The sequence below is a fragment of the Bidens hawaiensis genome, unplaced genomic scaffold, assembly GCF_021521415.1.
Source record: "Bidens hawaiensis isolate Kalapana, Puna unplaced genomic scaffold, B.hawaiensis_p1.1 tig00022174_1, whole genome shotgun sequence".
NCBI lineage: Eukaryota > Viridiplantae > Streptophyta > Magnoliopsida > Asterales > Asteraceae > Bidens > Bidens hawaiensis.
This window is the reverse complement of record NW_027493441.1, coordinates 8,822-143,555: the sequence shown is the minus strand read 5'-3', so window position 1 is coordinate 143,555 and position 134,734 is coordinate 8,822. Positions and strand designations below refer to the sequence as shown.

Below are 134,734 nucleotides of genomic sequence, written 5' to 3'. Positions count from 1 at the left end.
GATCCAAACGACTTGATTTTGGTTAATTGTAAGTTCAAACACCCGAATTGAAGCATTGTTTCGTCATTTTGAAGCACTATTTCAAACTAAATTTTACACCAATCGACTCGTATCCTCCTAACGATCAAAAGCCCTAAAGAATTTGTTTGAAATTCAGAAAAAACTATAACGCAGTTAAGTCAAATTTAACGGGGGACCATTGTGGGCCAACTTTTTTAAATTTGGGACCGCCAATAGGGATAAAACGAATAGGGATTATCATCGGCCAATACCATTTAATATGATTATTAAAATCCAATATTCCTAATAATAATAAGTTAATAACTATCGTTTGGGCATTTGATGGTAGACTTTTTAATGTTTTGTAAAAATAAAAATGTTTCATTTTTAATTACATTTAGAAGTTTTATGAAATGAATAAATAAAAATATTGTTATTGTTCCATGAGTCATTCTTTTTGTTACATAGCCGGTGTTGAAGTGATATGAAAAATTAGGGTGAGCACGATTCGGTTCGGTTCAGTTATTGGGTGAAACCTAAACCTAAATCTAAGCTATCGGTTATTTTAAAATCCCAATCAATAGGTTTTCGGTTATTCGATTATTTGATTATTCGATTTTCGGTTATTTACGGTTTCGATTTAGGTTATTTTCGGATTTTTTTTATTGTGAGTAGACATTAAAAAAAAATTCAAAAAACTAGAAAACCTCATACATATTGAATTCAAAATACAAATATAGGCACATGTTATGTGGAACCAAACAATACAAAGTTGTTTGAGTAGTATAGTTTAAAATTCAACAACGTTCTTAATAAAAAAAACTAAAGATTTCCGGAATCTTCATTCATTGTCTTATTCATCTTCAAAGTTTAGACCCAATCTTGATATCTTCATAATCTTCATCACCATGTAGATTCTTTTGGTGTTTTGTTTCTGGTTATAACATCTTAAAAACACGTAGAAAACATTGGTTCGATTAATCGGTTCGGTTCGGTTTTTTTCGATTTTTTTAAAATGGATAACCTAACCTAAACCCAAAAATCGGTTATTCGAAAAACTAAAAAATTAACCGTTGTTTAATGCTTCGGTTCGGTTATTCGGTTTCGGTTCGGTTAATTCAGTTTTATGCTCACCCCTATGGGAAATGCTTGGTGTTTTATGTGACTCACAACATTTAGTTTTAGAGACACTAGGTGTTGATGTGAGACTAGGTGAGTAGGTGACTTCTAGTAATTGGAATCTTGAACTTAACGGGTTTCATCTCACCACACTGTCGTGTCTTCGGGCGAGTGTTCACGGGCGTTGACCTTTGGCGAGAGTTTTTCCTAGAACGAAAGACGAGTGTATCCCGCTTTATCTTTGAATATTATCGAAGAACACCAAATGGTTTATTAACGTGTAGTATTATTCAAGATTGATTCTTGCTTCTTAAGCCAATTCAAGGTGGATATGATATTTTCTTTTCCACGAAATTTCTTAGGCTCAAGGGTTTGTAATCCTTAAAATTATTTTCCGGTTGAGTTATAGGTGTCTTGTTATTTAATTCGTTCTCATGAATAATTTGGTTATAACTTTCTTTTGAAGAATTAGGCTCACTTTGAGTCATTTTTCTTAATTCGAATTTTCTAAGGTTATTGAGTATCTTCATTATTGGAGCCACAACTTCATTAAATATCTCCCGAATTTTGTTTCTAAATTGGTTATTCATGTTTCTCTCACTTCTAACTTCTTCGGAGTTGTTTCTTTCTTTTGACGCACTACAAAAATTCATAGATAGGTTTAATACTTAAGGGAATCAAAGCCTATCTTGTATTGTGCAAGATTTTCTATTACGAATTGGTCTTTAGAAAATCCTATTGCTACCAATTTTGGATGGATCAATTGTTTTTATAATTCCCTTTACTTATTCATCATGAATGCGAGTCTTCATATCTTTATTTACATTCCTCTTACTTATTTGGAAAATTTTATTTTCATATTTTCTTCTCTCTACAATAATTTATAGATATATTTAATTATCAAAACATATCTTGTACTACGCAAGATTTTCTACTATGAAATGGTTTATCGTTACCAATTAGACGAATGTATCATCTTATTTCATATTTATAATCCATATTTACTCATTCATCACGTATGAGGATTTTTATTTACTCATTGATTTATTTTACTTGATTATGTTTCAAGTATTTCTTTTTTGTTTTTGTTTGTTATTTTTCAAACATCTTCCTTTTGCTTTTGTTTGCTTTAACCCTTTTACTATTCTTATAGTAAATTTTTGGGGTTAATATAACTTCGTATTCTTCTTCCTTTTCTGTCGGAAGTTGCCTTGTTCTTTTATTCGAACCATAGTCTACTTTTTCACATTATAATTTAGATGTAAAAATATTCCTATCTTATCCGTACTTGTTTTCTTATCCCTAATTCTTTTTATATATCTATCTAACATTTTGATGTTGTTACTTTAAGTATTAAACTATTAACTTATAAAACAATGAAATAAAATTTTTATTTATTACTTGATCAAAGCCTAGGTATAACTGAATACCTAATTCGCTAAGATCGATGGCTCTGATACCAACCCGTCACACCCTGACTTACGGCCTAGGCGTGTGACCAACAATTGGTACCGGTTTTGTAAATGTATTAGAGTTTAGCGGAAGTCTTTAAAAATTATATTTTGAAATAAAGCTTTATTTATAATAAGATATTAATATATCTTTTATTAGAATTTGTTTTTAGCGGAAGACTTTTAAAAATAATTATTATAAAATATTTATATACTTTTGAAATCATTATTAATAAAATATAATTTTCTTTTATTTGAAAAAGCTTCTCGAGTAATAAATACCCAAGCATTTGTTCTATAAATCTTTGTTTAAATCATGTTGTTTTAATAATTTAAAACAATGAGTCATCTCTACCTTGCGAACATCCACTTCATGGCTCCTGATATTGTAATTTCCTGAAATGTTAGAAAATACATCAGCGATATGCTGGTGAATACGCTGACGCTAAAAATATTTTCTTTTACTTTATTACCCCTCAAGGGTTACGCAAGCCTCGTCCCATCTTGGCTTAGGAATAACAAAGTTAAAACAACACATCTATAAATTCGAGTCTCTACACTAGGTCACCTCAGCAAACACCGCAGCGTTCGACCTAGTTAAGTACTCGTATGTATACACATGGTCGTGCTTCCTGCAGGAAAGCGTCCTACGACCAGGCATGGTGCGATGTGCCCACCGCGTACTACCACATATGTAAGGATCCAGACAAACGTATACTACAACCTGAGGGCTAGGCTTATACTCTTATTTATAACGGTTTAGGAACACATAGTCCCTTGTAAATAATTTTCATATAACATGTTTGACTCGTTTAAAATAAGTTTGTAAAAGTTGGGGCGTATTCACCTTTTCGATTTGGATCGGCTTTAATACACCTTCGAGGGTCTTTCCCGTTGCTATCTCGCACCTATAGTACGGGTATAGTCTTTTCTTTTGGATCAGCTTCAATACACTGTCCGAGTGTCTTTCCCTCTTCTTTGTTATCTCGCACCTATAGTACGAGTATAACTTTTTGTTAGTCGGATATATAATCCAGCTTAAGACCTATAGTCTCTTTTGTAAAATCTTTACCTCGATTTTAATTTCTTTATGAACCTTTAGTTCAAAACATCTTTTCTTTATTTTAAACCTTTAGTTTAAAATATCATTTATTTCTTTTCTATTTCAAGTTAAAAACTTTTTCTTTTAAATTATTTATTTTACAGGATAAACTTTTAGTTTAACTTGTTTTCATTTTCTTAAACTCTACGTTTCTTCTTTATTAAGAAACGTATATTTTTCTTTTACTTATTATTGAAGAATAATAAACTTAAATAATGTTTTCAACTATAACAATCTTCTACTTTTCTTTTCATTTTTCTTTTATAATATGTTTGAACTGTGACACCCGGTAAATTCCCAATCCCTTAAACTAAGTAATCAACCTAATAATTAGGTGATTGTGAATATTATGCGCGCAAATAGAATCAGCACGGGCATTTGTTATGTGCGCCGTGCGCGAGCGCGCTATATTAGAATCAGCGCGGGCATGTGTTATGTGCGCCCTGCGCGAGCGCGCTATGTTAGAGTCAGCGCGGGCACGTTATGTGCGCCCTGCGCGAGCGCGCGATGTAAGAACCAGCGTGGGCATATGTTATATGCGCCATGCGCGAATGTTTTGGCTTTATGTTTTCATGTAACTTAACTTTATGATGGGTTGACCGTCCCGCATGATGCTAAGGCGGGTGCATCCCAAATCGTTTATGCGCGTGCGGAAAGGGAACTAACCTCCCCGCATGGCGGGAACATTGAGAGCTAGTTTGTCTGAAGCTCCAAGATAGAATTGACTTCAACATAACTGATCACTATGTTGAAATACCAAGACCACCTGGAGAATCTACAAATGAAACTCAATGTCCCTGACTGCGAGAAGGTTACGCACCTACCCGCAGCAAAGAAATGTCCTTCACGCAGAAAGCTATGCGCACAAAGTGATACGCGCAGAACACTTAGTCTATTCTCCAGATGTAAGGAGATTACTCCCGCCCAAAAGGAAACAGTAGCGTGTTTCAGAGATTTTCCACTTTTTACTGTACACTGACAAAAGTACCTGAAAAAGGCACACTGTAACATGAAAAGTCAACTGTCAGCCACCCTACTCCCACCAACCACAGACCTGCATGTCCTGTCCAAATCAAATCAAAATCTTTTATCCACTACTCCACTTTTAAATAAATAATAATAATTTCCATACTTTATCATCATTACACCTAGATATGAAAAGATTACAATCCCCTAAAGCAAGGGATTGTGTTCCCTTGAGTTTGCCTATAAATACGTAACCTAAATTATCACCCAAAACACACTTCAAACTTCTCTCTTAAGAACTGCAAACTTGCACTAATCATCTCCCAAGCATCCGTTGTTTTCATTTCCGATCCTGTTACTAGGTAAGCCGAGAATATAACCTTGAGATCTACTTTCCAACCCTTATATTCTCCTATTTCTTGATCTTAATATATATACTTCTTGTTATTTAATCGTATTCTAGACCTTCAATTCCGAGGCCAACACCAAGAAAACCCGAATCTCGATTAATCCCTTAACAAGAACCACAGGTGAGTCTCACAGCCCCTATTTTCACTGTTTTCACTGTTTTTAAACTGTTTTCGGGGCGAGGGACACGTACTTAAATAATGTTTTATCATGGTATACTTACAAGCTATGCAAGCGATTATGTGTTTAAATTATGTTTCATGATGAGCAATGCGAACGGTTATCTATGGTTTTCGATGTATGTGCGCTAGAATTCGAGTAAGTGATCACTTTACCATTGGAACTCTAAGGGTAGGTACTGCTGGTTTGATCCACCCACTCGTAGGGGTCGCACCTCTTTGCATGGACGAGTGCCTAGTATGGTCATGGGGCAGTACTATGGGTTTGAGCCCGCTCGTAGGGGTCGCGCCTCTTTGCATGGACGAGCGCCTTGTTTTCCGGCACAACGTCCGCGCGTAACCCGCGGGACGGTATTATAGATTAGCTCGTAGGGGCAACGCCTCTTTGCATAGACGAGCACGGTTTTTCAGAAATGTCCACGCGTAACCCGCGGGACGGCATTACATTATTTAGCTCGTAGTGGCAGCGCCACTTTGCATGGACGAGCACGTTTTCTAGAAACGTTCGCGCGTAACCCGCGGGACGGTATTACTTATTTCGCTCGTAGTGGCAGCGCCACTTACACAGACGAGCACGGTTCCCAGTAATGTTCGCGCGTAGCCCGCGGAACGATTTTATCAGAAATATGTGTCAGATCTATGTTTTCATACGGATTATCAAGTATATGTTTAGACATGAAATCAGAAATGTGTTTCAATATGATTTTTATCAAGACTATGATGCAATGCGATTTATCAAGTTACTAAAACTTGTGAACTCACTCAGTTTATACTGATACAAACGTTTTTTTACGTGTCTTTCAGGAGATAACTAGGTAGCGCATGGAGTCACACTTAGAGCACCTCACGCTGAACATCTAAAACTAGCTTTTTGGAAGATTTTAGTTCTATCCCTTCGATACGCGTGGTTGTCCCCGCCGCGCAAGGGGATATGGCGTGAAAATCTTCAACAGTTTTTATACTTGGATGTTTTTATGTAATTTTTAAACAATGTAATATATTTGTATTAAACATTTCATGCGCAATGAAAATCTTACTTTGAATGTTTGCAATGGCCCGTGCTTAATTATCAATCCCCATTCGCGCGCGCCCGGCTGTTTCCGCCGCTCAGGGCCGGGTGTGACAGATTGGTATCAAAGCACTGGTTATAGCGAACTAGGAAAAGAAGTTTTAACCTAGACTATAACCGTTGGGGAATCGCATGAAATATTTTTCAAAGAAAATATTTTCAAAAGAAACTATACACACACTTAGGAACACGGGTCACGCAGTGTCTAGTGAATAATGATAAGAACATTATGTGCTCTGAGTACATGCGCTAAGTTTGATATATTTTCACTCTTTTAAAGCGAGAATGCCTCCAACTAAAGCCAAGGGAATTACCATGACACCCGAGGAACTCGCGGAAATAATCGCGCAGGCGATCGCAACACATGAGGCCAGCAAGGCCGAATCTAGTCAGGGTCGTCAGGAGAACGAGACCCCAGAACCCGAATCAGGAGCTTTGGACAAAGGATGCTCCTACAAGACATTTATGGCCTGTAAGCCTTGGCCATTCAAGGGTACCGAAGGGGCCATTGGGCTCTACAACTGGATTGACAAGATGGAGACAGTTCTCTCCATTAGCGGATGTAGTGAGAACCAGAAGGTCCTTTACGCGACCTGCATGTTCCAAGAAGCAGCTTCGTCTTGGTGGAAGCTTCAAGTGAAGACCTTGGGGCGAGAAGTTGCTCTTCACAAGACCTGGGAGGAGCTGAAGGAAATGATGATAAGAAAGTTCTGCTCTCGCGCAGAAATTCAGAGTCTGCAACAGGAATTCTGGAACCACACCATGGTAGGAACGGATATCGACGCCTACAACAACCGGTTCAACGAGCTTTGCCAGTTGGTGCCAGACATGGCAAACACGGAGGAAAAGAAGATCGAGAGGTATATCTTTGGGTTACCTCCTGTTGTTAGGGTTCCGCTCAACGCCGCAGCGCCTCCAACCTTTGACGAGGCGGTAGCGCGGGCCATCACCCTTACAAGGGATACGGTCCGTGCGGGTATGTTGACTACGCGCGGAAACGAGCAGCGAACCTCTGACTCCAAGAGGAAATGGAACTCACACCACCGAGGGTCCGACTCCAAGCAGCCACCGTTCAAGAAGCAAGAAAGCGCAAGGGCTTACGCGATCCAAGCCGCGGAACCATCAAAAAAAGGATACAGCGGGCCTCGCCCATGGTGCAACAAATGCAAGTATCACCACGAGGGTGAATGCGCAAGAATCGAATGCGCCAAATGTGGCAGACCAGGGCACAAGGCGATGAATTGCCGTATCAGAGAAGCTGGAGCGAGCGACAATTGCTACGCATGCGGGAAGCCAGGGCATTTTAGTCGGGATTGCACGCAAAAGGGAAACCAAGCTCGCGGGAGAGCTTTTGTGATCGGCGCAGGCGAAGCTAAAGAAGAGCCGAATGTGGTAACCGGTACGTTTTTGCTTAACGGCCATTTTGCATCTGTCTTATTTGATACTGGCGCTGACCTAAGTTTTATATCCGCTGAGTTTAAAGACTCCCTAGGCTTAGCGACCAGTAGGCTAGACACACCTTATACTATAGAACTAGCCAATGGTAGGCAGTTATGCGCGAATGAAAGAACTGAACAATGTGTAATAGTCATGGGAGGTCACGGGTTCAACATTAACTTGTTGCCAATAGACTTGGGAAGTTTTGACATTGTAATAGGTATGGATTGGTTAGTCGAGAACCACGCGGAAGTTATTTGTCATGAGAAGCAGGTTCGGGTCCCACTGTTGAACGGAGAAACCTTGGTGATTCAAGGGGAAAGAAGGGGAGTTGCGACGAAACTGATTTCGTGCCTAAAGGCGCGCAAGTGCCTAAGGAAAGGGTGCTACGCCTTCCTGGCGCATGTAGTAGAGAAGAAAGGAGATGAGCGAAGAATTGAAGACTTACCAGTAGTGCGCGAATTTCCAGAAGTTTTTCCTGAAGATTTGCCCGGATTACCGCCGCCGCGACAAGTCGAGTTTCGTATTAATTTAGTCCCAGGAGCTGCGCCAGTAGCTCGAGCGCCTTATCGACTAGCTCCATCTGAGATGCAAGAGCTATCCAATCAGTTACAGGAACTATTGGATAAGGGTTTCATACGCCCAAGCTTTTCACCTTGGGGAGCTCCAGTGCTGTTTGTTAAGAAGAAGGATGGTTCGTTCAGAATGTGTATTGACTACAGGGAGCTGAATAAGCTGACAGTCAAGAATCGGTACCCCTTACCGAGGATTGACGACTTATTTGACCAGTTGCAGGGATCCAGTTATTATTCGAAGATAGATCTACGGTCCGGATACCACCAACTTAGGGTCCATGAGGAAGATGTGCCGAAAACAGCCTTCCGAACTAGATACGGCCATTATGAGTTCTTAGTGGTGCCTTTCGGGCTAACTAATGCGCCGGCTGTATTCAGGGATCTGATGAACCGTGTGTGCAAGCCGTACTTGGACAAGTTTGTGATTGTGTTTATAGATGATATTCTGATTTACTCTCGGACCAAGGCCGAGCATGAGCAACACCTGAGATTGATTTTGGAATTGTTGAGGAAAGAGAAGTTGTATGCGAAGTTTTCCAAGTGTGAGTTTTGGCTTAGAGAAGTTCACTTTCTCGGTCACGTTGTAAACGAGAAAGGAATACACGTCGATCCTTCCAAAGTCAAGGCCATCGAAAACTGGGAAGCGCCAAAAATCCAACTGAGGTGAGGCAATTCCTAGGACTAGCTGGCTACTATCGACGCTTCATTGAGAACTTCTCCAAGATAGCTCTACCTCTGACCGCGCTAACTCAGAAAGACAAGAAGTTTGTTTGGGGCGAAAATCAGGAAGCAGCGTTTCAAATGTTGAAACAGAAGTTATGTAGTGCGCCAATTTTGTCTCTGCCCGAGGGGACGGATGACATCGTCGTTTACTGCGACGCTTCACATCAGGGACTCGGATGTGTCCTTATGCAGCGAGACAAAGTCATAGCGTATGCCTCGCGCCAACTCAAGACCAATGAAAAGAACTACACAACGCATGATCTGGAACTTGGAGCGGTTGTCTTCGCGCTAAAGATTTGGCGCCATTACCTCTATGGTACAAAGTGTATAATCTTTACGGATCACAAGAGCCTCAACATATATTTGATCAAAAGGATTTAAACATGAGGCAACGAAGATGGGTTGAATTGTTGAATGATTATGATTATGAAATAAAGTATCACCCTGGAAAGGCGAATGTGGTAGCAGACGCGCTAAGTAGGAAGGAGCGAATAAAAACGCTACGAGTCAAGGCTCTAAGGTTGACCATTCGCGCAGATCTCTCTACCCGCATCCGAGACGCTCAGCAAGAAGCCTTGAAACCAGAGTTTGCTAAAAACGAATCCCTTGGGGGTATGATTAAGAGTTTGGAACTTAAGGAGAACGGCAATCTATATTTCGCTAACCGCTTATGGGTCCCTCTCAAGGGAGGATTGCGCGAGCAAGTATTAAACGAAGCTCACAAGACGCGGTATTCCGTACATCCTGGCGCAGACAAGATGTACCAAGATGTTAAAGCGCTGTATTGGTGGCCCAATCTGAAGGGCGCCATCGCGATGTATGTCAGTAAGTGCCTGACGTGTTCAAAGGTAAAGGCTGAATACCAGAAACCGTCAGGGTTACTTCAGCAGCCAGAAATTCCCATGTGGAAGTGGGAACAAATCTCTATGGACTTCATCACCAAACTGCCAAGGACACCTGGGGGTTATGACACAATCTGGGTTATTGTAGATCGGCTAACTAAGTCAGCGCACTTCCTGCCGATCAAGGAAACCGATAAGATGGAAAAGTTAGCCCGATTGTATATTCGAGAAGTAGTTTCAAAACATGGAGTCCCAGTGTCCATCATTTCTGATAGAGATAGTCGGTTCACCTCAAGATTTTGGAGATCGTTACAAGGGGCTTTAGGTACTCGTCTTGACATGAGTACGGCATATCATCCCCAAACGGATGGGCAAAGCGAGCGAACAATCCAGACATTGGAAGATATGCTGCGCGCTGTGCGCAATCGATTTCGGAGGTAGCTGGGATACTCATCTCCCATTGGTTGAATTTTCTTACAATAACAGTTATCACACAAGCCTCAAGGCTGCGCCGTTTGAAGCTTTGTATGGGCGCAAGTGTAGATCCCCACTGTGCTGGGCTGAAGTGGGTGACAAGCAAATGACTGGTCCAGAATTGATCCAAGAAACAACAGACAAGATTTTTCAGATACGGGATCGCCTTAGGACAGCGCGTGACAGACAGAAGAGCTACGCAGATGTGCGAAGGAAACCGTTGGAGTTTCAAGTAGGGGATAGAGTACTTTTGAAAGTCTCTCCATGGAAAGGAGTCCCCCGTTTCGGCAAGCGAGGAAAGTTGAATCCGCGCTATATTGGACCATTTGAGATCCTGGGAAGGATCGGTCCGGTTGCTTATAAACTCCGTTTACCCGCCGAACTCAGTGGAGTTCATGATACATTTCATGTATCCAACCTCAAAAAGTGTTTATCTGACGAAACGTTGATTTTACCGTTGGAAGAGAATCACATCGACAACCAACTGCACTTCGTAGAAGAACCTATAGCATTGACCGATTGGAAAGAACAAAAGTTACGCAGAAGCAAAATCAAGTTAGTAAAGGTTCAATGGAACTCAAGGCGTGGGCCTGAATTCACTTGGGAAAGAGAAGATCAAATACGCAAGAAATACCCACACCTCTTTCAGAACATGGCTTCTGCCAGCGACGTCTCCTAAATTTCGGGACGAAATTCTCTTAACAGGGGGAGAATGTGACACCTGGTAAATTCCCAATCCCTTAAACTAAGTAATCAACCTAATAATTAGGTGATTGTGAATATTATGCGCGCAAATAGAATCAGCGCGGGCATTTGTTATGTGCGCCGTGCGCGAGCGCGCTATATTAGAATCAGCGCGGGCATGTGTTATGTGCGCCCTGCGCGAGCGCGCTATGTTAGAGTCAGCGCGGGCACGTTATGTGCGCCCTGCGCGAGCGCGCGATGTAAGAACCAGCGTGGGCATATGTTATATGCGCCATGCGCGAATGTTTTGGCTTTATGTTTTCATGTAACTTAACTTTATGATGGGTTGACCGTCCCGCATGATGCTAAGGCGGGTGCATCCCAAATCGTTTATGCGCGTGCGGAAAGGGAACTAACCTCCCCGCATGGCGGGAACATTGAGAGCTAGTTTGTCTGAAGTTCCAAGATAGAATTGACTTCAACATAACTGATCACTATGTTGAAATACCAAGACCACCTGGAGAATCTACAAATGAAACTCAATGTCCCTGACTGCGAGAAGGTTACGCACCTACCCGCAGCAAAGAAATGTCCTTCACGCAGAAAGCTATGTGCACAAAGTGATACGCGCAGAACACTTAGTCTATTCTCCAGATGTAAGGAGATTACTCCCGCCCAAAAGGAAACAGTAGCGTGTTTCAGAGATTTTCCACTTTTTACTGTACACTGACAAAAGTACCTGAAAAAGGCACACTGTAACATGAAAAGTCAACTGTCAGCCACCCTACTCCCACCAACCACAGACCTGCATGTCCTGTCCAAATCAAATCAAAATCTTTTATCCACTACTCCACTTTTAAATAAATAATAATAATTTCCATACTTTATCATCATTACACCTAGATATGAAAAGATTACAATCCCCTAAAGCAAGGGATTGTGTTCCCTTGAGTTTGCCTATAAATATGTAACCTAAATTATCACCCAAAACACACTTCAAACTTCTCTCTTAAGAACTGCAAACTTGCACTAATCATCTCCCAAGCATCCGTTGTTTTCATTTCCGATCCTGTTACTAGGTAAGCCGAGAATATAACCTTGAGATCTACTTTCCAACCCTTATATTCTCCTATTTCTTGATCTTAATATATATACTTCTTGTTATTTAATCGTATTCTAGACCTTCAATTCCGAGGCCAACACCAAGAAAACCCGAATCTCGATTAATCCCTTAACAAGAACCACAGGTGAGTCTCACAGCCCCTATTTTCACTGTTTTCACTGTTTTTAAACTGTTTTCGGGGCGAGGGACACGTACTTAAATAATGTTTTATCATGGTATACTTACAAGCTATGCAAGCGATTATGTGTTTAAATTATGTTTCATGATGAGCAATGCGAACGGTTATCTATGGTTTTCGATGTATGTGCGCTAGAATTCGAGTAAGTGATCACTTTACCATTGGAACTCTAAGGGTAGGGACTGCTGGTTTGATCCACCCACTCGTAGGGGTCGCACCTCTTTGCATGGACGAGTGCCTAGTATGGTCATGGGGCAGTACTATGGGTTTGAGCCCGCTCGTAAGGGTCGCGCCTCTTTGCATGGACGAGCGCCTTGTTTTCCGGCACAACGTCCGCGCGTAACCCGCGGGACGGTATTATAGATTAGCTCGTAGGGGCAACGCCTCTTTGCATAGACGAGCACGGTTTTTCAGAAATGTCCACGCGTAACCCGCGGGACGGCATTACATTATTTAGCTCGTAGTGGCAGCGCCACTTTGCATGGACGAGCACGTTTTCTAGAAACGTTCGCGCGTAACCCGCGGGACGGTATTACTTATTTCGCTCGTAGTGGCAGCGCCACTTACACAGACGAGCACGGTTCCCAGTAATGTTCGCGCGTAGCCCGCGGAACGATTTTTATCAGAAATATGTGTCAGATCTATGTTTTCATACGGATTATCAAGTATATGTTTAGACATGAAATCAGAAATGTGTTTCAATATGATTTTTATCAAGACTATGATGCAATGCGATTTATCAAGTTACTAAAACTTGTGAACTCACTCAGTTTATACTGATACAAACGTTTTTTTACGTGTCTTTCAGGAGATAACTAGGTAGCGCATGGAGTCACACTTAGAGCACCTCACGCTGAACATCTAAAACTAGCTTTTTGGAAGATTTTAGTTCTATCCCTTCGATACGCGTGGTTGTCCCCGCCGCGCAAGGGGATATGGCGTGGAAATCTTCAACAGTTTTTATACTTGGATGTTTTTATGTAATTTTTAAACAATGTAATGTATTTGTATTAAACATTTCATGCGCAATGAAAATCTTACTTTGAATGTTTGCAATGGCCCGTGCTTAATTATCAATCCCCACTCGCGCGCGCCCGGCTGTTAGTCGGATATATAATCCAGCTTAAGACCTATAGTCTCTTTTGTAAAATCTTTACCTCGATTTTAATTTCTTTATGAACCTTTAGTTCAAAACATCTTTTCTTTATTTTAAACCTTTAGTTTAAAATATCATTTATTTCTTTTCTATTTCAAGTTAAAAACTTTTTCTTTTAAATTATTTATTTTACAGGATAAACTTTTAGTTTAACTTGTTTTCATTTTCTTAAACTCTACGTTTCTTCTTTATTAAGAAACGTATATTTTTCTTTTACTTATTATTGAAGAATAATAAACTTAAATAATGTTTTCAACTATAACAATCTTCTACTTTTCTTTTCATTTTTCTTTTATAATATGTTTGAACCTATAGTTCAAATCATATATCTCTTATTCTCATATTCGGACCTTTAGTCTGTCATGTTTTTTTTCTACGTTTTCCAGCAACGTATATCATTTATATTATTAATTATAAACAATATATAATACTTTTATCTTTCATAAAGATTCTTTTATTATTTCTTTATCATTTCTCTTTTCTTATTATTATTTAAAATTTATTTCACTAATAATCATACTTTATTTATAATAAAATTTATACTTTTATCTTTATCTTGATATTTTCTTTTATTTATTTTCGAGGTATTGATTATACCCTTAACTAAGGTCAATTTCTTTATTATTTTATTAATATTTTATGCGTGCATTATGCCTACCTTGTTTGGCTTATTAATTTCTAAACTCACGGGCAGCACTTCGACGTTGGCACGTATATCGAGAATCTTGATCAACACCTCCTTGGCACACAAATCGAGGCATGCCGGTTTTCAAGTCTCGTTGGTACGCACTTCAAGCGGGTCTTCGTTTCGTTTCGGGTTGGCACACACTTCGAGGCGGGTCGTCGTTCGTCTCGGGTCGGCACGCATTTCGAGGTGGAATGTTGGGTCGTCTCGGATCGACACGTACTTCGAGGTGGGACGTCAAGTCGTCTCAGATCGGCACGTACTTTTAGATAATGTCGTCGGTATTTCGGGGTATCGTCGGTCTAATGGTACGGATTACAAGGTAAAATGTCGGAGATTTATGGTCACGGAAAACGAGGTAGCCAGTACATGTTTATCGAGATATTTTTAGAGAGATGTTAGAGAGAGAAAGTGTGTGTGAAAGATGGTCTGAAAAGTGAGTGCAAAAGTTGCTATTTATAGTAATTTTTGGGGAACCGTCGCGATACGCGATGGGCCTAGACATAGCCGTCGCGTATCGCGACGTAGCTATGATGAGTAAGGGTGTTCATCGGATCGGATAACGGATTATTCGGGTCGGGTTATTCGGATTTGAAAAATTTTGGACCCTATCCGAAATCCGATCCGATCCGAATTAGGAATATTCCTATCCGATCCGAATCTATCCGAATTCATTTCGGATCGGATTCGGATAATATAATATCAGAATAATCCGAAATTATCCTAATAATCTGAAATAAACCTAAAAAATTTTCGTATTTTTTTGTTCTTAATATTTAATAGTTTAGAATCACAATAAACATACAAACCAAAAAAATATGAATTACTCTTAACACAAATTTAAAGTTTAAACTTCAAATAATAGTCTAATAAATATACGAAACCGAAAAATACCACTAAAAACATGTTTTTTATTCGGATTAAACGGATATCCGAATAATCCGAAATATCCGGATTTTTTCAAATTCCATATCCGAATCCGATCCGAATATCCGAATAAGAATTCGGATCGGTTTATTTGGGTTTCGGTTTCGGTTCGGATTTCAGTTTTTTTCGGATTTCGGATTTCTTGAACACCCCTAATGATGAGTCGCAACCTAGGATTGCCACGTGGCGCCACGTGGTGGAAGCAGTGCCAGGTGGTGACATGTGGCGGAGTTTATGCCACATGGTGACACGTGGCAAGACGCGTGTCACCTTGTTGTGATTTTATGCCACGTGGTGACACGTGGCAGTACACGTGTCACCCTGTCAGACCTCGTCATCGCGATACGCGATGACGTTTGGTTTATGGCCGCTGCGGATCGCGATCAGGCCTGGTGACCGAATTTTCATTTTCGATTTTTAAGTTTAAAACTTTGACATTTTTTGTCATTTATCTTTTTGAACTTGGTATTTTTGACCCGTTATTTTCGTGATGTTACAACGATGAATTTAGCTAGTAGCCTATTTGTAAGTTCCGTTGGTCGTTTAAAAAAAAGTCAAACTCATTATACATGTATGATTTGTTTCTCATATGACCCATATAGCCGTTTAGGTGTCATATAACCCATATATAAAGGTGTACAAAAAACTCTAACTTGGAACTAATCTGAAAAATACCTAAAAATGTACAATCTCCTTAAAAAATCCAATCTATACCTGGACCCCCCCTCCTGAAAATATGGTTTTTTTCAATACTCGAAAATAGTGTATCCAAATACCTGGTTTTAGAATACTCAGTTCTATACCCGACCCAAATCCGATACATATTGTATGGTTTTTAGAAACAATACTCGGACCCGAATCCGAACCGGTTTTGGCCGATTTCCAATAATCGGTCATACCCGAACATGGTTCCATGCCCGGATTCGGGTATTAAAAAAGCTGATTTATGCATCTCTACCCATGTGACCATTTTTCTTCTGTCATTACCCATATTTAACCATACATCTTGCAAGACAAGTTGGTGGTTTTCTTAATAGTGTATCGGTGGTGTTTCTTTAGACGCATTAATTTCTTTCATCTTGTTCTTATAATTTGGTAACCTAATTACATGATATGCGAAAATCTTAAATTTTTTTCTAGTTAGGAAAAATGGATTGTAATAATACCACTATTAATAATTGGCCAACAATAATCCCAACTAACAATGTAACATTGCTAATCCCAACTTTCAAGTACGTTAACAATAACAATCTCAGTCTAACAAATAGTTAACTCCATTATTTTTTATGACATGGCATGTTATGTGATAGTTCCATGGAAATATTGATCCAATTGACTAACGGTGTTACTTTTATCAGCTAGATTTTATACATTTTATTTTTTTTCATTTAAAAAATTAAAACCAAACAATAATAAAAAACAAACACCTAATCTACATCTTATCTTACAATATTATTAAAGCAACACAATGCTTCACATCATTCAACTAGGGTGTCCACATAGGATTCCATATCATCAAGTTTCCATATATTTAATATCCACCTAATAAACAATTTAATTTTAATTACAAATTTGTCAATATTCACAAAACCACACGGACCCGTTTTCAGTTTATAACCCGATATGTTTTTCAAATATTTATCTGACCCGACCCAAAAAAATGCATTATGCTTACCCTAGATCTCCGACACCTCCTTTGTTATTGTTCCAAACCCTCAATCGCCATCAATTCTCCAAAGATCTAAACCCTGATCGAGTTTGATTTCTCCACCTTCTATTGCACGCTTTGTCTTCCATCTCTACGTAGCCGATTCCACTATAATCTTCGCTCAAGGTAACAATCTGGTCTTGTGGTGGTTGAATCAATTTGAATCTTAAATCGATTTCTCTTTAACCTATTACAATTTTCATATGACTTCTCTTTAACCATTAGGCATAAAAATGGTGTGAATTAGTTTGCATTCTAAGTGTTTGATGAATTGCCTGCCATTCATTGTGCAATTGGTACAAGATATGAATAAGGGATTTGGGTCGTTTAGTTAGATTTACAAGTATATTCAAATTCCAGCTATGACTTCTGCTTGTTAAAGAGTGTATTCATTTAGTTCTATTTAATTTATTGCCCCTGTATGCACACACGAAGATAGTCCTTATGTATGCACTAGGTATTTTTTTGGTTTTCAATTAATTAGTTGACTTTCTATATATACATAAAACCAATATAATTTAGAGAGAACAGATTTTGAGCTTGCTAATGATAATATTATTGTAAGGTCAAGTTATTTTACAAATGAAAATAAAAATGAGAAGATGAGAAGTCATAGTTAATTGACATGTGTCAAGTATCGACCAAAGGAAAAAAGTATAAAAGTAATATTACACATTTTCTCTCTCCACATGCAAGTCACATGTTAATTCCCCTATCATTTTTAAACATTTATAACCTTTTCATATGATATTTAAAAAATTTTTTTTTACCATAATAACAAGCGCTTTTTTACCTTTAATATGAGTATAATTTTGTTATATAAGAATAAAAAAATAATTTACGTCATTGTGTCTTTTTGCTTACCATTGTGTTTTTTTTCGTCATTGTGTTTTTCTGTTTATTATTGTGTTTTTTCGTCATTGTGTATTTCAACTGATCATTGTGTTTTTTTAAATACTAATAACACCGTTGTGTAATAATATATATATATATATATATAATGAAAAATACAACACATTATCTAATACATAAAACACAATGATGAATAGATATTCCACAATAACATGAAATGTAAGACACAATGGTAAATACATATAACACAATGACCTTAAACGTAAAACACAATGGTAAATACATATAACACAATGACCTTAAACGTAAGACACAATGGTAAAGACATATGACACAATGACCTTAAACGTAAGACACAATGATAAATACATATGACACAATGACCTTAGACGTAAGACACAATGGTAAATACATATAGCACAATGATCTTAAATATAAGACACAATGGTAACTACATATGACACAATGACCTTAGACGTAAGACACAATGATAAATACATATAGCACAATGACCTTAAACGTAAGACACAATGGTAAATACATATAACACAATGATCTTAAACGTAAGACACAATGGTAAATACATATAACACAATGACCTTAAACGTAAGACACAATGGTAAATACATATAACACAATGACCTTAAACGTAAGACACAATGATAAATACATATAACACAATGACCTTAAACGTAAGACACAATGGAATGCATATTACACAATGGCTTGGACGTGATACACACTCAACATAAAACAAATGTTGAGCACAAAAACACAGTGACAAACGAAATACACAATGAGGTAATCTTTATTTTAATTTTTATCTTTAATATGAGTATCAATTGAAAAAACATAATGACCATTATATATAATACAATGCATAGAAAAACCAAATTAAAAAACACAATGGACAACCAAATAACACAATACAAAAAACCCGCTAATTTTTTTTATTTTTATATAACAATATGATATTCATACTAAAGATAAAAAAACGCTCGTTATTATGGTAAAAAAATTTAAAAAAAAAAACGTCGTTTGAAAAAGTTATAGACGTTTTAAAATAATGGAGGAATTGACGAGATTTTTTATATATCATTAATTCTAAGAAAATATTTTTGAATAATTCTTATTACTATTACTAAGTAATTAAGATTGGATGTTTTTCCTTAATTTTACTATTTTTGCTTTCATGAAATTTCAAAAGTTGGACAAAAAAACAACCTTTTATAAAATCAATTTATTTAGTCTTTTTAATTTCGAATTTATTTGTTTCCTTTTAGTTTTATATTCATTATTATTTGCGAACTTAGAAGAGTTTTATAAGACTTGTCTAAAGTTACGTAATTAATTTCCTATATTTTATAGGTTTTATATGTTAGTAGCCGTTGCTGGTTATAAAGTGATAAGAACACACCGGATTAAGGTTAGTTATTTTGATCATTCAACTCGTCTTTGTTTTTTGTTGTAAGAAATCGACGATTCAATTGAAGAAATTGATGAATTAATTACCTTCCATGACAAAGAAATCGATGATTCAGTTGAAGACGATTGGGAATCGAAACGATCGAAGGAATCGCCTATGCATACGGATGCGCTGGCATACATCAGAAAATGCAGGTCTTGCCAGCTCTACGCACCCAACACGCACCGCCCGAAGAATGAACTTGTTCCAGTCACCTCTTCATGGCCATTTCAGAAGTGGGCCATCGATGTGACAGACCTATTTCCTACAGCAGCAGGAAATGTTCAGTTCCTAGTGGTAGCCATCGACTACTTCACCAAGTGGATAGAAGCAAAACCCTTAGCCCAAACAACCGCGAAACATATCAAAAAATTTATTTGGGAATTTATTATTTGTCGTTTTGGACTTCCACAGAATTTGGTGAGCGATAACGGCACCAACTTTGCTGACAAGAAGCTACAACAGTGGCTGAAAGAACTTCAAATCACCCACACCTTTACCTCAGTGGCACACCCGCAAGGTAATGGTGAGGTGGAAAGAGCAAATAAGAGCATCGTCGAAGGCATAAAGAAAAGACTCTTGGAACACAGATCCGGCTGGGTGGACGAGCTTCCGCACGTCCTTTGGGCAAACCGAACGCTGAAGAAGGCCAGTACGGGAGAAACCCCGTTCAGTCTCACTTATGGCACTGAAGCCATGATGCCGGTCGAAATTGGTTTACCCTCACCAAGGGTCTTGATTCAGCCAGAAGACAATGATGCGGAAAGACGGTTAGACCTTATGCTAACCGAGGAACGCAGAGACTTAGCCGCAGTGCGTGAGGAGAACTACAAGCGACAAATGCAAAAGTACTACAACACGCGGGTAAAACTCTGCAACTTCAATGTAGGAGACTACATACTGCGTAACTGTAACACCCCGACCAAAGGCGGATTATACATCGGGGCGCCACATATTGTTTCATTACTCGTGACACTATTGGGTGTCAATATTTAATAAATACATTCATTCGCGCACGCGCAAAGTAGACATAAGATAACATAAATCATCATAAATCAATATATTATAAATCATAATATTCGAACAGCAATAACTTGTCTTGATACATTTTAATCTAGGTCCAAAATAAAGAAAACTTCCTACGTGTCCTCGAGCTCCAAAACAGCTACTGCAAACCTGAACATGTGCTAAAATAAACGTCAAACACTTGCGTGTTGGTGAGAAATCAAGTTTAATACAATACATAGATAACAATAAATCTGCGCGCAACATGTGTATGTCTGGTTTTCAACAAAGGTGTAATCCGATCGGGACCAACTCTAAGATTCATACTCATAGACTGCCAGTGCTCACGATTGAGCTCACAAACAAGAAAGACCGTGCAAGTGTAAACAAAAGAGAAAATCATAAACGATAATTCTCCCGTGTTCATCTAATGGTACCATGAGAACTGCGGAATAGACCGACAAGACGGTTAATGATCCACACATACAAATAAACAGCCAAGTCTACGTCCTCAACACATGGGATACTGCGCGACTAAAGTTCATAAACAGATTAAGACTCTAAGTTTGTACGAACACATGAACATCCCAAAACATTAAAATAAAAAGGGATTAGGTACGAGATTACTCACTTGATAAACGATGCGGTGTAAGATAAAGCAAGAACCAACTTTAAACAAGCACAAGTTAACCTATAAATAAGATTATTGTTTTAATGATTTGTTTTAAGTCTTGAATATATGTTAGCATTATTAATAAGTAACTTATTATATATAATATATATTACCGGAAAAGCAGGGCAGAACAGGATAGAAGACGAAGGCAAGGAGAGAGGAGACGGCAGAGGAAGAACAACGGCAAGGAGCAAGAGAGAACAGGAGAGTTTAAGTGCTTTGTGTGTGTAGTGTTAGGAAATTAACATTATTATTTATAGGGAAACCCTAGGGAACACAATCCCTAGAAAAGGGGAAAAGATTTCCAAAAAGTAAAAGATTCCAAAAGCAAAAGATATCAAAAGATATGGCAGCTGCAGGGGGCAAAGGAAAAGCTGACAGGTAACAGTAAACAGGCATGGGCGGGTCAGATAAAGGTACTGGTCAAGCATGCAAAAGCAGATCTCAAAAGATAATGTCAGTCACTTTTTCTGTCAACCAATGGGGTTGGTGCGCATGCTGCGCCAAAAGTGGCTTTTCAGACATAAGATAGGTCAGGTCAACAGCACAGAAGATAAAACAACACAAAAGTAAACGGCTGGATTAAACAGAAGAAAAGACTCAAGACATAGCGCGGGAAAGCTTGAGCGCGAAGGCAGACAGAACCAACCTTAACGCGTCGCGGGAAGAACTACATTTCTAAGCGCGCCGCGGGAAGAACTTCAATTCTAAGCGCGTCGCGAGAAGAACTATATTCCTTAGTGCGTCGCGGGAAGAACGGTATCCATAGCGCGCCGCGGGAAGAACTAAAATCCTTAGCGCGCTGCGGGGACAGTTCGTCTCGCGTATCGCAGTAACAGGTGGTCTTCACGCAGGCTTCCTTGTAAGGAGTCTGGCGCGTGGAGCTGCGCAGACAACCTTAGGCGGGAAGGAACAAAGGACAGTTAGGGGTTCAAGGCTTAAGGGCGGGACGGCGACAAGAGGGAAAAGAAGGCGGAAAGAGAGAAGAAGAGGGACGGGACGGCCGGAAAGAAAGAGAGAGAAAGAGGCGGGAAGGAAAATATATTATTATTATTAAAAGTAAAATATAAGTATAAATAAATATTAAATCATAAAAGAAAGAGATCGGATCAGAGAAACGGGTACCTGGGTCGGGTCGGATCGGGGCAAATGTCACAGTCTCCCCTACTTTAAGAAATTTCGTCCCGAAATTTATCTCGAAGTAGGTTGCGCAGAGAACAGGTGCGGGTACTTGATCTTCATTTGATCTTCCCTTTCCCATGTAAACTCGGCTCCGCGCTTGGACTCCCAGCGAACTTTCACGATAGGGATGCGACTGCGCTTGGTTTGCTTAACCTCGCGATCCATAATCTCAACAGGCTTCTCAACGAAATGCATGGATTCATCAACTTGAACTTCATCAAGTGGAATGTGAAGGTTCTCGTCGGCTAAACACTTCTTGAGATTGGATACATGGAACGTTGGATGCACATTACTGAGCGCGGGCGGCAGGTCAAGTCTGTAGGCAACTTTTCCTACACGCGCGAGAATCTTAAATGGTCCAACATATCGAGGAGCAAGCTTACCTTTCTTCCCAAAGCGGACAACACCCTTCCAGGGCGACACTTTGAGGAGAACAAGATCGCCAACTTGAAATTCGAGAGGCTTTCGCCTGCGATCTGCGTAACTCTTCTGTCGGCTTCTGGCAGTCAGCAGATGATCACGGATCTTGGCGATTTTATCAGTTGTCTCTTGAACTAGTTCGGGTCCTGTGATTTGAGCTTCTCCCACTTCGCTCCAACAAATCGGGGAACGGCACTTACGACCGTAAAGTGCTTCAAATGGGGCCATACCGATACTGGAATGATAGCTGTTATTATAAGAGAACTCGATCAAAGGCAGGTGCGAATCCCAATTACCTCCAAAATCAAGAACACTAGATCGGAGCATATCCTCAAGAGTTTGAATAGTTCGCTCAGACTGACCGTCAGTCTGAGGATGATATGCCGTACTCATGTCCAAGCGAGTTCCTAGCGCAGATTGGAGAGATTTCCAAAAGCGAGATATAAAACGGCCATAGCGATCGGATATGATGCTCAAAGGAGTACCATGGCGGCAGACAATTTCCTTGACATAAAGCTGCGCGAGTTGCTCAACACGGTAGTTTTCACGAATGGGCAGAAAGTGAGCAGACTTAGTCAAACGATCCACTATTACCCAAATGCTATCATGTTTGCTTGCTGTCAAAGGTAACTTGGTAATGAAGTCCATCGCTATACCTTCCCATTTCCACGTAGGAATTTCTGGTTGTTCGAGCAAACCAGATGGGCGTTGGTGTTCAGCTTTTACCTTAGAACAAGTCAGGCATTTAGCTACGAACACAGCAATATCCTTTTTCATACCGGGCCACCAATAAGTAATGTGCAAATCCTTGTACATCTTATCAGCGCCAGGATGAACGGAATACCGAGATTTGTGCGCTTCACTCAGGATATCAGCGCGAAGATTCTCATCAAAGGGAATCCAGATGCGATTAAGATAGCAGAGAATCCCACTCAGATTGGGCACAAAATGTGCTTCCGCGCCACACGCTAACTCGGCGCGAAGGTTACCATTACTGATGGATGCGCGCTGCGCGTCACGAATGCGCGATTCAAGGATGCTTTGGATCGGCGCGAAGTGAAGCTGCGTGCGCGGCAAGATACAGTTAAGCTGGCAGGGTTTGCGGCTGAGCGCATCGGCTACCACATTAGCCTTACCAGGATGATACCGGATCTCACAATCGTAATCGCTGATGAGTTCGTTCCATCGGCGTTGCCTCATGTTAAGTTCCTTCTGATCAAAGATATGCTGAAGGCTTTTATGGTCAGTGTAGAGGATACACTTAGTACCATAAAGGTAGTGTCTCCAGATCTTCAAGGCAAAAACAACTGCGCCTAGTTCGAGGTAGTGAGTTGTATAATTCTTCTCATGAACCTTGAGTTGCCTCGATGCGTAAGCGATAACCTTGCCTCGTTGCATAAGAACACAACCGAGACCTTGGTTGGAGGCATCGCAGTACACGACAAAATCATCATTACCCTCAGGTAGCGCAAGGACAGGAGCTTCACACAACAAACGCTTGAGCGTTAGAAAGGCTTATTCTTGCTTCGAGCCCCAAATATACGGTTTACCTTTGTGCGTTAGAGCTGTTAAAGGCAAAGCGATCTTCGAGAAGTTCGAAATGAAGCGCCGGTAATAACCGGCTAAGCCCAGAAAGGAACGGATCTCGGTAGGAGTGGTCGGCGTAATCCAGTTCTTGATTGCTTCAATTTTGGATGGGTCGACATGAATACCCATCTTGTTCACAACATGGCCAAGAAACTGTACTTCATCAGACCAGAATTCACACTTGGAGAGCTTGGCAAAGAGCTGCTCGGTTCGAAGCTTTTGCAACACCAATCGAAGATGTTGCTCATGCTCGGCCTTGGTCTTAGAATAAATCAGAACGTCATCAATAAACACAATCACGAATTTATCCAAGAAAGGCCTACACACCCGATTCATTAGATCCATGAAAACGGCGGGTGCGTTGGTTAAACCGAAGGACATGACCAAGAATTCAAAATGGCCATAACGAGTTCGAAAAGCAGTCTTCGGAACATCTTCATCGCGGATGCGCAACTGGTGATAGCCAGAGCGGAGATCAATCTTGGAAAAACAAGAGGCACCTTGGAGTTGATCAAAGAGGTCGTCAATGCGCGGTAAGGGATACCGGTTCTTAATGGTGAGTTTGTTCAACTCGCGGTAATCAATACACATGCGAAACGATCCATCTTTCTTTTTAACGAACAACACCGGAGCACCCCAGGGCGAAGAGCTAGGGCGGATGAATCCTTTAGCAGTCAACTCTTGAAGTTGGCTTGCCAATTCTTGCATCTCAGCGGGCGCAAGACGGTAAGGAGATTTAGCTACGGGGGAAGCACCAGGGACAAGATCAACACGAAACTCGACTTCACGAGCGGGAGGGATACCAGGAAGATCATCAGGAAAAACTTCAGGGAAATCACGCACAACAGGGATATCGCGAAGCTTCTTTTCTTCAGCAGGTTTAACCACATGGGCTAAGAATGCAATACACCTTTTCCGCATGAGCCTTCAGGCTTCGGCGCAAGACATAAGTTTAAGACCGCGGGAGGGTTTCTCGCCGTAGATATGAAGATCACCATTTTCTCGAGGTATGCGAATCATCTTCTTGGCGCAAATAACTTCGGCGCGATTATGCGTAAGCCAGTCCATACCAATGATAACATCAAAGCTTCCAAGAGGCATGGGGATGAGGTCGATCAGAAAATCGTTTTCGTTAAGGTTAAGCGTGCAATCTTTAATCACTGACTTAATTAAAACAGTTTCGCCATTAGCCAATTCAACTGAAAAATTTTCTTTTAAATCGTTGCGCGGTCGCGCAAGCTTCTGCTCAAACGCGCGAGAAATAAAACTTCGATCGGCGCCAGTATCAAAAAGTACAGAAGCATAAAATCCGTTAAGCAAAAATGTACCATTAACTACGTCATTATTCGCTTGCGCTTGGTGCGCGGTTATGTTAAAAGCTCGTCCGCGTGTCACTTGGTTCGAAATCTGGTTCACCGGATTCGCTTGCGTAATCTGAACTTGTAGCCTCGGGCATGCGTTCTGGAAATGACTGGGATCACCGCAGTTGAAGCACGATCTGGGTCGTGGGTTTTGGTAGGTTGGTTGTGGGTTCTGCGGGTAGACTGGTGGTGTTGGCGCAATTGGATTGGCGGGAAGGACTCTACAGTTTTCTGCAAGGTGACCAGCGCGGCCACATCGGTTACAAAGTCGACATGGGACTTGAGGTGGGTGGTGGAGTCTACAGGTTGGGCAAAAGGGGTGGTTTCCTGTGTAGGGTTTCTTAGTTGGCGGGGCAGGGAGTGCGGGATTGGTTAGGGCATAGTTGTGGACTACAGGGGGAGTTGGGTAGGCTGACAGGGGTTGAGGGGCGTATACTAGAGGTTGGTAGGCGGGTTGCTGGACTATGGGCGGGCTGGTAAGCGCGTAAGTTTGTCTGCACCTACGTTTGGGGTTGTTATGGTGTGAGGGTTCAGGTTTGGTTTCTGCTGGTTCTGGGACAGTTTTGGTAGGTTTGGTCTTCTCAGCTCCCCGCAGGAACAGGGTTCCTGCTCTGACATGGTTGTCGCTGAGCACAGCGGCCAACTCAATAGCGTCAGGGAGGGTTACTGGGTTTCTGGCCCATACAGAATCTTGAATTTCCATGGGGAGACCCCCAAGGAACTTCTCGATGGCTCGGCGGGAAGGGGTAACTAGGTGAGGGACAAGCAAACTTAGTTCATGGAAGCGCGTAGCGTACTCGCGCGCTTCGCCATTGTACTGATTCAGGTTCCAAAATTCTTCCTCCAGGCGCTTAACTTCGTTGGGAGGGCAGAACTCTCGCGTCAAAAGTTCCTTAAATTCCTCCCAGAGCATGCTAGAAGCAGCTTCTGCGCCACGCGCATGAGCTACTCCATTCCACCATGTAAGCGCCCTTGCTTCCAGGACACTGGAGGCATATAGGGTTCGTCTGTCTGAGGGGCATTGGGTGTGGAGGAAAGTGTTTTCTATTTTCTCAAGCCACTGGAGCATCACGGTGGCTCCTTCAAGACCTGTGAACTTTGGAGGGTTACCCGCGTTAAAGGACTTAATGTTGTAACCAGTGGTGTTAGCATTGTTTTGGTTTAAGGCTTGGGCTATTGCGGCGGCCATTTCCTGGGAACGTTGCAGCGAACGTCTGCGTGCGGCTTCTTTCTTCTTGAGATGGCGAGCTGATAGCGGAGGCATTCTATAAAAGTTTTAATTTTTAGTTAATATCTTGGTTTTAGCGCAAAGTATAACCTCGAAAAAGCTTGGTTTCGCGGAGTCAGTTACTGTCAAAAGTTAAAGTAAAATAAATGACCCTAAATGCAGACTTAATAAAGGTAACAAATTCGAATCAAGAATCGACAATTCATGTATCACCATGACTTTCCGAATTCCCAATTTAAAATATACGAGCAAACGAGTATTGGAGATTGACGATTCATGTATCACCATGACTTTTCAATCTTCAATATAAAATATACAAGAAAATGAGTATTGGAGGTTGACAATTCATGTATCACCATGACTTTTCAAGTCTCCAACCTCAGAACATAATCGTAAATGGAAATTGAAAATCAACTATTCATGTATCACCATGACTTTTCGGATTTTCAAATCCAACAAACGAATATGTAAGTAAAATCAATAAAAATCGAAATTCAACAAAAATCGAAATATCGCGGAATAAAACATAAAATCATATACTGCGCAGGCGCGAGCATATTCATAAATAACGAGTAATTAACAATAAGCGCGCAAACATGAGATTTCTCTCATGCGCGAGAAGGGACTCTTAGGTATTCTAGGCCGTTACGTCTAACCACCTATCCTAAAGTCAACGAGCTCTGATACCAATCTGTAACACCCCGACCAAAGGCGGATTATACATCGGGGCGCCACATATTGTTTCATTACTCGTGACACTATTGGGTGTCAATATTTAATAAATACATTCATTCGCGCACGCGCAAAGTAGACATAAGATAACATAAATCATCATAAATCAATATATTATAAATCATAATATTCGAACAGCAATAACTTGTCTTGATACATTTTAATCTAGGTCCAAAATAAAGAAAACTTCCTACGTGTCCTCGAGCTCCAAAACAGCTACTGCAAACCTGAACATGTGCTAAAATAAACGTCAAACACTTGCGTGTTGGTGAGAAATCAAGTTTAATACAATACATAGATAACAATAAATCTGCGCGCAACATGTGTATGTCTGGTTTTCAACAAAGGTGTAATCCGATCGGGACCAACTCTAAGATTCATACTCATAGACTGCCAGTGCTCACGATTGAGCTCACAAACAAGAAAGACCGTGCAAGTGTAAACAAAAGAGAAAATCATAAACGATAGTTCTCCCGTGTTCATCTAATGGTACCATGAGAACTGCGGAATAGACCGACAAGACGGTTAATGATCCACACATACAAATAAACAGCCAAGTCTACGTCCTCAACACATGGGATACTGCGCGACTAAAGTTCATAAACAGATTAAGACTCTAAGTTTGTACGAACACATGAACATCCCAAAACATTAAAATAAAAAGGGATTAGGTACGAGATTACTCACTTGATAAACGATGCGGTGTAAGATAAAGCAAGAACCAACTTTAAACAAGCACAAGTTAACCTATAAATAAGATTATTGTTTTAATGATTTGTTTTAAGTCTTGAATATATGTTAGCATTATTAATAAGTAACTTATTATATATAATATATATTACCTGAAAAGCAGGGCATAACATGATAGAAGATGAAGGCAAGGAGAGAGGAGACGGCAGAGGAAGAACAACGGCAAGGAGCAAGAGAGAACAGGAGAGTTTAAGTGCTTTGTGTGTGTAGTGTTAGGAAATTAACATTATTATTTATAGGGAAACCCTAGGGAACACAATCCCTAGAAAAGGGGAAAAGATTTCCAAAAAGTAAAAGATTCCAAAAGCAAAAGATATCAAAAGATATGGCAGCTGCAGGGGGCAAAGGAAAAGCTGACAGGTAACAGTAAACAGGCATGGGCGGGTCAGATAAAGGTACTGGTCAAGCATGGAAAAGCAGATCTCAAAAGATAATGTCAGTCACTTTTTCTGTCAACCAATGGGGTTGGTGCGCATGCTGCGCCAAAAGTGGCTTTTCAGACATAAGATAGGTCAGGTCAACAGCACAGAAGATAAGACAACACAAAAGTAAACGGCTGGATTAAACAGAAGAAAAGACTCAAGACATAGCGCGGGAAAGCTTGAGCGCGAAGGCAGACACAGAAGGTCAAGAGTGCGCGAGCGCGAAGGCAGACAGAACCAACCTTAACGCGTCGCGGGAAGAAATACATTTCTAAGCGCGCCGCGGGAAGAACTTCAATTCTAAGCGCGTCGCGAGAAGAACTATATTCCTTAGCGCGTCGCGGGAAGAACGGTATCCATAGCGCGCCGCGGGAAGAACTAAAATCCTTAGCGCGCTGCGGGGACAGTTCGTCTCGCGTATCGCAGTAACAGGTGGTCTTCACGCAGGCTTCCTTGTAAGGAGTCTGGCGCGTGGAGCTGCGCAGACAACCTTAGGCGGGAAGGAACAAAGGACAGTTAGGGGTTCAAGGCTTAAGGGCGGGACGGCGACAAGAGGGAAAAGAAGGCGGAAAGAGAGAAGAAGAGGGACGGGAGGGCGGAAAGAAAGAGAGAGAAAGAGGCGGGAAGGAAAATATATTATTATTATTAAAAGTAAAATATAAGTATAAATAAATATTAAATCATAAAAGAAAGAGATCGGATCAGAGAAACGGGTACCTGGGTCGGGTCGGATCGGGGCAGATGTCACAGTAACAACGAGGCTTCGAACCAAGAACGCCCAGGAAAGCTGGCCCCGGTCTGGGAAGGGCCATACATTATCAAAGAAGTTCTGGGAAAGGGCGCATACCGGCTCGAAAGGCTCGATGGCACTCCCATCCCAAGAACATGGAATGGAGCTCAATTACGCAAATGTTATATGTAGATCAATTCCAAACTTGTAAAGAAAAGGCCTAGAGCCACTTCTAATGGAAATGATTCTCCTTTCACAATGTGTTGATAGCCTTACCTTTATACTTATGAACTTCCCACACTGATGTGCCGGTATTCACCGTATAAATAGGGGAAGAAGTAAGTCGTTACGTGTGGAAGGCAGCAAAACCCGCATAAACACAACGGTAAAAATTTCAAGTTTTAAGGAAAACCTCCACGCAGGTCAGATGTAAGTAAAGTTTAGCCATCCTTGTAAGTGCAAGTGACGGTCTTACCCGCACAATCACGAACAAGGAGGCAAAACTTCAACCTATTATCTACCACGTCCAAAGGTTAACTTATTCTGAACACTTAGAAAATTTCAAAGGAAAAGATGAGGAAAACTTCCACGCAGGTCAGATATAAGTAAAGTTAAGCCATCCTACTAAGTGTAAGTGACGGTCATACCCGCACAATCATGAAAGAGGAAGCGAAACAAACTTATAATTTGCCACGTTAAAAAGTTAACTTATCTAAGTACTAAAGAAATTGCTAAGTTAGATCAAAACATGCGTAAAATAAACAAGGCAAAGAATTAACACAATCTTTATTCCATCAAAATTCAAATATTACAAAGATTGCTAGGTGCATACCCGCATACAAAAGAAGCTATACAAAAAAAACAAAAATCTACGCTAATGGTGGAAAGAGATCTTCAGGATCATGCTTCAGGACCACTTCCACTTGGACCCGCACCATCAATAGAGCGTGACGGTTCAAGGAAAGCTTTAAGGATAGCTAGCCCATCATCAGCAGCAGCGACTTCGTTTACCTTCTCCACCACCGGATGCGGAAAGGCGGCATACTGATTCACTGCTTGGTCATAAACAGCTTCAGTATCCACATCATACAAAGGGAAGTTGGAAGGCGGGATGCCTTTCTCAACAAACCCTAGACCAAGCAGGAAGCCGGCCTTTTCCCCATTCTCATGAGAAGCGTTGAGGGCTGTGCTCATAGCATCGTCATAAGACGTCTCCGTGAAGACCCGATGCACAACCTACAAAAAAATATACAAGTATCAAAACCTTTTCTATTTACAAAGAAAAGCGTAAAGATATGAAAAGCTTACATGAGACAACGCTTCTCGAAGAAGCCATTCCTTGACAACCAGAGCTTCTTGGAGGGCGGCTTGAGCTTGGTTACAGGCGCGTTCGGCTTCACTTTTATTGAGGTTGGCAAGCAACACTTCTTTAGCCGCAGCCTCTTCAACGCCCTTTAGCTTCCGCTCAGTGTGGTCAAGCACCCCCCTCTGGTCCAAGATCTCTTGGAGCTTCTTGGCGTCTTCCATCGCCAAGGCATCATGAGCCTGTTGGAGCGCCTCTAGTTTGGCTTTAAGTTCCTCATTCTCGAGGCGTAGAGGCTCAGCAACAGCTTCAGCCTTGGTGGCCCTTTCAGTTGCGTTCCGAGCAGTTTCCTTAGCCAGCCGAAGCTGTTCGTTAACAGCTTGGGCAGCCTTGGAACGGGCCTCGAGACGGGCCTGAACCTCAACTTCAAGGGCCTTGAACGCCTTCTCCTTCCCCGCAGCCGCGGCGGAGAGCCTCCTATTCTCCTCCCGGACAGCCCGCGCCTGAGCTACTTCTTGAATGCGAGCTGCTTTTAACTTGTCGTTTTCACGACAAAGCAGCTCGACGCGAGGCTGCATCCGGGCCAGGAGAACCCGAAGCTCATTGGTTAGCCTACCCTCCTGGTAGCTAGCCATGGCTTCCCCCCAACGCACCATTGGGAGCTGCGTGACGAGCCCAATCCACGCACTCCACAGGTGTGCGAAGGGTTGTTCCTCGGCGGATGTTCCATCGTGGAACATACACTTCATTGGAATCCGACACTGCAAAAAACAAAAAGCAGTTAGGAAAAGATGATAAAAAAAAATAAAAAAAAAAATAATAGGCCAAAAGAACCCTACGCACCTGTAGGGTCAATAACAGGCCGATAGCCGCCAAACCCGTCACCTGAACCCAAGGGAAATCCGTCCAAGAGGTCAGGTAGATGGGAAGGAGGCAGAGGTTGGCGAGAAGCCCCATGCATACCTGAAGGATCGGCCGTCGTTGCCGATGACGGAGGAGGCATGGTGAAGGCCGCCGCAGTCGCCGCTGCGGAGTCCGCAGCAAAAGTAACCGCCGGCTCAGTGAAAGATGCGGTAAATATGGCACTGACGGCCGGCGGTGATGTCATCACAGCTGGAACAGTTGGCTCAATGGAGTGAGCAACTGAACCAGCGGAAGCAGGCGCAACCGCCTGGGTCGTCGCCTCAGGTAGGCTGACCAAGCCTACCGTCATGGGCGGGGGAGTACTCCTCCGCGCTCCACCCTGGAATGCGTCAACATCCACGACTGCACAAAGAAGATAAGTATTAATGATGGAAAGCTATGAAGTTAAAAATAAAGTTTGAACTTACGGGTTTTCTTGAGCCTAAAAGTACGGACAGGCGGGGATGAACCCGATGGAGCCGGCCTCTTCACGCCGCTCACCGTTGTCATCCTGGGCTCTCCGGAGGTGACAGTCGTCGCAGCCTCCGGAGCGGTGGTCTTATCACCACCGGGGTTCCCCGCCACCTCCTCGCTCTCGGCCTCTGAGTCAGACCGAGGCACCGGATCGGCAGTGGAGGCCACCTTCTCCTTCCCCTTCCCGCCGGCAGCCTTCTTCTTCCGCACCAACGGAGGACCATCTGCGGATTCCTCATCAGAACATAAGATTAGAGGAATTCCAGCAGAGGTTTCAGCATTGAGGGGTCGAGGGTTGAATAACGCCTTACCTGGCCGCCTGGCGCTCAGGATCTCGTGGCCTAGCGGGTAGACCTCCACGAACCGATCCGCCGTTTGTTCTAGGATGGGCAACTCGTTCTCATCTAGAGCACGAGTACCCATCCGAGCGGGACTGTCAGCTTCCCGTGGATACAGGAGCGACTGCAAGTCGTTCCCTCTGAAATAAAAGCAACAGTTAGAAGACAAACCTATATAAACAAAGTAAACAGAGCATACCATAAGGAACAGAGTTCAAACCGTATTCGAGGACGATCGGGATCTTTTGCGCATCCGCATCCTTCCACACCCGGCTCATCCCGAGCATCACCGTCCCGGACTCCGCAAACCGGTAAACCGGAGATTGGACTCGGGAAATCTTTGAAAACCATTCCGCCTCCTGGTAGTTGGAGGCGTGAGGGCTGGGGAGAGCTTGCCCATTCTTAAATTTCATGGCAAGGGGGATGGCGCGAGCGGAGATGAAAAAGAACTCCCGCTTCCACGAACGAAGACTGCGCTCGGTTGCGCAAATCTTCAAACCCTTTATACGGGTTATCAGAGTATACCACCCCTGGATGCACCTCCAAGAGTAGAAGGTCATCAGGCGGTCGACGAAGGGCTCAATGCCCAGAATCCGGCACACCCACTCGAAGTGGCGAATCTTCGCGATCGCCATCGGGTGCACCTCGGTCAGGTGTACACCGTGCCTCTCAAGGACACGGTAAACAAACTTTGTCAATGGGAACCTAAGATTACCATAGACAAAGAATGCAGCATATACCCCGATCTTGCCTCTGGGGGCATCATACACCGTCTGGTGGGGTTCAGGAAACTCAGGCTCGAGAGACTCGAGCATGAACTTCCTGACGATGTACTGATATAAATCGACAGGCAGAGCACACTGGCACTCGCCAGCAGTACTCTTGTCATCCTTGTCGGACGTGGATGACGGGTGCTCGGCGTGCACCCCAGCCTCCTGGGCTGTACCCTCAAGATCGTAAGCAGAAGACATCTTGCAGATATGAAAGAAGAGAACGATTTTGAGAGAATGCTCGACTGAAAAGTTGAGTATTAGCCGGAAATCGTTTTGAAGATGAAGAGAAAAGTGAAAGTGTGGATTACAAAGAACCCTCTCCCCCTTTATATACTAATCGCAATTAATGTGATGAATTTAATGCGGAAGAGAGAGAAATCGAAGGTGCAATGAAACTATGACACGTGGCAAAAAGCAAGCTGGCAACAGCTGTTGAAAGGACTCGTACCATTAATGACCAGGTGCCACGCGCCCGAAAAATCGCGCCCACGCGCCTGAAAAAGCGTCTGGAATGACCAGGTACTATCACGTCACCATAACTTCCTGCACGTCCTGACACAGTCAGAAGAAACCGTCGGACGACGTTTCAGCAGTTTGGACTGTTATCCTTTCACCAACTCTTCGAATTTCAAAATTTCAAAAAGATTCAAAAGTAAGCGGGAAAATACCCCTTACCTTGGCAACCAAGTAACTGTAAGACAGGTGCGGGTACAGTGTTAAGGCAAAACCCTTCACATACTTAGCACTTGCAGGGAATTGAAGCCAAGAATACCTCGGCAACCAAGTAACTATAAGACGGGTGCGGGTACAGTGTTAAGGCAAAACCCTTCACATACTTAGCACCCGCAGGGAATTGACGCCAGGAATACCTTGGCAACCAAGTAACTATAAGACGGGTGCGGGTACAATGTCAAGGCAAAACCCTTCACATACTTAGCACCCGCAGGGAATTGACGCCAGGAATACCTTGGAAGTAAAGTAACCGTAAGACGAGTGCGGGTACAGTGTCAAGGCAAAACCCTTCACATACCTAGCGCTCCGCAGGGAATTGAAACCAAGAAGGATCTTCTGGGCAATGCTTGCGGAAACGGGAATAACATCCCCGCATAGCGGGAACGTCGAGAACTACATTGTTTGAAGCTCCAGGATGGAATTGGTGGTTTTAACATAATTGATCACTATGTTCAAAACTACCAAAACCTCATGGAGAATCCACACAAGTGGGACTCAACGCTCCTGACTTGCGAGGAGGTTACAGACCTACCCGCATCATACCCAAAGATCAAGCAGGAAAGTCGGGAATTTCTGCAAGTGACATAAGGACTTCCGCGGGAAGAATCCCCATGGAAAACCTTAAAACTAAACCCTTTTCAAAACCCTTTGCTTAAGTCCAAAAGTTCACCTCAGTTTATTAAACATTCATGAGAAGAACATTGGACTGGGGGGACTTGAAGAGGTAGGTCCCAGCAGAGCCCAGTTGGACCCGCAGGACTCACCTTGAAGAGAGACGTCTGCGCAGAAACCAACTGGATCCGCAGGACCCACCATGCTCAGAGACGTGACGTCCTTACGCGCAGTACGCAAGCTGTTCCCGCAGGAAATGCCTCCCAATGGTGAAGTACTCCGCCTGTTCCCGCAGCTGCGGATAAAAGCCATCAGGGAAGGCCACCCGCGCAGCAAGGCTACACGCACAAGGCACTTAGCTCTCAATAATTCAGTTGTCACCTGAAGGAATGAGCAAAGCCGGGAACAATCCCGCACAAAGGCGGGAGGGGGAATACTCCCGCCCAAATAAGCCAGTCCGTACGATACGGGAAGATCTTTTGTACTGTACCTGACGAGGTATGGGCAAAAGATCTGACCAAAGATACGACAGCTCATTGACAACAGTATGGCGAGCAGCATGCTCTTGTACTGTATGTCACTATTAGCCGCTGCCTACTCACCAACTCCTGTCATACCACGTGCATAGCCGGCAGTTGGTGGAAAATGAATAGTACACAGCAGGCCTGGTCACTGTCAGCCGCTGCCTACCCACCAACTACCAGCATGGCACGTGCGTAGGCCACAGTTGGTAGAACAGGAATACTATTCAGCCGGCTACACCTTCTTGGAAACCTACATTCGGCTATAAATACCCCAAATGGTATGATCATCTCATCTTATCATATACTATCTTGTATCTTACATCATATACATGATATCTGCTCTAGCAATCTCTTAATATACATTTATATTCAATAGCAATCTAGTCTGATTCTCACGCCGGAGGGTGGTCACAAGGAGGTACCCCCCCTTCTCAGTGACGAGCTCACGGTGTCTGTTTTGCAGGTTATCAGAAGAACCATCTTTGCCGGGTCTAACCCCTCGTGGGAAACATCTATTTAACCCCCAGATTATCCGTAATCTGCCCCGGGTCACTTAGTGTTTCTTCAATGACAAAGAAATCGATGATTCAGTTGAAGACGATTGGGAATCGAAACGATCGAAGGAATCGCCTATGTTCCTCTACGATTGGGGGTAGCTTCGAAGAAGGAAATCACCCGTATTGTTGTTATTCGTGATATCGAACTCTGCCAATAAACTTATTTGCAGCACTAGTTGTTTAAAAATTATTAGACGACGTCTCCAAAAGTGACACAAGCATGTGTATCCCATGATTTATTTTTTCTTTTTAGGACATTAAAATGATGATACACAAAAATGTATGTCATCATTTCTTCGTATTTTATAAAAGATGACACTCTTTATAACACCGAATTTTACATGTTATAAGTCATATGTGTCATAGTTCGTGTATCATTAAAATCTATTCTCTCGAAGCGCATATAATGGAAAAACATGAAACTTTATCTTACAAGTATTCAACATACCTAACCCCAAAACTAACATATTTTCATTTCCACGTGGAAATGTAATAATCATCTTCACAAAACATCACCCACGCTTTCTATACATAAAACACAAAAACAAGCATTCCTAGAATACCAATTTTCATTCCCAATGGGATACTCAGAGAGAAGCCGTCAAGAATATTCGCAAGGAATTCTCTTAGCAGTTGGAAGGCATGCATTAGCAGTTGGAAGGACAGCTCGAATTGATTTCAAACATCCTTAAATGTCTACAATAAAACCAAATAATAATAATAACTACAAAAAATAATAATATATTTTAATAGCGGGAAAATCAATTTTGATAATAACACTAGTTAAAACATCTTACAATTTCATTCGAAGAGGAATTCGGAAGCAAGGGTGATGTGGGATTATCAAGAGAAGGAAAATAGACATCAAACGCGTTGAGTGCTACGGTCCTTAGTCGTATGAAAAACCTTCATAAAAACCAATTATTAAACATCACCAATATAAGTCTCGTAGAATTCGCTAGTCAGTGGTGAGATACTGACTAACGATTATTTGAGATTAATCATGCTGTAATTTTCAAAACTCAAATGATGTACAAAAATCAGACCACCTGTTATGAATTTTGAGATGGTGGTCATTCATTCTTTAGCCGTCATTTTCAAAAGAAAATAAAAATGTAAGTAAACAAAGCATTTAATCATATTATAATCAGATATAAAAACTTACTCAAGCATTTGAACAGAAGATGGTTTTGGCGAAGGGGGAGAGTGTGGTGGAGAAAAAATAGACCACCTATAGTACTTCCTGTTACGATTTAAAAAAATTGTCAATGGAATTATTATTATTTTGGATTCAATTTAAAATTCGAATTCAAATAGAATATTATATATAGATATATATACACACACGGATGTTCCATTCCAAATAACATATAGACAAGTACACATGTTTATCAAAGATACTATAAAAGCCTTTTAGGTTCTAAAGACTAGAAATTAGAAGTTCGTTATTATAGTTATTAATTCATAATAGTTTTGTCAATTTCTATAAACATGTATCTAAATGTTCACTATAAAACATTTTTTATGTTAACACTTTGAGTTTTAAAGATGTTTTCGATGTTGCAACTTTGAATGAAAATTTTGTTTTCTAAACTTGTATATAATTTTTTCTTTTCTTTTTGCTTAATTTGAATAAAATCAATTTGAATTTAAATTGCAAACATGAACTGAATTTCAAATTGGCTATTTTGAATCGAATTTATCAAACCTGTTTTGAGTTCGAATCCAAAATTTTCAAAATTCAAATATTCGAAATTTGATTCCTTAAACACCCTAACTTCAGACAACCGGTCGTGCTTAGCTTACCTTTGAGCTACAACCTTTGTGAGCTTGGTAAAGCTAGTCATGGAACATGAAGGAACATCAAGATTTTGCCTTCTAGAATTTGATTTTTTGAGAAGGTCAATCCTTCTCCTACAATTGGAGTGTAGGAGAAGCACTAGTGTAAGGTATTAACATAATGTAATTGGCTGGCATTAACAATGAAAAGTGAAAAATATGCAATGGCAGTTGAGAGGTTTTAAATCTGATAACCATACTATACTTACCTTGGACTACCAATACACTTCTCAACCAAGATCCAAAGCTCTAATCAATTCACATGTTACATTCAGTAAAATAGAGTTACCACCACTTGTATTCTATTCAAGTAAAATATAGGTTTTCATCTCAATGTAAATTAAAAAGGGAAAAATGAAATGGACAGAAACAAAAGTACATTTAACAACCCTATTATGTGTGTGTTTCAAATTAGCCTAAATTCTAAACCAGCCACGTACATCTAATAAAAAGGCCCAAATTATAACTATCTAGTTAAATTAGACAAGGTATATAAAACTATAATAACAGCCTTAACAAACAAACAATTAACACAACCAGTAAACAAAGTTTGCAAGATGTTTCACTACATGATTCATATATTTTATATTTATACAACCATATCCCAAAAATATGCACAATTTTCATAGAAAACCTAACTATTACCTTTTCCTAAATGTGAAAGACTAGCAATTCAGAAGGTAAAACCAAATATATGCCTAATAATTACTTAACATATCACTTGCTAAATGTGACTTCTGATAACTTTCCAGATAAAACAAGAAAAACAAAATCATAACGTACAAAGCAAGTTACACGATCCAACGCTCATGACTAGAATCACAGATTGAGCAAGAACATCCAGATTCGCAATTTCGTAAACTTAAGTAAACAACAAACTTGTACTCGATTTAAACACAAATTATCAGCATCATAAAAGGCTTTGAGGAAGTACAGGAAAAATAGACTACATGTAACCACTTTAAAATATACAGATGCATGCCGGCACAACTCTTTTGGAGGCCTAAAACAAAACAAGAATTCGGGACCACTTTCGTATTTTATTGTTAAAGATCAAAACAACTAACCACGAATATGTTTGTCTTTTCAAATAAAGTATGTTTTTATCAGTTTTTATTTGTAAACTAAATATTATTACTCTTATTAGAGTAACAATATGAGAGATGAGGGTTCGAGTCATGATTTCACCCGGTTTTACCGGCTCCTTGCTGTCGTGTCATTTGGCAGACGTGGGGGTCGGGTTTTATTCGGGGAATTCCTCAATAGGTGGACCGCTATGAGCTCCGTTCGTCCGGACTCCTGGCCGGCTCGGGCTACCTTTAGCCAATGGGGCCGCGTACGGATTATCCGGCGTTCTTAGTTGGTCGTTCAAAAAAATAAGTGTAAAGTGCTGAAATTGTCCTTAAGGTTTGTTCATTTATGCGAATTTAGTCCAAAATGTTTATTTTGTGCAACTGAGTCATTGATGTTTCCTCGTTGCCAATTCCGTTCAAACCGGTAACTCCATTAGTTTTTCAACGTTACCTTGTGGGCATTTATGTCATTTTACTTGTTTGTTTACTTTACGCTTTAAATAAAATAAAAACAACAAACAAAAATAAATAAAAAGAGTTCTATCCGCATGCTCTCTCTTCTTCCCCCCCCCCCCTCCTTTGGCTTGGCGTTTTGGGCCAAGCGATAGAGGCATGAATTTTGATAAATTTTTTACCGTTGGAGAAACATGACCGTTTGATAATAAAAAAATATTTATTTTTTTAACACAATTCAACTTCATTTTTTAAACACATTATCCACTCATTCTCTACAAAATTCTCTTTATTCAGAATTTATATTTTCAATCACCAACCAATATGTCTCTGTTCAACAATCAAATGCCCGGTTTTGCTCAATACCCCCGACAAGGCAACATAAACAATCGCGACCCAAATAATCCACAACCGAACCCATCTACACCGAACCCTCCCGTATGCGTTCGACCTGCAAATGACCACGTACATATAATATCTAGGTTCCGGATTCCCTAATCCAAACATGATGTCCGGTTTCAAAACCCAACCATGATGGCCGGTTCCGGTTCCCAACCCGACGACGAGACAATGCCGGAGACACAAACCAACCCGGAGACTCGTGGAGGTTCGATACGTGGGAGAAAACACTCAAAGAAACTCCCCGACGAACCTCGAACTAAAAAGATAACTATACCGTGGAAATCTGACGCATATGAACTACTTGCTCGGGTGTGGTGCTCGGTATCAAAAATGTTAAGTTTTTAAAAAATAAATGTTTGTTTTTCAATTTTTAGAATAAACATTAAACTTTTAATATTTTTAACTTTTTTAGCGAACTAACTATCAAGAAATAAAGAATAGCTCCGGGAAGAATGTGGCGAGTTAAAGCCAACAAAAGAGCAGCTAGCCTGGACAGCAACATACCCATGATGGCTCCTCCAATGACTCCGGCGATGACTGCCTCAACGGGTTTGGCCAGCCATTTTTCTAATTCTTCCATCGGATCACGTCGTCGCTCTTTAGAATCCATTCCCATCCAATCAAATCAAAAACCCTAATTTTCGAACGAATTCTCCCTCTAATCTAACTAAGGAATACCAGATGAAACACCAAATTCGGTGGAGTCGCTTGTATTATAATTATAATTATAAATAATAAAAGGTAGAAAAAAATTGAGGAGGAATTTAGGGCAATTTACGGCCCAGGCCCAACCTCAACGATATCCCTTACCTTTTTTTTTTTTTTTTTTTTTTGACAGGCCAAATTTTATAAAAAACCAAAAAAAGGAACACTTACAAGACGCAAGTAAACCTAGGCCAAACATAAACTTCTACAAAACTAACTAAATTGAAAACGACACCACTTCTCCCAGTCAATACCAAATCTCTTGTTCCGATTACACACCCAAAGGAATGACATAACCTTAATGTCATTTATAACCTTCACCATCGAAAACGTCTTTTTATTGAATAACATATCATTCCTTGTTAACCAAATTTCCCAACACGTAACCAAAACAATTGCTTGAATCAACTCGCACTCCATCTTATTCATCTTGAACTTTGCTGGATAATCTATTATCTCTCGCACAGACTTAGAAAAATTAAACCCCGGTAACTTAGCCCATTCAAGAATTATAGCCCCTGGATAAACAACAACAACAACAAATAATGATGATAATAATAATAATAATAAAGAATAGCTCCGGGAAGAATGTGGCGAGTTAAAGCCAACAAAAGAGCAGCTAGCCTGGACAGCAACATACCCATGATGGCTCCTCCAATGACTCCGGCGATGACTGCCTCAACGGGTTTGGCCAGCCATTTTTCTAATTCTTCCATCGGATCACTCCGTGGCAATCACCATGAATCTTTTTGTGTATTTAGTAATGAACATGTATAGAATCACAAAGTCGTATGTACGAGACGATATTTGGTTTGAGTCGATTAAATATATATATATATATATATATATATATATATATATATAGTAGATGAGGAATTTAGGGGCTTAGGAGTAATGGTAATTCACACTTTACGGCCCATGTGTAGTGATTAGTGATCCACCCACGGACACCCCCGATATGAACAACGGTGTGGTGGGATTTATGTTTTCTATTAGTTTACCAAAAAAAATATAAAACAAATCAATGTGTATGGACTTAAAGACACAACAGTCAAACCAAAGGGTGTGATTTACTCAATCCCACCGCCATCGTATACCCACGTTTCATTTAGCTTGCATGCATGTTTTATCAATTGCCTTTAGTACTCACATTTAGACTGTTTAGTAGTTATATATTAATGCATGTAGTTGGTGGTTAATTACAATTTTACTATGTCATATTTTCCTTTTATTGTTGCATTGTAAGCCTATATAAGGCCTCTTTGTTTTATTGAATGTAAACAAATCAATGTGTATGGACTTAAAGACACAACAGTCAAACCAAAGGGTGTGATTTACTCAATCCCACCGCCATCGTATACCCACGTTTCATTTAGCTTGCATGCATGTTTTATCAATTGCCTTTAGTACTCACATTTAGACTGTTTAGTAGTTATATATTAATGCATGTAGTTGGTGGTTAATTACAATTTTACTATGTCATATTTTCCTTTTATTGTTGCATTGTAAGCCTATATAAGGCCTCTTTGTTTTATTGAATGTAAGCAGAAAATTATAAAAACAGATGTCTAATTCTTTATCTTATTTCTTTGAAGTCTAACCTGCTCAAAGGGTCATATCTAGAGAGACCGTCGATCTCCAATCTAGTTACTATCAGAACCTTTACCAGTTCTATAGGACATACCTTTACCCCCAACGACCTTATTTGAACCACCCCACCCCCCTTTCCTTGAAAAGAGGGAAATGATCATTGTCGAGCGTCTCATTTCAAAGGAGAGAGGGTAATAACAATATAAATTAAAGATAAGTTTTCTAATAAAATGAAACTTTTAGTACTAGTTTTATTAAAATAAAAACATTGTTGTCCACAAATTACTCCTAACTTCTTACAACAATACAAATTAAAGTAAAGATAATATATTAAAAAAACATAAAATAGAAAGGAAAAAAAATGAAGTAAAAAAAGAAAGAAAAGAAACTAAGAAAGCCCAAAACTAGTTGTGTTTAATAACACGAAAGCCCAATATACTAAGACCAAACCTATTATTAATATTCATTCCCTTGTAAGCCTTAACAAAATGCCCATAAAAAAAAATTAGAGGTAATATTTACAACCGTCTTCTACGTTCACCATCTCCAAAATTAGGACAACTTATTTCTTCTGTCATCTCCTACGCGTGGCTCCCTCTAAAACCGCATCCGCTACCATGCTCACACCGCTAGGCTAGCGCCCCCACTCGCACCATCATCTAGTGGTGTTCGCAACCACGGTAGCAATGGGTAAGGGGCTAGCGCCACCACTAACTTGTCATAACACATAGTCTAATAAATAGGTTGGGTGCATAACAATTAAGCTTAATAAGTTGATTCGTCATTACGCCCTGCTTGCGGTGCGCGCATATAATGTATATATGTGTGAACCCTCGGGTGGGCAAAAGTAAAATTGCACTAATTTTGACGTTATTTTACTAATCTCGTGAAAATAACGTTAAAAGTGGCGGAAGGTTAATCAGGCATCATGTGGTGGCGTTGATAGCCGAAAGACAAGGGCACATGCACCGATCAGCCGGTGTCTCGATGATTGAGTGCTATGTGCCTTATGTCCAAGGCTTGATGCAAAACTACTATCGAGCCGGGGGTCTCACCGGAAGCAGCCTCTCTATCCCTATAGTAAGGCTGTCTACATCTTACCCTCCTCAGACCCTACCATAGCATTGCTATTGGTGGGATATACTGAGTACGACGATGATGATGATGATGAAGTTGATTCGTCATTGTTTCTAAGTCTTAAGTACCAAAATGTGTCGAACCGGGCGCCCAAACACAATCAACTATCAAAAGATTAAGTTACAACTTGTCTCGTGTCATATTTGCAAAATGTGACCCCTAGATAAAAGTCGATAGTGCAGAATTTTAAGGAGGTGAGAGAAGGGTGAATCGTGATACATTGATTTTTTTTTTCTTTTTGATTAAACGACTAAATGTTTATAATTTATGGGGTTTGAACTCTTGATCTCCTATTCGCATTCTAACCACCTTATCACTTTATCAAATTTTTGCACTATATATATCGAATTGCATGACACATAGAATACGTAAAATACGAATGCATTAATGAGGCTTGATTGATAAAAAAAAGTTTAAGAAAGGGATGAGAAAAATGAGTCGGTCTCATAAAGTTTAAATCTGCATCTCATTGAATAATTGAATAAAGAATATAGGCAAGATAAAGTGGATATACACCATGATATCACTTAACTAGATGCATGTTTTTTCTTTTTTATTACTATGAAGGATATCTCATTCTTAAAAGAAAATACTATTTAAAAAGAAAAATGACTGATTTTCGTTGATTGTTTATAAGATGACCAGGATTCTCAGTGTAAGACTACTTAGGGGGTGTTTGGTAGAGGGAATTGAGGGGTGAGAAATGGAATTGGAAAGAATTCTCTTGTTTGTTTATGAAAGAAAGAGGTGAGAAATGGAAATAAACCATTTCCATTTCTCTGATTTTGTTTCTCTAAAAAAAGCGGAGAATTGGATTTCTCGACGTTCATTTCTCCCATTTTCCTCCTTTTCCTTTCAAACTCTTTCTTCTGCAAATGAAAGGCTCTCTCGACGTTCATCTCTTCCGATGACTGTCGTTGCCGGCTTCCATTTTTGAATCCTAGGCAACAGAGATGACGGAGGTAAGATGGTGATGTTTCATTGGACTTCTAAATCTGCTTTCTCCATCGATGATGGCCGTTGCCGGGTTTCGTTTTGGAGCTCTAATCAACGGCGGTGGTGGTCTCGGGTAAGCAGTTAGTTCTTAGTTTTGCCTTTTTTTCTTTGATTTGTTTGTTGGTATTTAAAAGACATTTCTAGGGTTTATGGACTCGCTGATGACTTTGTTTGCAAGGTCGCGGACCTGGTTTCGGTGGACATTCACCTTCAAATATGTTATTGTGGATATGGATCACGTAATGGTAACCAACTCTGTTGAATCAAACTGATAAGATGGTTAGTGTTTGTAGTTTTATATTGGTTTTCGTTTTTACTTTGGGATTTGATCGAACAGGTGACGGGGCAAGTTCTAATTTGGCGAATGTGTGTATTTGTTGGAGTTTCTCTTATTACGTACTGAAATGATGAGATTAATCTCACTATAGTGCTGATTTTTGGATGTTATGGATTCAATGGTGGTCGGATCCGTTTGCTTTGGGTACTTTAAGGGGCGTTTATATGGTTGCTTCCGCGGTATGGCTATTTTGGGCCTTTTTAAGTGTTTCTACACTTTGTTTCCACCTATGCACGCGATTACTTAATGGTCCGTTTCTTGAAAACGTTTTCGGTTTGTTGTGATGATGAACCTGGCCTCATCTGAGCTTCATCATAGTGGTAGACAATGGCCTTCGAAACATAGATTTGGGTTAATTTGATTAGATAAATTGGTTTGTGGATGTGATGATGATTCAGTCTTTGGCGTGTCGACTTTTATTGTACTCATGATATGGTTTTGAGCCTTTTTTTATTACACCTTTCGACAGTAATTTTGCGGCTATGATGATACTTTGTGAGCGACTTGGCTTTGTTGTATATGGTTTATTAATTGTTGTGCAAGTTGTGTACAAACAAATGATATGTTGTTTGTTAAGGCCATTGTTTATATATTATTTTTAAGTTTGGTTGTCACTCACTCACGATTGTACCATCTCTTCACATTGGTGCTTAAACAGTTATATGGAGTGTATTGTTGTTTGTACTTATTTCGTTGTATTCTTTGGCTTACACGTTCATTTACATGTACAACCGACGAGAATTTGACTGTCATGATGATCTGAGTATGGAATTATTTGATAAACGGTTATGATGATCATGTTTCCGTCGTCTGAAACTCCATAGCTTTCGTATGTATCAGTTAGTTTTGACTCTTGAAAGTTTGATGAACATCAGTTTTATCGTTGATGTGACTGTGATGATGATGTGCCTGTATCTGTGTATCTGTTTGATAGTCATTCATTTAACATTGGGATCAATATCCTATCCATGACCAGGCATGTCTTGGTTTCAGGATAATGTTTGTACGTGATTAAATTCGGGCATGTATTAGTTCCTAAATATTGTAGCATCTAATTTCAGTACTTATGTAACCTCTGTTAGAGCTAATGTTTTCCTTATCAGTTTGATTTTTTTATATTACAGATTTGCGAAGCTTTTCTGATGACTGTCAGGCCGTGCATGTCTTAATTTCAGGATAGTTTTGGTTCATGCTACGATTCGAGTATGCATTTGTTCCTAAATATCGCGTCGTCTAATTTCAGTACTTATATACCTCTAATTTGAAGATACTTTAATCACATTTATTGGATCATACCTTTTAGGCAGATTAACTTCATTTGTTGCTGATCAGAAGCACTTTTTTAAATTAAAGGCTGTTATTTGGTGTTTTTTAAACTAAAAATAGGTTAAATAACAGCCCAAATTGATTAAAGATAGTCAAAATTGTTGCAGTAGACTTTTGATGATCAAAGTTGGTCACTGCAGGTTTACTTTTGTTATTTAAACTACTAGAGTTAAATTGAAATAGATTACATTTGTAATGGTTTACTTTTGTAATTTAAACTACTAGAGTTAAATTGAAATAGATTACGTTTGTAATTCAAATGAGGTTTAGACTGCTAGACGTTATTTGAAATTGGGTCAGATCCACAGAAACTTACAAATATAAATTGCATATTGTTAAGGGCATATTTGGTATTTCTCTTAAAAAGTTGAGTTGAAGTAAAATGTCAACTTTGAGATTGAATTGGTCAAATGATAGTGTGGTAGCCTAAAAATAGTCAGTGATGTGTTATATAAGTTTTAACATTGACATAAACGTTACACCAAATATAGGGATCTAAATGGGTTTGAGACTTTGAGTTAGCTTTGATTCAAATGAAACCTATCTCACAAAAGACTTTTTTGCACAGGTTGGCATGAAAGTGAAAAAATAATGAGATAGCCAATGACATCCAAGTAGTACAGGAGAGGAAATCCTTTGGTCGATAGGGACTCTTTTAGCATGCAAAAAAAGCATTAGCATGGGTTATAAACTCTTCTGGTGTTTACTTGAAATTCATTGTGTAACAACTGATATTGTGAGTTATGATAAAAACGGTTCAAAGCAGCTAATTTGATTGGTAAAGATGTGGATCTAGGACGTTCTTTTCTTGCGTTGACAATAGAAAGAGAAAATTGAGATGGTCGAGTTGTATACCGATGGTTCAATGGGATAGTTGTGTATGGTTGAAGTATGTTTTGTATGTGAGTTGGTTTTAACTATGGTTGATGTTTTTTGCTTAAAAACTATGTTTTGTATGTGAATTGGTTTGATCAATGCATATTTTGGTTGGAATTTATGCATCTTTTTATATGTTTTTTATTTTTTAATAAATATTTGTTATGAAAAAAATACTTGTGCTAATGATAAAGTTGATATAATTCTCTGTTTATTTTCTATGTACCAAACAAGAGAAATGATTCTCAGCTATAATTCTCTATTGAAATCTCTGTACTACCAAACAGAACAGTCAATTCTCATTCTCCAGACCAATTCCCTTTCTCTGCAATTCCATTTCTCTATTCCATTTCTCTACAATTCCATTCTCTGTACCAAACACCCCCTTAGTGTTGTTAACTCTCGAACTTTGTTAATATTTTAAGTGTTATTTATGTAAAATGACTAGAGTTCGTCAAAGTATAAGAGATTCATCGGTACCATCGTACCTCTCCAACAACCCGAAACCCACTACCCATTGTTAACTCACCCAATACCGGAAATGAATTCCGAAATGGAATGCTTATATCGCAATTTAATCCATCTCTCAATCACGATTTACCAACAAAATTTTGACTCCAACTAACCCAATTGATTATAGAGACACGTTAGCGATATTCATTATGAATATTTAATTTTAATATTCTTCTTGAAGAGTATGTTACTAAATAATAGGAGTCTTAATTTTCTTTTTTGTTGCATTTAGTAGTTTATATAAAGTAGTATATTTCATTACATAAAGGGTCTACTCTATGTGATTATTAAATATTAAAAGTATCATATTATACAAATTATATTTATATATAATAATTACAAACTTTGGTGTCGCTAAGTGCCGATTGGGCCCTTGGCGGCATCATATTGGCCCTTAATTTTTTATTTTTTTTGTTTTAATTATGATATCGTGACAAATATAACGAAAACCGAACTAATTCGCGTAGACTCACAACATTTTTTTTAAATTTCGGTACCTTAACTAATGTAACGGAAATAAGCCGAATTCGCCCTTAACTTCCAGGACCGGCAATGCTCGGATCTTTCCAACATCGGAGTGTTATTGACTGACGCCACTCAATTGATCCACCTAAAATTTCATATGTTTTTGTTTTATTTTTGGTTTTTAGTTCCAGTATTATAACACACTTAACCAAAACCAACCGGATTTGTGTTGACTTACTGCCTCAACGCCCACTGGCAATGCTTGGGTTTATCATCGCCCGGGTTTTACCAACCTGTCCAGCGTAACGCGTTGGGTATAACACTAGTTTAACATAAAACTCAATGAACGTTAGTGTTTAAGCATTCTTAACCTATCCATCATCCTAATCTCTATAAGTACATTATAAAACACTTAATTTCTCTCTTCTATTTAATAAAATAATATTTTTTATAACTTTATCAATATAGTTTTTATTTCTTCTCTACTAACAACTAATTCAACAAATATTAAAAAATAAATATGGGCAAACTTTGTTTCCCCAAATTTATAAAAAACCATTATATTTTCTCTCTTTACTCTATAATTTACACTCACATACACTCAAAACCTTATCCTATAATTTGCAAACTCCACGCACATAATTTTGAAAAATACGTTGAGAATGCTCTTACAACTGAAACCGGAAACCTCAAAACTTTGCAAATTTTAAGAATTAGATTTTATGGACTTAAATCAACCATCAACCATATAAAATAAATTGTAATATATAATGTTGAAAAGAAAAAATAGAAAATATAGAGTATTAGAAATTAAGTTATTGCCCTATTTTCTTCTCTAACTTGCAAATGTTAAAATTTAGAATTCAGATATGTGCAAATTACCTACTGCCTAATAATAATTAATATAAGAGTGAGGTAAAGATTTGGAATCTTAATGTCTAGAGCTTTGAGATTTTAAACTTGATTCAAGGAGGTTTCCTTAGTAATAAGTTTTCTTTTTTAATGATATTTATGAGTTAGATCTAAAGCGTTAAATCTGTAAGAACTATTGACACTCAGTCTTATTAAGGTTTATTTGAGTATTGAAGTTTTTTTCTAACGCTATTAAAAATAATTTCTAAGAGACGTGATTGGAAATGACTTTTAGGTGCTGTTTGTTTTTGCAGACATAAACTGTCTGTAAGCTGATTTCATCTGTTTTTATGTCTGCAGCTGAAGATGTGGTCTGAAGCTCTGTAAGCTGAAAAAATAAGACTGTTTGTTTTTATAAGTTAACACTGTCTGCATAAACTGAAAATACAAACACATTAATTAATAAATTATTTATTAATTCATTAATATCACCAAGAAAGGGAAGTACAAGGAGTTCCAGAAGACGATGTAGAAGAAACTCCATTGTTACTATTCGAATCACCACCGCCACAAACGTCTTCGTCGTCGCCAGAAGACGTCTCCTCCATCTCCAACCGTGACGGCGACATGTCCGGCGTCTCAAACGGCGTATTTCCGGCGACCCTACTCTTTCTCCCGTTTTCCTCACCGTTGTACACCGGATTCGAAATGGATGGGTGGCATGGGCGATTAATCCCATCGGGACCGGAATGGCGGGGGCTCAATCGTTTATCGCGTTCAAGGGTTCCAACGGATCGATGACGGTGAAGACGTATAATATTAGCTCCTACTCGTCAATTGTTGAAGGGAATATTGCGTTTGAAGTGCCGGAGGCTAGTGCTGAGTTTTCCGGTGGGGTGATGAGGATTTTTGCGACGATGAAGTTGCCGGAGGCGATGACGGAGGTGAATCATATCTGGCCGGAGTTTATGGGATGCTTATTGTTGTTTTTGGATGGTTGGAGAGGAGGCAGCAGGAGAGCAGGTAGGGTGAAGATGTGTGAAGCAATAATTTTTAGCTTCTTTTTTAAGATAAAAGAAGCTGATTTCAGATCTTATCTTAAAAAAAAACAAACAGTCTTCATGGGTGATGTCTGCGCGCCTGCAGACATCACCCCTCCTGCAGATGTTTTAATCAAAAACAAACACAACCTTAATCAACCTTAAGTGAATGGAGTAATTCATAAATGTTAAAAAAGAAAAACAAAAATATTAAAAATAAGATATTGCACTATTTTCTTCAAGCGGCCATGAGTAGTATTATTGAGGAGCATAGAAACAAAGATTTGAATATCCCCATTTAGTCACTATTCACTGCTACTGTCAGATGTCTTTATATTCATCTTTTTTACTTTTTTTACTTCCTTTTATTATTGGCGTGGATAGGACAAAATAGCAAAAAGATCTACTCTTAGTATTTAACCAAATTCCATCGAGATAATAGCTCATCACAAACTCAGGTCAACAAAATAATAACATATCGACGTGTAGCAAAGCAAGGACAAACAAAGAAAACCTTAATTATAAAAAATGCAAACACAATAACAAGCATTAAGGCGAGAAAAAATAGGCCACCCCAAAGTGACCAATCATATATATATATATTTTTTTACGAGTGAGTTAGTTAAAACCCTACAACATAAATTATGATGACATGTTTTTACTAACTCAACCACAACAACCGGCTTAAAAACTAAAATGTATGCATACATAAATGAATTAAAGTTATGATATATTCATTTAACATATACCAAGAAAACACACATTCCTTTCTTAGGTGAAATGGTGTTTTCCTACATTAAAACTTTGAACTACCCAAAAATCCCAACATATTGTAAAGATTCTCTCAATCTATGAATGATAACATGAAGCAGTTTCTACCTTTGTTTCTTTGTTTTTCCAACCTTCATTTAATAATAGGGACATAAAAGTGTAAAACATGTTAATATTATTAACCATTTAACCGTACAAGTGAACATCATATCTGTTCTCTCTCCAAAGACTAAAACTGTAAAACACGACACACTCTTTCTTTCAAAAACTACACACAAAATCACAAATAACACATTCACACTTCTTCATCTTCAAATAGATTTTCATTCTTCAAAATGACAAAAATCACCTTCCTATTCCAACCACTTATATTATTATTATTATTACTATTCATCACCCACTCATCTTCCCGCCGGATCCTCCACCAACCCTTCTTTCCGGTCACCGACACACCACCACCACCACCATCCACCACCACACAACCACCATCACTCCCACCCTCACCACAACCACTACCCAAATACCCTTTCTCCACCTTACCACCACCTTCCACCACCCACCACCACCACCGCACCCACCCCTTCTTCCCAACCACCACCATCACCACCCCCACCACCACCACCATCCCCACTTTTCCGGCAAACATCACCTCCATTACCCTCCCATCATCACCTTCTTCCAAATCACACACTTCCAAAAAAATACTATTCCTATCACTCACACTCTCTCTTATTTCCATTCTTATTATTTCCACCATACTCACCACCCTCTTATACCGCCGCAACCACCACCACCACAAACCACCGTCCTCCGACAGCCACCGCCTATTTCCGGCCAACCACCCCACCTCCAACAAACCACCACCACTACCCACCACCATCTCAACTCCTAGCACCGAGTTTCTTTACCTTGGTACACTCAACAACCCACTACAACCCACCACCACCACCATGGGGTCACCGGAGCTCCACCCTCTGCCGCCATTACCCCGACAGAATATTTATCATAACGAAAACAACATGGACGAGTGTTGTTGTTTCACGGACTCCGAGGACAAGTTCTTTTCTCCTAAAGGATCACCGCCTGTTGTGTCTGAAACTCAAAAGACGGTGTCGGTGCCGCCACCGCCACCGCCACCGCCACCGGTGCCGGTGTTGAAGCCGAAGCTGAAAGGTTTGCATTGGGATAAAGTGAATGTAAAATCCAAGTCAGAGAAAGCAATGGCGTGGGACCAGTTAAAATATAGCACCTCTTTCCAGTAAGATTTATATTATTGGGTAGATACATAGATACGTAATATTCATATGGATACAAACAAAACACCCGTGTAACCTTTAACCTTTTACACTTGCATTATATCTCACTTTTTAACATTTTCACATATCTATATGTCCACTCAGCATTCCCGTGTAACATTTTTCACGTATCATATATTCATATACGTCCACATAACATTTTTTACATATCATGCAGGCCAGCATAACATTTTTCACATATCATACGGGCTCGTATAGAACGTTATTTTTTAGATGGTGGGCATAACATATTTTACATATCATGCAGGCTTGTATAACATTTATCACATATCATGCGTCCTAGTATAGGACGCTATTTTTTTAGACGGGCATTGGCCTACACCTTTGGTGTATGTGAAATCTTTTCAAAGGTGCATATATATGTTAAAATCTCGATCGATCCCTATAAAATTTTTACACCGACCCCTGTGAATTTTTTCCCCGGGTTCACCATTGTAGACGGGTACGCATTTTCCATACCTTGCACATGTGACATTTTCCATGTTGTATACCAAGGGTTGTATAGATCGTTGAAATGTGAAGAATGCAATACAAACGTATAATTAATTGTGAGTTTGTAACTGATGTGCGGATGGTGTTCGTATCGGTGGTGTTAGTATAGTTAGTTTCTTTATATACACCTCTTGATCTCGAGATTAACTGAAACTGAATGTTGTATAATTATCAGTGATGTCATCATTGCATTATTGACAGTTTGGTGACGTAATGCAATTAACCTTTAATCTTTTCACTTTTTACTATATTTAATTAAGTTTAAAACACGTAGGTTAAATGAAGAAATGATAGAGACATTGTTCATGGCAAAATCATCATCAATAGTGGCACCAAATCATAGCACCAATGAACCGATGGTTCGACCCATGGCTGCAGAGATGACCAACAAGAACAGGGTCCTTGACCCACACAAGTCCAGGAACATAGCTATACTTTTGAGGGCGTTTAACTTAACCATAGATGAAGTGTGTGAATGTATTGTTCAAGGTACATTAATCATACCGTGTTTAATCGCTCATATTTAATAAATTCTGAACTCTACGCTTTTATAGCTGATCTAAATTCATGTAATTAATATACAGGTAATGTTGATAGCTTAGGTTCAGAGCTATTGGGAAGCTTGCTAAAAATGGCGCCAACGCGGGAGGAAGAAGTTAGACTGAAAGAGATGAATGATGCATTGTTTGATCCTGCTGAAAAGTTTCTGAAAGCTGTTATTCAGATTCCTTTTGCATTCAAGAGGGTGGATGCCATGCTTTACATATCTAATTTTGATAAGGAGATTGACTACCTTAAAGGATCTTTTGACACAATTAAGGTATAAATTTAACGCCTTTTGAATCCGGATCTCGTTATGGTTATGGTAATAATAATAATAATAATAATAATAATATATCTGTATTCATACTAAATACTTTATTTTTTGTTACAAGTATTATAAAAAATGTAGAAAAAGTGTTTCTTGTTAGACCCGTCCTTATATGTTGACTTGTTTTGACCCATTCCCGACCCATCCGTCATGCCACATGCAATTATCAAATGTGTTGAAGATGTTTGTTTCATTTTGCAGTCAGCTTGTCACCAACTTAGGAACAGCAGGATGTTCATAAAGCTTCTAGAAGCCGTGCTAATGACCGGGAATCGACTGAATACAGGAACAAACCGTGGGGATGCCCATGCCTTTAAGCTAGATACACTCGTTAAGCTCATAGACGTGAAGGGTGTCGATGGAAAAACAACGCTTTTACACTTTGTTGTACAAGAAATAGCAAGAACCGAAGGTCGTGTTTCACAGGCCAATCAGCAATCTGAACTCTGTGATGAGGTAGAGTCAACAAAGCGAGGTCTTGAAGTGGTTTCAAGCCTAAGTGGGGAACTATCAAGTGTCAAGAAAGCTGCAACTATGGACTTTGATTTGCTTTTGAAGGAAGTAGAAAGATTAGCCATGGGGTTAACCAAGATCAAAGAAATGGTGGCTTTAAACGAACGGTTTGGATCGAATAAACGATTCTCAGACTCCTTGAATATGTTCTTGAAGAAAGCGCAGGATGATATAGTTGATATCGAAAGTGAAGAACAAGTTGCGGTTTCAATGGTGAAAGACACCACCGAGTACTTTCACGGGAGTTTGACCATGGAAGAAAGTCAACCATTGTGGATATTCATGGTGGTTCGGGACTTCTTGCTGGTTCTTGATCGGGTGTCCAAGGATGTCCGAAAGATCAATGAGCGGACCATCGTAGGGAATCGAAGTCGAAGTCTTCCATCTGCTTTTTCTAGGTTTAAAGGGCCACAGGACTTTGGCTCGTTTGATGGTGAAGACGGTTTGACTGCTTAACCACTTGTATAACTTTTATGTAAAACTCGATCCTGTTTAGACCCATAAAAACTAGAAAACCAACGCTTTATTTCACCTCAGGTTCAAACCATTTTCTCGTTATCAACTCCGTTCATGGGTACATAAATGTTTGGAACTCACTAATTTTTACAAAACTCGTCAAAATTTGGTCACTCCTGTGACCGCATAAAAATTCCAATGTAACGTCTCAATGCCTAGAAAGTGTTAACTAAGAGCGTATGATAGTCGGATTTGGACCCTCTAAAATATGCAAAAATGTAAAGATGACGGTTTACGGGTTCCAAGTAATAACGGACCAACACCATCATCCAGTGTTTGCTTAAAATCAATCAGCGTCGTCTGCTCGGCTACCCAATTTGACTATGTCTTCAACAAGAATCTTCCCCTCTGTTAGCAAGCAAAGGGGCATTTTAGTCAATAACTACATATTGCTAGCTTTCTTTAAATATATATTTGTAAAAGCAGATAACTAACCCTTATCTTTGGAAAGGTTACTGACAAGCTCTAGAACCCCTTCTTTGCCTAATGTATCCTTTAAGTAAATGGCTGCAGATGCAACTTCTTCAGGGGTAACTTTTCCATCATAATCTCTGCAGTTATAATAATAATCATATAACAGCTTAACAGATATATGCAAATCTGATAATAAAATATCTGAATAAAGCTTTTGTAAATATTACATGAAAAGAAAAAGGAAAGTAGTAACCTGTCAAGCACTCGCCAACGGTCACCAATCTTCGCATCCACGTCATCAATTTCTTTCTCAAGTTTTTGAAGCATAGCATCAACCTAATAAGTATATATCATAATATTATGCATATCAGGGTAAGGAATTTATATCATATGTAAGGCTTAACAAAAACACAGAAAGAGAGAAAAGGTGGCTTATTGAGCAACTCACTCTATTTATGAGTGCTGAAGAGACTCCATCGGTTACATGCTCATCAGTGGAATCTTCAGGTTCCTCGTGGGCAGCTTTATATGCTTTCACAGTATCAGTGCCTTCTTTGTCCATCATGCTATGATACAAATGTATCTACAAAAGAATTTATAAAAAAATAACCCTTTTGACAAATTAATATGTTATGAATTTAAGTGAACTTTTAGTGCATATGACCTCCTAAATCTCGTCCATCAATATCTTAAATCATTATAGTAATCATATTACGCCCTGCTTGCGGTGCGCGCATATAATGTATATATGTGTGAACCCTCGGGTGGGCAAAAGCTGCATATTTAAAATAAATAACAATTTATTTACAGTTTGATCAACTGACTACTGCTAAATAAAGCTGCATATTTAAAATTTATACACCTGCTGACGCATTTCCTGCACTGAAAGTACTCCAATCATGCCTCGCTCTCTACAATCTTCAGCAAGTTCATCATCTGAAAGAGCATCCACACCACCCTCTGCTTGAATTAACAAATATGTAAGTATAAGAATAACCACCATTTCAACAGCTTTCTAAATTATAACAAAACAAAACAAAAATACCATTGTAATCTTTTGCGCAGCATGTATCGCAAGTAAGTGTCTGTTCCGTAAGGTTGGATCCCCATATACTTGCACATATTCACTAAACGAGGCCTAATAGCAGCAACCAATTTGAAAAACAACACAATGTTAGTAAGTTAGTACCAATAATGAGATTATACTATTGACTGAAAATCATACCTGCTGATATTATCAAGGGTAAGTTCGTCATTGAATAACTTTGCAAATCCCAAAATTTCACCATTAGCTACAGCACTACCTGTTCTGATCTGTGTATCAGATTATAAATGAAGCATATTTTGAAAGGGAACTAAAACGAACACCTATTGAACTGTAACTGCAATCTTACCTTGCCCAAAAATTCATCAAGATCTTCTGCTGTTTTCTTGAGTTCACCGCTCCTAGTATTTTGAACCTCTTTGGCCATCTCTTTAACTGTATCCTGAAGAAACTTTGCATACTCTATTCTTGCATTTAGCCTCCTTTTCAATGCTTCCTACATGTAACCATAATCAGTAAACTTTAACATCATGATTTTCAATGCAGTGAAAATTTTCGATCTAAGCTTCTTAATTGTTGCCATTATAACAATAAAGATATGGAATTAACTTAATGGGATGAACACGCACCTGTTCTTTCATCTTATCTTGAAAGGTAGAAGGCAACATATTGGGAAACAGTTTCAAGAACACAGGCAGCAAAAACTCCATAAAGGGAACAATAATGAAAACAGCAACAGGTACAAGCCGAAAGATATCTGCAGTGGTTCGTGTCAGTTGTTGTCTTTCTCTCCTGGAAAGACTCTTCCCGCCAGCAAGCTTAAGAAGCAATCTAGAACTGATTTTCACATCCACACCAAGAAGCTTGATGCCCAACCAGTAATGCTTCATGGTATCCACAAATTCAGTTTTCCAATGAACAAGTTTCTTAGCCCAATCTTCCCTAATACAAACATAACACAAGAAATATAGATTAGAAGTCGGGTTGGTTCATACTTCAGATCATAAATAGCTTGCTAAGATGTATCAGACCTGCTCATAGAGGCCACAGCTCTTAAAGCGGGACCGATTCCTAATAATGCAGCCCAAGTTCTTTTCAAAATGGAATTAGCAGGCTTCTGAGAGTCAGTAACCTGTTTAGCTTTCGCTTTAATTTTGGCCTTTGCACTGGTCAAACCTTCAACCGCTTGATCACATTCCTCTGGAGACGCTTCCTTCCTCTTTTTAGCACTTTGTTCTTTATCCTCCTCATCATTACCCGTAGCTGGTTTAGGTGCTGATGCCATCGATGAAAAACTTGAAGACCGTGACCCAAAATTAGATCTCGTGTGTAACATATTTCCCAGTGATCCATTTCCTGTAATGGCGTGGAACTTCTGCATCTTAAACCATCCGAAGGCAGACAAATTTGTATTATCCTCACGCCTTGTAAAGTATGCATCAATGTGCTTCGTATTAACCGGTTCGTTGAAAGCGTTATTAGTGTTACTCGGAGTGGAACTCGAGTATGTGCCGGTAGCAATCCCATGGTTCAGACCTTGAATTGAACGACTCGAAACATGGAGGTAATCAGAAATAAACCGCCTCCGTCTCAAAATCGTTCTAGAAGCCATCATCAAAATGCCCTAAGTACCAAAAAAAGCTGCAACAGAACCAGTAATCAATTAACACCAGTCTAGGGCTGTAAATGAACCGAACCAAACAAGGCCTTGTTCATGTTCGTCAGTAAGCATTTATCGGAAAGGCGAACGGTTCACGAACACCAAACCGAACTAAATTTATTGCTCTTGTTCGTTCATTAAGGATATAAACCAGTTCACGAACACCAAACCAAACAAAATTTACTGTTTGTGTTCATTCGTTAAGGATATAAACCAGTTCACGAACGTTTCACGAACACAAACAATGTTTTATTTGATTTTGGCTTACTGAGAATAATCAGTGTCAAACGGTTTGGTCTAGCTACCAAGATTGCGTTGATGTTTTTTTCTAACATTCATATTCATATGCTAATTTACATATAAACTAATCACATAATACTCATATATTTATGTTTTATTATAGTTAATTATATTTCTTAAATCTAAACGAATAGATTAGAAAAGTCATTAATAAAACATTATAAATGCTTAATGAATAAACATTAACGAACACTATTGAACGAACAAGGCCTCTGTTCATTTAGTTAATCGAACGAAATTCCTTGTTCGGACACAAACAAACTTGGCACCGAAACATTCGATTCGTTTACAGCCCTAAACACCAGTACACACTTGAATTAGCAACAGACCTAACAATTATAAACTATAATACACTAATGAGAAGCTGCAAATGCAAAATGACGTAACGAAATTAAACCTAGCGACTGAAAACAGATCAACGATTAACATTATTATTATTAGTTATAAGAAGAGAAGAAAACGTACATCAATGCTGACGTAACAATTACAAGCGAACTGCAACCTACAAATTAAATTAATTAGAGGAAGAAAATGATATTAGGAAATACATATAAACACGATTATATAAAAATGATATTAGGAAATACATATAAGCACGATTATATAAATATAATGGATTCAATAAAGAAGAGGAGATTGTGGAAAGTAACCTAAAGAAGAAGAAGAAGAAGAAGAAGGTTGAAATAGTCGCAATGGCTCAATAATCAATCAGCCACTTTGTTCAACGATTGATTTTATTAGTTTATGTGTAATCATGCGTGCAACATAATCATGCGTGCAACGTCCCACGGATGGCGCTAATGAAGAAACACTAAGTGAACACTGGACAGATTATAGATAATCTGGGGGTTAAGTAATGTTTCCCACGGATGAGATCTAACTGAGAAGGCTGTTCTTCAGGAGACCTGCAAAACAAACACCGTAAGCTCGTCACTGAGAAGGGGGGGTTCCTCCTTGTGACCACCCTCCGGCGTGAGAATCAGACTAGATTGCTCTGAATATAAGTGTATATTAAGAGATTGCTAGATAACTGGATAGCAGATGATCTTACCATTCCAAGATGTTGGAGTATTTATAGCCGAAGGTAGGTTTCCTAGAAGGTACAGCCGGCTGAATAGTATTCCTGTTCTACCAACAGTGGACTATGCACAGGCCATACTGGTTGGTGGATAGGTTACGGCCAACAGTAACTATGTCGGCTGCACTATTCCTCCAACTGTAGATTATGCACGTCCTACCTACTGTGGATTATACGCAGGCCATGCTGGTTGGTGAATAGGTTACGGCCAACAGTAACACTATTTCACCAACTGTAGGCTGCGCACGCCCTGCAGTAAGGGTTGGTGAGTAGGCAGCGGCTAATAGTGACAAACAGTACTAGAGGGTGCTCCTCCTCGTACTGTTGTCGGTGAGGTGTCACCCTGTGATTGGCTCATGGGCTGTTCTGGTCAGATTGTCTGTCCTATCCATACCTTGGTAGGTATAGTACAGAAGATCTTTCAGAATCATACGGACTGGCTCATTTTGGCGGGATTGTTCCCGTCTTGCTCATTCCTTCATGTGACTACTGAAGTATCTATTGTCTTGTGCGTGTAGCCCTGCTGTCTGCGGGTAGCCTTCCCTGATGGCTTGTATCCGCAACTGCGGGAACAGGCGGGGTACTTCACCATTGGGAGGCTTTCCCTGCGTGTACAGCTTGCGTACTGCGCGTAAGGTTCTCTGAGCATGGTGGGTCCTGCGGAAGCAGATGGCCTTTGCGCAGACGTCCCTGTTCAAGGTGAGTCTTGCGGGACCAACTGGGCTCTGCTGGGACCTACCTCTTCAGAAAGTTTTATACTATTATTCTATTGCCTGCTGGTCAAGACACCAAACAAACGGGGAAACTTATTATTATTTGGATTTGAATGGACCATCTGTGCAAACTTATTATTACTTTAGTCATCGCGTTTGGGGCTGGTGACAGAAAAAAAAGTTATTTAAGCGTATGAAAGTTTTGGGTTCAAGTTATTTAAGTAAGATATTTATCGTTAACAAAGTGACTGGGATATGAAATAGTATTTACGCACTTCGAATCAGTGTAAATAGATGGTGTTAAATCAAACAAGTTAGGTAACCGAGCTTTCGTTAAAATCAAAAGGAATATGAACAAATTTTGATACAGGTTGGGGGGGGAGTAAAATTTTATTTGAGAGTTGAGACTAATCTGATTTATGGCTTTGGTCGTCCATAGGATGGAGCCCCTTGTGGGAATTGCTTTGAGTGGCATAGTAGAAAATCGATTACCTTGGTTAAGAGTTTTAGTATAAATTTATTCATAAGCAATAACCGAGGGGTTAATAGTAAATGTGTGATCAACATGAACTTGTGTTAGCATTGACCACCAACCATTAACGAGAACTACGCCACTTATGGACATAGATCAACCATCAGTGGTAACTAAGTTACTACTCACATGGGAACTGCATCACTTACTACTCACCGAAACAAACTATCAGTAGTAACTAAGTTTCCAGTAATTGTAGGTTTTACTAAAAATAACCACTAACCATTTAAAACGTCAAAACTGACACACGGTTTCATGAAACATTGTGTCTGTTTCAATGAAAAGTTGTGTTGGTTCGCAACCTATAAAACATAAACTCTAGTCCGTTTTCATACATGCTTTAATAGCATTAATAATTAAATATACATGTTTTTTTTTCTAAAGTATCTGATTGAGATTCAAGTGCCTCGAGTTTTATATTGTTCCAAGTCTTACGCCCCCCTTAACCAATTGAGCTACACGGCGGGGACTCTCGAGTTTTATATGAGACTTGAACTCGGGCTCATTTAAGCTTTTGTTTATTTTGAGTATCTAATGAACTGGTGTGAGTAACTTATCAGTGATTCGGCTTATTATAAATGAGTGGTGATGCCCACAATGCATCTTGGGGTACCTTGGTAAGGCGGTTTTGAAATGCTGCATCATAAATAATAAAATGTTTTGCTATAATATAAAAGCTTCTAAAATTAGATACATTATACATGACCATCAAGGTTGTTACTTAAGGTCATAAAAGACCTTGATAAAGTATTTCAGAATTAGGATGCGTCAAGTAAGCTAATTTGTATTTGTTGTCCTGCTATTTTTCAAGATTCAACATAATCATGACGTGTAGATGTGTTTGTACTTTTTCCCATTTATAACACATGAGATAGTAATCTAATTATCACTTACTTGCAAACTTCATGTTAAAAGTTTGATTATATTTTCTTGATTAATTACTAAACCATATTTCAGTTCATAATAATTGAACCAAAGTATACACCATTTTTTTCGTATTTGTTATGTGTCACCCTCCTACTGATTACCACCTTTTACTATCGCTCATTTTAAAAGTAAAAAGAACCGTTTAGACAAACTTGACAACCAACATGGTTATTTCAGTAGCTTTCTAATTCGTTTATATTAAAAGGCATTGAAACACATAACGAAAACTGGAAAAAAAAAACACGAAAACAAGAAACTAAAATTATATTATATGACAAGGTAGTATCAACTTTAAATATAAGAAAACAATTTTCACAAAAAGGAAAACAAGAACAATTGGATTCCACCTTATGATGCAACTTCTGCAACTCTGAAAATGAAAACTTATGCCCCTCACTCTAAATTATCTCTCCAATGTATTATACCCATACAAGACCATCTGATCCTCTCTGAACCACTTCATCTTCAACATTCATGCCATTGAAAAACCATATTTACTTCCTGCAAATATATTCAATAATTGTATTAGCACAACACGCTACATGCCCAGAGTTCGATAGTAAAAATTTGTTAAAAAAGGTACCATGGTAGCTTAAACGCGTCTTTCCACCATCCGTGTTTAGTGCAGTTTCCAACAATTTTGTCGAGTCGGATGATGACCTCTGAAAACTTTGGCCTTATGGCCAACTCCGGATACCAACATTCCTCGATCAATCTACAAAAAGAAAAGAAGAAAAAAGAAAACGAATGAGAAAACTCACAAAGAAATTCTAAAGCGTTTACATTTTTTTATGTAGCCATAAAAACCCATTATCGGAAAACGAATAAATCAAGATTTGAACCTGAGACTAGGGGTGTAAATGAGCCAAGCCACTCATGAGCTACTCGAGATCGGCTAAAGCTTGAATCGAGCAGAGCTTAAACAAGCTCGAGCCAGAGCTCAAGCTGCCTCGCGAGCCTAAATGGGCTTATTATTTATATAATTTTTATATTATATATTAAATATATATGTTTATAACTATTATAATATATAAATTTATGATAAGAATAGGTAAACTAAATTATACTAAATTATATGATACACTATGTAACAATTATAATTAAAAAATATAAAAAAATAACTTAGAATGTATAAATAATTTAATTAATAAATACTAAACAAACCAAGGCCGAGCTTAAAACGCTACTCATGAGGCGTGCTCGAGCCTAGATAAGCCAGGGCTCGGCTCGTTTACCCTGCACCACCCTTTGAAGGTTCCGACACATTTACTTATAAAATGCTTTATTAGACTTGTGTTGTAACCTCAGCGGGCAAGAAACAACTTGAAAAGGAAACAAATCAACCAGATAGAGAAAGTCCCATAAAGCAAGGTTAACAATTATAACCTTATATAAATCCTTTTATTCAAAAAGTAAGATTGCTGTTTAAACAATGTAATCTTCTAGACCATAAACGAAACACTAACCATCTATAAAATTTTAATATAAAATGTTTTGGTTCAACCCAACCCAACCCAACCCAACCCAACCCAACCCAACCCAAACAAGCAATGACTGAAGAACAACTCACTCTTTTAAGTCCGGAGGATAATATTTAGACTTTATCTTGAACGACGGTCTCTGGACATCTACACACATGAGCTTAACCGCCTCCTCGGAAGCCTTGGGGTGAAACGGTTGGGCACCCTCCATCATCTGACACCATTGTAAAAAATTAAGATTAGTATTATTATAAAATATCTTTTATAATATGATTACAAAAAAAGTTACCTCGTAAAGAATAAGGCCAAACGAGTACACATCCACACCTCTATCGAACAGTTCATCTTTATAAATCTCTGGTGCCATATATAAATCTACTAACAACACACAACAAACAAATTACAAAACATGCATATACTTTTGAAAGTAGAAACATAAGAAAAGAATAATTTTATATTTTACCAAGACTTACTTGATTGATCAATATTAACAGGTCGCGCTAATCTTACTTTATCGGGTGAAATTTTAGACAGTCTGATTAACCCAAATCCCGCAACCTTCAACTGACCCGCACTATCCAGCAAAATATTTCTGGTACCTTACCAAATTTCAATTATTAAAAAAATCTCAAAACTCAAACCCATACAAGTTATGTTACAGAATAACTAATTTAAATTAGTTGCCTTACTTTGGCCTTAAATCACAGTGAATAATCGGGTCGGGTTTACATTCGTGAAGATAATTCATTCCCCTGCCAAATCAAATCTAACTCAGATGTGAAAAGTGTCACATAAAAAGTATATAATACGCTTATATTAGTTATGCTACTAAATAATTAAACTGTTTGACTCGTTTCCGTTTTAACTAATATTTTTAATTTTACTTGCCTGGCAATATCAAGAGCAAATTTAAGAGCTTTAGATGGCGACAAACGTCCTTTCTTTTGAAGATAAGATCTAAGATCACCCTAAAAATTCAACACGAATTTAAGATTTAAGCATTAACTCTTTCTGATTATTATTATTATTATTTTTTTTTTTACTTACTGCAGCGTGATACTCAGAAACAATCATCATGGGTACATTTTGGGTGACGGCTCCAACAAACTGGACCACGTTAGGATGACGCACCTTCTCCAACAAAGTCAACTCGTATTTGAAAGCGTTTCTGCATTAATTACAAATGATACATAAAAAGTTTAATGCTGGTTATTAGTGTAATACTGTAATGTGAGCCATACTATAGTGGTTACGCACTTGCGCAGGTTGAGCAATAGATCAACACGGTATGGGTCAAAACGTGTTGTATTTAATTACAGATTAAAACTGTTCAAACTGGCCCGTTAACGCTTTATTATCGATTTTTCCTATAAGTAGGTGATGCGTTACATGTGATTAAAATCCAAATTACGACAATAATAATCTGGTTATTAAATGAAAAAATTTAGGATGAATATCATGAATTATGCATACTATCTGTATGATTTTGACGTGTTGGACCCTTTCAACCCATATTATGCATTTTGTTTTTATTTATTTTTTCTAATTTGACCGATTAGAGATAAATCATAGCACTAATTGACCAATTCTCTCCAGCTCTAAATTTAATATACAAAAGTCAAATACAATAATAGAAAATCATATATCAAATAGCCAGAACTTGGCTAGATGTGTGCAGAGTTAGCAGTTTTGATTCTCTTAAATCAAATACTAATAAATCGAACCGGATTATGTCAAATCATATACCAATGGCTCATGTACAACAAAAAGTTAATTATATAGACAGTCAAATTAAAAGAAACAAGTCACATGTGTTAGAAAGTCACCGGACATCATTTTCGCTAAGAGAAGTAAACTTGTCATTAAAATAAAGAAACTTTCTTAATCATATACCACACACTGTACTCTTTTGGGAAAAATTTGTTTCGATTTGACACATTACCCAATCCACACCTAAACTTACTCGTTTTGACATATTACCCAACCCGTTACATCTGGTTCATATATAAAAAAACTTAACATATGGATAAATTATATCTAACCACATACATGGTTTCAGGGTCAGAATAGCTATCTTTGTCTAGTATCTTCACAGACACTTTTGTCCCGTTCCATTTCGCAATTTGATACGTTCCCTGTCAAAATGTACACAAATTGATATAAGATTTTAGATTCAATGAAATAGTTATATAAACCATAAAATGCACAAATTATATTACAATAAAAGCAATATTACCTTTGAGATGCCATCACTTTTGCGAATCTGAAGCTCGAGAGGATTAAGCTCATATTCTGGAACTTCACGAGGATTCGCAACCGCCATAGGTGTCTTTCTAGTTTTCTACAAAATCAAAACAATATTCATCACAATATCCAAAAAAAGAAACCATCAACAAACTAAAAAAAACATCAACCACAAAATACCGGAATTTTGGCTCCACGCGCCTTCAAGATATTATACGTTTCCACATTCCCATAGTACTTAGCATCCGCAGCCGCCTGTACCAATATCAATTTTTAAGACAATATGTTTGAAATTTCAAAAACTAAGTTAAAACCCAATACACACCGTGCTGCCCCAACGATCACGTGCATCAATATTCGCCTTACGGCTAAGTAACAGCTGAACAACATCCACATGGCCTTCACAGGCCGCAATATGCAAAGCAGTACGACCATCAAGGTCAATACTATTAACATCAACCCCATCATCTAACAAATCCTTAACGCCTTGCACGTCTCCCTTGGAGGCGTCAAACAACAACTGCATAGTGGCGTCTAGGTTCCCGGGCAAGGTTAAATCATCCTTTGGAGGCGACCGACGTAGCGGGTCAAGGGATGATTGCCTCCCGAATCGGAACCTAGCGTTATTGTTGTTGTTGTTGTTATTCGAATGTGGATCCATGGAACTCTGACGCTTGAAGCTGAATTTAGCGCTGAGTTTCATGGATCCCGTCGAGAATTGACGGGAGATCCCGCGTTTCAATTGAGCTGCAGCTCGTTCCATTATGATAAGGAAGAAAACTTTTGGTTTGGTTGTGTAATAATATTATTGAAATTGAAATAGTAAGCACGGATTGATTGATTGATTGATTAAAGCATGTTGGTTGGTGGTTCAATCGAGAGCTGAATGTTGAGCTCCCGATTGCGAACGAAAGAAATGAATAAAGAAGAGGTAATTATGGGTTTGAAAGGAATATTGAGAATGATGGATGAAATCCGTGTCAGATGTGATGAAAAACATATGATAATAATGATGATGATAATAATATTAAAATGATAATATATAAATAATAATAATAATAATAATAATAAAAGATGAAATTGGGTGTCAGTTTTCTGTCAATCTCTCTGCCACTCGGTTTGTCCGAGAAAGTCGTTGCTTATGTTCAAATTACGTCCTTATACCTTTTTTTTAAGATTACTGTCGGCCACCGTTTTGTTCTGTTATTATTTTGCATCATTTTTGTAACAAAATATATTAGTTGTAAGAATAATAATGATAATTTGGTGTACGAGGGTTATAATGAATTATTATCATTTTAATTTCATGTTTTGGTTAATTTATAGAAATTAAATACAAATGACGAATAAACGTTTTGACTCAAAATAAATAAAATTGTGTCAATGGTGGCACCGACTACAACGATGACGGAAATGATGGTACGTCGGGGTGGTTGCGGTGGTGGTGAAGTTGTGGTGTAGAGAAAATATGATGAATGAAGGAGTAATGAGTGGAAAATAGAAAGTGTGAACAAATAATTTTGATGTGTTTAGAATTTGAAGGTAATTGAATCTTTGTGTAATCGGTGATTAGTTATATGGTCTCGTTTTTCGATCCATAACAATAATTATTTCTCTCCGTTTCTCATTTTTACATGTCAAATATTGCTTAAGTATTATATATCATAATATTAAAGTGGTGTTATGAAAATCATGCCAAAAAAATTTACATATTGTGCCCCTAAGTTTTCAAAATCCACACAATCTACGCACCTATTTTAGGTCATGGGGATACTCTAACCACTCTTAACTCCACATAAGTACCACGTCACTTATTTTTCTCTATTTCACTCCACGTCTCCATCTCACCAAAAAAAAATGATTTAATCCTTTTAACTCTATTTCATTCCTATTAATTATTAATTTAATATATTGTTCTTTATCTTTTATATGTGTGCACCTATTAAATCCATACTGATCTAAGCCCCGTTGCATGGTCACTCTTACACATTGTTTTTGTTCACTCTAAGACTACAGCCATTGGCATTCTCAGTATTGCAATCTTGAGATTTTGAGAATAAAAAAAAGAAAAAAAGGAGTAAATGGGGGCAATCTCGATCGGAATGGCAAACCAGATTGCAAACCCAATTTGTTTGTCTCATTCACACATGTCACATTTCCATTGGTTACTTTTTATTTTGATTTTTCTTTTTTAATTCATAACAATTATTTATATATATATATATATTGGTTTTTGTTTTTATAACTTATTATATTTGACTTTTTAAAAAAAAATTCTAAAAACACAGTCTTACTTAGTTTTTTTTGTGAGCATTCCGGTATAAATTTTGTTAAAAATAGAGTTTGTTTAAAAAATCGTATTTTTTATATAAAATTTTAGTTTTAACCATTATTGAATTATCTTATTTGAATCACTAGTTTTCTACTGGTTAGTCAGATTTTTTGGATAAGATTTATAATCTAAAAAATCAAACATTATAAAATGTGTTTGATTAATATATATATTTAAAGTTTTTTATATTTAAAAAAAATATAATTACTTAATTATATTTATATAGTTAATCAAAACTAATTATAAATTGAATTTATTTAATAAAAAAATGATGAGATTGGGTTGTTACTAGGAATAAAAGATTAGAGTGGGTTAAATTTTGTATATTGAAGAGAGTAAAATTAATTTTATAATGTGAGATTGAGATTGTGAGATTGTTAAGGGGATAGTCTAATACAGGTGCATAGAAGACAAGCAACTAATTATTATCTTAAGTACCATGTTCAAAATTACACTCTTCTACCTTTTTAAGATTCCATTCTGACAACTCTTTATATTATTATTATGTCATAATGTTAGAATAGTAATACTATAATAGAGCTTAGTATACTAGGTTATTAGTTTAGTATACTAGAGTGTAGTATTTGTTTAAAGCCACGAGCTTTCACATTGAATTGTTTTGGGAAAAAAAACAAAGAGAAATGAAAAACAAAACTCATGGATCAATCTTTTCTCTCTCTCTCGCAAAATTGAGATCCTCTAGAGGTCCTTGGCATCAATTAACGAAGGGTTTGACCTCTTTTTATCTCAAAGATCTTTTTTATGTTTATCTACGAAGTTAAGAAAAACCCACAAACACTATTATATATGATTTTACACCTCTAGGCTCTTATAAGGTTAAAGAACCAACTGTAGTTTGCGACTTTGCGTCCATGTGGTATTGGAGTGCAGACCACTTGCGCTCCTCCCAGGAAATTTGAATTGTTTGTGTCCTTGTGGTTTTGGAGCGGTATCACTTTGAAGGCCTTTGTCTATATTTTGTTTATGAATCCACTGAAAAGATTTTTATGCCCTTTTATGATGTTCCAATTGCAACCATGTGCTTTGCATGCATGCAGTTTGTGTCCCTCCGTCATTCAACCAAACTACGTCTTCAACCCAACCATAATACACCACCACCATCTCTCTCTCTCTCTCATGTTGAAGCACCACCACCTCTCTACTCTCTTTCTCTCTCTATATTGTCTAAATTATGTATTTAATTATGTATAGACTATTATTGATCATTGTGATGGTTTTGATTATAAAATTTATATTTTTCTATTCATTAAGGTCAATGTGATGGTTTTGATTATAAAATTTTAATTTTTCTAACTATTAAATGATAACCATTATAAGTTTTATATTAAAGTGTCATTGTAATTAGTTTATATTAAAGATATATTATCAAATAGGGTTTTATATTTTGTTAATATATATGCTTGAGATGGTCGTACAATAACGTATTAAATTGTAATTTTTTATGATAAATCCTTTAAATAATATGCCTTAAAGCATTCATAATAATCGGTATTAAGGGTGTTTTAACGTTCTTAGGTGTTTAGGAAGTACCATTCGTGTACAATGATTAAATCCTTTTTTTTTTGTTAAGAGTATGCATATAAAAGTTTTATGAGAATATGTAATCTAGTTATATTATTTATATATAACTAGTTTTTATCCCCTCGTATTACAGGGTTGTTTTATATTATTCGTTTATAATATTTATATATTTTTTTTGAATTCTAATTATATTTATTATAAGAAATTTAATACTATACTTCATATTTGATGATGAAAGAGTTTCACAAACATATGAGATTTTATAACCCTGTTTAAAAGTTATTTGGGTATGGTGAGACATATGATCCACTTATTTTTTTATACAATAAAACTGTTTCTTAATTATAAACAGGAAAAATAATATCTTTAAAAAACAAATATTAATTTTTAGTGTATCTCTTTTTTATAGGATTTTCATATCAATTATTTGGTGAAATCAATTTTTAATCTAATGAGATGTTATAAACTGTTTAAGGGCTATCTAGGTTTGGTGAAACCTATACCTGTGAATTCGGGTCAAATACATGAAAAACATTCATTTACATATAAAACAATTTGGTGGTTTGATGGAATGCAAGGAGCAATAAGATAACTTTTAAAAATTTCGTTTATATATATTTATGATAAATTATTGTGTTATTGATGAAATTTATTCAAATTCAATTGGAAAGCACAAAACGCCCAAGTTTTCGACAAGGCTAAACTCGCATCCTCTCGAGTGATAGCAATGGCGAAGATTCATTAGGGCCAGGGGTGGCCCCGGCCCCCTCTGTTTTTTTTGCGCAGTAGTGTAAATGTGTCCGTTTTTCGCCCGAAAATTTAATATGTAGCGTAAACTTACTCGTTTTCGCCCGAAAATTTGAGCCCAACCTACGTATTTTTTTCGCGGTAGTGTAAATGTATCCGTTTTTCGCCTGAAATTTAATTCGTAGTGTAAATTTACCCGTTTTCGCCCGACCTCCGTATTTTTTTCCGCAGTAGTGTTAGTGTAAATGTATCTGTTTTTTGCCCGAAAATTTAATACGTAGTGTAAACTTACTCGTTTTCGCCCAAAAATTTGAGCCCGACCTCCCTATTTTATTTCGTAGTAGTGTAAATGTATCTGTTTTTCGCTCGAAAATTTAATATGCAGTGTAAACTTACTCGTTTTCGCCCAAAAACTCCCTACTTTTTTTCGCAGTAGTGTAAATGTATCCGTTTTTTCACCCGAAAGTTTTATACGTAGTTTAAATTTACCCGTTTTCGGCCAAAAATTTGAGCCGTCCCCGTCGTTTATGATTTTTGTTAATTACATTTTGAGTTCGGCCCCCCGACACTCGAGTCCAAGCTTCGCCACTGAGTGATAGACGACATCAAATCTCACATGTACTTGTGGGTGCCCTTGAGACCCAACACCCAATCCCATTTGTTAGGATTAAATGGTGATGCTCGCCGTTGTGTTCCTAATTGTTCACTAATTTGTATCATTATTTGAAGTTGTATTCTTTTTTTGTTTTGCATGGAGTTTTGTTGCCATGCTCTATGTGAGCCATTTCTCTATCGAGAAAACAAATTAAACACAACTGTCAAAACCATAAAAACAATATTGGTAGCAGTTTATGATATTATTGTAATTGCTAATAGGTGAAATTGAAACTAACCAAAATATTTCTTTTTAGCTAAAATAATAAAGGGGGGATTAGTGTTTTTCAAGAGCACCTGAAACTATCATAAAACTCCACAAATCATGTAGTGTGTCACATATCATTTTTACCCATCAACTACCATAGATTAATCTAGAACATCATCTTTACTTCTTTAATGATGTCAGTTATCTTTCAATTATCCTTATAACCATTTTAATTTACTCTATCCTCTCCACACACACATGGTTCTCTCTCTCTCTATCTCTATCTCTATCACACACACGCACACATATTTTCATCAACTAATAGATACCAATTCACCATCTTTCATCCCCAACCAAAATTAGGAGAGAATGTGTAGCCACATTAAAACACAAACCGACTAAGATTTGCCGCATCAACCCCTTTCTCCATTAGTAACAACTAGACGGATGCCCGCGCGATGCAGCGGGTGTTTGAACCTGCTAATCACGTACAAATATAAATGTTTATGGTTCGGTTAAAACCTTGAAATCGTATAAATCGGTCATTGGTTTGACTTCTTTTTTTCTTTTTCTTTTTTACTTTCGGTTTGTTGGTCGTTTCAAAATTTTCAAAACGTAGTGAACGGTTGGTTCACGGTTTATATAGATAACCGTCCATATCAAACCAGAAAAGACTGTAAATTAACCTAATTGCAATATGATTCCTTTTGTAATCTTTGTTGTTATTATTTCACGTCCTAAATTTTCCATTAATATTTACCATTTATGTGGCTAAAATTATCATTTTTTATTTAGGATCATCTCAAGTATCATATTATGTTAGTTTTTAGTTAAAATTGATGGTACATTTAAATTATTAATTATTTTAAACTAAATTTATTATTAAAGTTTAAACTGTAAAACCAAACTGGAACCAGGCCGTTAGTAACTATTCGGTTTCAACTTTCAATGGTTGAGTTCGGTTTTGGATGACAAAAAATCAGTATTAACGGTTGGACTCACAAGTTTAACTTAAAAACCATCAAAACCGACACTAAATACCCCTACGTAACGTATTAATTTATTTAAAATGAAAAAAAATTACAACAATATCATATCCAAATTAAATAGATTAAAATGCTCGTTTTTATGGTGCAATTTGTTTACAAAAATATTAACGTATGAAAAGACTATAGTCGTTTAAAAATCATGGGTGGGAAGTTAGTTTACAAGTTAAATTAAAAACATAATATGGTTAAAGATGAGGGACCAAACTTGTAAGTTGAATAAATTGTGTTTAAAAGACATGTTTATCCTTACTAACACATGTAACTTATGCTTTAAATGTTGTAAATTATTTAAAAATGAGTGTCTTAATTTGCCCTTATTTAATGTATTATATATAATATAGATAAAAAGATTATAGATTTAATCAGAAATTTTGATGCAAAAACTACTTTTCAAATTCGAGTAGTTTTTACTTAGAAAGGTCAAATCATATTTGATCAAACTTTACAATTCACAAAATCCACTTTCAAAGACCCTGTTTACCATAAGTTGGTTGTGGCTCAATAGTAGAGCACTCACTTTACAAGTGAGAGGTAGGGGGATCAAATCTCACTATCACCAACTTATATGGGAGATATGAGGGATGACCCTGGCTTGCCAGGGTTCGAGTCCTGATCTCACCCGGTTTTACCGGCTCCTCGCTGTCGTGCCGTTTGGCGGGCGTGGCGGTCGGGTTTTATCCGGTGAATCCCTCAACAGGTGGACCGCTAGGGGCTCCGTCCGTCCGGACTAGTGGCTGGCTCGAGCTACCTTTAACCAATGGAGACTGCGTATAGAATACCCGACGTTACTTAGTTGGCCGTTAAAAAAAAACCTGTCAACCTTTATAATAATAATTGATATTTTTTGGGTTTCCAAGTAAGTTCCCTATTGGGACAAAGAGAGTGACTCAATTATTTCTTTATAAATAAATAAATACGCCAATCCTATAATACCAAGTGGAGAGGTCCCATGGCCCATACTATTCTATTTATCAACTTCTTGGCACATATTTATTGCTTCCAATCTCAACTTCCTGGTCAAGATCAAACCAAATATTGAGTATTGTGAAATAGTAAATAAGAAATACTACCATAAACGAGTTGTGCCATAGAAAATAACCATGATATAGATCAATGGGTGTACGTCATAGACAATGAGTGATGACAAAGAGAGTTAGTTTTACACTTTTTTTTAGGTGATATGTTTTTTAGATTGATTGAAGTTTAAACTGAAATCGAATATGGTTTTACGTTTTTAACTAGATAGTTAGTGAAGTCACAAAGTGGCATAAATAGGTTGTTTCTTGTTAAGAGTCGAGTACGAAGGTAAATAACAGAGCACGGGTATTTAATTAAATACCTAAGAATTAACTTAAAAGTACTACACATAGATCTCAATTATTTACAAAAACTAGTTCGGTTCTTCTTTTTGAGGTTTTATTAGTTTGCAACGATACACCTTAAATATATATTTTTTGAACTAAATTATTAACAGGCCACTGACCCACTCGATCACAACTTGAATATAATATTTGGTCATTTAGTAAAAAGAAAACAAAATACTTCTCAAAATCTAGTAGTTGTTTTTGCTAGAAAAAGTCAAAGCTTATCTATCAAACCAGTACGCTTTATAATAATAATTGATCTACTTTTGGGTTCCAGGTCAAGTTGCCAAGTAATTAAGACAAAACTCAATTATTTTCAGTATTAAATTATATTTTACAAGTGGAGGGCAATGAAGGCCACATCCACCAGTATATCTATCAACTACCTGGCACATATTTAAACATTTAGTGCTTCCAGTCACATTCACATGACCTAGTCAAACCATATTTAACACACTTACATACTACATACACGTGGCCTTGCTCACCTCATGGCTCATGATTCATCATAACACCAATCAAATGTATATATCAAGTCCCCTTGAACTATAAAATGACTGTTTTTTCTACTAAGTGTGAGATCCTGTCATATATCATACATTACCTGTTATGAATGCTTTAATACTTAATCAGTTAATCTATGAAGCGGTACACTAACAAACCTTAAAAAAATTATAGTTAGTAACAAATTAACTGACCAAATAAAAATGAGGTTTATCTAGTCTCGCTCATTTCAAATGCCCTAAATACGTATTAAACCTTATGTCTTGTGATTTATCAGTTGGTGTGAACAATTTGATTCCATGTAACCATCATGATATAATAAAGGGATTTGCCATAATTGCAAAAGTAAACTATAGCATAAGAGACTATAATACCTTTTAGTGACGGATTAAAAAATTCTTATTTCATGGGACACGAAATTGGAGTGAGACAAAGTGGACCGATTAGTTGAAATATAAGATCAATAACTTTCATATCTTTTCTTGAATAACATAATCTATTAGACCTTGTTGGACCAACCGATGACAATGTTTATGCTTTTCGCTATGTTTAATGGTCTTAAAAACAAGAAGTAAACTAAAACTAAACTATAATTACAAAAATAAACCAAGATTCAGATAAATAGATAAGTAAAGATAGGAAAATAAAATAATTTAGGAGACCAGTAACTGGTGCCACTTTTTAAAGAAATTAAAATATAATAAATAAATCCTCCCCCCCCCCCCCCCATCACACACACACACCAAAAGAAAAGAAAAAAAATTTCTCATTCTTTTAACTGGGGGTTTCTTTTGTGCACTCTTTCCTCTCGGTGTGTAGCTGCCCCCATTTTTATAACAAATTTAAAAAAAATAAATTAATATAAACAATTGGATGTAAAAAGTTCTTCTGTTTATCAATTGTTTTTTAATAACCAACAAAAGATTTTATTAAAAACATAAACACTAGCAAGATACTAGTTGCATTCAAGTCCACCCATATATGGAAGTCGAAAAACAACATCCGCCCAACATATGTGCCCACCCTATCACATCATATTTTACTTAACTAAGATTAAAAGCACACCACTTCGCTCACATTAGACCCGACCATTTAGACCGACTACTCACCCATAAGAAGCTCAATGCTTTGTCTTGCTAATTACACGACTTATGCAAGATTGTTTTCTTTCAAAAATTAGTAAGTTTCTTGAACGTCATATACACCAAATTGTTGTTAAACAAATCACATGAACGCCTTGGCCGATCGTTTTGGAAAATAAGCATATCCATGTAACTCCAATAAATCGTGTGTCGAGAAAGCAAATATCGCAAGTATCATTTTATTTGGAACTTCTTTCACTTAGTGAAATGTCACTCATAATTGTACATATAATTATCATCTTAGATAATTTTACTACAACTTAGCTTTGTTGTTCTAGGAGATTGTTAATGTAATTATTTCGTGAAATTTTACTCGTTCTAACAACTCAACATGAGATGTTACCTTTGTTTAGTTTCACTATGAATTTTTACTTGACAACTATAAGTTGCCCTTCAATGTTAATTAACCTTCGAAAGTTGACCTCCCATTCGAACCTTGCAAATTGACTATCGAAAGTAAATAGCAAGATCTATTAAGTTATAGATATCTTTGAAGTATAAAGTAATGAAGATCAGCAACTAGACTATTAAATTATTAATTAACTTGGTAGCAAGATCTATTAAGTTAAATGATATGAAACAAAAGATGTTGATCAAGATAGAGTTAATGAAGTCTCACATCTGAATCTAGAGTTTCAAACCAACTATAACAAACTTTCCAAACTAGTAGACCTAATCTACTCATCCAATCAACAAATGTTGATTGCTTTTAAGATGAAAAGTTTGATCACATGTTACTTAAATAGTGTAATACTCGCATGTGTGTTGATGATTAATAAAGCTTGCATCTTCTCATTCGTACTAACAAAGCTTAACTACAAACATGTCACATGTGTGCGAGCAAACCTTAACCACTCACATGCATTTTTCTCTGATGTAATGTCGTCTGATGGAGAATCCTGACAAATTCAAAAATTTTAGCTATGAGAAAAACTGAATTGTGTCAAAGAAAAAAATGATGATAAAATAATATTTCCACCGACTCCTAATTAAAATGATAGAAAATAGCTACAATAAAAAAAATCAACTAACCAAACAAGTATAAAATAAAATAAGGATAATTAAAATCTCAAAAAAACTGTTAATCAAATATATAATAAAATTGAACATAAAAAATAAAAATAAAACAAGTGTTATTGATGTCCTAACTAACTAAACCGGTATTCACTTAGACTGTTTGTTGTGGAGCGCCAAGGGAGGTGCCAACTGCCCACCTCACCCAGTAGCAGGGCACCAAACTACAACACCCGAACTATCACTCCGGCACCAAACATGTTTTTCCTCTCCAGCACCATCTCCTTAACGGCTTGCCCCTTTTTGGTGGGTGGGCTCCACTTCAAAATTACCAATTATATGGAAAAAAACACACATTTATTTATTTATTACGTTTTCTTTTATTTAAAATATTAGTTAACCAAGTTAAACCACAACACGTTGGTTAAGGATGAGCGGTTAAAACTCCACTGTCTATGTGGTAGTGACGTGACACTTTAAATAACATTTTCTAATTAAACCACAATACACTTCCTCAACCGAATATTAATTTCAAACAAAAACATAGTGGAAATTATCATCTAATGAGTTTAACTGGTTGAGTTATCTAAAGTAATCAAACATTCAAACCACACATGTTAATTTAAAAAAAAAAAAAAAAAACTAGAAGCTGTTGGACTTTCAAATTTAGCCCAAAATGCCCCTGCCTCTTCAAAACTTAGCCCAAAGAGCCCTCTGGCTTTTCCAAACTCGGCCCAATTTGACATAGGAACTCTTATCAGTGAACAAATGTTGATAACTTCCCAAAAACTGAATATAATATGAGAACATGTAGTGGCGTAGTGCATCTAAACCAGTCATAAGCTTATTGCAAAATAGATCACTTAAAAAATGTATTTTCGGTTGCAAATATTAATCTTTAAAGCCTTTTACCTTATACACTAACTACGCTTGATTTAGTACTTAAAGTATCACTATCAATTAGACGTGAAAAAAAAACCGGTTCGGTTCAAACCGGTTCCGGAACCGAACCGGTGGAACCAACCCGGAACCGGTTCCAGTTCCTACCCGATGGACCAAATACCCGGTGTGGGTATTTTTGTACCCGAAAATCATACCCGGTTCCCCTATTTGTATTTCCCAAGCGGTTCCTACCCGGTTCCTAATTGTACCCGGTTCGGTTCCTACCCGAAAAAACCGGTTCCTGCGGGTTTTTTTAAAAAGGTCAAACACAGGTCAAACTAGCCGTTGGAACCGGTTCCAACGGTAATATAGCCGTTGGAACCGGTTTTTGATACACAAACTAGCCGTTGTAACCGGTTCCAACGGTAATATAGCCGTTGGAACCGGTTCTTGTAGCCCCAAACCTATATATAAGTTGTTTTTCATTACTTGTTTCACCACCAAAGTCAAAAACAAACTAAAATACTTCTCCTCTAGCAAACCCGACCATCCAACTAAATATTATTATGGCACCCATCAAAAAAACTAACAAGAAGGCCAAAAAGAGTGTTTTTATTGAACCCGTTCCTCCTATGGAGGACCCAAATGTTCTTGCGGTCGTCCCCATAACCGCAACGAAGACATATGGAAGAATTGGGATTTGGTTGTGAATGCCGAAGGTTATCAAAAGGCTCGTTGCAAACTATGTGGAACACAATTAAAGCACGATTCCAACTCGACTTTGAGAAAGCACATCGAGAAGCCATATTGCAAGGCGTTGAAAGGGATTGGCGCGACCGATCAAATTGACTTGGGTAAAGATGGTACACTATTTCGTTACAACACGACTCAAGTTCAAGATAGAATGACAAAGTTCGTTATTCAACGAGGTTTGCCGTTTAACCACTTTGATGATCCGGATTTGACGTCGTTGATTCGAGAAACTCTACAACCGCGATACACACATGTAAGTCGTACTACCTTAAGACGTCATTGTATCAAGTTGTGGGAGTGTGCTAAAAAAGAGTTAATCGAGTCTTTTCATTCTTTACAAGCCATGGTTAGTTTAACTACCGATGTTTGGTCGGCACCACACGGATTGCCCGAATCATACATATGTGTCACCGCTCATTGGGTTGATCCGGTGACATGACAATTGATGAAACACACCATCGCTTTTGAAAACTTCCCGTTCCCACATACCGCCGAAAAATTGTTTGAATTACTTGATGAAGTTATAACGACTTACAATTTGAGAAATAAAATATTTTCAATTTCGTTTGACAACGCTTCAAACAATACTAAGGCGGCCGAAAAATTTATCATTAAATATTCACCACATTGTTTCGGAGATTTTTTTTTCATGTTCGATGTGTTGCACATATCATCAACTTGGTTGTTCAAAAGGTCTCGACAATAAAAACATTTGTGACGATTTAAAATTCTTTGGACTTATGTTACAAGATGTCTTCAAAAATGGTAAAAGAAGACATCTTGAATATAAGAACTATTGCAAGTCGGTTGAAAGAAAGTATTTGGGGCCGAATTGGGACGTTCCAACCCGTTGGAACTCAACTTGTCATATGCTAAAGTGTGCTTTTGCCCAACGCCAAACTTTACAATCTTTTCATAACAATCTTGCTGATGAACGCGAAGCCGATATGCTTCCGGAAAGTGTTTGGGTGAATGTCGGTTTTTTGTTGGGGTATCTTGACGTGTTCAAAAACTCAACAACAAAGTTATCGGGAGTCTATTATCCTACTAGTTGTTGGATTTTGCAAGAATTGTACTACATGTCTTGCACTTTTAAAAACTTTGCGGAGAAGAACAAAATCTTCAAGAATATTGTTGCGGTGATGAAGGAAAAGTTCTTAAAATATTTTGAAAACATACCGCCGGTCTTTACTTGTGCCGCAGCGTTAAACCCCTATTGGAATGTTCATGGGGTTGAGACAACGATTGAGGAAATATTCGACAACTTGGGTATGCACGAGATCGACCCGAAGTTGTCGACGGAAGCGAAGGAAAAGTTTAACAAAAACCTTCAAGACCTTTATGACCATTATTTTCAAATGTATGGTCCAAGCACGAGATCGTCTTTTGTGAAAAAAACAACAACTAGTAGGCCGTGCAATGACCCACTTATAAACTTGATGAATATGGTTCGTGAATCGACATCTAAGAGGCAAAGAGGAAACACACCAACTAGCGAACTTGGTCGATATAGTGGAGCAAATTATGTTGAGGGCGCAACGGTCGACTAAATTCGCTCTATTGATTTGTTGGCTTGGTGGAAAGGAAAACAAAACGAATTTCCCATTCTATCCGCCATGGCTCGTTATTTGCTTGCCGTAAAAGCCTCAACGGTTGCTTCCGAATCGGTTTTTTCTCTTAGTGGGAGGGTGTTATCTATGCGAAGAACAAAATTAACTCCCGAGTCTCTAGAGGTTTGCATTTGCCTAAAGGACCATTTGGATGCGGTGGATCGTGTACAACACAAGGCGAACTTTGAAGACGAAATACCAATAGAGCGTCTTATTCATGATGAGGAGGCGGAGGACGGGGTTTCTTCCGATAACGAAGACGAGGGTGAAGACGAGAATGAAGACGATGGTGAAGATGAAGAAGAGTTGTAATTTGTGTTTTTTATTTGTTTTAGTAAAATTATTTGTAGCAAGTTTAACTAATATTTAGTTTTGATTTGTTTAATTATAACTACTTTTGTTAGTCATGATTAATTTTTTGTTACTTTTTTAATAACGACGAACATTTTATTTATTTAAAAAATAACTATTACAAACATTATTAAAACATTAACGATACTAAACATAACAACTAAAACTAAACATAACGATACTAAACAAAGTCCATCTTTTTAATCCGGCGTTCTACAACGATTAAGCATCCAAACTTCTTTTCTCTCGACAATACTTATTCGTATGTTTTCGTAATGTCGAGTTGGGCCATGCTTTAAGAAACTTCGAGCAATATTTACAACGAGCCATCTCCTGTGAGTCGGTCATGAGACACAAATCGTAATGAACCCAAACATCGGGGCATCTTGTTGTTTCGATCACCATAACAATGTCGTCATTAGTTGCCATTTGTTGTCGGTTTAATCTTAATTGTGTTTTGGAGTGTGTTTTATAGTTTTCGAAGTGGTTTAACAAGTACACATCCATACCTTGCTATTTATAGAATGAAAATAACCTAATTATAGTAAAAAAAAACCGGTTCCAACGGTAAAAAACGACTATATAGCCGTTGGAACCGGTTTCTAACGGCTAGAATATTTGAATTTCAAAAAAACCGGTGGAACCGGTTTTTACGTAATAACCGGTCCCGGTTCCTACCCTACCCGGGTCCTTAAAGTTAGCATTTCTGGGCATCGGTTCGGGTCGGGAACCGAACCGGATCCTGTTCGGTTCCCGACCCGAACCGGTGCCATTTCCTACCCGGTGTGAAAAAAACCGGTTCCAAACCGGTTCTGGTTTTCCAATTGTACCCGATTTGTGCACGTCTACTATCAATACAATCAATGTTTTATTCGTGTCAACCTGACCATTTTCACAAACTTTTAGTTTACTTCAATCTATTTGACCCAAATGACACACCTAATTATTTTCAACACTTTGATTGCTTCCAGTCCCAGTATTGTTGTCCAAATCAAAACAAAAACACAAAAAGTCTACACATGTTCATATAACTTATGCATATGTCTATGTATACATATATCATACAAAATGTCCGTTCATTCACGCGCCACAACCACCACTTGCTTCCCGATGTTTTTGCCAGAAAAGAGCCCGATCAAAGCCGCGGGTGCACTCTCGAGCCCTTCAGCAACATCTTCAATGTAACTAATCTTCCCTTGTTTGATCAAAGGCATAACCATTTCCAAATACTTTGGATACATGTGAAAGTAATTGCTCGCAATGAACCCTTGCATGCGCACACTTTTTGCTATTATGTGCGTTAGGTTGCGCACCCCCTCCCCTTGCTCTAGATTGTATTGTGAAATCATCCCGCAAGCTGCAATCCGACCATTAACTCTCATATTTGAGAGTACTGCCTCTAACATCTTTCCCCCAACATTCTCAAAGTAAATATCGATTCCATCAGGAAAGTACCTGCCACATATTAAGGGCAAAATAGTCATTTGAAAAACACATATATTTGATGCCTCTTTATCTTGGTTAGAGGCGTCAAATTAGCACGGGTTGTTTTTATAACAGGTCAAAACAAATAGTGTTTGTTGAGTTGACCAAACCACATTTTGTTCATAACTGATGCAAAGATTTTTTTTGCTGAATATTTAGTGTCAGATATAAAATACAATAAATATATATAACAATTTTTGGGACATTCTAAGGCTTGGCTGTTTTCTTTTTAACTATTGTTTATTAATTTAATCTCGAGTGACAAGTATGTATCAGGCTAACCTCTTCAGAGCTGCATCTAGATCTTGCTCTTCCTTATAGTTAAACGCCTCATCAAATCCAAATTTATTCTTCAACAGATCAACCTTTAGTGACCAAATACATAAAAAAAATGATTAATATAAACTAAAATCATCAAATTGGCAAAAGTTTAAAGCGCGCTGACCTTTTCTTTTGAACCAGCACTTCCAACAACATAACATCCTGACAACTTTGCAAATTGACCAACAAGTTGACCAACTGCACCGGAAGCTGCTGAAACGAAGACATATTCTCCTTTCTTTGGAGCACAAATCTCATAGAAACCAGCATAAGCAGTCATACCGGGCATACCTAGAAACAACCAAAGATAGAAATCAGGAGGAGATGTTCGTGTTCATTCGTTTAATTGTAACCAAACAAACGATTAAACACAAACAATAAAACGAACCGGGTTTTCTTGTTCGTGTTCTTCGTTAAGAAAATGAAAATGTTTATGTTCATTTGTTAACAGTATAAATGAACGGTTTATGAACATAACTAAATATAGATGAATGAATATAACTGAGCTAAAACTAGTTAAGACTAACGTGAGTAACAATGTGTTGGTCCTAAAAAGTTATTTAAATTATACTAAGTTGTAATCGGCCAGAAAAAAAATTAATTGAATATATTAACGAATGTGACTGAACGAACATAATCATACGTGAACTAACGAACATAAATGAAAGTAAACGAAAAAAATGAATGAATGTAAATGAGCATTCATGAACATAAATGAACAAACCAGACATATGTTAGATTTTTCATGTTCGTTTATTTAACTAAATGAACAAAGTATTTTGATTAAATAAACGAACTTTCCACCGAACAATTCACAAACTGTTCACTCAACGTCCAGTTCGTTTACAAACCTAGCCATAGAGGTGCCAAATTGGGCTTAGGGTCGGGTAAACCTGACCTCCTGAAGCACTATTTGTCCAATACTTTTATAAATATTTCGTGTCAGATATAATTACAACTATGTTATTCCAGATATCATCTAACTATTTAAATAAAATAATTTAAGGGATTACATGCAGTAAAAGTACACTTTGTGTGATTCTGACTAGTCTTTTTCTTCTTTTTTTCCTTTTATTTTTTCATTTTTACGCATTTGACACGTTAACATAACTCAAATCAGACCCATTTTAAGTAAAAGGTAAGACACAGTATTTGATAGCTAACATGAGGATATTAATCAATTAGGCTCATCCTTCTCATTCGTAAGATGTATCTATAATTACAGCATTAACCATTAACTACTTCAAGCTATACAATAATAAATACATCAATGGATACAAAGTATTCCTAGTGTAATACATACAATATTTGACATAATAGCTACTTTGATTGTACTTAAATGTCTAAAACTGATAATCAATTATCCGAAAGAGACAATAATTATTGAGTTAGATGCCATAAACTAGACCATCCTTTAAGAATTCCTAGTCTAATATATACAACTTTGACATAATAACTGTTTACACACACACACACACGCGCGCGCGTGCGCACGCACATAAGCATATCAAAACCAAAATCAATTTAAAGAGAAAACATACCAAGAATTCCTGTATAATAAGATAGAGGAACGTTGGTATCTTCAATCTTGAATATAGACTCGGGTGCTTTGATAATGGTGTATTCCTCCCATCTAGTCATTCCCCAAACCAGGTCACCTTTCTTAAATTTTGAATGTCCAGAATCAATAACTTTAGCTACTCCAAATCCCTCTATAGGCTGCAAGATTACATCAAAACACAAAGCTCAAATTGCACATTATGTTTTGTGCTCTATTTCCAAAGTACGAGCTCGGCTCATTTATTATTAATTAACTAACTTATGTATATACATCTATAATTATTTTTATATATTATAATTATAACTATAATTAGAGATGCAATATCATGCATATTATTTAGTTATTTTTATCATTATTTTGTATATAATAGTTCTTATCATGTAATTATGTAAAAATATATTTAAAACATTAATAAAAATAATATATACCGGCCTTGTTTAGGCTCGTGAGGGGGGCGTCTTTGGGCATGTTCGAGGTGTGTAGTCGCACATGGCCCAATAACCCGAGGGGCCCATACTTTTCAAAAAGTTATATATATTATATAATTTGTTTTTTAAACAAAAGCCCAACAAAGACTAATTTTAAATGAAAGGTCAAAAGCCCATTGTCCATACTATTATTTAGAAAGATCCAACTAAAATAGTATAAAATATGAAGGAAAACTTAATGGATTGGTATTGATAGCTATCTAGAACGAGATATTAAAGAGTATAAATATGAAAAGTTGACTGCGACCAAAAAAAGGCAAATTAGATTTTAATAATTCCGTATTTTTGCAGTTGGCTGATAATAATATCACCTTTGAAATAATATGCCACTGGTCCCACCTTTCACACTAGTTGTTTTCATTGGGCCTCCGTTAGAAAACCTTAACTCTGTTAAGTATCTTCAAAATTTTAAACAAATGTTTTAGGGCTTTCGATTGGATTGAAGATACGAATCGATTGATGCAAAACTTACCTCGAAATGATGCTCCAAACAACGAAACGGTCCTTCAATCCGGGTGTTTAAACTTCCAATTATCGTTTGGAGCCCCGTTTCGAGGTTAGTTTTACATCAAACGATTCGTATTAGTAACTAGTGTGAAAGATAGGACCGGTGATAGTTATTTTCTGACTTTAGCAACTCTAAGGATAATTGTCTATCAACGTGTCATGTCCGTAATCAAAATCAATATGCAGTTCATTTCTCATTTAAATACACAAAACTCGAAAACCCTAAGAGGATAATATCGTTAAATAAACTAAATTATTGAAAATATTGATGATTAATAATATTAAGTCACTGACCGAACCAGGGGTGTATGAATTAACGTAACTTCCTTGAGATTTGCTCATTCTCCCACGCATGTACGGATCACATGACAGATACAGATTCTTCACCAGAACGGCACTGGAACCTTCTGGAAGCTTAAGGTTAATGGTGTCGGAAGTGACGAGGAGCATGTCGGATTCCTTGGGGAACCCATTTACGTAGTCCTTCAAGACGATCTGTTTGTTCTTCACTTGTACCATTTAATAATTGTTTGTGTTGTTATGTTCTTTTGAGTAGAATAGAATGATAAAGAGCACTCTGGAACTAGTGTGAATATGTGAATGTGAAAGTGAAAGTGAAAGTGAAAGTTGGATATGTAAGTCGACACTAGGCACGTGACAAACTACTACTGTGGAGAAGCAGGATATATTTATGGAAAAATTCTATAGACAGTCCTTTTTAAAAGAGAGAATTTAAAAATACTTAAAAAAGTTTTGGATTCCCAAAATAGTCATTCGAAATCTATCTTCCACGTGAGATTGAGATTCGTGACGTGATCTATCATACACTGACACGTGTCACTTCAAAGATAAGGTTTCAGAAAAATTTGTCTCGGTCGATAGTTTTCAAGTCAAAATAGTTTTCTGAAAACCATTGTTTTGGAATGAAATTTGTCCATCACGTGAGGTTTCAAAGTCATCGTTATCTGCGTTTTTTTGAAATTCCTCCTCGGACGCATTCCAAATGAATTTCATCTACTACGTGAAATTTCAAAAAAGATAGAAAAAAAAACAATACTTTTTCAGAGAACTTAGTTTTGTCAGATGATTTTCAAAAAAATAAAAAAAAACGATAATTTTCCAACGAATTTAATCTCCTTAGATGATTTTTATAAAAATTTTAAAAATATGGCAAGTGCTAAGTAGGGCTGTAAACGAGCCGAGTCGAGTCGAGCCAGAGTGTGCTCGAGCTCGAGCTCGAACTTAATCGAGCTGGCTCGAGCTCGGCACGTTTTCTTTATCGAGCTGAAAAATCGAGCTCGAGCTCGGCTCGTATAAAGTTCGAGCCGAGCTCGAGCTCGTCGAGCCGGACTCCTTTAATTTTTTTAAATTTTATTATTTTTTATTTTACAAAATTTGATATATAAAATACAAAAAATATAATTTTAACATACATATTATATAAAATTCATAAACTAGAGAATTTATAAATTTATTTGTTTTATTTTCGTTATTTTTTATAAAGTTTTAGGTATCGAGTGACATAATATATGTATAATTTTTGTTTATTTATTTTTTGGTATGATATTATTATATATAGACATTAAAATTTAGGGTTTTTTCTAAACGAGCCAACGAGCCGAGCTAATGAGTCGAGCCAAGACCGAGCTGAACCTAGCTCGAGCTCGGCTAGTTTAGAAATCGAGCCGAGTCGAGTCGAGCTCATTTAGAATCGAGCTTTTTCGAGCCGAACTTTTTTCGAGCGAGTTTCGAGCGAGCTACGAGCCGCGAGCTTTTTGAACAGCCCTAGTGCTAAGAATGTGGTGGGTGGTGGGTGGTGGTGGATGATGGCGGTGGGTGGTGGTGGTGGTGGTGACGGTGGTGGTGGTGGTGGATGATGGCGGTGGTGGTTGATGATGGCAGTGGGAGGTGGGTGGTGGTGGTGGATGATGACGGTGGATGGTGGTGGTTATGATGGCGGTGGGTGGTGAATGATGGCTGTGGGTGAATAAATTTACTTTTTCTAATATCTATTCTTTTTATGCAAAATCAGATAAGTTTCATCAAAAAACCATCGAATTAAAATAAACACTCTTAGCCCTAGTGCTAAGAATGTGGTGGGTGGTGGTGGATGATGGCGGTGGGTGGGGTGGTGGTGGTGGATGATGGCGGTGGGTGGTGGTGGTTGATGATGGCGGTGGGCGGTGGGTGGTGGTGGTGGATGATGACGGTGGGTGGTGGTGGTTATGATGGCGGTGGGTGGTGAATGATGGCCGTGGGTGGATAAATTTAGAAATTCATTTGAAATGCGTACGAGGAGATGCATTTCAAAAAAATGCGAAAATCATCTTTTTTGAAACCTCACGTGACGGACAACTTTCATTCCAAACCTATGGTTTTCCAGAAGACTATTTTGACTACAAAACTATCGGCCGAGACAGATTTCGCTTAAAGTTTATCTTCAACTTTACACGTGTCAGTGTGTGATAGGACAACCAAAACTCACGTCACGAATCCCAATCTCACATGGGAGATAGATTTCGGAGGACTATTTTGGGAATCCAAAACATTTTGGACTATTTTCAAATTTCCTCTCTTAAAAAGGACTATGTGCAGAATTTTCCCTATATTTATTCCACTAGAATTATTTATATTATTACAACCTAAGTGCACAATATTTTATTTAAAATATGCATTTTCGGTTGGAAATATCATTGAGGTGAAAATACTATTTATTTTTAATGTATTTTATTGAACTCGTCATCCAACTAATGCATGTTGTGATGCTACTCGATTAGTTTAGTTAAAATAAATTGTAGTTTAGTTCGATTAGTTTTTATTGAAAAGGTCGTTTGATTCAATTAGTTTTGTTAAAAAATAGTTCAGCTCGATTAATTTTTGTTAAAAATTATTTAAAAATATAGTACTGAGTGAAATTTATAATGAGAGACTAAAACTGAGCACAGCCACAAACCAAATGAACTCATATGAAAGGGCATATTGGTAATTTCAATTTTTCATGGATGGAAGCTTAACGACAAGTACTCATTCGGGCCAGTTTCAAGGCCACACGGATTCCATGGAAATTTTCTCTATATTTTATTTAAAATTAAGTCGGTTCAAAAATGATATATTTTTACTTTTGTTTATACACTTTAATAGTTATGCTCACTTTTACAACAACGACCTAAATTTGTATTTATTTTCGAATATAGAGTTATGACGAGTGAATCAAACCGCCACAATGCGTGGGTAACGCGTATACGTAAAAATCTTTTTAGTTTCATTTGAAAGAAAAGAAACTAGTGAAAATAAATTATTTACATTATAAATTGAGGAAAAATAACACGAAATTGTGGTTGATCGTTTATATTTTAAATGGCAACGAAAGTGTCACAAATATATGGCAACATATTGTTAATCTCGACTACTAACTATGACAACTTCTCCGGCAAACATAACAAGACCAATATCAAGTTAGCGAGTATAAAACACCAGCGTGTAACTTCTACATTAACTATGTTTGATTTAGTACTCCTAAAGTCTCAACTTACAAATAACATTTTATTCAGCTCAACACGACTCATTTTTAACGAGCTTTAATTTTACTTGAATTATTGAACCCAACTATTTCCAACATTTTAATTGCTTCCAGTCCCATCATTCTTGACCAAATTATTAAAACAATAATACACACAGTCCACACATGTTCATAAAAGGTATATGTTCATAAAAGGTATGCATGCTGTATATAGCATACAAAATGTCGACTCAATCACGGGCCACAACCACCACTTGCTTCCCGACGTTTTTGCCAGAAAAGAGCCCGATCAAAGCCGCGGGTGCACTCTCGAGCCCTTCAGCAACATCTTCAATGTAACTAATCTTTCCTTGTTTGATCAAAGGCATAACCATTTCCAAATACTTTGGAAGCATGTGAAAGTAATTTCTCACAATGAACCCTTGCATGCACAGACTTTTTGTTACTATGTGCATTAGGTTGCACACCCCTTCCCCTTGTTCTAGATTGTATTGTGAAATCATCCCGCAAGCTGCAATCCGACCATTAAATCTCATATTTGAGAGTACTGCCTCCAACATCTTCCCCCCAACGTTCTCAAAGTAGATATCGATTCCATCGGGAAAGTACCTGACCACATTTAATAAAAAGATTATCTCAAAAAACCAATCTAATTAAGATCATATAACTAAAAGTTTGAACCAAGCTGAGCTTAAACGAACTCAAGCTTATAATGATACTCATTTAATAATAAGCTTGAGCTCAAGTACGCACATGCACATGACTAGGTTTGCGAGCCTATACTTGGTATACCTTTTAATGCATTTACATAATAACTATTGTTATATATAAAACGATGATAAAAATAAAATAATAAATATTATGTTATATATAAAACTGCAACTATAATTATAAATATATATATATAAAAGTAATTATAAATGTATTAAAATTTATGGGCCATTCTAAGTCTTGGCTGTTTTCTAGCTTTTTAACTACTGTTTATTAATTTAATCTCTAGTGACAAGTATGTATCAGGCTAACCTCTTTAGAGCTGCATCTAAGTCTTGCTCTTCCTTATAGTTAAACGCCTCATCATATCCAAATTTATTCTTCAACAGATCAACCTTTAGTGACCAAATACATACAAAAATGATTTACATAAATATCATCATCGTACTCAGTATATCTCACCAATAGCAAAACTATGGTAACTAAAAATCATCAAATTGGCAAAAGTTTAAAGCATGCTGACCTTTTCTTTTGAACCAGCACTTCCAACAACATAACATCCTGACAACTTTGCAAATTGACCAACTGCACCTGAAGCTGCTGAAACGAAGACGCACTCTCCATTCTTTGGAGCACAAATCTCATAGAAACCGACATAAGCGGTCATACCGGGCATACCTAGAACAATTAAAGGAACCACGTTTTCTTGTTCATGTTCTTTGTTAAGAAAATGACCATGTATGTGTCCGTTTATGTTCATTCGTTAACAATAAAATGAACGAACATAATCGGACACATATGAATGGACATAACTGAGCTAAAACTAGGTGAATAACAATGTGTTGACCTAAAAAATTATAAAAGCTATACTAAGTTGCAATGGGCCAAAAATAATTAAATGCGTGTATTAACGAATCTAATACAACGAACATAAACATACGTGAACTAACTAACATAAATGAACGTAGACGGAAGAAAATTATTAATGTAAATGAACATTCATGAATATAAATGAAAGAACGAGAACATATATTCAATTGCTCATGTTCATAAACATAAATGAACAAAGTGTTTTGATTAAATAAACGGACTTTCCATCGGACAATTCACAAACTGTTCACTCAACTTCCAATTCGTTTACAGACCTAGCCATAGAGACAGCAAATTGGGCTTAGGGGCCGGGTTAACCTGAAGCACCAATTGTCCAATACTTTTATTAATATTTCGTGTCAGATATGATAACTATGCTATTTTAGATATCATCTAACTATTTAATTAAAATAATTTAAGGGATTGCATGCATTAAAAGTGTACTTTTTGTGACTCCGACTAGTTTGACATGTACTTTTTAGCCTTTTCTTCTTTTTTTTTCTTTTTTTCATTTTTATGCATTTTGACATATTAACATAACTCAAATCAGACCCGTTTGAAGTAAAAGGTAAGACACAGTATTTGATAGTTAACATGTTTGAGGATACCAATCAATTAGGCTCTTCATTATCATTTGTAAGATGTATTTATAATTACAACATTAACCATTAACTACTTCAAGCTATACAATACTTACATAAATGGATACAAAGTATATTCCTAGTGTAATATATATAATATTTGACATAACAACCACTTTGATTTAACTTAAATGTCTAAAACCGATAATCAATTATCCGAAAGTTAGAGACAATAGTTATTGTGTTAGATGCCATAAACTAGACCATCGCTAAAGTATTAATTCATAGTCTAATACATACTACATTTGACATAATAATTGTTTATACGCGCACACTCATACACATCAAAACCAAATCAATTTAAAGAAAAAACATACCAAGAATTCCTGTATAATAAGATAGAGGAACGTCGGTATCTTCAATCTTGAATATAGACTGATCGGGTGCTTTGATAATGGTGTATTCCTCCCATCTAGTCATTCCCCAAACCAGGTCACCTTTCTTAAATTTTGAATGTCCAGAATCAATAACTTTAGCTACTCCAAGTCCCTCTATAGGCTGCAAGATTACATCAAAACACAAAGCTCAAATTGCACATTATGTTTTGATCATTTTTATGATCAAAAGCCCTAAAATATCTGTTTGAAATTCGAAAAAAAACTTATTTATGAGGTGGGACTATTATCGGCTAACTACAAAAATATGAGATTATATATGAAGTCACTGACCGAACCAAGGGTGATAGAATCGATGTAACTTCCTTGAGTGTTGCTCATTCGACCACGCATGTACGGATCACATGACAGATAAAGATTCTTTACCAGAACGGCATTGGAATCTTCTGTAAGTTTGAGGTTAATGGTGTCGGACGTAACGAGGAGCATGTCGGATTCCTTGGGGAACCCATAAACGTAGTCCTTCAACACGATCTTCTTGTTCCTCACTTGTGCCATTTGTGTGTATGTGTGAAACGGTTGAGTAGAATAGAATGATGAAGAGTACTCTGGAACTAGTGCGAATGTGAAAGTGGAAGTGCACGTCACAAACTACTACGTACTGTGGAGAAACATGATATACATATATATATATATGCGCGCGCGCGCTACTCTCCACTAGTCAAGAATAGAGATGCGCATACAAATCTTAACTGAGCTGACCCGAAAACTAAACCGTAACTGAAACGGTTTAAACCCAATTTTATAAAACCGGTTTTGAGTAGCTTTAAACCGCCGGTTAAGACTGGTTTGAAGGTTTTTTTAGCTAAAACCGATTTGAACACGATATTTTGGAACGGGTTGGACAAAAACCGGTTTGTCTATATATGTCAACTGCAAACCTAATTATAGCTCACGTATCATATCCATTTATAGCTCATTGACCATTCCATTTAATGTCTCACTGAAATTTGAAAATCAATTTATTGTAAAGGAAAATAAGGAATTATATCAATTGGAAATCAATTTTTTGTAACTAGATCATGCCGTAATGACATTACTAGGATATAGTTCATGCATTACGTACCGGTGGTTAGAAAAAATAGTTAAGTTTAATAATATACGCAATAACATACCTTATATATTCACAAGATATACATAATGATAAATAAAATTTTATAATTCATAAATATTTAAAAACCTCATGTATACAACATTTAAAGTTATATTTGTAACTCTGTTAATAATTTTACAAATGGTAATAATATTAGTTGTCATCCTAGTTGGCTATTATAGTTGAATAACATGTGAAACAATGACCTTGTTTTATTATTATAGGTAGATGAATACACAACTTTCAATACGCCATTACATATGTACTCCGCATGATCTTTGTGTTGAATTCACAGCTTTTGTAAAGGCAAACCGGTTATGAACCGATTTAACGCAAACCGGTTTGGAACTGACCCCAACTGGTTTCATCAGATTTGAGTTTTCAGAGCTTCAACCCGGCTAGGTTTCTAACCTGTTTGATACAAAACCGGTTTTGACTACTTTGACTTGAAATCGGTTCGGTTTAACCCGAAACCAATTTAGGTTAAAAAGCCGGTTTGTGCACCACTAGCCACGAGTACGTGTAAAACAACATTAATTTATTACACTCTAAATGCAAAATATATCACTTAAAAATGCATTTTCGGTTGGAAATATTAATCTTTAAAGTGTAAGCGAAAAACTGTTTTTAGTTTTATATGAAAGAGAATAAACTAGCGAAAATAAATTATTTACATTAAATTGAGGGAAATTAACACGAAATGAAATTAACACGAAATCGTGGTTGATCGTTTATATTTTAAACGGCAATGAAAGTGACACAAATATATGGTAACATATTGTTAATCTCGACTATTAACTGTGACAACTTCTCCGGTAACATAACAAGACCAATATCAACTTAGCGAGTATAACCAGTTACCTTCTACATTAAGTCTCGAGATTACAAATAACGTTTTATTCATGTCAACGCGACCCATTTTTAACGAGCTTTAATTTTATTTCAATCATTGAACTCAATTATTTCCCAACATTTTATTTGCTTCCAGTCCCATCATTCTTGACCAAATTATTAAAACAATAATACAAGCAGTCCACACATGTCCATAAAAGGTATGCATGCTGTATATAGCATTAAAAATGTCGACTCAAACACGGGCCACAACCACCAGTTGCTTCCCGACATTTCGGCCAGAAAAGAGCCCGATCAAAGCCGCGGGTGCACTCTCGAGCCCTTCAGCAACATCTTCAATGTAACTAATCTTTCCTTGTTTGATCAAAGGCACAACCATTTCCAAATACTTTGGAGTCATGTGAAAGTAATTGGTCACAATGAACCCTTGCATGCGCAGACTTTTTGTTACTATGTGCGTTAGGTTGCGCACCCCTTCCCCTTGTTCTAGATTGTATTGTGAAATCATCCCGCAAGCTGAAATCCGACCATTAAAACTCATATTTGAGAGAACTGCGTCCAACATCTTTCCCCCGACATTCTCAAAGTAAATATCGATTCCATTGGGAAAATACCTGCCACGTATTAAGGGGAAAATAGTCATTTGATGAACACATATATTATGCGTGAATCAAGTCGAGTCTAAACAAGCTCAAGCGTATATTGGAGCTCATCTAATAAACTAGCTTGAGCTTGACTGGGCTTGCGACCCTATTATTTATTTATTTATATAACCTCAAATTATTATATTTATATAACAATTATTGTTATATATAAAACTATGATAAAAACAGAATAATATATATTATTTTATATATTAAGTTATAATTATAATTAAATAATATAAAAATAGTTATAAAAATTCGATACATGATAAACGAGCCGGCTCGAGCTTTGGAAATGGATCTATAAAAGAGCTAAGCTCGAGCTTGGGCACGGCTCAGCTCCTTATAACAGGTCAAAAGTGTTTGTTGAGTTGGCCCGGAACACATTTTGTCAATAACTTTTTTAGAGATTTTTTTTATGAAGATTTAGTGTTAGATACGAATGCAATAATTATATTACAAATTGCGGGCCATTCTAAGGTTTGGGTGCTTTCTTTTTAACTGTTGTTGATTAATTTAATCTCGAGTGACAACTATGTTTCAGGCTAACCTCTTTAGAGCTGCATCTAAGTCTTGCTCTTCCTTATAGTTAAACGCCTCGTCATATCCAAATTTATTCTTCAACAGATCAACCTTTAGTGACCAAATACATACATTTATGATTTAGATACAAAAAAATCATCAAGTTTGTGACATTAGAATCAAATTTGTAGGAAGGAGTCAAGGAGTTAGTAGAAACCATGGTAAAAGTTTAAAGCGCACCGACCTTTTCTTTTGAGCCAGCACTCCCAGCGACATAACATCCTGATAACTTTGCAAACTGACCAACGAGTTGACCAACTGCACCAGAAGCTGCTGAAACAAAGACATACTCTCCTTTCTTTGGAGCACAAATCTCATAGAAACCGACATAAGCGGTGAGACCAGGCATACCTAGAAACAATCCAAAGATAAAATTCACAAGGAACTGAAAGTATAGAGCCATAGAGATGGCAAATTGGACTAACGGGCCGGATTGACCTGAAGCGCTATTTGTCCAATGCATTTTAAAAATCATTAGTGTGATGCATGATTACAAAGACTGTTATTTCAGCTGTAATCAAAACTTTAAATAACATAATTAGGAGATTTGTGCGACTTTTGACTTGTATGGCATGTACTTTTTAGCTATTTTTTCTTCATTTGACCGGTTTGACATGTTAAGAGAAAACATCACCCGAATAAGACCCATTTTAAGTAAAAGGTAAAACACATGAAGAATCCTCTTAATTTTGTCTAATTACTGTTGCACCTAGGAGGTGTAAACGAGTCGAGCCGAGCCGAGCCGGAGGTCGATTAGGCTCAAGCTCGGCTCGTTTAACTTACGGGATCTCGAGCTTTTGGTTCAAGCTCGGCTCATTAAACATTAATTTATATACATTAATAGATATTTTTTATATTTTTTTATTATAATTTATATATATTTATGTATTTGTGATTGTAATTTTTATGTATAATATAATATATTATTTAGTAACTATATTATAATTTTTTATACAATAATTATTATTATGTAAACATTTGTTTAATATATTAAATAAATAATAGGCATGTTTAGGCTCGCGAGCTAGCTTCAGTCAATAAGTGAGGCTCAGGCTCGAGCTCAATTCGAGCTTTTAACGAGCCTATCTTGAGTTGCTTACGAGTGGCTTGGCATGTTTACAACCCTAAGTGTGCACTTGTCGTGTAGGTTAACGGTTTGGGGAATACATTATTGGATATAATAACTGCTTTGGTTTTACTTACATGTCTAAATATGATAATGCCAGATACAATAATTATTGTGTTATATGCCATAAACTAGACCATCGTTAAAGTATTCCTAGTCTAATACATACAACATTTGACATAATAACTGTTTATACGCGCACACTCATACACATCAAAACCAAAATCAATTTAAAGAAAAAACATACCAAGAATTCCTGTAAAATAAGATAGAGGCACATCAGTATCTTCAATCTTGAATATAGACTGATCGGGTGCTTTGATAATGGTGTATTCCTCCCATCTAGTCATTCCCCAAACCAGGTCACCTTTCTTAAATTTTGAATGTCCAGAATCAATAACTTTAGCTACTCCAAGTCCCTCTATAGGCTGCAAAATGGTATAACTTACATCAAAACACAAGCTGTAATTGCACATTAATAATATTTCAAATAGCACATATTTACTGTAAATGAGCTAAGCTTGAGCTCTGTTTCCAGAGCATGAGCTTGGGTCGGTTATTATTCTTTAACTAACTTATATGCATTTATGATCATATATATATTAGTTTTATATATAATATAATATAATATAATATAATATAATATAATATAATATAATATAATATATGTTAAATAGTTATTTTTATCATAATTTTATATATAATGCCATCGTCACTCTGATTTGAGTCAAAAGTACGTTCCAATGACAAAGGTGTAGGGATGAGCTTGGTACAGCACCCGTATCCGTACTGAAAGTGAATAAAAACATGTACCAATACCCGTATCAAATTTTTCGGTATGGTACGGGTGTAGGTATTGGTACGGGTATTTCGGTCGGTACCCGTTTTTGTACCACTTAGCTTTTTTATTTCCAAATTTACGACGATCTTGAAATCGGTGCCAATACGAGTAACAAACAGCTTGAATTCGTCCGTGTACTAGTACTCGTACAGGTACGTGAGGGGTACCAAATTAGTACAAGTGCCAAATTGATTGTCGATTTATTGATAAGATAGTATTGAAGAACCCTAATCCGGTCGCCGACTTTACGTTATTTGCTTGTTTGTTCAAGTCAGAAGCGTTTGGTAGTTGTTCAATACTAACATGGTTGGAGAATTTATTTTATATATTAAATATTCCCAGTTAAAACCCCTACATACTCCAAACAAGTACAAAATACCAAACGTACCCGTACCCGATTGTACCCTGTACCGAAATTCAACAAAAACAAGTACCGATACCCGTACCGAATAGGCTAAATCGGTACGGATACGGGTACGTTACTGGTATTTGGGGCAAAATGATCATCCCTATAATGGTGAATTCGATGTTTAAGAAAATGTATACAGTAGTTATGATTATTTAAATATGTATTTAAAGCGTTAATAACATTATATAAATACTGGGCTCGTTTAATAAACTAAATTATTGAAAAGTATCGATGAATAGATATATATAAAGTTACTGACCGAACCAGGGGTGTAGGAATCCATGTAATTTCCTTCAGATTTACTCATTCTCCCACGCATGTACGGGTCACATGACAGATAAAGATTCTTCACGAGAACGTCATTGGAACCTTCTGGAAGCTTAAGGTTGATGGTGTCGGAAGTAACGAGGAGCATGTCGGATTCCTTGGGGAACCCATTTACGTAATTCTTCAACACGATCTGTTTGTTCTTCACTTGTGCCATTTGTGTTGTGTTGTTACTGTTGTTGAGTAGAAAGATGAAGAGCACTCGGAACTACAACTACTATGAACGACGAGGTTTTTTAAGTACACAATTGGCACGTGACCAACTACTGAGTATTTGTCCAAAGGAACCAACTAAGTTTTTTTTATAAATCTCGTTGTCCAACTTTAACCACGTTATATTGTATTAGCTATGCTTACTATGACTTCAAGTTTGGTTAGGATGTTCTCCGGGAAATAATAGCGCCGACTGTTACTTGACGGTCGTGACTCGTGACGCTATAAGAACAGAACACTCTGGCGTAACACACGGTGAGACTAAAATCCGGGTAGGCTCGGGATTCGAACTGACAACATCACAAAACCTAACTAAAATTCTTCATTATCGTAATCTAGGAAAAGTGACAAGTGGAGATCAAACTTGGGTTTTCACCGGAGAACCCAAGCCTTCCTACCTAGAGGTATGCAAAATAAGTTTTTTTAACAAACCGAAACCCGTTTTAAAATCAAACCGGTTTGGTTTTTGAATATTCCAAACCAGTTTGGGTCAAACCGGTTCGTTTTAGAAATCGGTTTAAGCATAGAACTACCCAACCTAATCCAGACCGGTTCAGGTCGGTTTTAAACCGGTTTAACTGGTTTTATTGAAGAAAACACAACCCGCTATACGAACCAGCGGTTTGGTTCGGTAGAACTGGTTTGGGAAACGAACCGGTTTAGTTCGATTTCTGTTTAATCAGTTCCAAACCGGTTTTTTTGTACACCTACCAGAAGTGGTGGATTCAAGGGAAGCAATGCTTAATGTTAACTTTTTTTGGATGTTAATACGAAAATAGAGTAGTTGAATAAAGAAAATAAAATTATTACTTTTTATTATGAAAATAATAAACCATCTGGACAACGCCATCCCTTAAAATAATAAAAAAAGAAAAATGAGGCATCATGCGAGATAAAACTTAGATATTCTTATAAAATAAACTCATCAGTCATATACCAAAAAACCACAATATGAATGTTCGGATGTAGTTTTAAGAAAATAAAAAACTTGTGTATACGCGGCCCTCTGTCAGCCCCCCCCCCCCCCCCCCCCCCCGCGCGGTAGCTCTTTCTTGTTACGCTTTTGGGCACTGGAAAGATATTTGTATTTGAGAACGGGAGGCGTGAGAGCCAAAAACAAAAATATTTAAAGTTTGAGTTATTGATGTTATGAAACCAACATTACACTTCGATTGTTGATTTAGTTTTATAAACCCATTGTCAATTGTATTCAATTTTTTTTTAAAATCACGTACAAGGTTGCCAGAGTTTTGAGAATTCCATCATTGGAGTTGATAACGTGGGTACCCTTGGTCCCTTACCCACCCACATGCTTAATAATAGAGAAGCAGCTCGCACGCTAGGAAGCTTAGGAATAAAAAGAGCAGCAAGCACAACCTGCCATATGGGGAAGTTCGACACTTGCCCGTCAAGTTTCCTAAGTTGACCAAGAAGCTCATGCTACAATAATTTTAGAAAAAGTCATAGCTGGCCAAAAGCTGACACCTGCCATAAAATAAAAAGTAACTACATGACAAAATAAAAGCTAAGCGCGGGTTACACGAAAATGGCATATGTCCAGTCTGCATGAGCTGAAACGAGAGTTGACATTTTCTACTTACGAAGCTTCAACTTCCCCGAAGAAGCTTCTAAACTGCTCATAAATAGGACACTCCACCAAAGGTATTATTCATTCTCATTCACTCTATTCTCTCTAAACTCTCTCTTTATACTCCTACAATCTCTTTTGTATCATATCACTGATTCTCACGTCGGAGGTTGATCGTAGACGGCCCCCTCTTATGGTGAGACTTACCGATCGTATTTTATTTGATTCTTAGCAGGTTAGGAACTTCCTCCAGCTCAGGGAGCTGATGAACAATTACGCTCAGGAAGAGCGAGCTAAGGGGATAAGGATAATGTTTATTGCGAAGCGGTCATGTTTATGTATTAATATTTATTTTATACAAAACTAAGTGAGTTCAAAAATGATATATTTTTACTTTTGTATATACGCTTTAATAGTTATGCTCATTTTACAACGATCTAAATTTGAATTTATTTTCGAATATAGAGTCGCAACGTGTGAATCAAACTGCCGCAACACATGGGTAAAATTACTAGCTAAACTTTAATGTGTATGCGGAAAATTGTTTTTAGTTTCATTTGAAAGAGAAGAAGCTAGTGAAAACAAATAATTTACATTATAAATTGAGGGAATTAACACGAAATCGCGGTATATATGGCAACATATTGTTAATCTCGACTACTAAATATGACAACTTCTCCCGTAAACGTAACAACTTAACAAGACCAATATCAAATTAGCAAAAGCATAAAACACTAGTTTTTATTTTCTACATTTAATTGCTTCCAGTCCCATCATTCTTGACCAAATTATTAAAACAATAATACACCGTCCAGACATGTTCATAAAAAGTATGCATGCTGTATATAGCATACAAAATGTCAACTCATTCACGGGCCACAACCACCACTTGCTTCCCGACGTTTCTGCCAGAAAAGAGCCCAATCAAAGCCGCTGGTGCACTCTCGAGCCCTTCAGCAACATCTTCAATGTAACTAATCTTTCCTTGTTTGATCAAAGGCATAACCATTTCCATATACTTTGGAAGCATGTGAAAGTAATTGGTCACAATGAACCCTTGCATGCGCAGACTTTTTGTTACTATGTGCGTTAGGTTGCGCACCCCTTCTCCTTGTTCTAGATTGTATTGTGAAATCATCCCGCAAGCTGAAATCCGACCATTAAAACTCATATTTGAGAGAACTGCTTCCAACATTTTACCCCCAACGTTCTCAAAGTAAATATCAATTCCATTGGGAAAGTACCTGCCACGTATTAAGGGCAAAATAGTCATTTATATAAACACATATGGTATGTTTGAATCAAGTTGAGCCTAAATAAGCTCGAGCTTATATTGGAGCTAGCTCATTTAATTAACAAGCTCGTGCCTGAGCTTGACTAGGCTTGCGAGTTGCGACGCTACTATTTATATAACCTTTATTTGATATATTTACATACTAATTCTTGTTATGTATAGCCATATGATAAAAACAGAATAATATATATTATTTTATATATAAAATTATAATTATAAACGTATATAAAAATATTTATAAAAGTTTAATAAATAATAAACAAGCCGGCTCGAGCTTTGGAAATGGATCTATGAAAGAGCTGAGCTTTAGCTTGGGCACGGCTCAGCCCGGTTTGTTACACCCCTGCTGATAAGGGTCAAAAGTGGTATGAATAGAAGGGTCATTTTATAACAGGTCAAAACTGTTTGTTGAGTTGGGCCGGAACGAATTTTGTCCATAACCTTTTTAGAGATTTTTATTATGAATATTTAGTGTCAGATACGAATAGAATAATTATATTATTTCAATAATTACATTACAATCTGCAGGCCATTCTAAGGTTTGGCTGTTTTCTCTTTTAACATTATTATTATTATCATTGGGTGACAAGTGACAAGTATGTATCAGGCTAACCTCTTTAGAGCTGCATCTAAGTCTTGCTCTTCCTTGTAGTTAAAGGCCTCATCAAATCCGAATTTATTCTTCAACAGATCAACCTTTAGTGACAAAATACATACAAAAATGATTTACATAAATATAAACTAAAAATCATCAAATTGGCAAAAGTTTAAAGTGCGCTGACCTTTTCTTTTGAACCAGCACTTCCAACAACATAACATCCCGACAACTTTGCAAACTGACCAACGAGCTGACCAACTGCTCCCGAAGCTGCTGAAACGAATACATACTCTCCTTTCTTTGGAGCACAAATCTCATAGAAACCGACGTAAGCGGTGAGACCAGGCATACCTAGAAACAATCCAAAGATAAAAATCATGAGGAACTGAACGTAGAGCCGTAGAGGTGGCAAATTGGGCTAACGGGCCGAATTGACCTGAAGCACTATTTGTCTAATGCTTTTTTATAAATCATTAGTGTGAGGCATGATTACAAAGACTGTTATTTCAGTTATAATCTAAACTTTAAATAACATAATTAGGAGATTGTAGGCATTAGAAGTACAGTTTGTGCGGCTTTTGACTTGTATGACATGTACTTTTTACCAATTTGTTTCTTCATTTTATCGGTTGGACATGTTAACAGATAAAACATATATAACCCTGATCAGACCCATTATTAGTAACACGTAAGACACATGAAGAATCCTCTTGGCCCCTTCTAAAGACTAGTGCACATAGGGGTGTAAACGAGTCAAGCCGATCCGGGGCTCGATTGTAACACCCCGACCAAAGGCGGATTATACATCGGGGCGCCACATATTGTTTCATTACTCGTGACACTATTGGGTGTCAATATTTAATAAATATATTCATTCGCGCACGCGCAAAGTAAACATAAGATAACATAAATCATCATAAATCAATATATTATAAATCATATTATTCGAACAGCAAAAACTTGTCTTGATACATTTTAATCTAGGTCCAAAATAAAGAAAACTTCCTACGTGTCCACAAGCTCCAAAACAGCTACTGCAAACCTGAACATGTGTTAAAATAAAACGTCAAACACTTGCGTGTTGGTGAGAAATCAAGTTTAATACAACACATAGATAATAATAAATCTGCGCGCAACATGTGTATGTCTGGTTTTCAACAAGGGTGTAATCCGATCGGGACCAACTCTAAGATTCATAGACTGCCAGTGCTCACAATTGAGCTCACAAACAAGAAAGACTGTGCAAGTGTAAACAAAAGAGAAAATCATAAACGATAGTTCTCCCGTGTTCATCTAATGGTACCATGAGAACTGCGGAATAGACCGACAAGACGGTTAATGATCCACACATACAAATAAACAGCCAAGTCTACGTCCTCAACACATGGGATACTGCGCGACTAAAGTTCATAAACAGTTTAAGACTCTAAGTTTGTATGAACACATGAACATCCCAAAACATTAAAAGCAAAAAGGGATTAGGTACGAGATTACTCACTTGATAAACGATGCGGTGTAAGATAAAGCAAGAACCAACTTTAAACAAGCACAAGTTAACCTATAAATAAGATTATTGTTTTAATGATTTGTTTTAAGTCTTGATTACAAGTTAGCATAATTAATAAGTAAATTATTATATATAATATATATTACCGGAAAAGCAGGGCAGAACAGGGAGGAAGACGGAGGCAGAGAGAGAGGCGGCAGAGAGAGCAAGGAGGAGGTTAAATTAAGTGTTTGTGTGTGATGTGTTAAGAAGAATAACATTATTATTTATAGGGAAACCCTAGGGAACACAATCCCTAGAAAAGGGGAAAAGATCTCAAAAAGCAAAAGATTCCAAAAGCAAAAGATATCAAAAGATATGGCAGCTGCAGGAGGCAAGATAAAGCTGACAGGGAACAGTAACAGGCATGGGCGGGTCAGATAAAGGTACTGGTCAAGCATGGAAAAAGCAGATCTTCAAAAGATAATGTCAGTCACTTTTTCTGTCAACCAATGGGGTTGGTGCGCATGCTGCGCCAAAAGTGGCTTTTCAGACATAAAGCAGATTAGGTCAACGGCTCAAAAGATAAGATATCACAAAAGCAAACAGCTGGATTAAACAGAAGAAAAGATAAGTCTAGCGCGAGAAAGCTGCGCGCGAGAAGGCTAAGGCGCGCCGCGGGAAGAATCACATTTCTTAGCGCGCCGCGGGAGGAACTTCAATTCCTAGCGCGCCGCGGGAAGAACTATAATTCTTCGCGCGTCGAGGGATGAAATACGATTCTTAGCGCGCTGCGAGAAGAACTACAAATCCTTAGCGCGTCGCGGGAAGAACTACCGTTCTTAGCGCGCTGCGAGAAGAATTACAATTCTTAGCGCGCTGCGAGAAGAGTTCGTCTCGCGTATCGCTGGAACAGATGGTCTTCATGCAGGCTTCCTTGAAAGGAGTCTGGCGCGTGGAGCTGCGCAGACAACCTTAGGCGGGAAGGAACAAAGGACAAGCAAAGAGTTAGAAGAAAAAGAGGGAAACAAGGCTTAAGGGCGGGACGGCGACAAGAGGGAAAAGAAGGCGGAAAGAGAGAAGAGGGACGGGACGGCGGAAAGAAAGAGAGAGAAAGAGGCGGGAAGGAAAATATATATTATTATTACTAAAAGTAAAAATATAAGTATAAATAAATATTAAGTCATAACAGAAAGAGATCGGGTCAGAGAAACGGGTACCTGGGTCGGGTCGGATCGGGTCAGATGTCACAGTCTCCCCTACTTTAAGAAATTTCGTCCCGAAATTTATCTCGAAGTAGGTTGCGCAGAGAACAGGTGCGGGTACTTTATCTTCATTTGATCTTCCCTTTCCCATGTGAACTCGGCTCCGCGCTTGGACTCCCAGCGAACTTTCACGATAGGGATGCGACTGCGCTTGGTTTGCTTAACCTCGCGATCCATAATCTCAACAGGCTTCTCAACGAAATGCATAGATTCATCAACTTGAACTTCATCAAGTGGAATGTGAAGGTTCTCGTCGGCTAAACACTTCTTGAGATTGGATACATGGAACGTTGGATGCACATTACTGAGCGCGGGCGGCAGGTCAAGTCTGTAGGCAACTTTTCCTACACGCGCGAGAATCTTAAATGGTCCAACATATCGAGGAGCAAGCTTACCTTTCTTCCCAAAGCGGACAACACCCTTCCAGGGCGACACTTTGAGGAGGACAAGATCACCAACTTGAAATTCGAGAGGCTTCCGCCTACGATCTGCGTAACTCTTCTGTCGGCTTCTGGCAGTCAGCAGATGATCACGGATCTTGGCGATTTTATCGGTTGTCTCTTGAACAAGTTCGGGTCCTGTGATTTGAGTTTTACCCACTTCGCTCCAACAGATCGGGGAGCGGCACTTACGACCGTAAAGTGCTTCAAATGGGGCCATACCGATACTGGAATGATAGCTGTTATTATAAGAGAACTCGATCAAAGGCAGGTGCGAACCCCAATTACCTCCAAAATCAAGAACACAAGATCGGAGCATATCCTCAAGAGTTTGAATAGTTCGCTCAGACTGACCGTCAGTCTGAGAATGATATGCCGTACTCATGTCCAAGTGAGTTCCTAGAGCAGATTGGAGAGATTTCCAAAAGCGGGATATAAAACGGCCATCGCGATCGGATATGATGCTCAAAGGAGTACCATGGCGGCAGACAATTTCCTTGACATAAAGCTGCGCGAGATGCTCAACACGGTAGTTTTCACGAATGGGCAGAAAGTGAGCAGACTTAGTCAAACGATCCACTATTACCCAAATGCTATCATGTTTACTTGCTGTCAAAGGTAACTTGGTAATAAAGTCCATCGCTACACATTCCCATTTCCACGTAGGAATTTCTGGTTGTTCGAGCAAACCAGATGGGCGTTGGTGTTCAGCTTTTACCTTAGAACAAGTCAGGCATTTAGCTACGAACACAGCAATATCCTTTTTCATACCGGGCCACCAATAAGTAATGCGCAAATCCTTGTACATCTTATCAGCGCCAGGATGAACGGAATACCGAGATTTATGCGCCTCACTCAGGATATCAGCGCGAAGATTCTCATCAAAGGGAATCCAGATGCGATTAAGATAACAGAGAATTCCACTTAGATTGGGCACAAAATGCGCTTCCGCGCCACACGCTAACTCGGCGCGAAGGTTACCATTACTGATGGATGCGCGCTGCGCGTCACGAATGCGCGATTCAAGGTTGCTTTGGATCGGCGCAAAGTGAAGCTGCGTGCGCGGCAAGATACAGTTAAGCTGGCAGGGTTTTCGGCTGAGCGCATCGGCTACCACATTAGCCTTACCAGGATGATACCGGATCTCACAATCGTAATCGCTGATGAGTTCGTTCCATCGGCGTTGTCTCATGTTGAGTTCCTTTTGATCGAAGATATGCTGAAGGCTTTTATGGTCAGTGTAGAGGATACACTTAGTACCATAAAGGTAGTGTCTCCAGATCTTCAAGGCAAAAACAACTGCGCCTAGTTCGAGGTCGTGAGTTGTATAATTCTTTTCATGAACCTTGAGTTGCCTTGATGCGTAAGCGATAACTTTGCCTCGTTGCATAAGAACACAACCGAGACCTTGGTTGGATGCATCGCAATACACGACAAAATCATCATTACCCTCAGGTAGCGCAAGAACAGGAGCTTCACACAACAATCGCTTGAGCGTTAGAAAGGCTTCTTCTTGTTTCGAGCCCCAAATATACGGTTTACCTTTGTGCGTTAGAGCTGTTAAAGGCAAAGCGATCTTCGAGAAGTTCGAAATAAATCGCCGGTAATAACCAGCTAAGCCCAGAAAGGAACGGATCTCAGAAGGAGTGGTCGGCGTAATCCAGTTCTTGATTGCTTCAATTTTGGATGGGTCGACATGAATACCCATCTTGTTCACAACATGGCCAAGAAACTGTACTTCATCAGACCAGAATTCACACTTGGAAAGCTTAGCATAGAGCTGCTCGGTTCGAAGCTTTTGCAATACCAATCGGAGATGTTGCTCATGCTAGGCCTTGGTCTTAGAATAAATCAGAACGTCATCGATAAACACAATCACGAATTTATCCAAGAAAGGCCTACACACCCGATTCATTAGATCCATGAAAACGGCGGGTGCGTTGGTTAAACCGAAGGACATGACCAAGAATTCAAAATGGCCATAACGAGTTCGAAAAGCAGTCTTCGGAACATCTTCATCGCGGATGCGCAACTGGTGATAGCCAGAGCGGAGATCAATCTTGGAGAAACAAGAGGCACCTTGGAGTTGATCAAAGAGGTCGTCAATACGCGGTAAGGGATACCGGTTCTTAATGGTGAGTTTGTTCAACTCGCGGTAATCTATACACATGCGAAACGATCCATCTTTCTTTTTAACGAACAACACCGGAGCACCCCAGGGCGAAGAGCTAGGGCGAATAAATCCTTTAGCAGTCAACTCTTGAAGTTGGCTTGCCAATTCTTGCATCTCAGCGGGCGCAAGACGGTAAGGAGATTTAGCTACGGGAGAAGCACCAGGGACAAGATCAATACGGAACTCGACTTCACGAGCGGGAGGGATACCAGGAAGATCATCAGGAAAAACTTCAGGGAAATCACGCACAACAGGGATATCGCGAAGCTTCTTCTTTTCTTCAGCAGGTTTAACCACATGGGCTAAAAATGCAATACACATCGGGCTTCGGCGCAAGACATAAGTTTAAGACCACTGGAGGGTTTTTCGCCGTAGATGTGAAGATCACCATTTTCTCGAGGTATGCGAATCATCTTCTTGGCGCAAATAACTTCGGCGCGATTCTTCGAGAGCCAGTCCATACCAATGATAACATCAAAGCTTCCAAGAGGCATGGGGATGAGGTCGATCAGAAAATCGTTTTCGTTAAGGTTAAGCGTGCAATCTTTAATCACTGAGTTAATTAAAACAGTTTCGCCATTAGCCAATTCAACTGAAAAATTTTCTTTTAAGTCGTTGCGCGGTCGCGCAAGCTTCTGCTCAAACGCGCGAGAAATAAAACTTCGATCGGCGCCAGTATCAAAAAGTACAGAAGCATAAAATCCGTTAAGCAAAAATGTACCATTAACTACGTCATTATTCGCTTGCGCTTGGTGCGCGGTTATGTTAAAAGCTCGTCCGCGCGTCACTTGGTTCGAAATCTGGTTCACCGGATTCGCTTGCGTAATCTGAACTTGTAGTCTCGGGCATGCGTTCCGGAAATGACTGGGATCACCACAGTTGAAGCACGATCTGAGTCGTGGGTTTTGGTAGGTTGGTTGTGGGTTCTGCGGGTAGGCTGGTGGTGTTGGCGCAATTGGATTGGCGGGAAGGACTCTACAGTTTTCTGCAAGGTAACCAGCGCGGCCACATCGGTTACAAAGTCGACATGGGACTTGAGGTGGGTGGTGGAGTCTACAGGTTGGGCAAAAGGGGTGGTTTCCTGTGTAAGGTTTCTTAGTTGGCGGGGCAGGGAGTGCTGGATTGGTTAGGGTATAGTTGTGGACTACAGGAGGTGTTGGGTAGGCTGACAGTGGGTTAGGCGCGTATACTAGAGGTTGGTAGGCGGGTTGCTGGACTATGGGCGGGCTGGTAAGCGCGTAAACTTGTCTGCGCCTACGTTTCGGGTTGTTATGGTGTGAGGGTTCAGGTTTGGTTTCTGTTGGTTCAGGGACAGTCTTGGTGAGTTTGGTCTTCTCAGATCCCCGCAGGAACAGGGTTCCTGCTCTGACATGGTTGTCGCTGAGCACAGCGGCCAATTCGATGGCGTCAGAGAGGGTTACTGGGTTTCTGGCCCATACAGAATCTTGAATTTCCATGGGGAGACCCCCAAGGAATTTCTCTATGGCTCGGCGGGAAGGGGTAACAAGGTGAGGGACAAGCATGCTTAGTTCATGGAAGCGCGTCGCGTACTCGCGCGCTTCACCGCTGTATTGTTTCAAGTTCCAAAATTCCTCCTCCAGGCGCTTAACTTCGTTGGGAGGGCAGAATTCTCGCGTCAGAATTTCCTTGAATTCCTCCCATGTCATGCTAGAAGCAGCTTCTGCGCCACGCGCATGAGCTACTCCATTCCACCATGTAAGCGCCCTTGCTTCCAGAACACTGGAGGCATATAGGGTTCGTCTGTCTGAGGGGCATTGGGTGTGGAGGAAAGTGTTTTCTATTTTCTCAAGCCACTGGAGCATCACGGTGGCTCCTTCAAGACCTGTGAACTTTGGAGGGTTACCCGCGTTAAAGGACTTAATGTTGTAACCGGAGGTGTTAGCATTGTTTTGGTTTAAGGCTTGGGCTATTGCGGCGGCCATTTCCTGGGAACGTTGCAGCGAACGTCTGCGCGAGGCTTCTCTCCTCATATGGCGGCGAGATAGCGGAGGCATTCTATAAAAGTTTTAATTTTAGTTAATATCTGGGTTTTAGCGCAAAGTATGTCATCGTAAAGCTTGTTTCGCGAAGTTAGTTACTGTTAAAAGTTAAAGTAAAATAAATGACCCTAAATGCAGACTTAATAAAGGTAACAAATTGGAATCAAGAATCGACAATTCATGTATCACCATGACTTTCCGAATTCCCAATTTAAAATATACGAGCAAACGAGTATTGGAGATTGACGATTCATGTATCACCATGACTTTTCAATCTTCAATATAAAATATACAAGAAAATGAGTATTGGAGGTTGACAATTCATGTATCACCATGACTTTTCAAGTCTCCAACCTCAGAACATACTCGTAGATGGAAATTGAAAATCAACTATTCATGTATCACCATGACTTTTCGGATTTTCAAATCCAACAAACGAATATGTAAGAAAAATCAATAAAAATCGAAATTCAACAAAAATCGAAATATCGCGGAATAAAACATAAAATCATATACTGCGTCTGCGCAAGCATATTTATAAACAACGAGTAATTAACAATAAGCGCGCAAACATGAGATTTCTCTCATGCGCTAGAAGGGACTCTTAGGTATTCTAGGCCGTTACGTCTAACCACCTATCCTAAAGTCAACGAGCTCTGATACCAATCTGTAACACCCCGACCAAAGGCGGATTATACATCGGGGCGCCACATATTGTTTCATTACTCGTGACACTATTGGTGTCAATATTTAATAAATATATTCATTCGCGCACGCGCAAAGTAAACATAAGATAACATAAATCATCATAAATCAATATATTATAAATCATATTATTCGAACAGCAAAAACTTGTCTTGATACATTTTAATCTAGGTCCAAAATAAAGAAAACTTCCTACGTGTCCACAAGCTCCAAAACAGCTACTGCAAACCTGAACATGTGTTAAAATAAAACGTCAAACACTTGCGTGTTGGTGAGAAATCAAGTTTAATACAACACATAGATAATAATAAATCTGCGCGCAACATGTGTATGTCTGGTTTTCAACAAGGGTGTAATCCGATCGGGACCAACTCTAAGATTCATAGACTGCCAGTGCTCACAATTGAGCTCACAAACAAGAAAGACTGTGCAAGTGTAAACAAAAGAGAAAATCATAAACGATAGTTCTCCCGTGTTCATCTAATGGTACCATGAGAACTGCGGAATAGACCGACAAGACGGTTAATGATCCACACATACAAATAAACAGCCAAGTCTACGTCCTCAACACATGGGATACTGCGCGACTAAAGTTCATAAACAGTTTAAGACTCTAAGTTTGTATGAACACATGAACATCCCAAAACATTAAAAGCAAAAAGGGATTAGGTACGAGATTACTCACTTGATAAACGATGCGGTGTAAGATAAAGCAAGAACCAACTTTAAACAAGCACAAGTTAACCTATAAATAAGATTATTGTTTTAATGATTTGTTTTAAGTCTTGATTACAAGTTAGCATAATTAATAAGTAAATTATTATATATAATATATATTACCGGAAAAGCAGGGCAGAACAGGGAGGAAGACGGAGGCAGAGAGAGAGGCGGCAGAGAGAGCAAGGAGGAGGTTAAATTAAGTGTTTGTGTGTGATGTGTTAAGAAGAATAACATTATTATTTATAGGGAAACCCTAGGGAACACAATCCCTAGAAAAGGGGAAAAGATCTCAAAAAGCAAAAGATTCCAAAAGCAAAAGATATCAAAAGATATGGCAGCTGCAGGGGGCAAGATAAAGCTGACAGGGAACAGTAACAGGCATGGGCGGGTCAGATAAAGGTACTGGTCAAGCATGGAAAAAGCAGATCTTCAAAAGATAATGTCAGTCACTTTTTCTGTCAACCAATGGAGTTGGTGCGCATGCTGCGCCAAAAGTGGCTTTTCAGACATAAAGCAGATTAGGTCAACGGCTCAAAAGATAAGATATCACAAAAGCAAACAGCTGGATTAAACAGAAGAAAAGATAAGTCTAGCGCGAGAAAGCTGCGCGCGAGAAGGCTAAGGCGCGCCGCGGGAGGAACTTCAATTCCTAGCGCGCCGCGGGAAGAACTATAATTCTTCGCGCGTCGAGGGATGAAATACGATTCTTAGCGCGCTGCGAGAAGAACTACAAATCCTTAGCGCGTCGCGGGAAGAACTACCGTTCTTAGCGCGCTGCGAGAAGAATTACAATTCTTAGCGCGCTGCGAGAAGAGTTCGTCTCGCGTATCGCTGGAACAGATGGTCTTCACGCAGGCTTCCTTGAAATGAGTCTGGCGCGTGGAGCTGCGCAGACAACCTTAGGCGGGAAGGAACAAAGGACAAGCAAAGAGTTAGAAGAAAAAGAGGGAAACAAGGCTTAAGGGCGGGACGGCGACAAGAGGGAAAAAAAGGCGGAAAGAGAGAAGAGGGACGGGACGGCGGAAAGAAAGAGAGAGAAAGAGGCGGGAAGGAAAATATATATTATTATTACTAAAAGTAAAAATATAAGTATAAATAAATATTAAGTCATAACAGAAAGAGATCGGGTCAGAGAAACGGGTACCTGGGTCGGGTCGGATCGGGTCAGATGTCACATCGATTAAGCTCAAGCTCGGGCCGTTTAACTTACGGGCTTCGAGCTCTATTTCTAAAACTCGAGCTCCGCTTATGCGTAATATTTCAAGTTCGAGCTCGGCTCGTTTATCATCTATTAATTAATTTACATACATTTAATACTTATTTTTATATACTTTATAATTATGATTTATATATATTTTTATGTATGTGTGATTATAACTTTTTACATGACACAATATATTATGTAGTAAATTTTATCATTATCTTTTATACGATTATTATTATTACGTAAAAATATGTCTAATATATTAAATAAATAATAGGCTTGTTTAGGCTGGCGAGCCAGCTTCAATCGATAAGTGAAGCTCAGGGTCAAGCTAAATTCGAGCATTTCACAAGCCTATTTTGAGTTGCTTACGGGGTGGCTTGGCATGTTTACAACCCTAAGTGTGCAGTTGTCGTGAAGGTTAACGGTTTGGGGAATATATTATTGGATTATGGATATAATAACTACTTTGGTTTTACTTACATGTCTAAATATGATAATGCCAGATACAATAATTATTGTGTTAGATGCCATAAGCTAGACCATCCAAGACTCTACATAAAATCAATTTATGTAAATGACTCTACATAGGGATATATGTAAATGCCCCTAAACAGAAAGCATACCAAGAATTCCCGTATAATAAGATAGAGGCACATCGGTATCGTCAATCTTGAATATAGCCACAGGATTATTGATGATGCTGTATTCCTCCCATCCCTTTATTCCCCAAACCAGGTCACCTTTCTTAAAGTTTGAATGTCCAGAATCAATAACTTTAGCTACTCCAAATCCTTGTATAGGCTGCAAATTGGTAAAAGTTACATAAGCTGAAATTGCACATTGTGTTCTTTAATAGTATTTAAAGTGGCATATTTACTGTAAACGAGCCAAACTTGAGCTCTATTTCCAGAGCATGAGCTTGGGTCGTTTATTATTCTTTAGCTAATTTATATGCATTTATGATTATTTTTATATATATTATAGTTTTAGTTTTATATATTTTATAATATATATTAAATAATTATTTTTATCATAATTTTATATAATGCCATCACCGCTCTGATGGGGTGGTCAGGGGTTTGAGTCCTGGGAGGGGAAAGTTTGCCAAAAAGTACCTTCCCAGGCAAAAGTGAATTTGTTGTTAAAAAATTGTGTATAATAGTTATGATTATTTAATATTTAAATATGTATTTAAAGCGTTAATAAAATTATATAAATACTGGGAAGCTTGTTTATGCTCGCAAGCCTACTCGGGAACTCGATAAGTAAAGCTCAGGCTCATGCTCATTAAACAAGCTAGCTTATTCGTCTGGGTCCTGCTAGTTTAAGCTTGGCTAGAGATTTTAGCAACACTAATTATCTATAATGTGACACGTCCAAAGCAGTATAACCCATGCCCCAAATCAAAATCAATATGGAGTTCATTTCTCATTTTTATACTTTAAAATTTAAATACACAAAATTATGGTGTTCCTAGTATAATTTAAATTGAAAAGTATAAGGGTGGACGGTGTGGGGCGACGGGTAATCACAAGGGTCTAACCCCGCGTAGCTTTTACACCAAATATAGTCATTCAACGGCTATAATACCCCCCCCCCATCTCCTAAATTCCAAATTAAATACCCCGAAACCCACTTCTTCCAAAATAAAATATACACATTTCCTGCGACACACTTAACCATTTAGTCAACCAAATCCCCCAACGAATTGCCCCACGAAGAAGAAGCAGCATTAGCTAAGGCGGCTTGGGTATATGTGTCCGAAGACATGGACCCCGCGGAGGAACTAATGTTGGGTTTTTGACCACGATTTGGAACTATTTTGTTTCGAAGGGAATCGTACACAGCACCAACACCAAGGAATTATCGCTCGCGATAACAAGACGTTTGCAGTCATAACAAAGGTCAAAAACCGATGGAATCGAGAATGGTATTTTTATCTATATTTTATTTTTATTGAATAAAGTGTTGTTTAATTATTATGTATTTTTTCTAATTATAATGTATGTATTTTTATTAATTTTTAGTGACCACTACCATAAGTCCTAAGAATAATCGTTTAATAAACTAATTGTTGAAAGTATCGATGAATATATATAATGTTACTAACCGAACCAGGGGTGAAGGAATCGATATAACTTCCTTTAGAATTTCTCATTCTCCCACGCATGTACGGATCACATGACAGATAAAGGTTCTTAACGAGGACAGCATTGGAACCTTCTGGAAGTTTAAGGTTGATGGTGTCGGAAGTAACGAGGAGCATGTAGGATTCCTTGGGGAATCCATTAACGTAGTCCTTCAACACGATCTGCTTGTTCTTCACTTGTGCCATTCGTGCGTGTGAAACTGTTGTTGAGTGGAATAGAATGATGAGGAGCAGTATGGAATGGAACTACTTGAGGGTTTTTAAATACACAGTTGGCACATGAGTCCTGACCAGCTACTTTGCATTTGTCGAAAGTAACCAACTACTTTTGTTCTCTTTAGTTAGTGGCCAGATTTTATAATACAAAAACGAAGGACTCACTCGATGGAAGCAATACCTTTTTTTTTTATTTTTTTAAACGGCGAATTTCTTGTGTGTTAATTGTTAAGCCACTGTTACCACATGGTAGGACTAAAATATGGATGGAATCGAGATTCGAACTGACAACCTTTCAAGGCATAGCTTAAATTCTTCACTGACATAATCTATCAAAAGTGACAAGTAAGGATTAAACTTAAATATAAATTGGATGTGGCTCAATGGTAGAGCACTCACTTTACTAGTGAGAGGTAGGGGGTTCAAACCTCACTACCACCAATTTATATGGGAGATATGAGGGATGACCCTGGCTTGCCAGGGTTCGAGTCCTGATCTCACCCGGTTTTACCGGCTCCTCGTTGTCGTGTCGTTTGGCGGGCGTGGGGGTCGGGTTTTATCCGGTGAATCCCTCAACAGGTGGACCGCTAGGGGCTCCGTCCGTCCGGACTAGTGGCCGGCTCGGGCTACCTTTAGCCAATGGGGGCCGCGTACGAAGTACCCGACGTTACTTAGTTGACCGTTCAAAAAAAAGGATTAAACTTGAATATCTATGAAGAACTAAAGTCTTCTTACCAGTAGACCCGTGATAGATTCAAGGGAAGCAATAATGTTTTAACTTTTTTCATGTTAATACGTAAACAGAGTAGTTGAATAAAGAAAATATAATTAATACTTTTTATTATGAAAATAATAAACCATCGAAAAGTGTCATCGTGATAGAAAAACCAAACAGTTTATTATAATAAATAATTTGGTTACCAAAAATAAATATAGAATATGGTGATGATATATAGAAGGTAAGAAGGAAATGATTTGACGGTTTGTACGAGAAATCCTAGGCTGAAACATGGAGTTATAGAAAGAAAATAAAATCTTTGTAAATATCGAAAATATAATATATACCTATGTAAAATTAAAATATCATATATGCTCTTACAAAATTATTAATATATTATATGTTTCTAATTCATTAAAAACAACTTAAAAATCAACATATTACCTTTATTCGATTAGATGCGATAAAATGTTTACAACGTAGACCATTCGAAGCAATAAACCTTTGAAGAGTTCGCAATTTTGAAGAAGTGACAAGAGACGATTTGGTTGTCGTCAAAGATGAGAAACGTCTATCAAAACTAAAATAATAACATATGGTGTAAACACATTATGTAATAGAAATGTGTATGATAGTCTATTCGTTAAAAAATGAGCGTATATGAAAGTTAAAACTTTTATAAAAATAACAGTAAAATAGTCATTTATTAAATTGTTATTAATGAATGGGGATATACATGATATTTTTAACTTTTTTATAAGGACGTATATGATATTTTAATTAATTTATAAGAGCATATATTATATTTGAGTTTTGTTTGAACATATATGATATTTCTAACGTTTGTAAAGGTATTTATGAAATTAATCCAGTTAAATATTATTATAACCAATTTAAGGTTGAAACAAATTTAGTAATAAAAACATGTACAAGATAAAGATATTTTATATAAAACTACGTAAGGAAGGATCGAAAGGGTCCACTTTAATCACTAAAATTTGTTCATTTTTTTTTTGTAAAAAAAGTTAAAAAAATAAAAACTTTTAACTTTTTTGTGGTTGGATGTGGCCAATGGCTATATCCTTTCTTATTTTTCTAGATTTTGTATGGTACTCAAAATTCGTTTATTGAATTCCGTGATGTTGACACACCCAAACATCTATTTTAACACCCATAATATTTTTCATATTGCCTAAATGGAGCATTTTAGGTCCCAAATCATACACAAAAGTTATTTTATGTAATACCTGATCGTACATACACAGAACAAATGCAAAGTGAATGAATCCCACAAGTCTAATATCTCACAATATGCTCCATATTGGCCAATATGGAGCATATAAGGCTTACCATGTTTCCTCTTTGGAGACAAAAGCATATTCCCTTATACCAACTCATAATCACATGCTACCTACTCATAATCACATGCATACCAAGTCAAGTCTGTATTTTCTGTCTATATGCTCCATATTGCCCAATACGAAGCATATTAGGTATTTATATAACACCATCCATCACCTGCGACTATGTGAGAAACATTCATTCTCATTTCATTTATTTCATTTTTCACATGTAATAACACTCATTGTCAAAATTGTCACAATGTCGTGGTGGGACGCCAACTATTTTTCAGCGAAAATTTTAATGATCAGTCAGACATTCCTGATTCTTACGAGAAACTGTTGCAGCCAGCCCTAAACGAGGAGGCCGTCATTGGTTTTCGTTCACAAGACAAGAGCCCCGTGTTGCCACACCTAAACTAGGCAAAATTTTTATATACAGCTCAGTTACGTCCATTTCCATAAATCTAAGTCTACATGTGTCTTTTCTTTATGAATTTAACTCCCTTGAAGAATTAAAGGATCGGGTAAAGAATAGGGGAACCGATAACGGTTACGTCATTGTCACTAGAAGATAGAATGTGGTCTCACATGACGAGGACAAGGGGGTTGACCCATTGCTCGATCACCCTTATTTGCAGTTCGATGATGGTAGCGTAGCGCAACGACACTGTAAGAAGCTACGTAAGATATCGAAGGACATGTCGCGATTGACTAGAAGATACTAGAGGATCTTCGAGAGGCTGACAACGCTCGAGAGATCATCGGACACGATACGCCATGGGACCGGTTGTTTGAGGCTGCGTTCCAGTCATCGTTTAAGGAGTTGGTTTTCGAGTTTATCTCCTCTTTCACTTTCACTCCTCGACCTATTGATCGTCTAGAGGAGTTGGATGACCCGTTTGTAGAGGTTCAGTTTCGTTTAGCGGGAAATTGGTATGAGATGTCACTTTCCGCCTTCGCGAGGCATAGCGACTTGTACACCGAGCCGGAGACGGTGATGCGCTTTACACGGAGGGGGTCACAAGATACGATAGGCAAGGATGATCATTGTCGACACTCCTTTTGGTAAATCGGCTGGGAAGGTTAGCGCCATTACAGACCCCCTCTATCGATTCTTACACAGGCTCATTACTACATCCATTGCACAACGGGATTATATCGTGACCTATGCACGTCTTGTGATATGTTTTTCTTATATTGTCTTCTCTACCGGAGGTCGTGCGCCCTCGCGAGGTGTTTGGCGGATTACTTTGTGACTGCCTATCATCGTCAAAAGCGAGGGTCATTGTACGGGGGTGCGTACGTTACAGTTATCGCTCGGCCTTTAGGTCTCTTTCTGGATGGGCATGTGCCATCACTGGCAGTGCTCCCGGTTTATCATGAGGTGCTTCCAGGTGAAGGCGGGGCTCATGCTGACGATTCAATCGATCATGATTTACCACTGTCACCTTAGCCGCAACTGCAACAACCTCAGTATCCTCAACACGTCTATTTGGATTTGCCTCCGGCTGCACGAGCACTCGCTCAGGACTATGGTCGCCGGATTGACCGCATTGAAGACTTGTTGGGGTGGGCGGTTGAGACATTGAAGGATTTGAGGCAGGCCCACGGATTGTAGGAACGACCACTACCATTTCCACGACAGTATCCGACGGCCGGTCAGGATCCGCCCACCGCTCAGGATTCGTCGCCCGCTCCGGATCTACAGCCATAGCTTAGGTTGTTGACTATATTAAATTTCAAATATCAGTTGTATTTTTGTTATGTATGTACAAAATGATTATATATTTATGCAAATTTTAATTGTTCATGTCTTTAATGTATGATTAACATGTTCTGAATATTTGGTTTATGTTTCGAGAACTTAGTTTCTCTTACTTCTATTTTTAGTGTAAAATTAAATTAACATAATCTCTCAAATAAAATCTATACTTTTTGTTTGTTAGATGGGTTAAAATCTATACATATGTTCTGAATAGTAGTTTTTTCTTACTATAAAATGACCGATACTTATCACCAAATATTATCACAGTGTGGTTCATATGGTCTATATCTACCCATATATGATAGATATTGGTACATATCATCTTATAAGCAACTTCAGCATTGATAAAAAATTCACATTTTGGTTCATATTATCCATATTGACCATTATGGTATATTGGCGTAACAACCAAACCAAAACTGACATGGCCAGCTTTTTGTTTGTTTGATGGGCTTATATGCCTCATATTGATCAATATGACCCATTTCAGGTGTCAAAATAGAAAAATGGGGCGTCTCAATAGACGAAGCCTTGAATTTAATATACAAGAGTTTTAGTAAATCCGCCCACGTCATTTTCACTTTTAAGTTTTATCTTTCGGCTTTATATTTTTTCACGTTTCAGTTTTATGCCTGCTTGCCATATATCCCGATTTCAAAAGTGAAGTTTTGCAACCTCTTTTGATTTTCCGGTCCAACCAGGGCGGGTTCAACTGATAATCGTCGTGATTAGTCGGTCAAACTACAGGTGACTCAAAGATGTATAACCGAACAAGTGTTAACGAGTTCTAGTCTGACTAGCTAGTCTAGTCGTAAAAACACTGATCATCAAATGTATTTTGTATAAGAGCGTCCAAATTAATAAGAGTTAAAATCGTCCCAGAAAAAGAAGAAAAATTACCATTCCGTTGCTATATCAGAGTTTACTTATCCATAAAAAACAACAATTTGTTCTTAACGATTATTTTTCAACACATCAATGGCTTCTAATCCTATCATTCTTGACCAAATCAAACCGAAAATAAAAAAAAACAACACTAGTTCATAATATTATAATAATGTGTCGCATCTTAAGAGTATGCATATGTATATCTATGTATGTGTATAAAGCATCCAAAACGAAATCCTAAAGAACTCGACTTGCCTCACTCACGAGCCACAACCACCACTTGCTTCCCGACATTTCTGCCAGAAAAGAGCCCAACCAAAGCCGTGGGTGCACTCTCGAGTCCTTCTGCAATGTCTTCAATGTAACAAATCTTCCCTTGTTTGATCAAAGGCATAACCATTTCCATATACTTTGGATACATGTGATAGAAATGAGTCACAATGAACCCTTTCATGAGCACACTTTTTGTTATTATGTGAAATAGGTTGCGCACCCCGTCCCCTTGCTCTTGATTGTACTGTGAAATCATCCCACAGACTGAAATCCGACTGTTTAATCTCATATTCGGGAGTACTGCATCCAACATCTTTCCTCCAACATTCTCAAAGTAAATATCAATCCCATCGGGAAAGTACCTACCACGTTAAATTTTAAAAGCTAAACATCTCAAAACGCTAATCTGTCAACTACGAATACAAAAGTTATTTCACTTTATAAAACGTGTATTTTTATTTTATCTCGAGTGACAACTATGTTTAAGGCTAACCTCTTTAGAGCTGCATCTAAGTCTTGCTCTTCCTTATAGTTAAACGCCTCATCATATCCAAATTTGTTCTTCAATAGATCAACCTGCGGTGATGAAATAAATATACATAAATGATTTGGATACAAAACATTAAATGTATGCCCATGAATTGTATAAGTAGAAACTATGGTACGAAAGTTCAGAATACACAAACCTTTTCTTTTGTACCAGCGCTCCCGACGACATAACATCCTAACAACTTTGCAAACTGACCAACGAGCTGACCAACTGCACCGGAAGCTGCTGAAACAAAGACATACTCTCCTTTCTTTGGAGAACAAACCTCATAGAAGCCAGCATAAGCGGTCATACCAGGCATACCTAGAAACCATCCAAATGGTTACGGGTGAGGTTGAGGAGAAACAGTATTTGTTCAATACCTTTATATAATATAGTGCCGGACATGATTACAAAAGTTATATTATTCGGTTATAATCAAAAGTGTTAAATAAACCGATTGGTTGTATGCATTAAAAGTATCCTCAATGTCATTACCGTCCTGTATATGACAAAGGTAAGACACATGAAGAACCCTCTTCTAACTACTAGTGCGTACTTGTCACGAAAACTAACATGTTCGTGAGTTGTTCTAGTTCGGGTCACTAGCCTAAAAATAAGTTTGTTTATAAACGAGCGCGAGCCTGAGCTTCACTTAACGAACTAGCCTAAAAATAAGTTCGTTTACGTTCGTGAACTGTTCGTTTACACTTTAAACGAACAAACATGAACATGCCAATTTTCTTAATGAACGAACAACCTCAAAATTTGTTCGATTATATGTTCGTGTTCATGACGTTCATGCTCAGTTAAACTTAAATGAGCAAACACGAACATGCCCCTGTTTGTGTTCGTTTACAAGCCTAGCGGGATTGGCTAGGCTGGTTTACACCCTATTGGTATACATTATTTAATGTGATATTCTGTCTATATATGTGCGCGCAAACACGAATATCGAAACCAAAATCAATTCAACAGAAAACATACCAAGAATTCCTGTGTAATAGGACAGAGGCACATCAGTTTGTTCAATCTTGAATAGAGTTTCGGGTGCGTTGAGTACACTGTATTCCTCCCATCTGGTTCCTCCCCAAACTAAGTCACCTTTCTTGAAGTTTGAATGTCCGGATTCGAGGACTTTCGCAACTCCAAGTCCCTCTATAGGCTGCAAGATAACAATGGGTTCCATTAGTAAACAAACCTAACAAACACGAACAAGGTTTATTTGTTTAACTTTAACCAAACAAAACAAACAAGTTTTTTATGCCTGTGTTCCTTTATTAAGGAAATAAACATGTCCGTATTCATTTATGTTCGTTCATTAATATTCTAAATGACCATTGAACACGAACTAACATAAAAGAACACAACCAAAACATGAATACCCAAATTCAACTTATCTTTAATGGGCTGAAATGGGCTACTAAAGTGCAAATTGAAAATTAATTGTTCTAGAGCGTTTACTTCAGAAAATCAATTGACTTTAAACTAATATTAGGAACAAATATATTTTTGTGTGGAAATTTAAAGTTTTAAACTACCGGGTGTAAACAAGTCGAGTAGAGCCCACACTCGTCTAGACTCTGAGCTCGGCTCTTGAGTAGTTTTTCACGTTTCGAGCTCTATTCTAAAGGTCGAGCTTAGTTCGAGCTCTCCTCCTTTTAGCATTTATTGATTACTTTATTTATATTTATTATAGTTGTGCTTTACGTATAGGAATATTTCATATAAATATTATAAATATATATTAAATAATTTATTTTATAATTATAATTTTTGTGTATGGCATAATATAAATAGTTTAATTATTTTTCTCATAATATTTATATTAATAAATATTATAAAAAAATATATTAGATAGAAGTTATATAAATAACAGGCTTATTTAAGTGGTCTGAGTTTGACAATTGACGCTCAGACTTGGGCTCGTTTATTAAACACGCTTGTTTTAATACTCGAGCTCGTTTAAACTCGAGTTGGATTAAGCTCGGTCTCTAGGTCGTTTAACTATAACCAAAAACCAAAACCCGAATCGTCTAATAAACAAACAGTCCATGAATTAAGATGAAGTTACCGACCGAACCAGGAGTGAAGGAGTCGATGTAACTTCCTTTAGTTTTGCTCATTCGACCACGTATGTACGGATCACATGACAGATAAAGATTCTTCACCAGAACGGCATTAGAACCTTCTGGAAGGTTGAGGTTGATGGTGTCGGAAGTGACGATGAGCATGTCGGATTCCTTGGGGAACCCATTTACGTAATTCTTCAACACGATCTGCTTGTTCTTCACTTGTGCCATTTGTGTGTGTGAAACTGTTCTTTGGATTGGATAGAAAGATGTTAGCAGGTTTTAAGGTTCAACCATTCAATGCAAATGTGTACAAAGGTTCATACTTATCATTCATCACAACTACTCAATACTTAATTCAGTAACTGTTGAATAAGGAAAATAAATTTATTATTGTTTGTTTTGAAAATGATGGTTGTATATATTTATTTGAACCAGTATTCATATTGATCAAGTAATTGATTGGCAAACGAACCGAACAAGCATGACACATGTTTGTTTGTTTAAAAAATGAGAATGTTTGTGTTTATTTATGTTCATTTGTTTAAAATCTGAACGAACAGTTCATGTACGTAGTTAAATATAACTGAACAAAGATAAACGAGCATAAGTGAGCATATAAACAAACGTAAAACGAACATAAACAAACTTTCCGCCAAACAGTTTACTGAATATTCGGTTCATTTATATGCATTAGTAATTGACTCTTCAACTATCACCTTTTCCCTCTTTCTTTATCTAATGTTATTTTCTATTTGCTCTATAGGATTGCTTATTTTCACCAACTTATAACAAACATTTTGAAAATTAATAATTAATAAGGTGATTCAGATTGCTTTTGGTGTAAGAGAGAATAAAAAGTTAATAAGTTATACTTTTGTAACTTAATAACTTATTGAAAAGTTATAAAGAGTTTTTATAATGAATTCCAAACACACGCTTATTTAAAATAAAAAATGGTTGTCGCTTCAAGAATCAAAATCAACGGTCAAAAGTTAGTTTTTTAATTAAAGCCGGTGATGTTACAATCACTTTTGTATGCACTCTGAATATTTCAAACAAATGTAGTGATTTTGACTTCGAAACGTATAAACTAATTAAAAAGTTAAAAGCATTCTAATCAAACACTACAAAAACCCAATTTCAAAGATTCATAAATTTAATTTTTTCTATAATAAAATAAATATATCAATGTTGCATTGCTGCATAAGTGGTCTATTGCCGGATCCTAGTTGTAAACTAGGGATGAATTACACAAGATAGACTCGTTAAAAACTTGAAATAAGACACATATTAAACAAGCTCCCCGCCGTGTACTAAGCTTGTTTAATAAACGTCCCAAGTTTCATATACCAAACTTGACAAAGTTCACAAGCAAAAAACAGACTGATTATTTGTATAAGTACAATAACTTTTATTTAATGATAATGAACAACTATATAATAAAAGTTGTTATTTCTAATTATGATAAAATTAACTACATAATATATATTCCTATTCAGAAACCAAACTCTAATTTGAAAACACAAAGAATCAACAAGTTGAATTCGGTTCGTAAGTTTAAATATTTGAGGTTGACTCGACTCGTCTACGCCTTTAATGATGACGTGCAGAGTTCAAACATTAACGACTGCAATTTGCAAAATAACAAAGGGCTTGGACCCTCCATCCATCATTTAACTGACCAACTACTTGCCATATATTTACTCTTTCCAATCAAATTCTCGACCAAATCAAACCACATTCAGATTCAACACATATGCTTGTTCAATATTAAAAACGACACCAATCGTATATGGTTAAAAAACTCCTAACGGCATCGACTCATTCACGAGCCACGACCACCACTTGCTTCCCAACATTTCTACCCGTGAACAGTCCTACTAAAGCTGCGGGTGCACTCTCGAGCCCTTCTGCAACGTCTTCAGTATAACAAATCTTTCCTTGTTTTATCAAAGGCATGACCATTTCCATATACTTTGGAAGCATGTGATAGTAATCACCCACAATGAAACCTTTCATGAGCAGACGTTTTGCGACCAGCAAAAACAGGTTATGCACCCCGTCCCCTTGCTCTAGATTGTTGTATTGTGAAATCATCCCGCAAACTGAAATCCGACCGTTTAATTTCATGTTCAAGAGTACTGCCTCCAACATCTTCCCACCGACGTTCTCAAAGTAAATATCAATGCCATTGGAAAGTACCTGACATTATTATACAAAATAATAACATCAAAAGACTAATCAAACTAACTGGTCAACTAGGTCAAACGAATCGAAAGTGGCCCAAAGTGTGTTTTTAAAGAATCAAATTCCTAAATCAGAAGCATGAAATGAATCTGACCTGATCCATGACGATGTTTCCACGGATTTTCGAGATGAACGAACCACGTCTTGATCTTCTTCTCCGGTTGCTTGAGACCTGCAATGGTTTTTCGGGGGTGTGGAGGTGACTGCTAAGAAATCTCAAAGATCTCTTGTTTACAGACACAAAAAAGTGGTGGTGGCTCTTATTGAGCATGACCCCATAATAAGGAGGTGGAGACCTCCTTATATAGAGAGCCTCATGGCCACCATCATGGTACCCTAATGGGCCTAGCCCAGTTAGGGTTACCTCCACAAAACCCCCTCAGCCCAATAACATTGTATTAGTCCATATAATAAAATAAGCCAAACATAATAAATTTAGGGTCGTAAAACCGGGTTTAGTACCATACCCCTACAAGCCCCCCAAGTCCAGCGTTGCTCCTGGGCGCGCAAGCGTCTAGGTGGAGCGCTGGACTTTATGAGGTGTGTTAGGCCATGAGGCGGTTTTTTCCCTTTTCTTCGGCCTTGTCTTTATTGTCTTTGAGTTTTGGGAGGTTTTCTTCATGATGGTGACATGTTGTGGTCCTAATGATAATGATGGTGCCCTGGCATAAATAAGATATAGCACGCATCATAGTGGCGCGAGGCCTGATAAAAGATGGAGCGCGCATCTCGATAATAATGTAACATAACTTGCGCGCGAGGCAGCTCACGAGTTATGAGAATAATAAAGCTTGCGCGAGAGGCGACTTACGGATCTATGAGAATAATAAAACTGCGCGCGAGGCGACTTACGGATCTATAAGAATAATAAAGCTTGCGCGCGAGGCGACTTATGAGCTATAAGAATAATAAAGCTTGCGCGTGAGGCGACTTACGAGCTATAAGAATGAAGCTTGCGCGTGAGGCGACTTACGAGCTATAAGAAGAATAATAAAGCTTGCGCGCGAGGCGACTTATGAGCTATAATAATAATGAAGCTTGCGCGAGTTGCGGCTTACGAGCTATAATAATAATGAAGCTTGCGCGAGTTGCGGCTTACGAGCTATAATAATAATGAAGCTTGCGCGTGAGGCGACTTACGAGCTATAAGAATAATAAAGCTTGCGCGCGAGGCGACTTACGATCTATAATAATAATGGAGCTTGCGCGTGCGCGTAGACTGTGCGTCATGCGACACGCGCAGATGTTGCATGCGCGTGCGCGTAGACTTTATGTCCCGCGCCACGCGCAGATGTTGCATGCGCGTGCGCGTAGACTTTGTGTCATGCGCCACGCGCAGATGTTGCGTGCGCGTGCGCGTAGACTGTGCGTCATGCGACACGCGCAGATGTTGCATGCGCGTGCGCATAGGCTCTGGCTTGTGTTATGCGCCACGCGCAGATGTTGCATGCGCGTGCGCATAGGCTCTGGCTTGTGTTATGCGCCACGCGCAGATGTTGCATGCGCGTGCGCATAGGCTCTGGCTTGTGTTATGCGCCACGCACAGATGTTGCATGCGCGTGCACGTAGACTTTATGTCCCGCGCCACGCGCAGATGTTGCATGCTCGTGCGCGTAGACTTTGTGTCATGCGCCACGCGCAGATGTTGCGTGCGCGTGCGCGTAGACTGTGATATGTGTGAGCATGTGATGCGTAAGCATATGTAATATACGTGAGCATATGTGGTGCTTGAGCATGTGATATGCGACTGCGCTCAAGCATCATGGTGGTGTGCATGTTGAACGGAGCGGAGCCGCGTTCGGTCTTGTATTCGGCGCGAAGCCGTATGGGTTTATGAGGATTCCCAACCTTTAAGTTTGGCGCTTGGCCTGATGGGTTTATGAGGATTCCCAACCTTTAAGTTTGGCGCGTGGCCTGGTGGGTTTATGAGGATTCCCAACCTTTAAGTATGGCGCGTAGCCATATGGGATATTATGAGGATTCCCAACCTTTAAGTATGGCGCGTAGCCATATGGGATATTATGAGGATTCCCAACCTTTAAGTATGGCGCGTAGCCATATGGGATATTATGAGGATTCCCGACCTTTAAGTATGGCGCGTAGCCATATGGGATATTATGAGGATTCCCGACCTTTAAGTATGGCGCGTAGCCATATGGGATATTATGAGGATTCCCCGACCTTTAAGTATGGCACGTAGCCATATGGGATATTATGAGGATTCCCTACCTTTAAGAATGGCGTGTAGCCATATGGGATATTATGAGGATTCCCGACCTTTAAGTTTGGCGCGTAACCATATGGGATATTATGAGGATTCCCAACTTTTAAGTTTGGCGCGTGGCCTGACGCGCGCATGCACGGCGATGGAGTGGTGACTAGCGAGCGCGCGTGCATGGCGGAGGTCTCTTGCGCAAAACCCACATGGTGGTTTCCGCGGTGGTTTCCACGGGCGCTCACGCATGTCGGCGGAATGGTGACCCGCTGGCGAGCATGCGTAGTGGCAGTCTTCTGCGCAAAACCCACATGGTGGAGGTCTTTTGCGCGAAACCCACGTGGTGGTTCTCGCGGCGGCACATGCATGGCTGCGGAGTGAGAATCCGCGGGCGCGCGTACATGGCGGCGGAAGTCTGGTAATTTTTTGGATCTGCGATTTAATTGTTAGATCTGCAATTTTAAACCTAAAATCCAGGTCTGTAATCTAGATTTAGATCTGTAAATCAGATCTAGATAGATCTGAAGCTCGGAGCGGATTTAAAACCTTCACAGATCCGGAGACCTGATCATTCGAATCAGGCAGTTTCTTTTTGCACAGATCTGGAAGCCTCCTTTAGATCTATGGATCTTTTTGAGCTTTAATAGAACAAGCCTTGAAGCCTTTTTCTGTAAACTTCCAGATCTGGGTTTTTCTTGGGGGAGATCTGACAACCGAGAGGGAGATCGAAGGGTAGTTCGTTGCCGTCCCACGGATGGCGCCAATGTCGAAGCATGAAATGAATCTGACCTGATCCATGACGATGTTTCCACGGATTTTCGAGATGAACGAACCACGTCTTGATCTTCTTCTCCGGTTGCTTGAGACCTGCAATGGTTTTTCAGGGGTGTGGAGGTGACTGCTAAGAAATCTCAAAGATCTCTTGTTTACAGACACAAAAAAATGGTGGTGGCTCTTATTGAGCATGACCCCATAATAAGGAGGTGGAGACCTCCTTATATAGAGAGCCTCATGGCCACCATCATGGTACCCTAATGGGCCTAGCCCAGTTAGGGTTACCTCCACAAAACCCCCTCAGCCCAATAACATTGTATTAGTCCATATAATAAAATAAGCCAAACATAATAAATTTAGGGTCGTAAAACCGGGTTTAGTACCATACCCCTACAATCACAAAAACTAGTTTATATTTTTTAAATATTTTTACTAAATGTTTATATAAAATAAATTGGACAAAAAGTGGTTAGGTTCTTCAATCTGACTCGACATGTACCAAAAATAAGTAAATTCGACCCGACCATTTTGCCACCTTTAGATTCTCATGCTAACCTCTTTAGAGCTGCATTTAGATCTTTCTCTTCCTTGTAGTTAAAAGCCTCATCAAACCCATATTTATTCTTCAACAAATCAACCTTGAATGATGAAATGCGCATACAAAAACAAATCAAAATTCAAAACTAAGGTAAAATGTATCATAATAAGTAACAATGAATTAGCTGTCATATACTTAAGGTAAAATTTTCAAAGAACTGACCTTTTCTTTTGTACCCGCGCTCCCAACAACATAGCATCCCGACAGTTTTGCAAACTGCCCAACGAGCTGACCAACTGCACCTACAGCTGCTGAAACGAACACATACTCTCCTTTCTTTGGAGCACAAATTTCATAGAAACCAGCATAAGCAGTCATACCAGGCATACCTAAATAACGATCCAAAAGGAAAACAAAATCAAACAATAGAACACATAACTTAAACATTACAGGCTTTAATCTGTAAACATACCAAGAATTCCGGTATAATAAGAAAGAGGCACATCGGTATCGTCAATCTTAAATAGAGCCTCGGGAGTATTGATGATGCTGTATTCCTCCCATCTGGTGAAACCCCAAACGAAGTCACCTTTTTTGAAGTTTGAATGCCCGGAATCAAGAACTTTGGACACTCCAGATCCTGTTATAGGCTGCAAGATGGTATATATTACATCAAAACACAAGCTGATATAGGATATAGTAAATTGATGTCTTTCAAATGCATGTTAGATATATTTGGTGTCAACAAAGTAACTACATTACAAAGGTTCAGACTTCATATTCTCTTTTAATTTACTACAATACTTTGAAGTTGATATTTCAAGTCAGTTTTCGATGGGTTTAAGATATGGTTTCGGTAATTTCCAACCCGTAAGTCATAAACAGATATACTCGATATCCAGAGAAAACCCGCGTACACAAGTGTAATAAGTTAATAACTAATTATTAACAGTTTCTTGAATCTTAACAGATGTGTGATACTGTTTTAACTTAAGTGGGTCTTGTATAGCACTTTGTCATTCACTCTAGTATGTAACATTGTAATGTAGCCCCTTGCAAATGAGTTGGTGGTGGAGTGGTAAGAAAAAGACCTGGTGTTCCAAATTACCCAGGTTCGATTCCCACGTCCCCATCATTTAGTTTCGGCGGCACATGGTGACGATTGAGACTAGGCGAACATGGGACGGTCGCTAGTTCGATCCTTGAACTGAGCGGGTTTTACCTCACCACACTGTTGTGCCTTCGGGTAGGGTTGTTCACAAGTCGAGCTAGGGTGGTTTCGAGCTCAAGCTTGAAAATAAACGAGGCAGCTCAGCTAGGCTTGAGCTCGATTTTGAAGTTAAACGAGCCTAAAGATGGAGCCAACGAGCCGAGCCACTGATGATTTTGGCTCGGTTACAAAAATGAACCAACTCAGCTCAGGCTGTTTCAAATCAAGTTTTGTAGTTAGTTTTATTTGAGATTTTATCGAGCGAGCCACGAGCTTTCATCGAGCAGGTATAAACTGGCATTGGTATTAGGTGAGGGTTTTCCACGCACGATGTGATGAATTTAGTAGGTAGCCCAAGGATTCGATGGTGGTAAAATAATAATAATAATAATAATAATAATAATAATAATAATAATAAGTGTCTAGTAGCCCCTTGACTTTAGTCCCTTAAAATAATAATAATATTATCTCGATAACTTTGCAGTAATTGGATCAATGAAAACATTAAATAATACGTAATATACCAATTTTATAATAAATATAATAATAATAAGACTCTTATAAACGCCTAATTCCTATTCTTCTATAATCTATATCATAATGTATAATCAAAGAGACCCTAATTAATAAAGATGAAGTTACCGACCGAACCAGAAGTGAAGGATAGAAAGTAACTGTCTTCAGTTTTGGTCATCCGAATTCGCATGTACGGGTCACATGAGAGGTAAAGGTTCTTCACGAGAACAGCATTGGAAGCTTCTGGAAGCTTAAGGTTAATGGTGGCTGAAGTAACGAGGAGCATGTCGGATTCCTTGGGAACCCATTTACGTAGTTCCTCAACACGATCTGTGTGTTCTTCACTGCCTCCATTTGCGTGTGACAATGTTATTGGGTTTTAGGTTGAGCGGCGAATGTAGAAGTAGCGTGTTGTCGATGTTGATGATGTGAGTGGATGGCATGGAGTAAACATGTTTGTACTGTGACCACATAGGAATAGGATTCATTGTTATGAAAACTAAGGTTGTGTTTGTTTTTGCTTGTAAGTTTTCCAAGGAGCCTATGTTTGCGGGCGCGCGGACATAAGCTTTTAAAAACTGTTTGTTTTAAAAAAAAAAATCTGAAAACTGTTTTTATGGTCTTAAAAAATAAATTTTTTTAACAATCTTCACACTTCTTAACATCATACCAGGTACCGCCACCACCACCACCCACCGTCCACCGCCACCACCACCCACCACCACCACCCACCACCACCGTCCGCCGCCGGCACCACCCACCGTCTGCCGCCACCACTACCGTCCATCACCACCACCGTTAACCACCCACCACCACCACTGTCCATCACCACCACCACCCCCGTCGGCCACAACCACCGTCCACCACCACCACCACCACCATCCACCACCTGCCACAGCCATAGTCCACCACCACCCATTGTCGGCCACCATCACGGTCCACCACCCACCACCACAACCGTCCCTCACCACCACCCACCGTTCACCGCCTGCCACAATTGTCTACCACCACCCACTTTCATAGTTCGTACACCACTACCAATTATTTTTGCAGTCTACAAACGTTAAATGACTTTTATCTACTGTAATATATATGATAGTTAACTACTTTTCAACTTATGCAGACGATATCCAGTTAATAAAACAAACAGTATTATATTTTCAGATTGCAGACCTTCAAACCACATCTTCAGCTGCAGACATTAAATCAGATGAAATCAGACTGCGGACAATTTTTGTCTTAAAAAACAAACAACACCAATCTGCCCGGTTCAATCACCGGTCGAACCTCTTAAAAACCGAATTACATTTATTTTTTGTTTTTTGTATTTAACTTTTAAAACACAATTTTATTAAAATGGACTCTAGAAAAAAGCCTACAAGGTTTTAAATTTCAAAGGGGATGAGAATTCTCGTTCTTTTACGGTTTTATAAGTTGTCATAACCGTTTTAACCGGATCAAAGGGCTATGTTTTGAGACATATTCGTAATGGTTGTAACTTGTAACTCAAGTTTCGTTACGCTAATACCCAAAGTTCGTGACCCACATAAAATAAAAGAATGTTGGTCGGTTATTCTGATTGGTTGCGTACCAAAGATGATTTCTAAGGTATTGGCCTATAGTACGAGATTGGTGATGGGTTCGATAATAAGTGAAGAACAATCCACTTACGTTTTCGGGAGAAACATAACCAAACGGGTGTTGATTCTTAATGAAGTTGCCTATTGGTGTAAAATAACGAATAAGCAAATTATTATCTTCAAGGTGGGCATTGACAAAGCGTTTGACTAGGTCAATTGTTGTTTTTAGACTCGATCATATCACAAATGAGGTTCATGGATAATGGAGATTGTGGGTTAAAGGCACTCTGGTAGCAGCACGTTCGTCCAATATTATTAACGGTCTTCCTACTTCCATTGTTTATTATCGCAATGGAAGCATTACACGTGGCCATACGAATAACATGTTCGGAGAAACTGTTCAAAGGAATACAGACACCATGAAGCAACACACTACTTTCCCACTTATTCTATGTTGACGACATTGTAATTTCTTGATTAAGTGGTGTCATTCAAACTTCATAAATATAAAGAGAATTCTTAGATGCTTCCATGTGACCTTGGGATTGAAAGTTAATCCCCATAAAAGTATTTTATATGGAGCAAAAGTCAGTTTGAATCTTGTAGAGACGATGATTGCGGTTCTTAATTGTGACACCTGAGATTTCCATATTACCTTTGTTATCTACGTTAATTCAGTTATGAAACACACATCATCTCACGTGATCACACACACAAATCTGTTTATGAACGTTGGTGATCAAATAAGAGTGACAAGTTACAAATAATAAGACCACGTGTTCATAGTCTTGCATATTGTCCATACCATCATATAAGTAAATTGCAAGCCATAACTTTTTGTCCTCTTTAGTGATGGTAGAGCCTTATAGTGTAGTAATTAGGTGATCGACTAATATTATAATCAATTCTTGTATACAAAAGATACAAATATTTAAATTGAAAGTAATTAGGTGATCGACTAATATTATAATCAATTCTTGTATACAATAGATACAAATATTTAAATTGAAAATCAAAATATAAACTTAGCGTGACACCTACTATCAAAGAGCTTGTAGTCCAACGATGCCAATGATATCAAGGTGTTTGAAAGGTGTGAGAGTTCGCTACAAATAAAAAAAGTGTGATGCTTGTTATTAAAGTGTATCCATAGCCTACATTTACTCTCATTCATTTCCTCATTGACTATGTATAAAATGTAAACTTTACTTTATGATAAAAAAATAGATATGAGATTTGACTATTGGGATTACTTGTGTTTCTTTCTTAACACATTATAATCATGACTTTAACTCATTAAAACCTCCCTAATTAAAACCTATTGCCATTCAATCTCTGTACGTATTCTTCTCTTCATATATGTTAAAAACAGTTTTTTTATAGTAAGAAAATGTAGAAGTGGTTGTTGGTTGGTTATGTTGCTAGAGATAAAATGCAAGTCGGCTCATATGAATGCAATATCCAGATATTGTTTGCCTTGCATGTACCAACAACCGCCATTCCCATCCTCGATGCATCATTATGTTCTTGTTACCGTTCAGCGGCTAAGGCCTTTGTGATTGTTTGCTTATGTTCTTTGAATCCATGATCCTGGTTCGCAAAGCTGGTGATAATAAATTTCCATAAAAAATGCAGCCTTTATGTTTCTAAATTGATTTGTCGCCACCAACAATAGTCACTAGTCATGAGTCTCACCAATAAAAATGCAATCCCTCATGTTTTTCATATATTTAAAGGCATGAAAGATTATAAAGAGTGAGATACAAATGCTCTTAAAAGGTAATGATTTGATGAAGAAACGTGGATCTACTCACTGGTAGCAGATCTACTTTCCTCGGGTGTGATTAAACTGTTTCACCGATGGTTCCTTTGAATCCGTGTTCTTCCACCTACAAAATGAACAGCGCCGTTACTTACCCCTCAGAAAGGGACAGAGGGGTCCTCTTTGGGGTAACCCTCCGGCGTGAGAATCAGTATCTTTGTGGAGAAGATAATAAAGTGTGAGTCAGTGAAATCTCAAGAGTATTGCTGAATCGCTGAATACTCTTGATTGTGTGACTGTGTGTTTTCTGTAACTGACTGTGAGTGAATATAATTCAATATGATTGAATGTGATATCACTGCTTGTAACTGTCAATGATTGAGTGTGAATGAATGTGTCATCAAAGTGGAGTTGATGCTGTATTTATAGTGCTAGGGTTTCCACTGGCTGGGCTCAGCCTCGTTGGCCTCCTCCAATCGCACTGCGCCACGTGTCCTCTGGGACACCTGGCGCTTTCTCGTTGGTTGTAATCATGTGGTAGCACATGTGTCATGCTGAGTTGTCGACCTTTCATTTGGCAGCTGTCAACATCAGCATATTCTTACTCCTTAAAAAGATGCCTTCTAGAAGAGTGTCTGACGTGCACAATCAAGGTTGCCCTGATCCTGATTTGGATAAGGACGAGGTTGATTATGTGTACGTGTGATATGCGCCCATCCTGAGAATGCGCGAAGTCTTCTTTTTATTCTCACGCGCAGATATTTCATGCGCAGGTGTGATATGCACGAGCGTGTGATATGCGCCGCGCGCTGGTGCGCCACGCGCATATGTGACGCGCGAGCATATGTGATGTGCAAGAGCATGCGATATGCGCCGCGCGCATATGTGATATGCGCCGCGCGCTGGTGCGCCACGCGCATATGTGACGCGCGAGCATATGTGATGTGCAAGAGCATGCGATATGCGCCGCGCGCATATGTGATGCGCGAGCATATGATGCCTGAGCATGTTTTGTATGCGCGATGCGCCTGGGTTTTGGCTTTGTGCCTTCATAATGTCTTTATCTTGTGGGTTGACCCGCCTTGCTTGGTGTTGAGGCGGGTACATACCTCTTCAAGCCCCCCCAGTCTAATGTGTGTCTTATCTTGCGCGAGCGTGGTAAGATAGATATTAGACTCACTGAATTGTCCTTTTATAGGGGGTTTTGTCGTTTTCTTGGTTGTTTCCATCGTCGCGCGAAGTTCTATCCATTTGGTTGAAAACGAAAGGTCCAAACACGTGGTTGGTTGGTGATGACGTGCGCCGTAAACGTGTCAGACGTTTCGTGTGCTCGAGGTGCTACAGTTGCCTTTCACGTCCCCTCACACAGCTGTCTTGAACACGTGTCGCACTCGCATTGGTTAGTACCTGGGAGTGGGGGCGCGTCTCTGTTCCGTGGCAGGTCGGTTACATCTTTTTGTCCCCTCACACAGCTGTTAGGGACACGTGTCGCGCCTTCGTTGGCTTGCCCCTGCGAGTGGGGGCGCGTGAAATCCGATCAGCTGCCACATTTCTCTCTCCTGGGCCTATAAAAGCAGGCCCTTAGGAAATTTTTATCTTCATCTTTATTGTTGCTAAAATTCAAATTTCTGCTTTCACATTTTGATTTGAGTGTTTACATCGATTCGAATCCTCGATTATCGGCTATTACAGTTGTATGTCTGATAGTTCATACTCGTCTAGCCCTTCAATCACCTCCGTTGCCTCTCGAAGACGCCGTGTGAAATCTGTGGTGATGTCGACATTGAAGCAAAAGGGGAAGGGGAAGAAGGTTGTTGAGACCACATCGGAGGAAGTAGGGAGGACCAAGGCCACCAAAAGGTGGAATGAAATCCCCTGCAAATTGAAGCAGGCAGATCTCGACAACCTGATCACCTCTCAGGGCTTTCCCACCCTGTTTGGCTGCATGTTGCCTAGGTCCGGGCAAACGGTGGCGGACCCGCCTGCCGGCTATATATCCCTATATAGCCACTTTTTCACCCACTGTAACATTCGTCTCCCGATGACAAGGTTTGTGGGTGCACTGTTGAAGTTCTATGGGATTCACATATCCCAAGTCCATCCGTTTGGACTCGTGCGCGTGACTCACTTTGAGTTCATGTGCAAATCCCAGCGCGAGGAACCCACTCCTCGGCGCTTTCAGTATTTTTATAAGGCCAAGATCCAAGACAATTGGATCTCTTTTATTCCTCGCAGTCAGAAGGTGAAGTGCTCCACTGTTTCATTCAAGAGCCTTCATGACTGGTCTGAGAGGTTTTTTTACATTAAGGCCGGTGTGATCCCCATCCGTATGACCATGCGCTCTATCACTTCTGCGCCTGCGGATGAGGATGTCCTCAAGAACCCAACTGGCGCATGGGTTAAGAAACTGACCGCCGAACCATCCCCCGCGAAGAAAATTTGCGAGGAGGCGCTGGTTGGGGTCGGCATGAGCAGGCTCTGGGCCGACAGCGCGCTTGAGCCCGTTATCCAAGTCGACGGGTTGTGTAAGTTTTTTTTTTTTTTTTTTTTTTTTTCTTTTTTTTTTTTTTTTTGCGCGAACATCGTTCTTTTGCTGATATCATTTAACTTGTCTTTGCGCAGTCACCAAGGATTACATCCTTGCCGCTTATGATGAACATGTGGAGGGCGGCTCCGTCGAACTTGGCGTTGGGGAGGTTGGTTTCCCGGATCGCTTTGATGACATGTTCATCCCAGTGGATCTGGATTTTGACTTTGACGGTGACGCGCCTGGTAAGCCTTCGCACTCCTGCTCATTCCTTTAGAATACCCAAGTTTATTAACAGTTCTGTCGCTTGTTTTTGTAGATGCGCTTGAAAACTACGAGCTAGAGCTCGCGGAAGAGGAGGAGGAGGAAGAGGAGGCGCCTCTACTAAAGCGCAAAGCTAAGGGGAAATCTGGCGCAGGGGCCAGTAAGAAACAGAAGAAAGAGGACACCCCTGTCGCTCATCCCCATGCTCAAACGAAGGGACCTAAGGAAACCCAGGTGTTTACCACAAAGGTTTCTTTAGCTTCTCTGCCTGTGAGAGTGGGCAGACCTCCTGTCCACTTGAGGTATGGTGGCGTCGCCTCCTCCTTTCGCGCGGCTGAAGAGAGAAGCAGTGCCGCGCCTGCAACAGGTATACTTTATTTATCTTCATCTGGCTGAATTGTTATTAAACCTTTGCTCCTTTAAATGTTTGCAGAGGCAGCGACGGTAACAGATCAGCCGCAGGCGCCACAAGGTGCCACGGCTGCGCCGGGGACTCCATCGAAGTCCCCTGTTCTACCCTCTGAAAAGGGTAGAATGGATTTTATGGCGATGTTCGATGCGCGAACAGAATTGCGCCAAGGTAAGTTTTGCACATATGTCTTCTGAATTTTTCCCTTTGGAGTCAGTCATAAACAATTTTTCCTTGTTTATTTGTTCATAGGAGTTGTAGCTGGCGCAACAGTTGCTGGTGATACTCCTGGCGGCACTTCCGGCGCCGCTGGTTCTGGTCCTGCTCCTGCTAGTGCTGAGTCTCCCCTTATTGGGATTACCAAGGAGCAGGAAACCGTATTGCGCGCCGAACTGGCGGCGTCGAGACCTCCCTCGCCTCCTCCTGCACGCAGCCCTCCCCGCGAGGCTGGTTTGGAGCCTTCCAGGTCGCAGGAGAAGAGGCCTGTTGAAGAAGACGAGGAGGACGAGGGGGTTCAAGTTGAAGACTCCTTGGGAGACCGCGCCAGCCCTGCGATGCCGCAAGTGTTCGCAGCGCAGACCTCTGGTGGGGCTGGCGCTGACTTTCCTGCTTCATCCCCGCAGGTATGTATTGATTTGTTGGTCCGCTGCGCGTATCTCCATATAAGTATGTTTTATGACTTAGAACTTTTCTTGTGTTTTGCAGGAAGGTGTCCACGTTTACCGCCCGAGATGGAAGATTAATGAAGAGAGTTCCTTTCAATCCATGGGCGTATGCGAGGACTTCTGGGCTCATGCCGTGCCTCCTACTGAAAGGAGGTATCAGGAGGAGCGCACCCGCGCGGACTTGCTGAACGACCATGTTTTCGCTGGGTCGGCTTTCTTCGCTGCTTCCCAAGAGCTTCGTCGTGATTATGTTAAAGTACGCGACGCTCTTGTGGAAGCCCAGCGAGAGGCTAAGGTGGCCGCCTGGAACCTGTCTGATGCTCGCGCGCGAGCTGAGAAACTCCAGGCGGAGCTCAGTGAAAACAGAGCAAGTGCCAACACCGCATACATCAAGCGCGGGCATGAGCTCCAAGCTGCGCGGGAGAAGCAGCAGTTGGCGGAGGCCGAAGTTGCCAAGTACGCGCGCAGAGTGCGTGTCTTGGAACAGCAGGCCGAGGCGCGTGACCAAGCTATCATCCAGAGTATCACTGAGAAATCATCACTGGAGAGCGAGGTTGCGCGCCTGAAAAGGGATTTGGCGGCCGCGCAGGCCGATAGAGATGAGGCCTTGGCCACGGCGGCGTCTAGCCAGGAAGCACTTGGTGCTGCGCAGGCGGAGAAAGAAAAAATTTTGGCGGCAGCAGCGTCTGATAAGGAGGAACTAAAAAAGGCTAAGGAAACTGTTGAGTTATTAAACTCTCAGGTTCCTGCCCTCGAGACGTCTGTTGCTGGCCTCGCGCAGGATCGCCAATGGCTGGTGTCACAGGGCATGGCTCGCTGCGCTTTGGCGATGAAATATTCCGCCGAGTTTCAAGCCCTTGTGATGGACTGCAATGCCGCCGCGCGTTTGGTGGGCCGAGCTGAAGGGTTTACGGATGGGTATGAGTATGGCATGTTGAGGAAGAACCCATCCGAGTACCCTTACAAGAGCGATGCGGCCTGCGCGGACATGGCCGCGGTGGGGGAAAAGTATATGAATACTCCCATCCCCATCCTTATGCAGGTACCTTGATCTTAATGAGTTTTACTTTACTAACTTTTCTAAGTGTTTTGTACTCATTACTTTTCTAATGATTTACAGATAGCTGCGCTTGCTGACCAGCCCGACCTCGGCGCGCTAAAGAAGTTGCTTGATGATTGCGAGAGGGCTGGTGGCGATGATGGTGGCGCGGGGGATGTTGCCCCTGCCAGCGGCTCTGGCGCGGCGAAAGAATCTGCTCGTGACACCGTTGTGATCGAAGACTCCAATGAGGAGGAAGAACTTGACTATGGTCAGTTCGGGGATGAGGAGCAGACCGCGCCAGATGCTGCGGGAGATGATGAGGGTGATGAAGCGGCTGACGTCGACGTGGAGACTTGAGAAGCCCTTCATCAAATTTTGTATATTTATTTTTTATACTTGTAATTTGTAACTCATCATACTTGTAAATTTCGATCCAATGGAATGAAACTTGTTCTCTCCTTTTCATATCTTGCGCATTTCCATTCATCTCTTCATGTTTGGTTGTATAGATATAAGATATGCTTGCACGTTAAAATAAGAACAAGGTTGTATGGAAATTATTCACTTAACCTCTGTTCTATTTTGTTTGTGGTTCTCGCAGTATCTTGCTCATGCTGACATGCGCGCTAACTTTTCGTTATTTTCTTTTTCGCGCGTCGTTGTCGCGCGGTATGGAAGTATGAGTTTAGCCATTACATGTCAGCTTGTGTTACTCAGATATCCACTATGATTCCACGCGCGGCCTCGACCTGAGACCTTAACATGATATGGCATGTACTTTGCCTTAGTTGTGTTTAAGGATTTTTATGATCAGGCTGCGCGGGATGTAAGATGGATGTTTGTGAGTGTTTTGAGCTAAGGCTCTTTGTTTTGGGCTAAGGCCCTGACGTTTTTAGAGTTAAGACTCAT

At 38.6% G+C, this 134,734-nt stretch overlaps 8 protein-coding genes and 1 pseudogene across 9 annotated transcripts; 1 reads left to right on the top strand and 8 right to left on the bottom strand.

Annotated features, from left to right (window-relative positions):
- The first annotated feature begins 50,126 nt into the window (after positions 1-50,126).
- Positions 50,127-53,532, top strand: LOC143564895 (formin-like protein 1). Its single transcript, XM_077052034.1, has 4 exons — positions 50,127-51,062; positions 51,887-52,101; positions 52,197-52,432; positions 52,685-53,532. Exons 1-4 carry the CDS (start codon positions 50,140-50,142, stop codon positions 53,450-53,452), a joined length of 2,142 nt encoding a protein of 713 aa, XP_076908149.1. The 5' UTR covers positions 50,127-50,139; the 3' UTR covers positions 53,453-53,532.
- On the bottom strand, positions 53,533-56,934 carry LOC143564900 (uncharacterized). The gene is made up of 10 exons (XM_077052038.1): positions 56,003-56,934; positions 55,601-55,913; positions 55,321-55,467; positions 55,152-55,240; positions 54,964-55,064; positions 54,789-54,889; positions 54,375-54,509; positions 54,180-54,262; positions 53,948-54,063; positions 53,533-53,860 (listed from the first exon to the last, which is right to left on the bottom strand). Exons 1-10 carry the CDS (start codon positions 56,584-56,586, stop codon positions 53,799-53,801), a joined length of 1,731 nt encoding a protein of 576 aa, XP_076908153.1. The 5' UTR covers positions 56,587-56,934; the 3' UTR covers positions 53,533-53,798.
- A 3,480-nt stretch (positions 56,935-60,414) lies between these two features.
- Positions 60,415-64,690, bottom strand: LOC143564894 (integrin-linked protein kinase 1-like). The gene is made up of 12 exons (XM_077052033.1): positions 64,232-64,690; positions 64,087-64,161; positions 63,899-64,003; positions 63,712-63,797; positions 62,710-62,830; positions 62,551-62,630; positions 62,352-62,414; positions 62,136-62,254; positions 61,952-62,037; positions 61,752-61,876; positions 60,765-60,896; positions 60,415-60,682 (listed from the first exon to the last, which is right to left on the bottom strand). The coding sequence occupies exons 1-12, from the start codon at positions 64,667-64,669 to the stop codon at positions 60,676-60,678; spliced, it is 1,437 nt and encodes a 478-aa protein (XP_076908148.1). The 5' UTR covers positions 64,670-64,690; the 3' UTR covers positions 60,415-60,675.
- A 14,305-nt stretch (positions 64,691-78,995) lies between these two features.
- On the bottom strand, positions 78,996-82,963 carry LOC143564890 (2-alkenal reductase (NADP(+)-dependent)-like). The gene is made up of 5 exons (XM_077052030.1): positions 82,715-82,963; positions 81,406-81,583; positions 79,989-80,155; positions 79,826-79,908; positions 78,996-79,513 (listed from the first exon to the last, which is right to left on the bottom strand). The coding sequence occupies exons 1-5, from the start codon at positions 82,937-82,939 to the stop codon at positions 79,135-79,137; spliced, it is 1,032 nt and encodes a 343-aa protein (XP_076908145.1). The 5' UTR covers positions 82,940-82,963; the 3' UTR covers positions 78,996-79,134.
- A 3,165-nt stretch (positions 82,964-86,128) lies between these two features.
- Positions 86,129-89,057, bottom strand: LOC143564892 (2-alkenal reductase (NADP(+)-dependent)-like). Its single transcript, XM_077052032.1, has 5 exons — positions 88,831-89,057; positions 88,480-88,660; positions 87,175-87,329; positions 86,964-87,046; positions 86,129-86,549 (listed from the first exon to the last, which is right to left on the bottom strand). Exons 1-5 carry the CDS (start codon positions 89,053-89,055, stop codon positions 86,171-86,173), a joined length of 1,023 nt encoding a protein of 340 aa, XP_076908147.1. The 5' UTR covers positions 89,056-89,057; the 3' UTR covers positions 86,129-86,170.
- A 1,553-nt stretch (positions 89,058-90,610) lies between these two features.
- Positions 90,611-94,658, bottom strand: LOC143564888 (2-alkenal reductase (NADP(+)-dependent)-like). The gene is made up of 5 exons (XM_077052027.1): positions 94,364-94,658; positions 93,102-93,282; positions 91,913-92,079; positions 91,697-91,779; positions 90,611-91,116 (listed from the first exon to the last, which is right to left on the bottom strand). Exons 1-5 carry the CDS (start codon positions 94,586-94,588, stop codon positions 90,738-90,740), a joined length of 1,035 nt encoding a protein of 344 aa, XP_076908142.1. The 5' UTR covers positions 94,589-94,658; the 3' UTR covers positions 90,611-90,737.
- Positions 94,659-96,999: 2,341 nt separating this feature from the next.
- On the bottom strand, positions 97,000-110,489 carry LOC143564889 (2-alkenal reductase (NADP(+)-dependent)-like). Its single transcript, XM_077052029.1, has 5 exons — positions 110,231-110,489; positions 108,744-108,921; positions 98,309-98,475; positions 98,140-98,222; positions 97,000-97,476 (listed from the first exon to the last, which is right to left on the bottom strand). Exons 1-5 carry the CDS (start codon positions 110,453-110,455, stop codon positions 97,098-97,100), a joined length of 1,032 nt encoding a protein of 343 aa, XP_076908144.1. The 5' UTR covers positions 110,456-110,489; the 3' UTR covers positions 97,000-97,097.
- A 4,966-nt stretch (positions 110,490-115,455) lies between these two features.
- LOC143564891 (2-alkenal reductase (NADP(+)-dependent)-like) lies at positions 115,456-118,375 on the bottom strand. Its single transcript, XM_077052031.1, has 5 exons — positions 118,080-118,375; positions 116,989-117,166; positions 116,159-116,325; positions 115,966-116,048; positions 115,456-115,834 (listed from the first exon to the last, which is right to left on the bottom strand). Exons 1-5 carry the CDS (start codon positions 118,302-118,304, stop codon positions 115,456-115,458), a joined length of 1,032 nt encoding a protein of 343 aa, XP_076908146.1. The 5' UTR covers positions 118,305-118,375.
- A 1,392-nt stretch (positions 118,376-119,767) lies between these two features.
- Positions 119,768-126,031, bottom strand: LOC143564893 (2-alkenal reductase (NADP(+)-dependent)-like; annotated as a pseudogene). The gene is made up of 6 exons (XR_013140958.1): positions 125,707-126,031; positions 124,323-124,500; positions 124,073-124,239; positions 123,868-123,950; position 123,569; positions 119,768-120,278 (listed from the first exon to the last, which is right to left on the bottom strand). The product of XR_013140958.1 is annotated as a 2-alkenal reductase (NADP(+)-dependent)-like (transcript).
- Between the last annotated feature and the right edge of the window lie 8,703 nt (positions 126,032-134,734).

What these genes read in the sequence shown, in the direction of transcription:
- LOC143564895 (XM_077052034.1), top strand. Translation starts at nt 50,140, where the DNA reads ATGACAAAAATCACCTTCCTATTCCAACCACTTATATTATTATTATTA. An exon ending in GTGTGAATGTATTGTTCAAG is followed by an intron (nt 52,102 to 52,196) that starts GTACATTAATCA and finishes ATTAATATACAG; the next exon opens with GTAATGTTGATAGCTTAGGT. An exon ending in GATCTTTTGACACAATTAAG is followed by an intron (nt 52,433 to 52,684) that starts GTATAAATTTAA and finishes TTCATTTTGCAG; the next exon opens with TCAGCTTGTCACCAACTTAG.
- LOC143564894 (XM_077052033.1), bottom strand. Translation starts at nt 64,669, where the DNA reads ATGGAACGAGCTGCAGCTCAATTGAAACGCGGGATCTCCCGTCAATTC. An exon ending in CGCGTGGAGCCAAAATTCCG is followed by an intron (nt 64,004 to 64,086) that starts GTATTTTGTGGT and finishes TTGATTTTGTAG; the next exon opens with AAAACTAGAAAGACACCTAT. An exon ending in TATTCTGACCCTGAAACCAT is followed by an intron (nt 62,831 to 63,711) that starts GTATGTGGTTAG and finishes TAATTAATGCAG; the next exon opens with AAACGCTTTCAAATACGAGT.
- LOC143564900 (XM_077052038.1), bottom strand. Translation starts at nt 56,586, where the DNA reads ATGATGGCTTCTAGAACGATTTTGAGACGGAGGCGGTTTATTTCTGAT. An exon ending in AAGATAAGATGAAAGAACAG is followed by an intron (nt 55,468 to 55,600) that starts GTGCGTGTTCAT and finishes GGTTACATGTAG; the next exon opens with GAAGCATTGAAAAGGAGGCT. An exon ending in CGTTGGCGAGTGCTTGACAG is followed by an intron (nt 54,064 to 54,179) that starts GTTACTACTTTC and finishes TTATAACTGCAG; the next exon opens with AGATTATGATGGAAAAGTTA.
- LOC143564888 (XM_077052027.1), bottom strand. Translation starts at nt 94,588, where the DNA reads ATGGCACAAGTGAAGAACAAACAGATCGTGTTGAAGAATTACGTAAAT. An exon ending in ATTCCTACACCCCTGGTTCG is followed by an intron (nt 93,283 to 94,363) that starts GTCAGTAACTTT and finishes ACCATTTTGCAG; the next exon opens with CCTATAGAGGGACTTGGAGT. An exon ending in TTAGATGCAGCTCTAAAGAG is followed by an intron (nt 91,117 to 91,696) that starts GTTAGCCTGAAA and finishes AATACGTGGCAG; the next exon opens with GTATTTTCCCAATGGAATCG.
- LOC143564890 (XM_077052030.1), bottom strand. Translation starts at nt 82,939, where the DNA reads ATGGTACAAGTGAAGAACAAACAGATCGTCTTGAAGGACTACGTAAAT. An exon ending in ATTCATACACCCCTGGTTCG is followed by an intron (nt 81,584 to 82,714) that starts GTCAGTGACTTA and finishes GTAATCTTGCAG; the next exon opens with CCTATAGAGGGATTTGGAGT. An exon ending in TTATTATACAGGAATTCTTG is followed by an intron (nt 80,156 to 81,405) that starts GTATGTTTTCTC and finishes GGTTGTTTCTAG; the next exon opens with GTATGCCCGGTATGACTGCT.
- LOC143564892 (XM_077052032.1), bottom strand. Translation starts at nt 89,055, where the DNA reads ATGGCACAAGTGAGGAACAAGAAGATCGTGTTGAAGGACTACGTTTAT. An exon ending in ATTCTATCACCCTTGGTTCG is followed by an intron (nt 88,661 to 88,830) that starts GTCAGTGACTTC and finishes GTAATCTTGCAG; the next exon opens with CCTATAGAGGGACTTGGAGT. An exon ending in GTGCTGGTTCAAAAGAAAAG is followed by an intron (nt 87,047 to 87,174) that starts GTCAGCATGCTT and finishes TGGTCACTAAAG; the next exon opens with GTTGATCTGTTGAAGAATAA.
- LOC143564891 (XM_077052031.1), bottom strand. Translation starts at nt 118,304, where the DNA reads ATGGCACAAGTGAAGAACAAGCAGATCGTGTTGAAGAATTACGTAAAT. An exon ending in ACTCCTTCACTCCTGGTTCG is followed by an intron (nt 117,167 to 118,079) that starts GTCGGTAACTTC and finishes GTTATCTTGCAG; the next exon opens with CCTATAGAGGGACTTGGAGT. An exon ending in TTAGATGCAGCTCTAAAGAG is followed by an intron (nt 115,835 to 115,965) that starts GTTAGCCTTAAA and finishes TTAACGTGGTAG; the next exon opens with GTACTTTCCCGATGGGATTG.
- LOC143564889 (XM_077052029.1), bottom strand. Translation starts at nt 110,455, where the DNA reads ATGGCACAAGTGAAGAACAAGCAGATCGTGTTGAAGGACTACGTTAAT. An exon ending in TTATTATACGGGAATTCTTG is followed by an intron (nt 98,476 to 108,743) that starts GTATGCTTTCTG and finishes GATTGTTTCTAG; the next exon opens with GTATGCCTGGTCTCACCGCT. An exon ending in TTAGATGCAGCTCTAAAGAG is followed by an intron (nt 97,477 to 98,139) that starts GTTAGCCTGATA and finishes AATACGTGGCAG; the next exon opens with GTACTTTCCCAATGGAATTG.